The sequence below is a fragment of the Scleropages formosus genome, chromosome 11 (assembly GCF_900964775.1).
Source record: "Scleropages formosus chromosome 11, fSclFor1.1, whole genome shotgun sequence".
Lineage (NCBI taxonomy): Eukaryota > Metazoa > Chordata > Actinopteri > Osteoglossiformes > Osteoglossidae > Scleropages > Scleropages formosus.
The window spans coordinates 10,075,218-10,186,406 of NC_041816.1; the positions used below are offsets into that span (position 1 = coordinate 10,075,218).

General features: G+C 42.3%; 6 protein-coding genes across 16 annotated transcripts; 5 read left to right on the forward strand and 1 right to left on the reverse strand.

Annotated features, from left to right (window-relative positions):
• Positions 1-7,432: 7,432 nt before the first annotated feature.
• Positions 7,433-37,289, forward strand: nedd4a (NEDD4 E3 ubiquitin protein ligase a). 3 transcript variants are annotated; one of them, XM_018739658.2, is made up of 29 exons: positions 7,433-7,707; positions 8,735-8,808; positions 9,608-9,686; positions 9,819-9,857; positions 13,769-13,822; positions 24,022-24,072; positions 24,808-24,869; positions 25,454-25,556; positions 26,098-26,261; positions 26,485-26,605; positions 27,154-27,318; positions 28,297-28,368; positions 29,093-29,212; positions 29,341-29,538; positions 29,800-29,877; positions 30,289-30,343; positions 30,434-30,492; positions 30,782-30,847; positions 31,129-31,358; positions 32,834-32,955; positions 33,290-33,360; positions 33,469-33,564; positions 33,724-33,797; positions 34,689-34,749; positions 34,904-34,963; positions 35,062-35,169; positions 35,430-35,526; positions 36,369-36,441; positions 36,553-37,289. In XM_018739658.2, exons 1-29 carry the CDS (start codon positions 7,648-7,650, stop codon positions 36,653-36,655), a joined length of 2,715 nt encoding a protein of 904 aa, XP_018595174.1. In that variant the 5' UTR covers positions 7,433-7,647; the 3' UTR covers positions 36,656-37,289. The 3 variants fall into 3 exon arrangements, with proteins under 3 accessions (XP_018595174.1, XP_018595175.1, XP_029112103.1); XM_018739659.2 differs by having other exon boundaries at positions 28,303-28,368; XM_029256270.1 differs by lacking the exons at positions 7,433-7,707; positions 8,735-8,808; positions 9,608-9,686; positions 9,819-9,857; positions 13,769-13,822 and adding an exon at positions 15,577-16,908.
• A 6,103-nt stretch (positions 37,290-43,392) lies between these two features.
• Positions 43,393-77,485, forward strand: prtga (protogenin homolog a (Gallus gallus)). Of its 2 annotated transcripts, none has more exons than XM_018739590.2 (19): positions 43,393-43,550; positions 45,576-45,878; positions 56,343-56,487; positions 56,800-56,933; positions 57,070-57,366; positions 57,521-57,680; positions 58,410-58,657; positions 60,946-61,110; positions 62,279-62,584; positions 64,130-64,318; positions 72,537-72,632; positions 72,973-73,159; positions 73,271-73,398; positions 74,079-74,249; positions 75,178-75,351; positions 76,134-76,257; positions 76,379-76,517; positions 76,672-76,790; positions 77,023-77,485. In XM_018739590.2, exons 1-19 carry the CDS (start codon positions 43,484-43,486, stop codon positions 77,390-77,392), a joined length of 3,522 nt encoding a protein of 1,173 aa, XP_018595106.1. In that variant the 5' UTR covers positions 43,393-43,483; the 3' UTR covers positions 77,393-77,485. The 2 variants fall into 2 exon arrangements, with proteins under 2 accessions (XP_018595106.1, XP_018595105.1); XM_018739589.2 differs by having other exon boundaries at positions 76,672-76,785; positions 77,012-77,485.
• A 6,820-nt stretch (positions 77,486-84,305) lies between these two features.
• pygo1 (pygopus family PHD finger 1) lies at positions 84,306-88,694 on the forward strand. The gene is made up of 3 exons (XM_018739575.2): positions 84,306-84,729; positions 85,831-85,916; positions 86,248-88,694. Exons 1-3 carry the CDS (start codon positions 84,681-84,683, stop codon positions 87,424-87,426), a joined length of 1,314 nt encoding a protein of 437 aa, XP_018595091.2. The 5' UTR covers positions 84,306-84,680; the 3' UTR covers positions 87,427-88,694.
• A 1,926-nt stretch (positions 88,695-90,620) lies between these two features.
• dnaaf4 (dynein axonemal assembly factor 4) lies at positions 90,621-96,063 on the forward strand. Its single transcript, XM_018739633.2, has 9 exons — positions 90,621-90,931; positions 91,026-91,173; positions 93,866-93,999; positions 94,139-94,346; positions 94,495-94,631; positions 94,814-94,923; positions 95,008-95,161; positions 95,292-95,397; positions 95,927-96,063. Exons 1-9 carry the CDS (start codon positions 90,809-90,811, stop codon positions 96,055-96,057), a joined length of 1,251 nt encoding a protein of 416 aa, XP_018595149.1. The 5' UTR covers positions 90,621-90,808; the 3' UTR covers positions 96,058-96,063.
• Positions 96,064-96,377: 314 nt separating this feature from the next.
• Positions 96,378-100,850, reverse strand: pierce2 (piercer of microtubule wall 2). 4 transcript variants are annotated; one of them, XM_029256221.1, is made up of 4 exons: positions 99,672-99,743; positions 99,381-99,459; positions 99,227-99,293; positions 96,378-96,742 (listed from the first exon to the last, which is right to left on the reverse strand). In XM_029256221.1, exon 4 carries the CDS (start codon positions 96,708-96,710, stop codon positions 96,384-96,386), a length of 327 nt encoding a protein of 108 aa, XP_029112054.1. In that variant the 5' UTR covers positions 96,711-96,742; positions 99,227-99,293; positions 99,381-99,459; positions 99,672-99,743; the 3' UTR covers positions 96,378-96,383. The 4 variants fall into 4 exon arrangements, with proteins under 4 accessions (XP_029112054.1, XP_029112053.1, XP_029112055.1 ...); XM_029256220.1 differs by lacking the exons at positions 99,227-99,293; positions 99,672-99,743 and adding an exon at positions 100,799-100,850; XM_029256222.1 differs by lacking the exons at positions 99,227-99,293; positions 99,672-99,743 and adding an exon at positions 100,261-100,317.
• ccpg1 (cell cycle progression 1) lies at positions 99,881-110,082 on the forward strand. 5 transcript variants are annotated; one of them, XM_018739632.2, is made up of 11 exons: positions 99,881-100,115; positions 101,623-101,693; positions 102,028-102,157; positions 102,459-102,535; positions 102,692-102,890; positions 104,463-104,744; positions 105,327-105,338; positions 106,007-106,128; positions 107,293-107,418; positions 107,728-109,097; positions 109,352-109,618. In XM_018739632.2, the coding sequence occupies exons 2-11, from the start codon at positions 101,634-101,636 to the stop codon at positions 109,365-109,367; spliced, it is 2,394 nt and encodes a 797-aa protein (XP_018595148.2). In that variant the 5' UTR covers positions 99,881-100,115; positions 101,623-101,633; the 3' UTR covers positions 109,368-109,618. The 5 variants fall into 5 exon arrangements, with proteins under 5 accessions (XP_018595148.2, XP_018595144.2, XP_018595146.2 ...); XM_018739628.2 differs by having other exon boundaries at positions 99,889-100,115; positions 109,536-110,082; XM_018739630.2 differs by lacking the exon at positions 107,293-107,418 and having other exon boundaries at positions 99,889-100,115; positions 109,536-110,082.
• The last annotated feature ends 1,107 nt before the right edge of the window (positions 110,083-111,189 follow it).

The window sequence follows — 111,189 nt, forward strand, 5'->3', positions numbered from 1 at the left end:
GGGTGGGTGGGTGGATGGGTGGGGAGGGAGGGGGGGCTATATTAATATTAATGTATGTAACTTTTGAAGTGGGCAACTTCTCTGTATTGCTGCAAACCTTGTGTTGAAAAGCATGCTGAAAACCACACTACTTAGTCTGATATTTAAAACTGTTAAAATTCTCCAGGTGAGTTTTGTTGACTGTTGTAATTGTTCTGCTCCTGTTGAACTTTCATTTGTATATATGAAAAATCTGCAAAATGACAAAAAAAACTGTATTAAGACACTGTATTATATGGATAATTCTAAACATCATGTTTCTGTGCACCATCATAAGAACCTTTACTTACAGTGGATCTGTAGCGGCCCACCCAGATAGACTGGGAATTTGGCTTTTGGTTCTCATTCTTGTAAAGACAATGGTTTCTATCCTGTTGATCTGTTTTTTTTTTTTTCCCCCCCCCTCTTTTCCCTTTCTCTTTTCTGACATTTACAGTGTTCTGAGTTTTCAGAAGAGATGTGTACCCTGAGTAAGAACAACAGTGTAGCTTATTGAGGGGAAGAAAGCTGGCAGATTGCATATCTTTCTGTGACAGAAATGTTTTGTGCCCGGAAACTTGGCAACAGACACTGGAAATTCAGCGGCTCAAATTTCAGCAAAGCTTTTGAGGGTTCACTTTATTGCACTAAACTTTTTAATGAATCACGGGTTTGGCCTCACTCTTAAGACAAACATAATTGATTCCCCCAAAAATATTTTTATAAAGAGTTTAAATTAAGATAACTGACAAAGGAAAAGTAATCAAAAATGACACAAATTATCTTATGTAGCAGTTTGCATAGATCTCAGTGAGATCAAGTCTAAGTCATTCTCATACATGAGAATATAAAGCAGAATTTAAAGAAAATCTAGAGAAAGAAGACTTTATTAACTGTCACCTTGTCGATAAATGATCATCGGTGTGCATGTATGTAGGATTCTATTGTACAAGTATTCTTCGTAACCACTTTTCTTTGCTGTAATAAAGACTGGTTCTGTCAAATGGAAAGGTGTAGCTAACTCTAACAGAGTTACTTGGGTTTGTTTACTAATTTTTTTTTTTTTTTTTTTTTTGAAAAATGCATCTTTTGTGAAGACTTTTTTTTGTTATTTTTGGCAAAACCATTAAAGTAAGCACTGATATTTGGACTTGTGTGAAGACCACACACTTTCTCCTTGCCATGTACAAGGGGCTTTATTCCCCTGTGCTCTACTTCTCACTGACCCACTTGATGTTCCCTTTAAGCCTCCTTTCCATCTAGACTTGTAGAAGGATCTTCCACCTTGTTGGTGTTGTTGATGTTGTTGTTGATGTTGTTGTCTGGTGTACAGCGGACCGTACAGTAGTAGCATTTCAGCAATGTTTCTTTTCATTTTTTTTTATTGAAAGTGCTCACTGATGAGATTTTTTCTAAGTGGTTTTAAAAACCAATAAACTTTTTTAAGGAACCAAACTGTTCTGTGTTATATTGTCATGGATATTGGATGTAGTGGAGTGGGATCCTGCTCTGTGGCACAAATACATCAAACACACTAATGCATAGATTCTCTGTGTGACATTGTTTGAAGTTTAAAGTTTGCATGGCAGTGATTATTATTTTTTATCTTGCTGGGATCTTTGTCCAAAGTTACTTATTTATTGTTAAATAACGAGGAAAAACCAGTTGGGGACATGTCAACCTTTGAATATGCTAAACACCGTGGAATCTGATAATGGCATTAATATGAAATTGTTCATCTGTATAATGAGATACTGGACAGGAACGCGAAGGACTTTTTGATTTAGAGTTGGTAAAAAAAGACAGGCTTCCCTCACCTAACAAATGCTCATATTACAAGAATTTGTATCTGCAAGTGAATGCAGTTTATATTGTGAAATTCACAACGTGTCAGCTCACAGAAGGCAAAGGAAACCCTAACCCATCGCTTTAAAAATGACACAAGCTTGCAGAATGTTTTATACAAGGCCACTTAAAGCAGCTTCTCAAAGCACTTTGCAATAAAGAATAAATAAGGGTTCTGTTACCCTCAACAAGACAAGTGGTAAGTGCCCCTTACTTGAGAGAGGCAGTACATATCCAGTTGTGCAGTGGCGTCCTCTAGTGCTAAACTGGAATACATGTAACTGCTGCCCCTTGATCTGGGTGATGGATCATGTGTGTTTCAGTAAAACTGGAAAAGTAACACAAAAACACTATCAATGCCATCTTTAAATTAATTTTAATATAGGGAAATGGGGAGAATGAAAAGTTATGATTTGTTTTCTAGCTGAATGAGGTAACTCACAGACAATATACAGTACTAGGAATATTGAAATACATATCAGTATATATACACACACACACACACACTGTCTGAAACTGCTTGTCCCAAGCGGGGGTCGTGGTGAACCGGAGCCTAACCCGGCAACACAGGGCGTAAGGCTGGAGGGGGAAGGGACAAACCCAGGATGGGATGCCAGTCCGCCACAAGGCACCCCAAGTGGGACTTGAATCCCAGACCCACTGGAAAGCAGGACCCGGTCAAATCCGCTGCGCCACCGCACCCTCTTACCAGTATATAATACAACTCAAAGGCAAAGAATTACAGCAGTTGCCAAGAGTGGTCATATACCCCTAAGAACTAAAATTATGACCTAGTCCTAGAGAGTTAATTCAAATTATCCATCTGATCTATATTTACTCATTTAGCTGATGCTTTTCTCCAAAGCAACTTACAATGATTTGTCTGTCTATAGAGTTATATAATTTTTACTGGAATGAGTTATGGTAAATTCCTTGCTCAAAGGTGCTACAATAGGAAGTAGGATTCAAACCTTGGTCTTTTGAGTCTCAATGTACCTGCTCTAAGTAATGCCACCTGCTGCCCCAAAACAAATGCGCCTGCACACACACAGAGTCTGAACTGTTTGTCCCAGATGGGGTCACGGGGAGCTGGAGCCTAACCCGGCAACACAGGGCATAAGACTGGAGGGGACACACCCAGGATGGGACGCCAGTCAGTCACAAGACACCCCAAGCAGGACTTCAACCCGAGACCCACCAGAGAGTGGGACTCAGCCCAACCCACTGTGCCACCACACCCTCCTGCCCCAAAACAGCTAGGTTTAATATACACTTTTCTTTTGACTCTTGAACTAACCAGGTATTTATCAAAGTTGCTTATAATGTGGACTGAGAGTGAATACTGAAGCTTCATATAAAAGGTATTTTGAGCAGTTAAATGAACATCACTCCAGTAAGCTTGTGTCCTGTCACATTCAAAGAACAACTGTATTCAAGTGGCTGGTGTGGCCTTGTGCTCAAAACACAGTTAAAATGTCCCTGGACATATCCTATAAAGATGATCTGGAGTAAGGCAGACTGTATGAATGAAACAGGAATACAAAGATATTCATGTTAAGTAAAATGGCAGTACTTCTATTGTTAATGCTCAGGAAGGGAAAGTAAACCAAGTCTTTTTTCCCCTTTATTTATGAATGTGTTCTTGCTCTTTGTTACACTGCCATACCAGGTGATAGGTTTAAATGGAAAACTTAGTTCAAGTTTATTGTCATAGGTACAAGTACCGTGTACAAGTATCATGAAATTCTTCCTGAATGCTTCTCCACAGACTACGGACAAAGATAGAGACAATAGAAATACTGCACAAACAAAACAATGACAATGACAGTGAGTAGTGCAACAGCAATAGCAATAAATAATGGTAACAGTAATAACAATAATACCAGTTGACAGCCAGCGAACTCAGAATGAGAGAGTGAGAATGAGAACGCTTAAGTGACAGTATAATTTACCAATTTGCTTGGGAGGAGCAGTCCAACTCTACTTACTAAAGGTGGCACATTGGTTAGTGTTGTATACTCTTACAGCAGTGGGGTAAAAACTGTTCCTGTACCTAGCAGTGCGGGTTCGAATAGACCCGAGCCGCTTTGCAGATGGCAGAGAAGAGAAAAGTGTCCGTGCGGGGTGACTATGATCTTCCATGATGCGCATCGTCTTTCTGAGGCAGCGTGTGGTATAGGTGTCCTGGACTGCTGGTAGCTGTGTGCCGATGATTCCCTGAGCCGTTTTGACCACCCTCTGTAGGGCTTTCTTGTCCTGTATGGAGCAGCTGCCACCCCAGGATGTAATACACCCTGTGAGGACGGACTCCACAGCACACCTGTAGAAAGTGGTGAGGACTGTAGTGGACATCTGGGCTTTCTTCAGATGCCTGAGGAAGTGGAGACATTGATGGGCCTTTTTGATGGTTGATGTTGTGTGCTCAGTCTATGTGAGTTTGGCAGTGAGGGTGACCCCTAGGAATCTGAAGCTGTTGACCCTCTCTACAACATCCCCTCCTATGTATATGGGTGCATGAACCGTATCCTGTTTCCTGAAGTCAATCACCAGCTCCTTAGTTTTACTGACATTGAGAGACAGGTTGTTGTCCTGGCACCATTCACTTATATACTTCCACTGTAAAATGATGGTGTGACCCTTGTGATAATGTAATTTTAACAAAAACAACATAAATAGGAACAAGTGATTCAGTGAAGAAGAAGGCAGAAAAGAAAGGAGAGGGAGCAATATCAAAAATGAAACAGAAAAAGCAAAGCTATAAATAAGAAGAATGCCAACAGCACCCCCCAGAGAGCATGTCAGTCACAGCTTGATGTATGGGTGCCAGGCAGCGATATCGCTACCTCCTACTACTACCACCAAAAATCCACAACTGCACCATTGCCCGAAAAGCCACAGTAAAAACACATACAGAGTAGAACCCCACCATCCAATAAATTAAAATCACAGTAAAGACCATTAAACATGAAAAATTTAATTAAAAAGAAATTCTTTTGAACACTTTGTATAAACCAGTCAGTCCTTCAATGTTGCCAAAAAGCTGTCACTTATGCCTATGCAATCAAACAGGCAAATCTGTCCCTCCTGTAAAGCAATAAGTCAGCAAAATGGTAAACTGCATAAATCAGTTGTGCAGGGTAATCAAAACCACGATAGAGATTGTGTGGTGCAAATGCTTTAGACCCCTCGCTGAATTCACATCTTTATAGGACATCAGCAGGCAGATGGGAACCTTTAATTGCTGTTTCTTCACTGTAGCTTTTCCAATATCTTCTGTGTCAAAGAAATGCAAAGGTCAAACCAGTCTACCACTTGGGGGGGAGGTGGGTGTTTGGGTCAGAAATGCCAGTGGGGTATTGATAAGCAAAATCTATCTTAATTGATGGAAAATCAGACTGCAGACCCACCCAGGGTGGCAACTCAACCTACAGAATTAATCTGAATTCTCACATGATCCTACAATTCTCACATTGTAACATTGGTTGTTTTACATTTACATTTATTAATTTAGCAGATGCTTTTCTCCAAGCAATGTACATCTCACAGAAAATACAATGTGTGATAATATTTGAATACAGAAAACACAATTTGCTTTCCAGATCATCTGCTTTCACTTGGTGCAGATCAACTTTTCTCTCTAAAGCAGCTATTGACTCAACTTGTGATTCATCTGAATCCTCAGTAGTAGAAATCCTGTGTTCAACTGTGACAACCAGGTTTAGCACCAACAGGATCTGGCTTTTTTAAGCTGTGCTTCAATATTACTTATTTATTTAGACATCTCTTTCATAACACTCATTTGGCCAGACATGTCTTTTATCCATTTAACAAAACCTTCCTCAGATGGTGAACTGGTACCAAAAGAACCATTTCTTCATATGTGTCCATAGCACTTACTCCTGGTTGGTTGTTCATAGTTGATTTCCTATGTATGGATTCAGCTCTTTTACTTTTCTGACAACATGTTGTGAGAAGAAAATGCATATTTTTTTGTCATCCTTGGAAGGAGACATGACAAACTGTCAATTGTGACTACTTAAATTTGATATAGGACAAGACAAGGATCAAAATTCATAAACAGTTACGATATGTTCTGTTTAATGACAAACACAATGGACAGGGGTTAGTGCAGTCAATACCTTGCAGCTGAGTGACCCTTATAACTTCCCAGACTAGAATCCAACTACTTACCCTGAATTGCTCCAATAAAAAATACCCAGCTGTTTAAATGGGTAAAATGCAATAAGCTTAGCATATAAACCTCACATTGTAAGTCACTTTGGAGGAAGGCATACATGAATAAATAGTAATGAATGAAAATAAAGCTTCATGTTGAGAATAGCCATATTAAAAATGAGCCAAATGTAAAACAGACATTATGAACCAACTTAATAAGACAATCTCACTTGCTCTCAGAATTAAAAAAAAAAAAAATCAAGGAAACCTTAAGGCTTAAATTAGGCCCCAAAGTCTTTGAAGTATTTATTTGAACTTCAGAGAATATTTAATTTAAATATTTCATTATTTAATATTAATTTAAATATTTTAAAACATTTTATTTGATTTGTTAAAACTCTTTAAATCTGCAACTAACTGATAATCAACCTGAAATCATTTTTTTTTCTTATTGTTTATTGTACCATGCCAGATTCCCTATGATCTAGTTCTGATTTTCATTCGGTTATCTGTAACTCATTCTTTTTGGTCATTTTTACACAGTTAGTTACACCTTGTCAGTGAAGACAGACAAGAAAAGGAACAAATTCTGCTTTTTACTTAACTGGGAATATTCAGTTGAAGACAAAAACCTTTGGCTGTCTTGCTGCAAAAAAAAAAATCACAATCTTATAGACTTATTAAGAATGGGGAAGGGCAGACTTTAAAAAGCTTTTTGGAAATGGAAAAACCATAAATATCAAAAATATGCTGCATTCAGAGTAATTACATCCCAACATAATATTTTCTGCTCAAAAACACAAAAACAAGAATGACAATACAGAGAAAAATAAATGTAATTATAATAATCGTTATTATTATTATTATACCACAATGCACAGGGAATTTACCCATCACTTTCAATTTCATTTCTCTGTCGATGTATACGTTTTTAATATTACAAGGAGCAAATGTTAATCCAGTTAATTTGTTAAATCTTTAAAAAAATTCTATTCACAGTCACTTCAAATTATAAATCATATAAATCATGAAAGTGTGAAAAAGATTCATTCACTGTCAAGGTTGTGAGGTTCCTGATCATGTATTCAACAATTTACTGTATAAAATAAAATATAAATATAAAAAAAAAATGTATAAAATAAAGAATTATTTGAAGAAGAAAAAAACACTACCTAATTGTCTGAATTCATTTGTCATCATGAAACACTTCAGAAGCGTTCAAACTTGTTCTCTGACGACCCCGGGAAGGCAGTTCTGAGGGATATATAACTTTCACTTCCGTGTGACCACGAGACAGAACGCAGCGCGATGACGTCATCGCGCCCTCTCGCTCGTCCGCCGCGATTGGCTCGGACAGTGTGTACGAGCGGAGGGCGGATGCGGAAGCGCGAGGACTCCAGGGGTGTTGCGAATTGACGTAATTACAGTACATTTGACGGGCTGCTTACGGTCGCGGTCGCCCAGTGTTTTCGGAGTAGCGCTTTGGCCAAAGTGTCGGAGTGTTTACTAACATCTGGATGCCGGAGAGTGAAAGAAAGGAGTAGGTGCTGCTCATTCAGCCATACTTTTCTGTGATACATCTATGTCGTCGCACCGTAAGGATCAGGAATGATGATGAGCACGGTGACGGTTTCAGGAGCCGAGATCCGAGGACTCGCCAATGACTTGGTAATGCTAACTCTGCTATACATTTATATCGCGCTTCCCCTACTGCTACTCTCCTCTTTCTATGGACGTCAGTTTCTGTATGCTGTAACTGCAGTACCCAGTCCAGTGACGAGTGTGACGGCGCGGTGTGTTACAGCACGTACGTGAACGTCGTTGCTGCGCCGACGACTGGTGTTTTGTGTGGCAAAGGAGGAGGTGTGCACGTGCTGGCGTGTCAGCTGTCAGCAGGATTGGCGTGTGTCTGATGGCAGAGATACCTCACTTGTGTCACACGGGGCTGGTAGTGGTAGCTCAGTTAAAACACTCTGTGAGTAGTACTCAATGATGAGTGGACAAACGCCGGAGTAAGCCTAAGGTGAGTGCACATCGTAGGTCAACACCTACTGAACCGATGAGACGAGCTGAGCTGAGCCGCGCTGCGCTGAGGATAAGCCCAGTGCTCCAGAAGTTCGGCTTCAAAGTTGTGCCAGAAGCCAGACTGCATCTACACACAGACTACTTGAGTGAGCTGAAACTCAAACTGTTGTTTCAGGTTATTTCACTTGCAAGTGTTGTGTCTGGAATACAGCTATGACCTATGTGCCCTTTCGCCTTCTGTTTGGCTGCATAAGCAGTCATAGTTCCACTGCAGTGCAGTGTAGCTGTCACATTGTCCCAGGAGGCGTAGTTCTCTTATCTCCGTCGAACCTGTGACACGCTGGTGGATTGCCCATCTGTCATCGACTGGCACCACGCGGCCTCTACTGTGTGTAAAGTGGGTAATGAGTTTACTAGGGTGGGGTTTCGTGAAGACACATCTTGCCTTCAGTGAGCTCATTGTGATTTTGTCTCATCTATAAAATCAATAACTCCCCTGGAGAGAAAAGTAGCGGTAAATGCTGCATATTTCACTTGGGCACGTTTCTAACTGTCTTTTTGTGCTAAGCTAGGTTAAATGTTAGCATTTTCAGTTTGAGGTTGAAGTACAGCAACATGGTATGCACTGAGCTGTATGGTTTTTATGGTACAGTATGTGTTAATTTTACAGGAAGAGACCAGAATTCTACGGGTGAAAGTCATTGCTGGAATTGGACTGGCTAAGAAAGATATCTTGGGTGCCAGGTGAGTAACACTTCTGATGCATTGATGACAGTGTTTAACTATTTGTTTTGTTCACTTGTACTCCGTGGAAAATTTTTGGCAGGATTTTGTTATGCCGTCATGTTGTATCCAAGGTATGAGCTGAATTGCACTGAACCAGGAAGTCCATGGGAATTTCCTGGATCGATCTGTGCTGTAGTTATGACAGAAACATGTGAAACAGGCTCCTTCAAGTCTAACACAGCCACGGTTGCATTCCCTAATGTATTGTTGCCAAAGTACAGTTTGATGAGATTAGATTTAATAATAGGTTGTCTTTCCAGCAGATTCAATTGTCTGGTAGAAATGTTTTGCTTCTCTGCACAGACCCTGCCAGATCATTGAATGATTGTCATCATAGCCATCTGGGAGTTTCAGAGGCACTGCACTTTGTCAAGAGGAATAGTGGTGATAATGATAGATTTCTGAAATATCTCAAAGGTCTTTCAGACACATTGGAGACAACCATCATGTTACTTTTTCTGCCTATAGAGGTCGCTGTGTTCCTCTTTCTTTATGTACTTTGTGTAAAGCGCTTGGGCACAACTCTGAGTTAACCACATATTCTAAGCCAGCTCACTAAGATAGATCAGAATCATATTGTATAAATGTTTTTAGACTTATTGACACACTCTTTTGTTATTATGACAAGTAAAGGTTCTCTAAATTAACCTTGGAAGTTAAGATCAGAAGGCAGTATTTTATTACAGCCAGCTCTAATGCTATATAGAAATATGGAAAAAGTGGAGTTGTGCTCTGATGTACTTCTTATCATTAACAGTGATCCTTACACCAGAGTGTCCCTGTATGATCCTGTGAGTGGAGAACTTACCAGTGTTCAAACTAAAACCATTAAGAAGGTGAGTGGAGGTACTGTTTGTGATGGTGAACCTGTGTCTGTTCATGCTTTTGCCACTATAGTTAATTTTTAAATGTAATAATGTAATCATTTGCCCTTTCTTATTCTTCTCCCATTAATTGTGGGTCTGAAGACACTTGATCCAAAGTGGAATGAAGAATTCTTCTTCCGAGTAAGTAAATATCCCCGCCATGCTTGTTCAGCAGAGATCTTCACATGTTTATGAGTTTCAGGGTGGAGGCTGCTGTGCCACAGTTGTTTTCTTTGCAGTGATACACAAGGAACTGTGTGTCAGCAGGAACCAGTTATCTGGACTTTTCCTGCATATGGAAGTGGTTTCCATGTGGTTTAAAATGAAATTTTTAAATCTTTATTTGGAGACTTCCTTGTTTTTGTAGCTCTGTGTGAAAGTGGAAGCGAGAACAAGGTAAGTTCTCAGGATATTTTTTCGATTGTTCTGTCATTTTGAGACCATAATTATGCTGGTTATGATATTTGTGTTTTTTGGATCTTATCTATGCTGATCTCGTGATTGTATGAATAGTGCTTTGGTAGAGAAGTGGCATGAAGCAATATATGTGTAAATGTTGTCATAAGGCAAGATTGGCTTAATAATTTACTCTGTAAAAAGTGGAATAAAGCTTCATTGCTTCAAATTTGGCTGTTTGGGTCACACACCACATCAGGCTGCTCTCACATGATGCATGGAAACATTCAAGAATGTTCACACTTTACTCTGGATGCATCATGCTTTCTAGCTATGCAAAGTTAAGATCTGAGTCCAAACAGTGTGTTCTATTTGTCTTTTTAAAAAAAAAAAAAAAAAAAAATCAAAGATGTTCAATGAGAACTTGGGAACAAGTGCAGTAAATGGAACATGTTCACTTAAAAGGCTGAGTTTTATTTAGCCCCTTGTGTTGTGTAAAAGTGAATTTGCAGGGCTTGGCTGGCTCTCTTTCCTCCATTCCAGTGCCAGTGCAGGATGGGTAACTAGGGCATCAGCTGTTCCAGTCCCCATGTTTTGCATCCTGTGGTCAGTTGATAATGACATGCAGCTGGATTCTTTTTTCCCCCTCTTTCATCAAGAGCTTGAAGCTGGAAAAAAAACTCAGTGGGCTTGTCTTCTCTGCTAAACTTTTTAAGGGAAAACAAAAAGGAAAAAAAAATGTTGGTGCCCTAACACAATCCTTTTATACTTCATATTTTCTTGAATCGTTTTCATTTATTTAAAAAAATCCACTCTTTCACATATGAATTTAGAATTCCAAAGTACAAAAAATACATGTATTCCACTGGTTAATGTTTTGTGTACTGTGGCACAGCAGGTAAATCTGGTGCCTCACAGCTGCTGGGCTGCTCAGTGGGCATGGGTTCGAATTTGCATGTTTCTCCCCATGTTTGCATGCTGCAGGCATGCATGGAAGAAGGCACTGGCAAACTACTTTTGTTGCTTTATTGTCTAGAAGATCACATGAATCGGATTCAAGTGACTGGCACTTACACACACACAAAATATAACAGTGCAACAGTTCTGCTTTCTCTCTGTTAATTAACTGAGTCGGGATCTCTTCCTTGACACTTGGTCTTTCACACATATGTACTGCACTTACACCAACATAGTGAAAAGCAGAAATGTCTCCCTTGCATAGTGGGGTAGCAGAGGTTAACCAATGCAGCTGCAGGTTATGCTGTTATTGTTCTTTTCCTTGCCTTTTCAGTTTTTATTAAAAAAACCTTTTTCTTACCTTCAAGATATCCTATAGAAGTGTGTGTTTAGTGTTGTGCTCAAGTTTCATTTTTTTCCCCACCCACAGATCAGCCTTTGTCTGTTTCTGATTTTAACTGACAAGTCTTAGTTGAATAGGCCATCTTGAGTGATTTTTTTTTTTTTTTTTTTCTTGAGGTGATCATTTATATTAAGTGCTTAACAGAGCTAGATTTATCTGTATTGGATAAAAATCAATATTATCCCTATTTTCTTCTTAGTGTAACAAAAACAGTTGTTCTTCCATGTCTAGGAGACACCTTTACTTTTGGAAGATGCACAGCGTGAGGCCCGTTCATTTTCAAAGCATCTAACGGCTTGCATTAAATAGGATCTGCAAGGAATTATCTCTGGATTTATTTCCAGTAATATAGATCTTAGAAGAGCGTTGCTGGACATACATGGCACAGGTTTTGTTTCCTGTATGTTCTGATTCATTGAATTTTCTGTTACACATTGGTTAATTTTTGGCTAGCTTAAAAAAAACTTACAGAAGATCTATATCAGTGTTTGTTTTTCTCCCAGATGTTGAGAATGAAGTGATGCTGCCGTCAGCCTTTAAGTGGGGGTGGTTCTTGTGCTCTTCCTACCTGGTCCTGTTAGTTGTTGTGATTTATGCAGTATCTGCAGTTTTATTATGATTTATTTGGCAAAAAGCTATTCTTTTAACACTCTTGACAGTTCAATTAAAAAAACATCCTTAACTCTCTGGAAAAACTGTTTTTACCAATGCTGCAACCATATCAAAGATAGCTCCCAGGACTGTCCAGTTGGTATCCCACACATCGATTTCAAGTCGCCACTAAGTGGTGATCAGCTGACGGCTCTGCACCGTGCTTCATTGCTTGCTGAGTGACTAGAACAAAAGGTCTCAAGTTGGATGACATGACCACAAAGCAAGTCATTGGCTTATGGCCCTAGGTGCTATGGGCCTCCTTGTGTAGAGGTGAGACCAGCCATGTCTAGCTACTTCTTTTCCATCTCCAACACCAACTCAGGCTCCTTGCTTGTCAGAAGGGTAACATTCTGCATTTCCAGAGCTAGTTTTTACTGTCACGGGCTAGTTTCCTTGGTCTATACTATTCATGCTTGACACATGGCTGGCATTGCCCTTCACCTTAACCCTTAACCCTGCAGGTGGTAATACAAATAATTATTTACCCCATTTTAAGTGGCTCTACTCAAGATCAGCACCCACTCAGAAGTGGCTGGCAGATGCCTCCTCCAATTTAGACCCTCTGAGGTACTTTGTTCTTCTCACTTGATAGGTTGCAGGCTTTATTGAGCAGCACAATACCTTTGGAGAAGGGCTCCATTCTCCCCGTTACCTTTGCAGCTCTCTAGATGCCTTGCTTAACGCAGGTCTCATCGTGAGCAGCAATGTAGAACAATCCACAGCTGTCTGAACCCCCCCCAAGTGAACACGAGCCAGCTGAGCTCCCCCAGGTCTCATTTCCATACATTACTGATGTGACATGGAAGCTTACCTATGTGCTATTGGGGAGGACCTGTCTCATTTTATTTTGAGACCAGCATCTGTTAATTTTCTCATTTGGATATTTTTATCCACACTGGAAAAAAAAAAGACTATGCACATCAAATGATGAAAATCTGATTGTATTTATATAACAGCTGCTATTTCCCTAGGTCAGTTTGGCAGTAGAAATGATTTTGTGGAAATCAGGAGGGAGGGTGCTGGCTTGCAGAACGCTGGAGTTCTACCTCAGGCCAGCCATTCTGGTGTCCTCACTGACAGATATTTTAATTTCCGTGCATCAACTTGGTCAGATGCCTCTGCTTCACTGTCAGCTAAAGTTCTTGACCTGCTCCAGAATGAAATCAGAAGCAGGAGGATGTGAACTAGCCTTGGTCCAAGTTGACATGGCTTTCGGTTAAATAAAAACTACTCAGGAAATTCAGGAATTGGTGGCTCTTCAAATCATGAACCCTCATGCTCTAAAAACAAGCCGTGACTTGCTATGCAATCACTGTCACTTTTTTTGGAGAGGCTGTTTTTCCCACTATTAATACTAAACTCGTGTGTGTGTGTGTGTGTGTGTGTGTGTGTGTGTGTGTGTGTGTGTGTGTGTACCTCACTGATAAAGATCTTAGATATTTCAAAAGTGTCATTTAAACAGCAGTAACTGACAATGCATGAATGAGTGAGTTTTATTTTCAGAGAGTCCCATTTGAAGCTCACAAACCTGTTGCACATTTACTTGGTGTGACCAAGTACTTTTTTTAGCCATGTATTATATGGCAAGCAGCTGTGGAAAAGGTAAGGTTTATTCACTGTGGCCCGTTTGCTCTCTTTCCAGGTACACCCACGGAAGCATCGGCTGCTGCTGGAAGTGTTTGACGAAAACCGCTTGGTAAGTTTCTCCAGTGTGACCCCCTGTCTGAAGTTTCATCCACATGCAAAGGCCCATCTCATGATCACGAGTTTGCGTCCAACTAGCGTTCAATGCAGTTTACAGGATAACCAACCATCTGGACTGAAACTGAGTGTGAACAGGTGGACTTTGGTTTAACTTATAAACGTATATAAGTTTGATTTAAAGTGTTTTCTTAGGATGTTCTTTCCACATAGATTTTTTTCTTTAATTTAATTTGTTGCTTAACCAAGTAAGAATTTCTTCGACTGCCTCTAAACATGACTCTGAATATTTCTAAGAATAAACATTAATGCATGCTAGTTTTACAGAAATTAACGAGGAATAAGGCACTGAAATATGTTATATCTACGTTGTTTGAACTGGAACTGTGCCTAGGAAAAAGTACCTGAGACTTTTAGGTGCCATGAATAGGCCAGTGTATGTTTTACTGCTGTATAAAAGCATGAAAGGCCAGGTAGGGGAAGTGGAATATGCCCAAGGGCATCATAACAGTTGAACGCTAACTGGCTGTCAACACATAAAGCGTGACTAAGTATGACCAAACAGTGTTTTTAGTCTGTGTTACATGATATTGAGTGTCTCACTAAGCCACAGTAACGCCTGAATAAATCTTTGTGCAGCTTTTCAGTGATTCGTGAACACAAGTATGTACGGTACCAAACACCCCAGTAGTCTCGGTGCTCCTTAAAAACATCTTTTTCTTGCCGCTTGGTAGCTTTCTTGTACTGTTGTTTCTGAAGTGTTGCACTTGGCAGTGATCACCCATAGTGCTGCTGTGCCATTTTTGGTGAATATCATAGGGAAGGTTTGGTATGGAGCCTGTATCCCCTGAAATGTCAGAGCTGTGTGTTGTGTTCCTAACTGGTGGAACAGAATGTGAGTAGCAGGGAGAGATGGGCGTCCAGCCAGGACCGGCCACACACAGGTCTCAAATCACAAGTGCTCTTTCGCCTCCTCTGCTGACCAGTTCAGAAGAAAGATGTCCTAAGGAATTTCGCCCCAAAGAAAGTGCGGTATTATTTTGACTGATTGGGTGTCTTTGGCATCCGCTTCAGTTTCATTTCTGTCTGGCGAGTCACCCTCCTACTGAATCAATTAAAGGTTGGCAATCAAAGATCTTTTTACTGAATGCTCTTGTCACTTTATCTGTCCATCAGAGTCTCTTTTTCAGGAAGTAGGGCATTTATTTTCTGGGCGCAGGCTCCTTTTGCGATAACTACCAGTAGCTTCCGGCATATTTCTATGAGTCTAGCGGTTTTCCGAGTATGGATGCTATGTGGAAATTAAATCCTCGGTTTGATGCCGAATTATGCCAGACCCCATTCCTCCTGATTTCCTGTAATTCTATACCAGTGGGTAAAAATATTAGCGGTGGTACGGCAGAGGGGAAACTTTAGACACGCTTGCTGCTGCTTGGAGGACCGTTGGAGAATTTACCGGCCTGGAGCGGAGATCAGGGCTACCGCCGCACTCCACTGGGAATTGCAAGCATTTTTTTTCTTCTTCTTACTTTCTTTTTGTTTGTATGCATATTTTTTTTTCCACCAGTGTTAGTGGGGAGCACTGGATTGGCGCACACAAATTGGAAAAGTATAATCAACGTGAGGTTTGGCTGAGGCTCAGAGCACCAGCTGGGCTCTAACTCCTTCACTTTGCCACGACTCGGCCGTCTGCGACCCAGCGCCTTCTGGCCCTTTAAAGACACAGAGCATTAGGAGTCCCGCGGCTGCTGGGAGCGGGTCGTTTTGCTGGGGCTCGTGCTTAGGAGCGTATTCGGGCGCCGCCGTGCAAGGAATGCCGCTTGTTTCTCGAGCTGTTTCGGCTCTGCTCAACTGCTAATGACCATAATTGCACATTGGGAACTGGAACAGTTGCGTTGTGTCTTTTCCTTCGATCGTGTCACGCCATGCCTTCTGGCTGGTCCTTGGGGTTGGCAAGTTAATGCGATGGCACGCAGGCTCCGTTTGCACTTTGCTGCACGGCGGAGCAACACGGACCCCTTGTCAGAGACCTGCGCCCGTGGGGGGGAGGACGCCTACATCCAGATGAAGGTGACTCCAGGGCAGCTGGCTTTGTCTCCATCACGCCACTCGTCCTTGTTCATACCCAGGGTAGGTGGCCATGGCAGCAAGAGGAGCACCTTGCAGATCTCCCTGCAGCCCCCCAAGCTAAATGGGGATATGCATGGCTGTGTGAGAGCCCCCTGTACTGAGGACTCTGGCCAGGGTGGTGGTGAGGAGCTCGCTCCAAGCCCAGATGAGAGTTCCAGCAGCAGCAGTACGACCAGCGATGCAGGCTACTGCAGCAGTGGCAACATTTTTGAGGTTTGCCCCTCGGCGTGCGTGCCAAGGCCAGAGGGCACCCAAGTTTGGGCGAAGACGCCCCTGAGGCGCTGCTCTTCTCTGGTGATTTTTCCTCGCAGCCCATGTATCACACCCCCAGCATCACCCGTCGGATCTTACCTGACCTCTCATCAGCTCCTCCTCTCTGGTGAAGAGCCTGCGGTCGAAGGCAGGCCTACTGCTTCCAAGGCCCCGGTGGCTACAGCCGTCAGCGGGTTGCGGCTGTCCAGGACCAGTCGCCCTCTGCTGGAGCCAAAGGATGCCAGGCCTGTGACCCCTGTGGCCACCCTGCCTGACCTGGACGCAGACAAGGGCAAGGTTGCCGATGGTGAGGGCCCGGCCAAGCGTTCTGGCATCTTGTTTCGCTTCACCCAGCTGCCGCCTAAGAAAGGGGCAGCACAAACCTCCAGCTGTCCCTGTGGCCAAGTGGTGGCACAGCCCAAGCTGCTCCGCAGCACCTCAGTGAGCACCGTCTGCTCTGCTAATGCTCATGACTGCTGCCATCGGCCCTTGCAGAGGAGCTTTTCTCTAGAAGCAGCACGTCCATACGTCTCCTGCCGCGTTACACACCCTGGACTGTCAGGCTCCAGAAGCGAACCACCTCTCGTGCACATCCACGTGTCCCACAGAGTGGCCGGAGGGGACTGCAGCTCCTTGAAAGAAATTCATTCCAACTGCGTAGCAGATCGTTGCCAAAGCAGCCGACAGCAAAGTGTGGGGGTAAGCATCGTCTCCACTTGTGCGTAGGGATGGGAAAATACTTCTGCAGGTCCTTCTACAGGTGCTGAATGAAAATATTATAGTGTGTGTTTGTTTTTTTGCTCATGAAATGCGTGCAGATGTTCGTGGGTGTAGCTGGCCGCCCATGACTTTTTCCCCTATTCTTTCACCTTTCCGACTGACGTAGGCCTACTTGAGAGGTGCATAACGTCAAACAGGTTGCTCTGAATGGACAAGCAGTCAAGTGCTGCGTCAAAGGATTATTAGAGCAGCTCCACGGCCAAGGCTTGAATTCGGTGTGTGTTCGAAATTCTTTTTCCAGAGAGGGGAAAGAAGCCGAATGAGCAGAATGGTGCAGGAACGCACCATGCAGCAGACAGCTTCACAGAAATAATTGTGGCTTTCGGTTGTGGCTCCGCAGTAATATCGCTGGCGTGCTGTTGAGTTAGCATGAGCATGGTCTGCTCACCACAAATCACATATGTTTTAAGACTTAATAAAAAAGTGCAGCTGGTATTGTGGGCTCTTTGCATGTATTGTGTTTGAAACGAGCTGTAGATGGTGGCAGTGAATTGCAGTAACCACTCTCTTCTAGGAAATAAGTACAAGAGTAAAGTATGCTAGACTAATGATTTCGAGACATAACATGAAATAGTCTGTTTTTATCCTGCTGTTTAAGTTCTGTTAGTGTGGCACTAACTGAGCTTCTGTGAAGTTGTAATGTCCCATGTCCTGGGGCAGCCGAGTCGTCTTTGACGCTCAGAGGTTTTTTTTGTCCTTTCAGTTCCAGCATCGCAAGTTTTATTAGCCTTCCTTTGCTTCCTTCTGGCTTTCTGTCATAATTTCCTCCCTAATGACACTTGTTGCAGATCTATTTTTGGGCTATCGTACATTAACTTTGGTGCAACTTGTTTAAAAAATGAAAAATGCGCTTAAATGATTGGAGCAGGTTTTCTATTGCTTTGCTTGTGTTAACCTGTGAGCTAACTGCTGTTTACTCTGAAAATATTCCTACCTGATGGGAAAGTGTGTGCGCACCCTGCAAATTGCTCCTTTGCACACACACGTCATTACATTAGGTATTTATTCTTTATGCTTCTTTCCAAAAAAGAAACTGTATCTTATATTTCATGGTGTAAAAACTGGGCCCAATGTGTACTGTCCAACAGCTGCTGTCTCCCTAGGAGCTGAATTAGCTGGCTTTTGATGAAAAGTGCTTTTTTTCCCCCACATGAAATATAGCTGTGGCAGCAGTTTAAAAGTGTTGCTTTGTTTGTTTAAAGGGATTCTATTTGTAATGGTCCGGGTATCTGTTTATTGCATATATTATTTAATCTTAAATTATGATTTATTTTCCTTTAAAAAGTGGTTTATCATTTCCTTCAAGATATGATACAAAAATAGAGTATTATGAACACACTACAATTCAGATTATTCCTGTTATTAGAATGTATCATCAGGTGAACAGAATCAATGGTGTATCAAAGCTTTATTGACTGAGTTTTGCTTAGTTCAGGACATGTCTTGAATACATTTATTTAAATATAAAAGTAAGATAAATTGTAAAAGGAAGCATTTTGGTAAATTGACATGAAATTGCATTATATTTATATTGTCTTCAGCGCATTTCAGTTTAGCTGCATTAAAGTCTGTATTTTAAGACGCTAATGTCCAGTAGCCATATGGTGCTGCTTTCTTTGTCCCGCATGGCTGTCACGATCCTCTGACCAAGGGAAACAATATAAAAGCACCAGTGTTGTGCGCTCTGAAGAACCTGCTAACATCTGCATTGCACATTCTACTCACTGTTTTCAGAGACTTTCCTGAGGGCTCTTCCATGTCAAGAACACTTTTACATTATTTATTTGTTTTGCTTTTCTCCAAAGCAATCTACCATGTTAAGCTACCTGCCAAGAGAGCTTTAAAACTTCTAATTTTAATTAATTATGGGCAACATTCTACAGCTTTTCTGATCTTACAGCCTAATTTGGCTACAAAGGCAATCTTAAGTGTTCAGAATGTTGGGGGAAGAGATGGGGATGTTGAACTTTAAAGTAAGACCAGGAAAATGCTCTGTAAATATTAAGTCTGGGATGAGGCTGTAGATTATCTTTTGATTAAAGTTTCGAGAGACAGGACAGTCTTTGGATTTTTCCTTTGTGTAAAGTCATCTTCAGATTCCTCAGAAATAATCAGTTTAGAAGCGTTAAGATAAGTGGTAAGCTCTCTAATATAATGCTTCAGGACTAAATAAAGGACTCCTGTGATTTAAATGCTGTTCCTGCCGAACCTCATGGGGAACGTTTTGGTGTCATCTAATGCTCTGTTTGACAACCAGGAGGAACTGCAGTGTGCTTGTTTGTGGCTTTTTGTACCTTTTAAATATGGAGATTATAAAGTGTATTGCATGATACGTCTGATGGCTTAATTTAAGCTTATTTAACTTATTTATTCATTCCCTGTATGGCTGCTAGAGGATGGCCTTAGTAGTGCGGCTGTGTTTACTGGCAGGGGGGCCACGGATGCCTGTGTGAGCACGGTGTGTAACTGAGACGGTGGTGGTGATACTGCCAAGCCTTGCACTTAACAAGCCGAATGTGGACAAACATTTAGACGTGTCCAGTTACATTACAGTAATTAGTTAATGGTGTTCAAGAAGAACACTTAAAAAGACAGGCCCGTGGAGCAATAAATGTGATAACCAGGCTGTAGAATGAAACAAGGTGGCATTCACTGGTGTGTTTCTGTATGTTGCTGAGAAATGGGATCTGCATTTGTATTATTTTCTTAATCAGTTAAAATATTTGACTAAGGTTAATTATAGGAGTTGGAGACGAACACCCCTGCATTCACACTCACACACACTTCTCGACTATAAATAAACAGCCCCAAAATAATTTTCCTGACTCCGGGTAGTCTAGCCTACCGCAGCAATACACAGGCCTTGGGTACAAATTTAAGTGTGGGGATACTGGAGGAGCTCTCAGTCACTTTAACCATCTGTGGCCCAGGTTCCTGAAATGGAAGGAGCTGGTCTGAAACAGTCTGGCACTCAGAGCGTTCAGGGGTCCAGTGTTTCCCCTCCAAAGCATGCACCCCTGCTGTGCACACCCACCCGCCAGGCCGTGTTTGTAAAGCATTGGGTGTCACCCTCCCCATGTTTAACAGCTTGTCAAGAGGGCCCTTCTGCAGCAATTAGCCATAGTGCAGAGCAGTCGTCTTCATTACGGTCGCACTTATGTAACCTTGTTTGAGATGTCGGTTACTCTGCACTGCCTGCTTGCACCTTGTACATGTGCACTTGGTTTGAGATGTATGTATCTTCTGCAATAATCTAATGGGGCCCCCCCCCCCCATGTTACACGCTTAGTAATAAATCATTAACTTCAGCAGTCTTAGCTGAATTGGGTTCTATTTAATGGAATTCCTTTGTCACCTCTGTTTTAATCTAGGTTTCTTTTAAGGAATATAATTTGTGTTTAGAAAATATTCATTCCTACCAGTAATTCAGGATACTTTGATATTGCCAGCCAGTAGCATCTTTACGACTCATCCTTGCAATCTGTAGGTTGTTAGCTCAAGTCCCAAGATGTTGCATTGTTACACTAGTTCAGGTCCTTGCTATTAGATCTACTTTTTGATTTTTACTTGCTTAATTTATATTTGTGTTTCCCACTTGTTTTTACATGAGTGAACATTTAAAGAACTGAATTGTTCCAGTAAAACAACCACTTTTATAAATGGCAACGATTTCGAGCTCCTGTGGATAGAAGCACTTGCATTGCCACAAGATAACATGATAATTTTCTGTCAAATAAAGACCGTGCTTTTTGAGATGTATTTTGTACTGTATAATATAAAAGGTAGCGTAAAGGCTTTGCTCTGCGCTAGCTGTAAATAGAAATGCATCCCAGGCCAGCTTTGTCTGTCTTCTTTTTGTTGCGTGGATTGGAAACGGGCCCTGCCTGCCTCTCCTGGAGCCACAGGCGAGACGTGTCCTCTGGAAACTTCGCTGTGGACACCTCTGGGACCTGTCTTTCTCCTCCTCCTTGCCATGGCCTATATTGCTGTTCTATTTCTCTTCCCCCCCCCCCCTTTATGAAGGAGTTGTGGCTTTTCAGGTCTCCTTCAGAAACTCCAGATGTGTCTACAGAAGGGCTCAGCGTCCTGAACCCATTTGCAAGGAAGCAATGCAGATGGAAGCAAAAGGCATCAACGTGTTTACTTAATCTGTTATAGCACTGTCTCGTCTGATTATCCTGTTTGTCTGATTTATCATTTATTGGTTTCAGACATTAGTGCTAAGTCAAATTTTGCCAGTTATGTGGAGATGCACAGTATCCATAACTGAACACTATAAAATTAGACTTTTTTGGGTTTTTTCTTTATGGAAGATACTAGAAGTTCTGTTTACTTTTTTCTTGGATTTAAAGGTGGTAAGTTAAAGATCAGGGCCCAAGACTTTTTATCAATTGAATAAGTTCAATGTTAATACTTATTAAGACCTCCAAACAGCTGTTAATGCTGTTACATCCAACCTCACATTCTCTGTATAAATTTCTGAAGTATATTGACTTTTTAGAACTCAGTTAAAGAGTAAAGTATGAGGCATTTATCATAAATGCACTTTGTGGATTAATTTGCTTGATGCACATGTGAAATGAGTCAGGAAAAGTGGCTAGTGGTTACCCATGGAAATGAGTTAGAATTGATGGGAAAGTGGCTGCTGGGTATGGGTGGAAACGAGTTGACAATGATGGGAAAGCAGCTAGCAGACACCCATGGAAATGAGCAGTGTGCTACGGCATTTGGATCCCCAGGTTGAACCCGGGGCTGTGCTGCCCACAACCCGCTGCTTTGTACACAGCACCTGGCACATGACCTTATTTCTCTGCTGGCGCTCAAAGAACGTTAATCCCACTCTGATGGAAATGAGGAGCAGATGCCTGCGTGTGCTGGTGTATCGGTGGAGGTTGAAATATACAAGGCTTTTGTTTGTTTTTTTTCTTTTTCTTTTTTCCTCTTTTTTTCTTTTTTCCCCTCAGTTGCTGCGATTCCCCCCCCGAATTGCTGCCTGCAGGTTTTGGTTTTTACCAGCTCCATCTTCATTCTAATTTAGGCCTGACAGACTGAGGACTGCTTGATTCCAATGAAGTTTCCTGGTCTGATTGTAAATCTAAATGTGCAACAGGTGGTGTAGTGGTTAGAGCCTCACCTTGCAATCTAAAGACCTGGCATTAAATGCCCACTCCAGCTGCAATTGTCTTGATGAAGGAACTTACCATGAATTGATACAGTATAAATGCACAAATAATTCTGGCTTAGGGTGCATTAGACATTGCAAGTTGCTTTACAGAAAGGCATCTATTATTATTGTTGTTGTTAAAGCCATTCAGTTTAAGGAGAAAGTGTATGAATATGACCATACTTCTTTTGATGCTACATATCGTTAGTCTAATGGCGCTAATGCAGACTAATAGTATGTAATAACATATTTGTTCCCAGTTGGTGTGGTTTTGATCGAGCCAGAGTGGACCATGTCATATGCCCACGAAGTTTGTGCACAACATTACAGTAATATTTCTTCAAGGCTCCTTCTGCTGGCCTCCTCACTGGTGGGTTGGCATCTGCCCTCCATTGCAGAAAATTGCTGTGTTCAGACCGCTGGCCGCTAAACTGCTGTCCCTGAACCCCTCGATTCGGCCCGGCCCAGCCTACCTTCACACTGCTGTCTCCGCTGATGCCTGGTCTCTTCGGTTGATTGCAAGCCATTCTCCTCATTTTTCTCCAGATTGTTTTTCCTGATAGCATTCCTGTTTAAGTGATCCCGCTTCATAGTGCTGGTTGGAGATACTGGAGCTAAGCCGAGTCCTGTTTGGTAGAACCAGCACATGTTTCTGTCGGCATGTGTCTCTTCACACCCTGTACTTATTCACTCGAGCAGTTAGCCAAGGTTTAGTGCTCCCGTTTTCTTTTTCGAGGACGTGCTCAGAGATGCGTGTTGCTTTATTGTACAAAAAGGCTCGAGAAATAATGTTTTCGCATGTCGAGGCAATCTATAAAAATGTCAACTGAAAATTTTACGTTAATGATTTTATTTTTTCAAGTAACACCTCTTCGGTCACCATTTGCTGTAGCGTGTTGACAACTGTGCTTAATGAATCATATTCATTTCTACTGTACCTTTAATTTAGAGCTGGAATATTACTGTGTTTAGGAGATGTGAACCATTATCGTCAGTTAGCAGCTTCCTTCAGCATTTGCATCTGAATGAAAGGTGTCAGGTAACAGGTGAAACAGATAAAAGGTAACATGGTGTCATTAACCTTAATTAATGGCGTAATAGTGTGTGTAATAATTACACAAACTGAAATACTTGTAAGGTATTAATTCAGATTTAAAATAAAGAAACCATGTGAAATATTTTAGAGGTCAAATGCTAACCAGTGAACCGTGCAGTACCAGCTGGTAACAGTTTAAAAAATGTGTTTTGTCCAAGAAAAAAAACCCTCAGACTTGCCCTACTTTTCATAAAGTCTCTGTCTCGAGTGTGATGAGCTTGAAACCAAAGTGCTGGCTAACTGAGTGCACAGTTATTTTGGAACAGCTTTCATCAACCTGCTTATATTACCACTGGCATCATTGGAAGATCTTAAATTAATTTCAGTGTTTAGCTACGTGGGTACATTCTACGATATGCGCTTTTATTTTTGTACATGAGCAGAAATGAACAAAGGTCCCATTTTCGAGCTGGTAGAGCACAGTGATGGTTTCCTTTACCTCTCCAGTAAACCTGCATTGGCTGTGTTTACTGGATGGACCGTTGCAGAGGGCTGAAAGTTATGCAGCAGTGACCTCTTTGCTATTATCGCTCTGTTGTACAGTATTGTACGAGTCCCAGGTCAGTGTCCTGACGGAGTCTGCCACCTAGCTGCTGCTATGGTTTGTTCACCATGTAGAACTGTGTCTCTTAAGGTGTCCTACAACATGAATGGAGCGTGGGCAGGTGGGGGTGGCTGTGGTGATAACGGGGAATGTGCAGAATACAACCTGCTCCTCTCCGATCTGGGACTCTCCTCTCTCATCCTCCCAATCCTTCTTCATCTTTTTCAGACAAGGGATGACTTCCTTGGCCAAGTGGACGTGCCCTTGCACCAGATACCGGTGAGTTTTTGTTCACAGGGTGCTTAAAGAACTCTTATTCTTTGTAATAAGCCTTTTTTTTTTTTTTTTTTTTAAAACAATATATAATATGAGCAGATTCTATTAAGAGCTTTCTCTTTATTCTTTCTTAATCATTGGCATAGATATATTTAGTGTCTTTTTAAAATACAGAACTCTGTATATTTTTATGTTAAATACACACAAGTATTATTTTACTGTTGCTGATGGTTGTTTCTGTAGAATAGCCCAGTTCATTTGGTTTCACTTGTGCAAACATCCTCATTCCATCTGTTGGTGTTATTTCCAAACTCCTTCATGGCCCTGTCACAGTGATGGATGGAATTCACCATTGGAGTGCCTTCAGAGTAAACACACCCAAGCCCACAGGAATAACAGTCCCCATTTGAGTGGACGCTGTTGTCTCGTGGTTGAATCCACAGTAGTGGGAATGGAAGATCCATCTGTTTTTGATTTGTTTTTGTCTTTTGTTTTTTTTTTTTTTTTTTTTTTTTTTCTTTCCCCCCCCCCCCCCCCCCCATCAAATAAAACTCATCTGCAGCATTTTCTTTTTTTTAATAATAAAAAAAAAAAAAAATCATACTTGGCTTTCTAACTCTGTGTGTGATTGTGCATGCAAGTTTAGATATACAGTGTATTTGCTGTATATGATTATTCATATTTTGTTCTTTTAATATATCATGGTTTCAAATCCTTTTTGTTTTGATTTTATTTCAGACAGAAAATCCTAACATTGAAAGGCCATACACATTTAAGGATTTTCTTCTTCACCCAAGAAGGTTTGCTTTACATACATTAATAATAAATGTGTTTTTCTTTCTCATTTGGGATAGCAAGAATTGTTTTTACAAAATGAGCACCATTTCCTCAGCTTTTCAGTAACCTATAGAATATAATGGTGCTTTGTTTTGAACGACAATATATCCTATTTATGATTGTAAACTGAAGTTAATTGCTCTAGATTTGTATTCTATAATGACCTTAAGTATAGCTTCAGCTTAAGTGCACTGTAAGAATTCAGAGATTTACTTTGAACATAATAATGCCAAACTGAGTAGTTTAAGAGCAGTTTGACTCACTTGTGTAGCTGGAATTACTTATATAAGTATTGGTTAATTAAAATGAAATGAAAAATTCTGTTTTTTTGAGCTTGCCATTACTGTACTTGAATTATTATAAAACAAATTTCAGTAATCTTTTATAATGAAAAAAAATTGTTTACATGAAGATAAGGATCATTACAGTGATGTACATAATCCTCTTCGACATAATAAATTATTAGATTGCTGTGCATTGATCAAATGCTGGTCTTTCCCAGAGGCTTGGTAGTGAGTACACGCCTCTCATTCTTACTTCTCTTCAGTCACAAGTCTCGGGTTAAAGGTCATCTGCGATTGAAGATGACATACTTGCCTAAAGCTGGGGGTTCAGAAGATGATGGCAGTGAGCAAAGCGAGGACTTAGATGTGAGTTTTCACTGTTTCTCTTTTTTTTTCTCAAGCTGACCCGTCTTTCTGTTAGCATAGTCTTTGTCAGTTTGTGTTCACGGAAAGGCATCTCCCTCCGTCTCTCTGATACAAGGTGACAGCTGTTGAACCCAACAGGATGTATGCTGTATAATGTTTTCCTTTGTTGTTTCTGACAATAAGAGGAAACTCCAGTTTTACTGGAAGTGATGTTCCTGACTGTGGCCAATACGTAACGAGTAGCCTGCTGTCTCTGTGATACATGCTTTCTGTGGTACCACAGGAACACTTTGTCCTGAAGCCAGACTGTATTCCTCCCACAAAGCATCTGTGGTTCTTGCTAATGCATAAAAATGTGGATGATGTTCTCCTGGTGCACTGCAGCTATGCCCTTGTGGTTGATCTGCGGGTTCAGTTGTACATTAGATGCATTAATAGGATGAATATGAAATTGCTCACTGTCTGTTTGTTGACAGGAGTTACATTGCCTGTTCTAGCTGTGTTACTGGAACAGGTTGTGAAACTAGTTTTTTGTGTGCAGCCGGGTTGGGAGTTTCTGGAGAACCAGGATGTGAGCAGTCCACAGAACCACCACCTCCTGCCTGCGCTGCCTCCTGGCTGGGAGGAACGGCAGGACAACCTGGGCAGGACCTACTTTGTGAACCACAATAACCGGACTACCCAGTGGCAGAGGCCCACTATCCCGTAGGCATTCTATCCCTGCCCTTCCCCATCCCTTGCTGACAGTAGACAATATAATGGAGTTAAAGAGCTGGCATTAAACCCATAGCTCTCCCACTTCCACGCTGGCTATTTTCTCATGAAAGCAGTGATTACACTAATCAGTAAGGGATGTGAATGCATACTTGTGCTCTGGTGTTGACCAGTTGGAAGTCTCCTTAGCATGTGCTTGTCCTTGTGTCTGCAGGGACACTGAGGAGGAGGCGGAGCGGCGGCAGGTTGTGCATGCAGAAGCACAGCAGGCCTTCACAGCCCGCAGGCAGATATCGGAGCACGAGGAGGGCCACGAGCACCGGGAGTCACCTGAGGTTAGAGCTGTTTTGCTGTTGAGGACACTGGTACATTCAAGACAACTGTTCATTCTCTTCTTTTCCCTGTTCTGGTCCCTTTTTTTCAGGATAGATCCCATCATACCTCTCTTCTGGTCTCATACATGACCGATTAATGTGCTCTGCTTGTTTACATTAGCAACATAAATGCAGGGGTTGTATTGAGCAGAGACTGAGTACCACATTATATGAAAGCTTCTAGCTGAGTAAATAAATATATGCAGTTCTCAGATTGAACAGAACTTTCCAACAACAAGATTAGGATGTTTCTCCAATGCTAAAAACAACTGGCCCACTCTTTGGTATCACATTTGGGTAAAAACTTGATGTGATTATAAGGGCTAGATCAGCCAAAATAAAATTTTCTGTTGTTTTCAAGTCTTTGGAACCAAAACCAGTGGAACTATTTTTAAGACAGTAGTTAAAATGTCTGCAAGAAGTGCTGCAGTGTGAAGCCTTAAAGAGCGCTGGAGGTCACGCAGATGCACATTAACGATGTCTGAATGCCCGTCTCATGTTCTCTGCAGAGCTGGGAGATTATAACCGAAGATGAGACGACGCTGTATAACCATCCCAGCCAGCGCTCCCCTCCACCGCCCCACTCCCCCCAAGAGTTCCACACCTTCTGTGAGGAGCTGAGTCGGCTACAGGCATCGGGGGTCACGCCTGGCGAACGACGCGCCTCTCTCACGGTGAATACCTCCCTGTGCTTGACGGAGCTCCGTTTACCTGGCCTCTGCCCTCTGCACAGGGCTTTGGTGTCTCTTAGCTGTGCCTTGGCAGGGCCCTTTTCTGAAAAAGGAGCACACTGACCACAAGGCTTCATGGTATGACTTACAGGCTAAACAAGCATGTCCCAGGTTTTTTTATTTGCTGCCGTTTCTTAGGAGGGTCTGAATCCAAACTGAGGACACAAGTTAAAACTTCAGGTAGCCAACACAGTTAAGGGCAAAAGCTTGTTTCCTGAAGGTTGTAGATTCTAGACACCCAGGGAGCCTTGTTGTAGTACCCTTGAGTAAGGTACTTAACCTGAATTGTTTGGATGAAATAAAGGTTTTTGGTTCTGGCCCCAATGTGGTGGAATGACATGTCTCTCTCGCTCAAAACTGCTGAAACTGTAAGCATTCAAGAGGGGTCTTTTTTAGACCGTCTTCTCCCTGATCTCCTATTTGCGCAATAAACGTACTAATTTTTTTTATTTAAAAAAAAAAAAAAAAGATGTACAGCTACTCATGTAATGTATACTGATTTATATAGTGGTATGAGACCAATTGACTCAGTCACATGTCTGAATCTAGATCTCTGTTGCTGTTATACATTGTTGTATTGTTCTCTGAGATGTGCATCGCTTTGGAGAAAAGCATATGCTAAATGAATGAACATAAACTGAGTGGATGGGTAATATTGGGGACTTGGGGGGTTTAAGGATAAAAACATAAACTAATCCACAGATTAGCAATAATGACAATAATAATTAAACCAACCAACACAGTACATACTTGATTATCATTGTATTAATGAGAAATATAGTATTCTGTGCTTCAGTATATATGATATGATATATAGTAGTATTACACAGATTGTTGATGAGAGACAAACTGTAGGTTTAGGGTGTGATTAGAAAATCTGGCATCAAGGTAGTTTCTTATACTTGAACCATATGTATGCAGCCACAGGGTCACTCCAGCCGTAGAGGAAGTACCCAGACGTTGTCTGTGGAGGAGCACCCTGCACTTCCCATGGTGAGTATGATTTTTTTTTCTTCTTCATTGTTTGATTCCTGTACTTCCATTATCATCTAAGAGGACAGACCAATGGACTGGAGAATTACAGCATTCATACAAGGTGCTGTATAGATAATGACAGGTTTTGCACCAACACTCCTGTGATCTCAACAGCATTTCTTTAACTGCATAAAAAGGACCTCAAAATTAGAGATTTGTTCCTGCGTCTCATTAAAGCTTTCTGAATTGGGAAAAACAAAGATAAGCATCTTCAGCTAGTAGCAGAATTCACTGGGGAACAGATACTCATCCTTAACTGTATGTTCAAGGTGTTAATCTGTGACTTTTTGTTAAGCTTTGCCTTATGCCAGACCATAACAGCATTCCCAGTCAGACATCTAATCGAAGATGCTGAGATTCAAGGAGAGGCTGGCTATAGTTCTCTGGTACAGTTTTAGCATGTCCCAGATTCCTGTTTGCCCTTTGTTCTCCATACTGTGTGTATGCTGACAGCCATGTGACCCGTAGCCAGGTCTGTGGATCCCTAGGTGAAAGATGCTGTTGAGAAACCAGCACATTATGAGTGATTGTGTTGGGAATTCTTTGCCAAGGGCTATTTTTCTGTTCTGAGATCCCATGGTGTTCTTATGTGTGTTCTCTCTCTCGCTCTCTTTTTTTTTTTTTTTTTTTTTTTTTTTTCTCCCCCCTCCCCCCCCTCCTCTCATGACCTCTTTCCCAATAGCTCTTGCCCACCTCAGCAGGGCTGCCCCCGGGCTGGGAGGAAAAGCAGGACAGTAAGGGCAGGGTGTACTATGTTAATCACAACAGCAGGATGACCACATGGACCCGTCCCCTTGTCCAGGTGCTACACAGGCTGATACATTTTTTTTTTTGTTTTTTTTTTTTAAAAAAAAAAACTTTTTTCCTATCATACTATTATTATTTTATTAGTGTGCTGCATTAGCATAATGTTTTTTGTGCCTTTGACAGACTACCTCGGAGGCAGCGCAAGCAGTCAGTCCAACACTGTACCATCCACCCCTGCTTTCCCCTGAAGCCTCCCCCCAACACTCTGTGGGTCCTAGGCCCAAGCCCGACTACGGATTCATGCCCCCTGGGTGGGAGGTCCGCAGCGCACCTAATGGCAGGCCCTTCTTCATCGACCATAACACCAAGACCACCACCTGGGTGAGTGTCAGCCCTCTTTGTAGGTGTTGGTAGGCACTGGTGCCATTGGAGCCCTGCTCCAGTTACCCGTGGGCTGTGTTCAGAACCAAGGTGATGGCATATTGAAGCAAAATGTTCAAAGCAGTTTTTTCTTCATATCATATCTGAAGTCTGGAAACTACTTTTTACCACCTTTCTACAGGTAAGGTAATGAACGGTTTTCCTTCTAGTCTGAGATTTCTTATTTATATCTGCACCCCTTTCAATCTGATTACTGAACAGGAAGATCCCAGGCTGAAGATACCTGTGCACATGAGAAGACGGCCTTCGCTCGATCCCTCGGACCTGGGACCACTCCCGGTATGGGCCTCTAGGCTGCCTTTGCAAGGACTTTCGAGCTGTCCCTTTTCCAAAAGCATAGTCCACATGTTTGCAGGGACCAATGGCAGGATGGCTTTTGGGCCTCAGATTGTTAGAACGTGTTATGGTCTTTGTGTAAGTGAACATAGCAGCTGGCAGCATAATGATTAGCACAGCTGCCTTGTAAATGAAGGACCCAGCAGTTCTGTTCGTGGTGTAGTACCTTGAGTAAGGTAGTTTACCTTAGTTGCTCCAGTAACAATTGCACAGCTGAATGAATGGGTAAATTATGGTAAGCAGCTTTTTGTTGTGAAAACAGTGTTATCAGTCGCCTTGAGCAAAGGCTTGTGCAAAATGAATAAAGGTAAACTCAGCACACAGCAAATAACAAACTCGTTTTTATCTTTGCAGCCTGGGTGGGAGGAGAGGGTACACAGTGATGGCAGAATATTCTACATAGATCACAGTATGTATGGCTTATAGCATTTGTTCAGTGTGTCTTTGTTCAGGCTTTTTTTTTTTTTTTTTTTAATGACTTTACTTACTCTTCATTCAGACACCAAGACCACACAGTGGGATGATCCCAGATTACAGAATTCTGCCATAACTGGACCAGTAAGTATATGAAAAAACAGTTTTCAAAATCCCATAAGAGCTGGTAGAATATAAGTGAGCTTTTGGGATGTTGCATCTCGTTGAACATGGCTGAACTTGAATGTGATACATATATCCTTTTGATCGGAAAAGCAATGCACATTACTTACTGATTTTAAATGCTCCCATTTACCAGTAACCAGTGTTTAAATGGCTTCTAATCATTGTTTTCTCAGCTGTTTCTCTATGATTTATGCAGTATGAGAGCAAAGCAGGGGATCACGGTGACACATTTCCCTGTGTGTTCCAGGCGGTGCCTTATTCCAGAGATTACAAGCAGAAGTATGAATACTTCAGGAAGAAGCTGAAGAAACCGGTGAGGAAGATTGAATGTTTCTCGAGAGCAAAGGAGGGCTTCTCTTTCACTCTACATTGTTGTCATCTCTAAATCAGCCGAAAGGGATAATACCCTGTTTGTGTTATTTTCAAAGAAAAACAGATTTAAGGAAATTTCTCATAACCTATAAAGTATATTTTTTGAGCGGAAATGAATATAAACTGGCATTAGGTGGAATAATATTAAATTAATGTGAAAGGAGGCTGTTGGCCCTTTGAGTTTAAATTGATGTTGTTTGCCTCGCAAACTGTCCTCTGCAGGCTGACATTCCCAGCCGCTTTGAGATGAAGATTCGACGGGCAGCGCTGCTGGAGGATTCCTACCGGCGGATTCTGTCTGTCAAGAGGACGGACTTATTGAAAGCCCGTCTGTGGATTGAGTTTGATGGGGAAAAGGGGCTGGACTATGGAGGTGTGGCCAGAGAGTGGTTCTTCCTCATCTCCAAGGAGATGTTCAATCCTTACTATGGGCTCTTTGAGTACTCAGCCACGTGAGTCTTGTCTGCCCTCTATCCTTTTTACTTTGAGCTCATTCCTTTAGCTATTTTAATTGCCTTTGAAGTCGTTTCATCTAAAGTGATTTGTATAACTGGAATTTCACATTCATACATTTATAGAGCTGAGTATTTTGCTAAATTAGGTCAGGTTTACCCTTTCACTGGTATAACACCTGAACTTCTTCCAGTGGAGGAGGACTCCTACATGTATTCATTTAGGACATGCTTTTTGTAAAGTGATGTATATCTCAGACAAGATTACAAAAAGTGCATTACATCAAGGGAATGAAAGATTTGGATGCAGAAACATGATTCTTGAGTACAGTCAATTTATTACATTCCATCGTATGAACCAGTATACATCACACAAGTAGTTGCATTAAGGTTTATGCATTATTTAACAATTTCTTATAAACACTGACACATTTATCATGCACTACAAGATCAAGGTAGAAATAAGTCCGAACGAGGTCAGTTTTGAGACCCTTCTTAAAAGCAGAGATTCAGCAGTTCTGAGTGAGAGGGGGACGTCATTCCGTCACATTGGCGGCAGAACCGAAAACTTTTGTGGTTTTGATTTTGGACCTCTTGTGCCTGGGACTGCAAAGTGGGCAGAGGTGGAGGAGCGGCGCAGTCTAGTTGGGGTGTAACTAGTGATCGGGTCACTGGATCAGGGAGCAGATCCAGTGATGGGTTTTGTAAGCTGTAACCACAGTGTTGAATTTGATCCGGGCAGCTCTAGGAAGCCAAGAAAGATGAGGAGGAAGATACATGGGAACGCTTAGACAAGTCAAGCATGACTTGTGCAGCAGCATTCTGTATCAGCTGTAAAGGTTTGATGGCAGAGGCCGGAATGCCCGACAGGGAGAGTTGCAGTAGTCCAGGTGGGATATCGCCATGGCCTAGACCAGGAGTTGCATGATTTGTTGTGAAATAGGGACAGATCCTCTGGGTATTACACAGGATGTATCTGCAGGACTGGGTTAAGTCTTCGATCCGTTGAGAGAGAGAGACTGTCTTGAGTTAATCATCACTCGTAGGCTCTTAGCTGAGGAGGTAGGCAAAATAAGTGAGTTGTCCAGTTCGTTAGAGATTTCTCAACAGGAAGATGGACCAGCTGGAGGTGAAGGATCTCTGTTTTGGAGAGGAAAAGTTGTAGGTGGTGATCAGACATTAAGACAGAAATGTCCAAGAAGCAGGTGGCGATGTATGAGGAAATATCTGCCACGTCAGTGAAAAAAGAAAGGAAAGGAAGAGCTGGTTATCATCGGCGTAGCAGTGGTAGAGGAATCCATGCAAGATGATGACAGGACCACGAGCAGAGGTGCAGATTGAGAAGAGTACTGAGTCCTGTGGGATGCCAGTTGAGAGGGGCTGAGGGAAATAGAAACTCCAGAGAAATCCAAAGTCCCCATTCTTCCACACACATTCTGCCACAAAAGCAACCACCCGTTTTTGCCTTATCCCAGGGATAACTACACGCTGCAGATCAATCCGAACTCTGGCTTGTGCAACGAGGACCACCTGTCCTATTTCAAGTTCATCGGAAGAGTGGCTGGAATGGCGGTGTATCATGGCAAGCTGCTCGATGGTGAGTGTGAGAGCAACATGATCTTGTATTCAGTCCCCCCCCCCCTTCAAAAGAGCAGGCAAAGTCCTGTTTTTAGTATTCCTCCGTTACAGATTACCGCGTACTGTACATTTGAACAGAAAAGTATGAAATAAGATAGTGTGGTCCCTGTAACAGTAATTCTGAAACCAGAACCGAAATATGTTAGTCCCACACGAAAACCATTTGTCTCCTTGTCTGAGACATTGTGACGTACTGAGCTGTGGTTCACTCAGGAGGCTATAAAAAGAAAGCAAAAGCCAACTCAGCAAAGTCTGAGATGTAACTGAGACATGGGGTGTGTCTTCCTCCATAGCCTTTTTCATCCGGCCATTCTACAAGATGATGCTGCAGAAACCGATCACCCTGCAAGATATGGAGTCTGTTGTGAGTGTGCTTCACAGACCTTTAAGATGCTTTAATTACACATGTAAGAGGCATTATATTGAATTATTGTAAATGTGCACATTTTTTCATTATTTTTTTCTGCTTTAGGACAGTGAATATTTCAACTCCCTAAAATGGATTTTGGAGAATGACCCCACAGAATTAGATCTCAGGTTCACCATTGACGAAGAGCTTTTCGGACAGGTAGAATCCTGCGTAACTGTTTAAAACAACTCGTGTTTTTTTTTCTCTTTTTTTTTAAATTCTTTTCATTTTAAAGGTGAGGTATATAGGTAGGTGTGTGTGTGTGTGTGTGTGTGTGTGTATATATATATATATATAAAGGTATATGTATTTTCTCAGACACAGCAGCATGAGTTGAAGCCAGGAGGAACAGATGTGGTTGTCAATGAAAACAACAAGAAGGAGTACATCCAGTGAGTAGCAGCACCCCCTGCTTGCAGAGGAAAGAAGGATGCTCGGAATAAAGCATTCAATTTACATTTACTCGTTTAGCAGTCCATAGAGACATACAATCTGGGTAAAGAAAGGTGCATTTCACTGATAGAGATGCAGACACGCAATTTACAAAATACAGTTAGTCATTCCAATGTTTTTGCCTGCATACATTATATTATGCAGTAGTAGCTGTATAGCGAATTAATAAGGAGATGTTTGGCAGTTATCATAGAGAATATTTACGGAGCAGGAAGAAGTGGGTCTGAAAGAGATGTGTTCTGAGACTCCGCAGAAGGATTCAGCATTTCAGAGTGAGAAGAGGGAGCTTGTTTTAACCCCATTCCTCCATAAGCATGTTTGAATGATTGAATCACAGTGCAAAATACCTTAATGATTTGTTTTTATATTCCCCTGAGAAATTGCTCAAAACTGAGAAGTTTGTGTATATTTCTTAAATTTTCTTGACTATAGAACACTTCCTATGTTCTCTTTAATGTTCATTCTCATTAATATTGTGTTCCTAGCTGAGTATCAAGTAACTACTTACTGACAAGTTAAAGTAATATTGAAATATTTATTTTTAGATGTTACAGCTGATTTCACATTTGACATTGCAGAATACTCCAGAAAGCAACCAGAGCAGGCTTAAAAGTGTTTTTTGACACCTCTCATATATAGACATAGAGGACATGGGAAAATATTGAGACTGAATGAGTTTGCATTATAGAATGTTTATGAAGGAGAACTATGCTGGACGGTTATGTGCTATATCATAGTCGGATACTGCGGAATTAATATTCTGCAGCTTATGACTGACCTACTGTTTTCATGTCTTCATGCCAAGTGATAATTTGTTCTTTTTTTGACAGTCTTGTCATACAGTGGAGATTTGTAAACAGAGTTCTCAAACAGATGACTGCTTTCAAAGAGGTAAGGAATGTTATTTTCTTAATGTCTTTTCAGTTATGCAGGGTCACAGAGATTTTTGAAACATGAACCTATCACTTTTAGTTCCAAATTCTGATTCTGTGAAGGCTACTGCTCTAAGAATGAACTTTAATTTTCATTTTCTCATTTTTGGCAGGGGTTTTATGAGCTGATTCCTCTGGATCTCATTAAGATATTTGATGAGAATGAGCTAGAGGTGAGTGTCTCAACACCATGATAAAGTTGCCATCTTCTGGGCCAAGAATGAAGGGCTGTATGCGCACATCTATGTGTGAAACTTTTTGTGTCCTCCAGCTGCTGATGTGTGGCCTAGGAGATGTGGATGTGAATGACTGGAGGGAGAATACAAAGTACAAAAGTGGCTACTGTGCCAACAGCCCGGTCATACAGTGGTTCTGGAAGGTAAAGTCCGGTTTAAAGCTTGCTAAGCGCAAAGAATCAATTATTGGGGGAATGGGTTGCTCTAAGAGCTCAAATTTCATTGATCTTTTCTTTCTGCCAAATGATGCAAATTTCATGTCTAACGCTGTGTGCAGATGAATGTTTGTCACATTAATGACAATTAAGATTGTGATCAGGAGCACTGGAAGTGTGAATTGTGGCACTATTATCCCTTCCGTTAATCTGGATGCGTTATTAGGAAATGTTTTCTTGGTCCCTAGACGGTGTTGCTAATGGATGCGGAGAAACGGATACGCCTGTTGCAGTTTGTGACAGGGACCTCCCGCGTGCCCATGAATGGCTTTGCGGAACTCTACGGTGAGTCATCCTTTCCATTTTTGGTCATTACCAAAATATTCCATATTGAGTCTTCCGGTTTATAATTTTTCAGGCAATATTTATTCAACTGATATCATCATACTAGTGTTTTTAATTACCTAAATAGTAATTCTGAGGATATATGAACTGTAGCCAAATGGTGTTTTGAAAAGTTTGTTAATCAGAAGCAAAAGTGTGTATGTGGCACAGTGGGCATCCCAGGTTCGGGGAGAGACCAGGCGGGGAGCGGTTGGAAGACTCGTCGCTATCTTCTTTGCACATAAGCAAATATAACAAACAGGAATATAATAACAAAAGAGAGCCTTAAACTCAGCACACAAATTGAAACACAAAAAAGCAACATAAGTCAAAAACACCACAGCCATCTGGTGTTCACATTCACTCATTAACCCATGAACAGGCTGCTTCCGGGTGTTCCTGCCACAATGTACAAATTAAGCATTTAATAATTTTTTTTATTCTGAATGCAGTTGGTCCCCGATTTATGAACTTTGAAGTCACAAACTTTTTGGCGATACAGAATTTTTTGACAATTATTCAGTCGTTGTCCCCCCCCCAAAAAAAAAAGAGACCTGGCATACTATTTCAAGTGGTGCGCCAAAGCATCACCCAGTGCATCAACAGATGGCAATGGGAGCAGGAAGTACTGTCTTGGGTTTTTTAAAAGACTGGAAAAGGTGTAAAAGAAACATACTGAAAGTGAACAAGCTGTAGATGATCCAGTGGCTTTTGCTTTTACCATTTTTGCCCACACATTAGAGAGGTAGTTGCATTTAGAACTGATAATGACCTCCTGGCATGCTCTGTGTCACGTATGACAGGATCCAATGGGCCGCAACTCTTCACCATTGAGCAGTGGGGTACGGCAGACAAACTGCCCCGAGCACACACCTGGTGAGTGTTGACCTCAAAACACACAAACACTCACCTACATGCACGCACACAAATTGAAACAGCAATTGCACGTGGCAGGAGTTTAAAATTGCTGTCTTTCACTCCTTGAAGCTTCAACCGTCTGGATTTGCCCCCATATGAGTCATTTGAGGACCTGAGAGAGAAGCTTCACTTGGCCATAGAGAACGCTCAGGGCTTCGACGGAGTGGATTAAGGAGCTACAAGTTCTCGGTAGTGAAGTGGTCCCGCCAACTGTGAAAGGGTCCGTGGCAGCGAGTGTGATGAGTGTGATTGCTGCTCAGCATTTTACCCCGCACCTGACCAAGGCCTGTCTTGGGAAGTGCTAACACAGAGAAACTCACACTGCACACCAACAGGAGCTGTGAGATCTTTTTGCTAATGCTGTGTTCTCCTGTGGAGATTGAAGCAACATGGTGATGTCCCTGCTTATGTCTTTATATTGCTGACAATATGTTATGTTTACAAAACTTTGTATGCGTGTAACATACATTCTTTTTGTATTATTGTATGTGTATAGATGTATACGCCTCTGTCCAATAAGGCATACTCATTTGGTCATAGGGCCATGTATGCTATTATGCTATGTGGGTGTGGCCAGCAAGCAGTATCCTGGGAAGCTCATTTGAGCCTCTCCCTTGAAGTCTAAAATTGATGGTACTTGGTCAAATTCAGTGTTAAAATTAAGAAAAACACACCCACACACATATATAATATATACATACATACATACTTACCAACTTACCAACATACGTGAACATATTGTTTGTAACTCTCAGAAATGCCTTTCTAACTATAGCTGAATTTACACTCCAAGTAGGTTGTTGGATGATGACATGACTACGTATTCACATTACAGGTATAGTAAAAAAATTTTTTTTTAACCTTTTATTCTCTAAGGATTAGGTTTAAGTGAACATGTTTACATTATCTCTAAGTTTATCAAAAGATATTTTTGAGAACACTTGATAATGTTATCAATTGTTTTATTATTTTTTAATTTTTTTTTTTTTTTTTACTTTTTTGGGAAAAACTGACACTTTGGTTGTTTGAGTGTTGAAGTCTTAGTTTTTTCATTCACTTATTTATTTTAAAATAAGTATAGTTTGTATTGAATTATACTGTTCTGTCTATATGACTTGAGTAAATGTTTACATGTAAAAATTGCTTAAAATAACACATTAATAGACTGTTAATGCCTTTTTATACAATATTATTGTATTATAGATATATTTAATTTGCAGATGTAATCTGTTGATCTAAGAGAAATATTGTTAAAATGTATACTTAAAGTTCTATAATCAAATAATTCATAGAACATGTATATCTTGAAACAGTATTTTAAACAGTGCTCTTAGTGACATAGTATAAGTGCAGTTAAATGTAAGCAGTTTTAATTATGAAAACTTGCATGCGGGTGAGTTGTGCATATTTGATTAAATGAAAGCTAATCTACTTGTGATTTTGTTTTATTTCTTTTGCAAGATATTCAGACTTATAATACATAATGCTCACTGTTATTAAGAGCTTGTCTAAAGCATGGTGGCAACAGTCCACAGTAAGTCCTGGAAGCACAGGGCTCTGGGCTTATCAGGGTAAATCCTGGGCAGGATGCCAGTCCATTGCAGGGTAGCCTCCCACACATACCTATGTATGGGCAGTTTTAGAGTTGCCAGTCCCCTACAAACACAGGTGTTTGGACTGTGGGGAGAACTGGAGCAAGGGGTTTTTTTTTTTTGAAGACAGAACATATAAAGTGAACATACAGACTGAGCTCTACTCAAGCACTCACTTGGAAAGCCTGGGGTCTGAGCAATAGCAGTGCCACCTGCTGAGCCACCATGCCTACACATAACCTACCACTTCAATAGCACTTCTCTGTAATGAGGTTAACTTGTGCCCTATGGTTCACCAGCCTGTATGTAGGGAAGGGACTGGGTGTCAGAGGGTTCATTTTCTCAGGTATCTGACCTCTGTATCATATATGTTTGGTATGGGCCGGCAGCAGGCGCGGTGAGTGAATCAGAAGGTTCTTGGTCTCAATCCCACTCCTGTTATAGTACTCGGTACAATGAATTGGTACAGTGTGTAAAGTTGTACAAATAAATCACAGAGAGGAGTTCAGTTTTTGTTTCATTAGTGGATTTTGCATAAAAGTTGCAAAAGGGAAACGAATGCGCTTTGGACAAATGTTCCCTCAAAAAATTCACAATGAGAGACTGGAGAACTTTTAGTGTGTACAGCTATCAGTGGTGAACGAGAAGGACTTTTAATGTGAAAGCCGTTGACTCCGGAACCGGAAGTGAACCCGGATCGAGCATCATTCATCCCCGTGAAACAATAAGTTCCGTCCAAAGTTCTGTGGATAAGCGAGCAGAAACAACGGCAGTGGTAAAACGTCACAGAAGCGCTGGCAGTGCTTTCAACTAGTGTCCTGTTATGGATAAAGATATGACCGTTCACGCAGGCCAGTGGCGTTTGTCATGAGCTGCTCTTCGAAAAGAGAAAGCTCCGTGAGCAAACTTCAGGATCGCCGGATCATACCTTCACAGCGTGAAATATGTCTGCGTGATGACAATCTGACATACATTTTCGATAAAAATCACACGTGTTCGCAGTTTCGTATCCTTTCCCGCTCTCTTGCGTATGTTCGCAGTGTGTAATATCAGTATTAGACACGAGGTGGCGCTGCAGCACCTCGTATAGCGAACACTTCGCAGCAAATTACTAACACTTTTTTTAAAAAGAAAATACCTGTGTGTGTGTGTACCTGTTAGCTGAATGAGTCGAACAATGTAACATATTCTGTTAATGGAAACTTGAGTTCCTTGTTATATTTGTAGGTGCTGTAAGATATATATACATGTGTAAGATTAGAAAAGAGTGCGATAAACTCTTTTCGCAAACCACGGTCTAAAAGAAGGTGTTTGAGATCAAAGAAAGTGAAAATGGCCTCACTCTTCTCTTCACACGTTTTCACACTCTGCTTCATCTTTACAGCAACGGCTTTGTTCTGCACCACACACCCAGTGCACTTACCTCTCTTAGCCAACACTGAGCGAAACACTTTTGGAAATTATGGAAACAGTCTGGGAAGTTCCAGCTGATAATACAGCGAAGTTTGGAAGTGATTTGATAAGCAAACACTTTTACTCACCAGTAATCTTTTAAGCTTTTTAATGCGGTGGGAAATTTTACAGTGTGTATTCAGATTAATCACACTGTGTAAAATTTAAAAATGACAGTACAAGATATGAAAACTCCCCTGTCCCAAACTGATCTCAGAACACCACTACCTGCAGTTTGGACATGTGAACTGAAAACACACACACACACACACACACACACACACACACACCACTAGTCCCAAGCAGGAGCCTAACCTTGCAACACAGAGCACAAGGCTGGAGGGGGAGGGGACACACCCAGAATAGGACACCAGTCTGTCACAAGGCACCCCAAGCAGGACTTGAACCCCAGACCCACCAGAGAGCAGGACTCAGCCAAACCTGCTGCGCCACCATACTTCCGCTGAATGACCCAATGTAAGAGAGAAAACAGAAGACAACCCCTTTCGACGATGGTCAGCATTAAAAGCTATTGATAAAATTGTCAAAGCAGCGGCTACTTCTCCCCTCTCCCCCAACCCCCACCAAAAGCAAATTCTGCGGGGCCGGGGACCACCCTCCTGGGGGTCGGGTGATAGGTCACACATAATTCCATTCAGCTCTTTGGACGCTCTGGGGGTCACCAGGGATGGGCCTCTCCTTGAGCGCGATGACCCCATCCTTGTTCAATGGACGGGCGGTCCAGAGGTGCCGGATCTTCTTTCCGGGGCCCCTCGGAACATTCATAACATGATAATGACTTCTGCTCTATTGATCTGGCCAGAGAGCTCTGTGTGTGAACACGGTAGACTGAGAAAGGCCCCAGCCCCACCCCGGTGTAATGCCGCCTGGGCAGTGTGCTCAGTCCAATCCTAAAGGACATGTTTTTTGAGAGGAGGCAACTTTAAAATCTCATCATTTACACTGAAGTGTTATGCAACAGTAATTCATAGTGAATTTAAAGCAGGGAACCAAAATTTTAAAAACAAGCATTTGAAATTCTGTCCATGCCAAGTCAGTGTGTTCAATGCTTTCTGCCTGTAAGAACACAGGAAACTTTAACTGAACTGGCAAACAAAGTGGAAAACTGGAAAACTTTCAACAAAGTGTTTTTCAAAATATATAGATGTGCAACAAGCAACAGGAAAAGTAATTGTAAAGGTATAAAAGGATATTATTTTAATTTCAGAAGCACTTGTCCCATACAGGGTCGCGGGGAACCGGAGCCAACCCGGTAACACAGGGCGTATCTTAAATACATCTTAGTGAAGCAATTGGGTGTTAATATTCATTTCCTTTTCAGTTTCTTTTACGTACAGGAAAAAAATTAAGATTTGTATCACTTGCATGACACTGAGATCCACAATATTTAAGAAATATGTGCTGAATTATTTAAGAAATGAATAGACAAGTACTTAAGATAAAACGACTTGTAAATTTCACATTAACATTCATATTCAATCCATATGTGTTATTTCTATCTCATATATCAAGTAACATTGTTGTTTCTGTATCAGTTAAAATCTCATGTGAGACGGCTCACAACAGGGTTTGGGAGGCTTTTAGGAACAGCTGATACTGCAGCTGGATCTATTGTCCTGCTATTGAATGATGGTTTGGCGAAGGGAGAGCCAGGGGGCCTCCTTCTCCAAAATCAAATGAAAACCGGATCAATATCGACATTTACTTGGCAGCTGGTCAACTGCTATCAATATCCTCTCATAATTACCAGGCCCAGCTTTTAAAGTGTGTGTCCGCACGAGGTTGGTCCTGTCTTTGCTCATCTCAGCAGGTGCTCCTGCCTGATGCTTCTGAATGATGTCAACTCCATCAGCTCACCATGGCGAGAACAAATCTTCTGCAAGAGGTACCAGCATTGTGTCAGAAATGATACCTGAAACACCTCAAACAAAATAATATACTATAGTACTGCTATCTCATCCCTTCATACGTGTTGTCTCTTTGAGAATCTACCGGAAATTTATTCTGAGGTGTGAAATTTTCAAAGCAGAAGTGTAGAAACTGTAATATGATTTTAGTGTGCTTTAATAGGGGGTGCGGTGGCGCAGTGGGTTGGACCACGGTCCTGCTTTCCGGTGGGTCTGGGGTTTGAGTCCCGCTTGGGGTGCCTTGCGACGGACTGGCGTCCCATCCTGGGTGTGTCCCCTCCCCCTCTGGCCTTGCGCCCTGTGTTACCGGGTAGGCTGCGGTTCCCTGTGACCCCGTATGGGACAAGCGGTTCTGAAAATGTGTGTGTGTGTGTGTGTGTGTGTGTGTGCTTTAATGAGTAGCAGCCTATTTATTATCTGGTCAGAGATCGCTTGCATGGCACTTGCATCCTTTGGTTTCTATAGTGCTGTGTGCAAAAAGAAAGAGAATGGCTAACAGCCATTTGGATCTCATCACCCTAACCCCTGTTTCTGCACCCGTTGCAGCCCTTGCTGCACTGATTGAATGCATCTAAGCTATACTGATGTTTACAAAGTGCCTCTGGTGAGCATTAATTTCCTTGTAGCAAACTACTAGGTTCCACACTGAAATGCACAGTGACTGGGTAGCTATGGTTCAAAACCGAACACATCTTGAGCATATCTGTTAAACATGAACGCAATATGTATTACAGGATTTTGCTCTCTTCTTGCATGATTTATAGGTATGTTACACCAAATAAAGCTCGGTTTAAAAATTCCACATTGATGGCCAAACTTCAGAACACTGCCGCAGGCAGCAGAGAGTCGACTGTAACTGAGCAAAACATCTTCGAACTGAAACAGAGATCTTAGGCAAAGGTATACAGGGCCCTCCACAGTTACCTTACAAATGTTAGGAGTAGAGCGGAACGGAAAACTATGAGCGTTGTGCCACAAATTAAAAGTCTTGGGTGTTCCACGCTACTTCAGCCATGAAGGCAAAAAGGAAGCCAAGAAATGGCAGAACATGCATCACCAGGACTTCTGCCGGGATCATGTTGAATTGCAAATACAGAAGAGCGATAGTCCATGATTCAACTGGTTTGGCAAAGAAATGATGGCTCTGGAAAAATGATGGAGAAAGATGTGAGTTACACAGTGAACTAGTCTGATTGTACGAACAGCAAGTTTCAGAACAAGTGAGCAGCACCAGCTCACTTCACGAACACCTCAAACTCATTTCTTTGGTTTTCCTTATCAAAACACGAGCCAGAAATGGACTGAGAGGCATTGAAAATTATGCTACGAAGTACATTCTTGTTTCTGAGGTAGCTGTGAGTGCTGAACTCCAGCCATGACCACATAACTACTGAACTAGGATGTGTTCCTCAAGTATCCGGTCATAAATACACACAGACACACTTCTGCATTTCATATATTTTTCTGTGCAAAACCCCACCAATAAGGTTGTACAAGGAAATGAAAAACGTCACTACTGTTTATGACAGAAGCCCCCAGACATCTCTTCTGAGGAGATATCCTTCTCTTTGCAAGCAGCCAAGTTATCATGCCATATTTTTCTCTAGTATATTTCATATGTATACGAAAGTAATTCTTAGTTTTGCTATTTGATTAATAAGCTTGGTTTTCATTAGCGACTCAACGTGCAATGCAACTGGACAATGAAACAGAGCACACACGACTGCTCAGATGCAGTAACTTTTCTGTACTGCCAGCCGCAGATGTCCGGAGAAGTGGCGCGCGCGCGCTGGCCGTGTCGCTCCCCGCGTTGGCCATTCAGCGGAGGAATACCATAGTGGCGTCGACCCCCATGAATTAGTGTCGCAGAACACCGCAGTCGAGAAAGAGGGGGTGTCGCCCACCGCCGCGGGAAAATTAGTGCCGGGACACGAGGTGAGGCGCGCGCAGTTAGAGACTGGACGGACACGAGTTGCAGCGGGCTGAGAGGCACCGCAAGCAGGGAGCATGCGAGCGCGAGTCAGATAAATGGCGTCTTTCCAACAGAAAATATACCAGCGTCTGCTGCTCATCGCAGTATTTATTTCAGTGTCAGGTAAGTGGAACACTTTAATAATTTGTAGTTTTAAAAATTATTGTGCGCCGTTGCAACTTGGAAATGATGACCGCTCTGGCCTCTGGTGGACAAATCCAGTATTTGGTTTATAATTGTAGTATTGTTTGGTTTTGGTTCAGGTTTTGCTGAACATGATAAAACTTTGGAAACGAAAGGGAGTGAGAGTGAAGTGAGCGACGCCGGACGGGCGAGTGGCCGCAGTGGTCAGGCCAGCGCTCCGGTCACTCCATCGTCCGCAGACTGAACCCCCTGCTGCCCTGCGCTCTCCCGCACTGTTCCGCCCTGTTCTGTCTTGTCCTGCACTGTCCCGTCCCGTTATGTCTTGTGACCTGTCCGCTTATTCATCATAGTGTCGCGTCTCCCACCTGCAGCCGCGCGCTCTGTGTAAACAGAACGGTGTTGGCGCGTCGCGCGCGCCCGCGCGCATCGTTCCGAAACCGCCGAGTGCGACTGCAGTAAATGTGTAATGTGGTTAGTGTAAGTGTACAGTGTATAGTACCGTGTACCCATGTGTTCACCTGTATCAGACTCTTTGGTGCGCTGCTCGTTTTTAACAGACACGTTTTGTTTGGTTTTCACTGGACTCCCTGCTTCGGCTGTGGTTTCCCTCGTCTTTCTTGCCTTTTAACTAAGACTGAGTGTTTCAATCGCCTGATTCCTCACTCACTCACTGCATGAATAACCTTTCGTCGTTATGTTCTGTTCTCCGTGTACCGACGCGTTCTGTAATCATGAGCCGTAAATTTCAGCCACACACACTCCTGCAAGATTTTAGTTCCAGGCTTCAGTGTTCAGAAATCAGAGCAGGGGATGATTTCGTGGAAGATGTGAGCTGCTGTGCGCGTGCTGAACTCAATGTGTTTGTGTGTATATATAATGTATGTATTTAATGTATATACACACATACCACTTTATATTTTTGTTTAATATATGATGTGAAAAGTAAAATGTTTTGTATATTGTATATTGGGTAATTTATATTTTTATATATTTTTTTATCCTTCATTCACATATTCTATCTTCTCATCTGTGTCTTGTCACTGTCATTCTGTCTGTGCTGTGGAAGTTCTGTCACCAAGACAAATTCCTTGTATGTGTGAACATACTTGGCAATAAAGCTCCTTCTGATTCTGATTCTGATGTTCAACAACAAAATTTTTTTTACCTGTTGTCTGTCATGCCTGTCTGTCATGCCTCTCATGATTGCATTTGCTGTCCTTATACGTAGCTCAAAGCAATACTCCTGAATTTGCTGGAGAATAAACACTTGTATTAATACTTAACACTTGTGGTATAAAGTAACTTTGTGAAGCATGCTGTTCAGCCTCGTTTTATTGACAGCTGCGTCCAAGTCAGTGGAGACCTCTCATTTCCATTTGTTGTCTTAGCAGAGACATGACACTTAATGTTCTGTTCTGTCACAGATTACAAGATTTCATTTTTTTGGAAGGGAATTGTTTGTTCGTTAAAACTTGTTTCATTTTACGTTTCATTAAAAGCAAACTGGGGGTGTGGTGGTGCAATGGGTTTGGCCGGGTCCTGCTCTTAGGCGGGTCTGGGGTTCGAGTCCCGCTTGGGGTGCCTTGCAACGGACTGGCGTCCAGTCATGGGTGTGTCCCCTTCCCCTCCAGCCTTGCACCCTGTGCTGCTGGGTTAGGCACTGGTTTGCTGTGACCCCACTTGGGAAAAAAGTGGCTTCAGCCAATGTGTGTGTGTGTAAAAACAAACTTACTTGAGGTGTGGGGGAAAAATGAAAGAAAGCTTTTCTCAAAGTAAAAGGCAATCCTTGAAATGATTACAGGCTGTGGAATCTGATTCTTCACAGCTACCAAGTTTATGAGCTGTGCATAATTGAATTAACATGATGTGGAGAGCAAGCTGGACACCCATACATATAATATAATCGAAAACCTTCACTTTACAAGCATGTCTCTGTCCATGGCTGTACCTGTAGCACTTTTTGGTTTTCTGATTTGTGACCTATTTCTCCTCTGCTCTTTACAGGTGTATCATGCTTTAGTGAGTTATTCTTCACCAAGGAGCCCCATGATGTGATTGTCATGCGAATGGACAGTGTGGTTCTGGACTGCCAAGCACGTGGAGAGGCGCCCATTGCTGTCAGGTGGATGAGGAACGGACTGAGGATCTCAGAGAACGAACGTGTCTACAGCCTTTCCAATGGGTCCCTCTATATTTCTGAAGTGGAAAGTAAGAAAGGGGACAGATCAGATGAAGGATTTTACCAGTGTCTTGCTCAGAACAAATATGGGGCCATCTTGAGCCAGAAAGCTCATCTCTCTGTAGCAAGTAAGTATGATGGGGAAGTAAATCTTTCGAACATATTATAATATGAGTACCAGCAGGCAGGAGTGTAGCTAATAATTCTGGGCCCCTGAAACAATATTGCTCTGTCCCCTCCTTTTAAATAAATTAATTACTACTAGAATTTTTGTGGTACCTCTCCAGATGTAGGGCCCTAGCATAATCACCATCACCTGAAGTTGCGATATTCCAAAATAATGAGAGATGGAAGGAACTGGATTACAACAGTCAGTAACAGTTAATACCAGTACAATTATGACTGTCAGTTGTGAAAAACATTATCTTTGCATGTGGCATTTATTGAGATATCCTCTTCTGCTTTAGCTTTAAACTGTACAGGAGTGTTTTTGTTTAACAGTGTTATGATGCTTCTGTAAATACGTACATTTTCAAGTTGCTGCCTGTGTAAAATGTGTGTATCGTCTTAATTTTGGGGGCAAAAAAAACAACACTGACCCATATTGAATTGTTACTTCAAGTTTAAACTTCTAGCAAAGTCCATTGGACCCTTCAAGTTAAAAGAGAGACATAAAGACCTGAACCATTAACAAGCATTAAAATAGTCATTCTGTGCCTGTAAGGAGAGAAAAGAAATGCTTCCCACATCATCAGCAGGGAGCTATCGTTTCCTTTTTAGTTTGCTGTGTGTAGTGTTAGGGCGGGATGGATTATCCCCTTTCTTCAGAAGTGTAATTCCATTGTTGCATTTGGGGAATCCTGGTTCTCTAATCCATCTATTAGCTGAAGAGCCATGGACATTGGAAGGTTTTTCTGGTGGGGGGAGGGGAGGTGAGTAGCACTCAGAGTGTGGGGGCATCAGGCTAATGCCTCTAAAGTTAGAAGCGTCCAAACGCAGAAGTTACTCTGTGTAAGAGAATGGTGCCATTCATGTGTAAATGAGGGAGCTGAAGGTTTGAAAGGTTAGGAGCTGTCCAGGATGCGGGTTACCCTAGCGCTAAGGAACAGATGACCCCCCATTCACTGGCCAGGGCTTTCATGTCGTTGATTCACAAAGTGCGTGGTCACCAGGAATTGTTCTTTTGGAATGCTTTTTTTTTTTTGCGGTGCATACAGGAGCTGGCATTTCCTTTTGAAGGGGCAGTGAGGCTTTATCAAGACTGCTCTTTGGGGACCCTCTGCCCCCACCCTACAGCACCACCCCAGGCCATGGTGCTTGTCCTGCTCAGCACAATAGAGTGGCCCAACTTTTCTCCTTCATGGTGGAAACCTGAGCTTTTGAGAAGCACCAGATTTAGAGAATGGGTATTCTCTTGCCCCCCCCCTCCCTGGTCACTTATGTCATCACAGCTTCTGCATTTGCGATCAAAAAAGAAATGAAAGGCCACATGTGAATGCATTTAGGTCATCTTGAGATAAGATGGAAACTCATGCTTCTAGTTTTCATAGAATGTTGAGATAAGACTACTTTTTTATTACAAGATTTCCATCAAAGAATAACACCTTTCAACAAATGGCACCGCTAACTTTAAAAAATTGTGGTAAATAAAGAAATGTATCTGTGATAAATTGAAAAAAAATGGCCGTGAAAACACTTCTTTGGGGCAGAACTTAGGAAAGCAGAGCTTGGGAAGTATTTACTGGGGTTTTTCAGTTCCGTTACTTTGATCAGATCTGGACAATTCTCTGCTGAGAGATGAGAATGTTTCTGATCTTACTCCCGAAACTGACTTTTGGCCTGAGGAATCTCAGGCATACTGAAAAAAGGCTTGGTGAATGTTTTGGTACACGCCTCAGAGAGCTTTCGGGGAAAGTGCGTATCTCGCTGACACCTTCACGCTTGTGGTTTTACTTCTCCACGCTGAAATGAGTGCTGGAGGAGTTGGGTCTAATATGACAACAATGCCCTTTGCGGTGGATGCTACACAGCCTTGTAAATGAAGTGGTTATAAAATGGACTTTATGGGCCCTGTGTTAAGTTGCAGGGCTTTGAGGATGGAATGAAATGGCAAATGTTGGCAAGTGACACGAAGCCGCTCTAAAAACATCACACGCTTCTGACACCCACCTTCAAGCGTAGAAAATACATTAAATCAACATTAATGAAAATAGTGCATGTGAATTTTAGTTAACAGGAGGGATGCGTTGCTCTGTGTTCTATGTCGTGAACTTATAAGAGGTGATAAAAACAGCCAGTGGACTTTACAGGCTTGTTTTAAAGAGACTCGTAGACCCAATGGAGGGTCTATCTGGAAGCTCATAAAATTTGCAGGTACCTGAGAAATAGTCAAAGGAAGAAAACAAAGGTGGCAGTGGGGGTTTCCCAGATGCCTGGCTCTCCCCATTTCTCTCTCTGTCTCTTACACACACACACACACACACACACACACACACACACACACACACAGAGTTTAACTTTTCCTAAGTGCCATTAGTGTTCCTCACAGCTTCCTCCTACCTTGGTCTCATGTGTCTTTGGGTGGCTGGATTTCATTGTGTGTCCAATTACTGAAGTGAAGGCCAGTGCTGTGTGCATGTTGTTTTCTGCTCTGTTACTCAGAGGAATTAATGAAAAGCTATTCACCATGCCCTTTTCGCCTACTTACCTCTAACTCATTCCCCGCCCCGGCACCCAAAGAAAGGGGTTCTTCTGAGGATATCTGTCCAGAGATCTGTGGACTGGACACCTGGACCAATTCACCACTCCAAGGGCAGTATTGGTCATAACAAACATTTCCTAGTGTATCATAATATTTTAGTTTTAAAGGACCTTTCGTCTTCTGAATATGTTCGGACTTCATTGATTTAAACGGATGTACTTGATAGAAAACTCTTGTTACAAAGTGTAACTTTGCTAAGTTGAAACATTCATTCATTGAATTTAGAGTGTATTTTGTTTGCAGTTTTGCGTTGGTATATTTCTTTTTATGGTCTTGCTGTTGGAAACATAAGAAGGACACACTGCGGTGTTTTTAATGGTATTTCAGTGTACACACATTTCGTGTCATTTCTGAGCCCTTTGATTGTGCTGGAAAAGACTCTTTAAAGTATGTGAAGGGAGTATGTGTGACCTTGGCTCAGAGGTCGTCTTCCCGAGTTCCTTCTTTCGTCAGGAAGATTGATTGTCCAGCATGTGGGGACCTTTTGCTTCCTCTCCCTTCAGCCTCCGCACCTCTGTGCCTGGCTGACATGCCTCACATCAGAGCAGTTCTGTCAGCTCTTTGTGCTTGTGGAATTTCAGGCAATTCTTCAGTCCAACTTTTATTATGACTTTGCTATGAATAACATCCCACTACCATCAAAATGTGGTCTCTAGTGTTAACATTTTTTTAAAGGCAGATTCACATGTTCATATCGTGCAAAAGGGACTTAATGACAATGGGTGTTACAATCAGGAAGTGGAGTGTTTGGTTACCTATGCTGTCAGCTCAGCCACAGGGTGCCCTAAGGCCAAGGATGGTAAGCTGGGGCCGGTTTTGATGAACAGTGACCTGCAAGTGTCCGTGAAAGATGTGTGTGTGTGTGTGTGTGTGTGTGTGTGTGTGTGTGCTGGACGCACGGTGTCCCTGTGAGAATGCCTGCTGCGCATATTGGGTTCCAGCAGACCTTGCCAGTCGTGTCACCAGGAGTTCACGGGGCATTATGGAGACCCATCTGAACCATCCTTTTTACTCCCCCCCCGTGCTCCTCTCCTACTTGAATCCACATGCCACTGATGACAGGATTTTCTCGTTTTCCCAGCTTTCATGTGTACAAAGTAATGTCCAGAGTCAAGCATAAAAAATCAGTTTTGTCCATGCTGTCTGTTAGAGTAATATATTAAAACAATTTAACTTTAATATTTCAGGTTAAACTAACCTTTAACAGAAGTTTAGTTAAACTTTTTAGGAAAGTACTGGTGTCTGCAAGGACAAATCACTTGGATGCTCAGGATGCTCAGGTAGATGTGTGTAGCCTTTCAGAAGGTTGTTATAATAATAATAATAATAATAATAATAATAAAATAATAATAAGAAAAATAAGTTAGGGTCACACCAGTGACATTTTTGACTGCTGTGCTTGCTTCCAGGGACTCTTGTCTAGTTTGTGATGCTTTTCAGCACAGCAGCATATCACTGTGCCTTTATGCTTTCAACATAATTTATTGAAGAATAGGAGAAATCCTGTCATAGATGAGAGATGTGGACAGTCCCCCTCCCTGTGGCCTTACGCTTTTTAATCATAGGACATGAAAGTAGGAATGGACCTATTCCCAAAACATCCTGAAGCAGTGCTCTGCTGTTTTTATATGAGTTTGTTTGCTTCTGATCTCATTATGGGGAATTTCATGAAAATCTGCATATGAAGCACTAAAATGATCTCCCGCTGAAAGCTTTAGTTAGTGACAGAGGATGTGGCCCTGGGGTCCCCTTTGATCATTATCCTAGTCTGAATGAGTGATCATTGTGGTCACACGCTGATCACTGGAACCATTAGTGGCATGTGGATTCAATATATATAATATTCATTTGGTCACACTTTCAGTGGTACTAGTGAGAGATGTGTGACTGCACATTATAGTGGAGAAGTACTTGCTTTATGTAGTTAAGTTATGGTTGTTCTGCTCTATTACCTTTGGCTTGGGTGACTGTCAACAGCTATCACTGCATGTAATAAGATTCCTCAGGTCTCCACGTTCAGCTTCTGGACAACATTACGGGAGATGAAAGACAAGCTGTGGCCCGTCTTCTAGTTCTTTTGGCTGCTTGTAATTCCAAACAGAGTCGAGTGTTTTTTCTTAAAAAAGTATATTTTGCATTTCTATTGATTGCTTTTTGTTACATTTACACAATGTTGTTTAATAGTCAAGCTTCATTGCCTTGCATCCCAACACAGTAATGAAGATTGCTGGTTTCCATTGTCAGGTCTGCTTAAGATATTTATGTGGCCCAGTTGTCTATAAGCAAGATTAGGTGTCAGTGTGTCCAGGCAGTTCTTTGGCCACTCATGCCGCAGCCTAGGTTCATGATCCTCCTCAACAGTAACAGATATGACCAAGAAGACACCACAGAGGTTGCTGTGGCTTGACTCTGGGTCTTGATGCGTACTTGATGGCCTCGGATGTGTCTGCTCGGCTACCTTCGTTTCTTCAGCACCGCTAGGAGCTGGATGCCTAGAGCAAATTAACCGTATTGAGCACAGGTCTATTGTCCCATCAGCTGCAGCCTCAGAGCACAGTCCTGCAACACGTCTGCTGGAATGTGGATAATTGATTTCTGCCTGGAGAAGAGTGTTTGTTCTTCCAACAATGGCAGTTTATCCCTAACCCCTGCCTGCTGTTCCCCTCACATGCTGTAAAACATGCACACAGTTGTTTAATGCATGTGAATGCATGCTACATTTTAGTGGTTTAATTTTTCAGTTTTCATATGGCGACTGCTGCTTTATAGAAAAAAAGTACAATAATTATTAATTATAATTAAATGAAATACAACTTTGGACCTTTACTCACATGAAATCAAGAGTATAAGTGCTTCAATTTGGATGGAGTTTTGTAATAGGGTGGATGTAGTGATGGAGAAAGATAGATTCAATGGAATGGTAGTGGTGACTGGATGGATGGATGGATGGATGGGTGGGTGGAAGAAACAGACGATGGATGAAGTGAAGGATGTGGTAGGATGGGTGGAGTTGTGGAGATTCTATGAAGGGGTGGATGTGGCAGGGTAGATGGAGTAGTGCAGGGTTGCCGAGGGGAAGATTGGAACCACAGGCATCTCTAAGGGAACCTTTGTGTGCATTTGACCTGGTCGATGACCCAGTGTTTGCTGTGCTGTAGCTTCAGCGGTCTCTCTGCTACCTCACCTCACAATTGGCAGAAATTAGTGGAGTGACTCTCTTTGTGCAGCATGTTTAAACTTTAACATGGAAACACTGGAGACTGTCTAGAATTTACATGTGCAAAAAAGGGAATATTTCTAACACACACACACACTGAAACTGCTTGTCCTGAGCGGGGTCGTGGCGAGCCGGAGCCTAACCTGGTAACACAGGGCGAAGGGCTGGGGACACACCCAGGACGGGACGCCAGTCCATCACAAGGCACCCCAAGCAGGATCTGAACCCCAGACCCACCCGAGAGAAGCCCTGGCCAAACCCACTGCGCCACCGTGCCCCCATGTTTTTAGGAGTGTGCATTAATTTATTTAGTGGACACTTTTCTCCAGAGTGAATTACAATGTTAAGCTACTTACTGTATAATCATGTACTTGTTTATATAGCTGAGTAATTTTAATTGCACCAGTTCAGGGTAAGTACTTTACTCAAGGGTGCTAAAGCAGGAGGAGGGATTCAAACCTTTAACCTCTACATCCAAAAGCAGCAGAATAGCTTTAGCCATAATTATGAGTCAATAACGACACATTAAATCTACATAATTCAGTTTTCTATAAAACACTTAATTTCAAAGAAACATAAAAATGTATGCAGTAAGGTTGGTTCTAATTTGATCCCATCAGCAAACACTTACTGCAAATTTAACCAATGCTTCTGGTTCTGGTGCTGGTAGTCAACAATTCATGATCACTGAAGGTATGTCTGAGTAATTAAAAAAATGACAAGTAGACAATGTCTAGATGGCAGCTGAAGTATGGATGGCTCACAGAGGAACGGATCGAGTGCAAAGTTGCAGAATCCCTGTGAAGGACCCCTCCCCCCGTTAAACCTTGTGTTTAAGATTGATTGGCAGTTTGCAGGGAACCAGCGGGAGAGGCGAGCTGTGGAAGGATGGCTTTTCTGCTTTTCTCAGTCTGACTAAGCTGTGCACTCGCCTGGATTTGTGGAGGTCAGAGGTGAAAGGTGAGGGGTGAGACCACAGGAAGGGGCAGATGGCCAGATCTGCCTTAAGTGCTCATGGGGAAGTCCTCCGCTCTGCCGTTTGCTCCTCATTACAAATATGAAGGGCCTGGACACAGTGCTTGCATTCTGGCGTATAAATTTTGGTGCAGGCTGCAAGTTTGGTGTGATGCTGGTGGACAAATATTTTTGAGCTCCAGAACCAGAAACACGATCAGGGATTACTGTCAGCTGTGGCCCAAAGGCAACATTTGAACAGAACCTTTCATAAGTTGATGCTGAAAGTGAAAAGACAAGTGATAATTCAATAAGAATCTCCATAAGAAGTTTTTTCAGCATGCTTTGCCTGCCGTAAAATTACATGTGTAAAAGCAGTATTGACCCTCCTGTGTCTGTGTGTGCGCAGTAAGCAGATGGTCAGATGTGTGCTGAGGACACTGGACACAGTGTCAGCAGCCCCAAAAGCTATACATGTGAGGGACTGTGCTATTAGCATAGCAACAGCGGTCTTTCTCAGCTCTTTTTTCTTGTGCGGCGTTCATCCTGGTCTTGCCCTAAGGGTGCTAGATCCATGGAAGGCTCCTATCCATAAAGGCTGACTGGTGCACCACTAAGAAATGCATTTTGATGCTGATTGGACATTCTGTTTTCACTGGGTTGGAATGTGTGGCCATGGGGACAGTGCCTACAGCTTGCTTCCTGTGTCTTGCATCCTGCCTTTGAAAGGCTCACATGAAGACCTGACATGAGCCCCCAGCTGCAGGTCTAGTGGGTATCAGTCCAAGCCAAGATTGGTGTAACTGGTAAGAAATGAAGGTGAGGCATCAAAAAATTAAATCCCACATCAGAAAAGGGCATATTTTTAGCTCACCACAGGATACCTGACAGTCCAGGACTACTTAAGCATCCCTAGGAAAGTACAGGTAGAGACATTCACCTGAAAGTTGTGAATACGATTAGGGGCTAAACATCTGGGAGCACTGTCAAGTCTTGCTCCTCACTCATGCTCTCAGAGGATGTCCCATCAGAGAGTGAGAGTGATAACTGAAAGCACTTTTTCTTTGTCACCAGTAAAGGAATTGATGTGTAGTTTTGCCAGTTTTCTGCAGTCGCTCTTGGGCTTTGCTTGTGATGCATGTCACTACAATGGACTTATTTCATAAAGGTCTATTTCTGGTGATAAAATGAAATTGGACAAGTTTTTGTTTTGCAGGCACCATGGCACAATGGGTATCATCTGGATCTGGGTTTGAATCCGTTTTGGTCTGTGTGGAGTTGGCTGTTCTTTCCATGGTCGTGTTTGTTTCCTCTGTGGGCACAGTTTCATTCCAAAGTCTATATAGAGGTGTTTCAGGTGAATTTGTGACTTTAAATTGCCTGCAGTGTGTGAGATAGTCCTTCTATAGACTGTCTTACCATCCATGGTGTCTCCTACTTAGTGCCCTGTGCTTCCAGGATAGGCTTTGGACCACTGTGACCCTGATTTGGACAATCAGTTGATGAAAATGGGAAAAAAAGTTTATACTTAGTTTTTTAAAAAAAACAAATGTAAAAAATGCCAGCAGTCCATTTTTCATCTTCATAAAGTTTCTAAATGTTTCCAAACAAAATCAAGTTTAACACTGTATACAGTCTATGCAAATACACCTGTCAGGTAAAGATGGAAATAACAAAAGGTCATCTTCACCGCTAATCCTGTGTGTTATCTAAGCTTGGCCCCTTTTGTGGTATTTGCCCAACCATTTTCTGTCCTGTCCTGTCCATCCCACACTATGCGAGCGTCTGCGTCTGCGATAACAGGGCCAGGGCAGACTCCGAAAGCAAACACCTGGAACAGTGTGATGGAGGAGCTGGGAGACAAACAGATGAAAGGCTCTGTTGAGAATGTGATCACTCAGGGCTCTTCTTAGTCTGTCCTTAAGCCTCCAGCAAACTCTTCTTAGTTTTCAAACATACTGGTGGGTCCTGCTTGTCAGTAAAGCATATTTGCACTTTAAATTTCCAAAGAGGAAAAAACTGGAATTTGTAAATTGTGTTTTCTTTACACCTTCAGTATTTTCATTTTCAATTGAATTACATAATACAATTATGTAATATGCATTCTTTATTTTTCAGCAGTAATTGGATCCATTGGCTGACTTCAGGGGTTAGGTCTGCTGTGAACATGGTCTGTCAATCCTACCTATTGAAACTGGGTTGTCTTTCAAGGGTGAAGTTTGTGTTTTAAACAGAATATTTTTGAGATTAATATCTTTTTTATTTGAATAGCTTCAAAACATGATTTACAGGGCCTTTCCTGGGGGTCGAATTGCCATTGATTTATTTTAACAAATTATTGACCTGAGGCCATGTTAAGGTGGGGGAAGGGAGAAATGTGTGGACTTACTAGAAGGTGTCTCCATGATGACATGTGTGCACCAGTGAAATGTCCACTGCGTATTCTGTACCCGCTTTCTTTTCAGCTCAGTGCTCCAGCTCAGTTATTTCAAGCTGCAATTAACCAAACAAAGTTAGGCATGACAGCTTTTCTGCTTCTGACATGTCCGCTTGGGCCCCCCGAGCCTAGAACGGAACCGAAGGTCTCATTTACTTTAAACAAATAAACGGGGGGCTGCGGGGAGACCGAGGTGGAGGCCTGTGTAAACGGCCCGCCAAGGCCCGTACAGGCGGCGATATTTCACCCATGCGCAGTAGGTGTCGGTGGGGGTCTGACATGCTCACGCTGCCAGGATGATTCTTGTGGGGTCCCGTTTCAGGACAGCATGACGATCTGGCAGTGGGGGATAGGGCCCGGCGAAACCCAATCCAGCGCCACACTGCTCCTACGAGTCAGGCATGTCCTGCGTTGAGTCTGGAGCGCCATCAGTTCCTTCCGAATGCCCTCTTCACAAGGTCTTCTAGTAGTTGTGGGTACTTCCTGTGACAGAGTTAACCGCCACCTCACAGGGCAGATTTTGTGCAAGATACACTCACTGAGCACCTTATTTGGAAAAGTATATTAATAGTGGGTAGGGCCTCCCTTTGCTCTCAAAACAGCCTCAGTTCTTCATAAATGTATCTATTATTTATGTTGTTGGAAGCCCAATGGTTTTGTGGTTTCAGTGGCACACATGTCATTTGAGACATTAGAGCTGCCCTCACTAAAGGTTCTGCTTATAACTGATCGTCCACTGTCTTGCATCTTTAAGTGGGTTCTGTTCTTCTCCTCTGTTTGCTTCTCTTTTTCAGAAGGTCCTACATTTTTCCCTTAAACAGATGCTTTCCTTTCGTTACTATCCAGCATTTGATGAGCAATACCTTTTTTGGTCCAATGAGCAATGAAATTGAAATGGGTATATAGTTGCTAGGTATGTCTGTCATTGAGTCAGGAATTCGCAGTGGGAGAAATTTGTAGCCATTTTCTGCCAGTAATCACACAGGAAAAAATAAAAGTTTCCTCTAAAGATGTTAAGTGGCCCACTGGAGATGGCTGTGTTACAGGTGTTGGTATCTTAACATACTGAGAAAAATGAAATACATAGTATTGGAGTTCCTCAGACAGTCATTGGTGTCGTTGGTCTCGGTACAACTAGACCAGACGAAAACTTTTCCTCGCGTTCCACTGTTGTGACAGTTTTTAAAACTGCAAAACTGATGGTCACACTGCTGTTGCCCCAGGTATTTCGCCTTTTGTGATCCAGCCCACATCTGCAGTGGTGACAGAGGGATCTGTGGCCCGGTTCGCCTGCAGGATCACAGCAAACCCTCCACCCATCATCACTTGGGAGTTCAACCGTGTCACGCTACCTCTGGCCACAGAAAGGTACCACTCCCTCACTTTCAACCTAATGGCAGAAAAGATGCTCTGGACTCCTTTACCTGGTTACAATTTATTGCTTTTATAATTCTGCTTACTCTAGTACCTCTTTTCTGAAATTTTTCGTATTATGCACTAAAATAGAGGTTTGTGGCAGTGTTATAAGTATGTGTAGGATTCCAAACTGAGCTTGGCCTCTTTGGTACTCCAGTGAGGAATCTTCCGCTGTGAGGAATACTCTGTTCCCAGTCTTTGAACTATACTCTGGTTCTGTGTCTTGTAAGTTGTTTGACATATGTTTACCTTTGGTTTATCCAGGATCACAGCATTGCCCAACGGAGTGCTACAGATCCAGGGGGTGGAACGGGAGGATGCGGGAAACTACCGCTGCGTGGCGACCAACATTGCCAGTCGCCGGAGGAGCACTGAGGCGACACTTGTAGTCAACCCAGGTAAGTAGGAGGCTTGATGTAAGATGTGGATGATGGTATGAATAGGAGCAAAAACGCTGAGGGTAAAGCACACCGGAGTAGGGGATACGGTGAGGGGTCAGTTCTGTCAAAGTAACAACATTGGTTCTCTTTACAGCTCCAGCAGTCAGGCACCCACAGAGGCCTCAGATCATTGCAGGACCCCAAAACATCACGACAACTATCCATCAGAATGCAATTCTGGAGTGTGTGGCAACTGGTCGCCCCAAGCCCCTCATCTCCTGGAGCAGGGCAGACCACAAGTCCATTGACGTGTTCAACACCAGGGTCCTGGGTAACGGGAACCTAGTTATCTCGGATGTGAAGCCACAGCATGCTGGAGTGTATGTGTGCAGGGCTACTACACCCGGTACACGTAACTACACCATTGCTATTGCCAATCTCACTGTTCTAGGTGAGTCTGAAGCACCCTCACTCAGTTCAGGCTCTTCAAATTACATTTTCTTTTGTAAATCTTAATTCAGGAGTATTCTTTGTGTTCTGAAACAACTGCATCAAAAAGACATGCTGGCTATCTGTGAATCTAAAGTGAGTTTGCTCCCCTGTAGCTCCACCCTCACTGGTGGAGTGGCCGGAGAGCCTGACTCGTCCTCGGGCTGGAACTGCTCGCTTTGTCTGCCAGGCTGAGGGTGTGCCCCCTCCCCACATCACCTGGCTGAAGAATGGGGAGAAGGTGCACTCCAATGGCCGGATCAAGATGTACAACAGGTGAGACCTATTTGGCCGAGCCTAGGTATAGAGGTCAGGGGTGGTGCCATCTTCTCTTTCCATTTGTTTCTCTATCCGATATACTTTCATGAATAAAGTGCGTTGAACTTAATGTATATCAACTGCCAAACAGTCTTTGGGGAATAAACATCTTTAATTATACAGCTTCTCTAAGACAGCTGTGTTTGCTGACTACATGCATATGTCATGTTTAGAAATTAGTCAGTCAAGTAATACATCTAGGAGTATCTGCATAATCCATAATGCAAACAGTGTATAAAATGTGTGCATTGTTGGGGTGGCATTGTGGCAGAGCAAGTAGCCTAATCTCTCCTGGGCTTTGTCTTTGGATGTAGATTGGATTACGGCTCAGTGTGTGTAAAGTTTGCACCTTCCCTCCATCTTCCTGTGGGTTTCCTCCCGCAGTCCCAGGTTTTGGGCTTCAAGTGAACTGGTGACTCTAAATTGCCCAGAGTATGTGCGTGTCTGTGTGTGTGTGTGTGTGTGTATGTGTGTGTGTGTGTGTGTGTGTGTGTGTGTGTGTGTGTGTGTGTGTGCGAGACTGCTTTGCAGTGGGCCGGCATCTTGTCCAGTGTTTACCCTATATGTTTGGAACAGGTTCCAGACCACCACAACCCTATACTTGCCAAGCAGTTTATGAAAATAGAAATGTGCATTGTTGGTTTGTGTGACGTGGTTGTCACTTTTTCTGTTCTACCTGTCTGCTAGCAAACTGGTGATTAACCAGATCATCCCGGAAGATGATGCCATCTACCAGTGCCAGGCAGAGAACGAGCAGGGCTCTGTACTGTCCACAGCACGCCTCATCGTGGTCATGTCTGAGGACCGCCCTAGTGCCCCCAGGAACGTGCGAGCTGAGACTGTGTCCAGCTCGGCCATCCTGCTAGCCTGGGATCGGCCGCTCTACAACTCGGACAAAGTTATAGCCTACTCCGTGCACTACATGAAGGCTGAAGGTGAGAACTTGGCAGAAGTAAAGGTGCCAAGGTTAGGTCAGGCAGCTGTATACAGTATTATTACACAATTTCTCTGTGGAGAGTGGACCACAAAGGTGTTCAGAACATTCTAGCCCTTATTACCGTGACACATAGCCCAGTGGATATTTACTGGTAGTTAGCTTTATTGTGTTTCAGTTGGTTAATTCGTTTTTTTTGGTAGTGGAAAAGAAACAGTGGGGAATATGCGAGATTGGCAGATACCACACTGGTGGAGGTTACAATGCCTGAAGTGCAGCAAACACCATTTGGAATCCTCTCCAGAACGGAATGTGAGAAATTGACCATCTGTTGTTAATAACAAGTCACCGGGCAGGGGTCAGGGAAGCAGAAGGGCTGCCCTGCTGAAATAAGAGCAGCTTCATGTGTGCAGAAAGGTCTGCCTCACCACAGTTGAGTCCATCCCTAGGCACAAATAATCTTACTTCTGGCTTCTGCCTGCTAAAGTCACAGGCTTTGCTCTAGATAATACAGGTTCTGATGCTCTCAGATGCTGACAGGTGCTGCAGACGATGGGAAAATACTAGAGATACTGAAGTGTGATTTCAGCACAGCGCCTAGAGGTTTTTCCCCCGGGAAAGCAAAAGGTTGCTTATTGCTGTCAGGAGACTTTTTGTTTCCATTGTTGCTAACGGAGAAAGTACAAATTACACTTCAGCAAAAAACAGTTTTGCACGTTTATTAATGAGCCTTTTCAGCCCCACATGCTCCATCTTAAACTGTTACCCATTATGTGGTGACAGAATAATAAAACCCAGAGTGGGGGAAGAAAACAAAATTGTTTAAAAGAAACACCTGCTAAGAAAGGTTTTTTTGGCCTGTTTTGTGAATGGTATATGGAAGAAAAAACTACCCTTTTCTGTGTGAATAATCCGCATCCGTCCGGGATGGGGTGTGCTTGATTAAGATGTAGTGACACATCCTGAGGCGCTTGGCTGAAAGGAAGTCTCGCTGAATTGAGATTGACAAGAGTCACGGCACTGCATCCTGCATCCAAGGGCGCAAACAAGGGTGCGCGGCCCATGAATGGAGGCCTAATGAAACGGGGATGCCTAATTAGGCTGCGTGTTGGAGTGTGCTAATTCAACACTGGAGATTTTCTGGGGGTATTGCTGTAGAAGGAGTCCGGGTGGAAGGCGGGCTTTGTTTCCTAGCGGGCCTCTTCATCAGAGCCCACCATGGGGCCTGCTGGCCCATTCAATTCCTGAACAAGGCCCTTTCTGTTTACCCTCAAGGATCTTGTTTACCGGGTCAGAAATCGGGCCATGGGGCTCAATGCGCTGCAGCTATAAGTGCGTCTTTTGTGTGACCTTCCTAATCTGTACCAATTAAAGTACTATCAGGCACATTCACCAATGTGGGAAAATGTATTTGGGGAATGTGGCTTCGGCTTGTTGACAAAATTGTCTGTTAAAAGGGGAGGAACACATTTGATTAAGTTGACGGGTTTTTTTTCTTCCATGCGCCCTTCCCTGCCCTCCACCCCACAAGTTGCTTGAAAAGGACACTGTTCTAGAGGAACCTGAAAAATTACAGTACAAAAAGGTTATTCAGGAAAGGTCTTCTTAAGGTTTAGCAATGATGTTTTAATTGGCTACAGCAAGGACAGAAATACTTTTGAAAGGATATGGAAGATTGGAGCCTTCCTTAGCGCTCTCCAAGTATGCAAATGTTAGCACTGTGAAAGTTGCTTTTGGTTGAGAAACCGATTCAGTTGGAGGCTAAGAAACAATCACGGGCCACACAGTGCTGTGGCTTTTTATGTTCAATCGGCTTTCATTAGTTTGAAAGTGCCCGTCATTCACAGCGTCGATGAAGATGACAGAATTGAGAAGGTTACATCCTTCAGGTGTTGTTTTGAATGAGTATATGAATGCAGATACCTGGATGAAGCCGAGTTCCTTGATGCAAATCTTTCTATAAGGAACAGGGCCTGAACTATACAATAGAACCTTACCTGTTGTAGTACTCTTATACCAGGTTTTGGAGAACCTAATGTGAGCGCAGAAGAGATCTTAAGATGCCCTGGTGCCCAGGCTGGGGCCATTGTCCTCCTCTCGTAATGCTTTGGTCAGCTGGAAGATGGAGGACAGGTTCAAAATATATAAAAACTACTATTATCGTTAAGACAAGCATGCTTGGTTTGTATTTTTATTGCAGAAGATTTACTGACACTAACCAGAATCTAAATGACTAAACAACTTTATTAAATTGTATTTCAACTCCTTGCCCTCCTTTTCTCACTCCAGGTCTAAACAATGAAGAGTACCAAGTGGTCATTGGCAATGACACAACCCGCTACATAATAGATGACCTGGAACCAGCGAATAACTACACGTTTTACATAGTGGCCTACATGCCGATGGGGGCCAGCAGAATGTCCGACCATGTTATTCAGCATACCCTGGAGGATGGTGAGTTGGGGGGGTTCTGCCCTCCTGCTACCTGATGCTAATAAATTTACTAACACCAGAGATCTGGGGTTTATTTGTGGTGATAAATATGACATTTAAGCCTTCTGTCAACTGGTTTCTTTCTTAAAGCAGCTTTGCTGTGAAACACCTATGCTGGAATACGTTTCAGAGTAAACAGCTGTTACATTCAGACTTAGCTCCTTACCAAAAGGTTTTATTTGTTGTTTCAAGCAGAAAATTCACATTTATTAAATTAACATAAAGAGTCTGTACTCTGTGAAGAGTATTGAAAAGTTTGAAGAGTCTGTACTGTCTTTTTGCTAAGAGTAATTGATCCATGGAGTGCTAATTATGCAGTTTCCAGTCAGCAATGATTTTCTGTGTACTGTTTGAGACTTAATGGATCGTGAGAAAGTTAGTGATGTGTGGCCTGGATGACAGAGGTCCCATCGCCCTGAAGCAATAGCTGATAACTTTGCTAAAAGCTAAAATTCGTAGCGGCAACTGGAGGTCAAAGGTGGCCGTGTCATTGTAATGCTGCTTAACTTCTTAAACAGGCCAAACATTGCGCTTCTTAAACACAAAAGTAGGCAAACTTTCAATGAGATGCTCCAAGGAAATGTAACATAATCAATGCTCCTACTTAAGGAACCAATATGGGGGAGAACACACTTGCTTAATACCAAGAATAACATTTTTATTGGTTTTACACAACAGAATTTTATTCAGCATTATATACATTGTCATTTACACAGTCTTTTCCTGACATGCAGAGCTATCAAGTTCTTATGTGTACACTTGGTCTTGGGATATTTTAGCTTTGCATGTCTTAGTTGACTTTGCATGCCCTTCTTGACTTTGCACAAAAAAAATGCAGCCAACAATGAGAGAGAGGGCTAATAATATGCATGTGGCCCAATATTTGTTTTTAGAAAGAGCTCACAAGGTGAAACCTTGACTGTCCTTTTCAGAAGCAATTCTTGGAACTGAACTGTGGTTTCTGCTTCATAATGGCTTTACCCTCCTGTGCTTTGTCTGATGTCTATGACATGTGAAGGGCACTCTTGATGTTTCTGCCTACTTTGGAATATTCTTGTAGAGGTGATTGGCTCACTGTGGTACTGGTGAAGTTTTTACTGTGTGACTGGGCAATTCTTGTGCATTGCAGTGCCCCTTCGTGCCCCTGAGCTCAGCCTTGCCAGCCGCAGCCCAACGGATATCCAAGTGTCTTGGCTGCCACTTCCAGCCAAGCTGAGCCGTGGTCGCATCCTCAGCTACCGGCTGTCGTATCGCACCAGTATCGACAGCACGGTCACCTCCATGGAACTACCTGGGGACCAAACCCATCATGTTCTTGAGGGGCTCCAGCCAGACACCATCTACTTGCTGCGCATGGCAGCTGCCACCCGTGTGGGCTGGGGAGAGCAGTCTGCCTGGACCTCGCATCACACGCCCAAGGCTTCCAGCACCAAAGGTATCCCTGCCAAACACAGCAATAAAGACCTTAACTGTGTTCACCTCAAACTGATGTGTGTCCAGGTCTGGTCTCAGTGTGAAATAGCCACTGTTAATCTTGTTAAGGCCCTGCGTTTGTTACTCCCTGACCTTTGCTCTGTGCTGTCACGAACATTGGAATGGCCTCAGTCATGGGTCATAAAGAGGAAGAGAGGGCCCTCTGGGTGCAGGGAAGAATAGGACCATTTCAGAGTTATACTTCCTTGTGTGTGCGTGTGTGTGTCTGCGTGCGCGTGTGTGTGTGTGTGTGTGTGTGTGTGTGTGTGTGGGTGAGAGAGAGAGGAAGAGTATGAGGAGTCGGGGTTGAGGAACTCTTGTTTCTCCCTCTGATAATTTAAATGATTCAGTTCACACACACACACACACACACACATTTTCTGAACCGCTTGTCCCATACAGGGTCGCGGGGAACCGGAGCCTAACCCGGCAACACAGGGCATTTAAATACAATTCATACAATTTTTTTCATCTTCATACCGATGCCTGGTTCCTCTCTCTGCAGTCTTAGGGTTTAGTATTCTGTAAAGTGGATGGCCTCAGGTGACAGAATCTGCAGTTAAAAGAAAAAAGACATAGAACAACAATAATTTTTTACAGACCTGTTACTTAAACCAGTGTGTTTACCTTCGGTGCTTCAGTTTAGTCTGTTAAATGGGTTTGGCCAGTGAAATATGACCAAGCTGCATGTTAGCTCCATGCATATTGAATTGTCTCTTAGTAAGTTAATCAATCAATTCCTGGATACATCTTAATTATTTTGATATCTTACAGCAATGATTTTTTAATGTAGTTAGTTTTATATTTCCACTATATAATGTGCTCTGATTAAAGGCAGTCTAAATTTGCACTGATGTCCTTACATGGTGAGGAAAAAGAGTGGTTGGCTAATAGTATCTGTTGATCTGTCATTTCCATGTACTCGGTACTGACACCCTTACGTGTAAGGAAGTTTTACTTAAATCTAAATATGAACAGTTAAGTGTCCTGCCTTTCCTAACACAATAAGGTTTGTGTCAGTCATTAAGTTTTGTTTGGGCTAGATTCCTGCAGATAGTACTTTTTGTTGGTTTCACTTTTCTTTCTTGGCCAAGACTTAAACTTGTAACAAAATTGTTGTGCTGCAGAGTTGTCCTAACACAGCATCAAAAGAAGGCAGGCATTTTGATCACTTAAAAAGGTTCCCTTTGTTACAAACCCGTCCATTTTCAGACCTGCATGTCACTATGGGTTTTTTTTTATCACCTCCGAGTGTTTCTTTCAGTAATTGCAAGCAAAAACCCCACGGTGTAAAGGCGATACTAATGGAATTACTCTTTCACATCCCCTTATGGCATGAAGTAGAGAAAAGTAAATAAACATGAAACCATTACAACAGTCTCTGCCTTTTGCTCTTGGGACCCTGGTTGTGATACATACTTCTGACTGAGATTCTGGTACTGGTAGTGTGTGTGTGTGTGTGTGTGTGTGTGTGGTTTTGATTCTTTTTTTATTCCCTCCTCCACAGTGCCCCTGGCCCCAGAACTCCAGCTGGAAGCCCTCAACTGCACCACTGTTTTGGTCCGCTGGCAGCCCTCCCCTGATAACTCCGGTGCCATCCAGGGCTACCGCCTCTACTATCGTGAGGAGAGCCAGCCGGAGAGCACTCCAGTCCTGCTGCATGCGCAAGACACCCAGCGCACCATCGGAGGCTTGGGTAAGCGGTTGGTGCTGCTGTGGCCAGGGCTGCTGGCATGCCAGCCAAAGTACCTGGAGCCCTATTTACAAAACTGCCTCATCTGATGCTTTTCACATGTGAACCTGTGATCACACCCTAAAGTGCAGCCGGAGACAAAATATCGTCACACACTGATTTCAGAAAAAAACTGAGTGATGACCACTACAGCAAGGAATATTTTCTACAGATGGTCCGGAGTTTGCATGCAGCTTGAAACAGTTTCACATCTATTTCCGATATAGTAAATCTTCTGTTGGCAAAGATGTGTATGAAAGATCAAATATCTGCAGAATTTATGATCAAATCCATACACTTGAAGATTTTATAGATTAAGCTCTTTGTAGTTGTGCTGCCTTCTGGCTGTGTTTTAGATTGCATTTTTTCAGGAGCATATGGAAAGAAGTGATGTTGATGAATGCTCTCACTCGCTCACTGAGTGACTGACTGACTGGCTGACTGTCAATAACTGCTTATCCTAAGGCAGTGACATGATGATTCAGACTCTGTTCTGGAAGCACAGGGCATTAGACTAGCAAGGGTATAGCTAGGCTGGGACACCAGTGTATTTGATGAACACTAAACTGGAATTTGACTGGTTTGTTAGGGCCCTTGTGATGTGGTTTACAAAAAGATCACAGAAGAGACTGAACATTTGAAGCAGTGAGGAAGGGAGAGATGGTGAGCATTTACTGTATATATTCCAAGGATTTAGAGATTTCTCGTCCTATTAGGACCATTTGAGGCTGTTGTTCCTTTTGAGACAATAGGTCGTTGAGAGGACTAAAGTGCCTTCACACTGACTCCCAGGCCACTGTGTGTCAATTTCTGTCTACTGAAAGAGAGGCCTGCCCAGAAGGGGGGAATTGAGGGAGTACGGAGTGCTGGGATTCACGGGGCTTGAGAAGAAAGAGGGTGGCGGAGTGGACAACTGGCCATCTGTGGCCTGGGGGGTCAGCCAGGTGGTCAGCAGCTGACTTTTGAATCAAAGCTTCACTATCCAGGATGGGAAGGAGATATTGAGACACTTCAGTGCCATAAATACAATGGTGCTGTCGGATTGAGGGGGGGGATTAGTTTTACTTATTAAATGCTCTGGAATATCAGATGAGAACAGTACATATAATAAGAGATTCTAAAATAAATCAGTATGTACAGTAGGAAGAACAGCAAGGACCTATTATCTTTATTTCACCTTGGGACAAAGGTAACAGCATATAGATAGATAGATAGATAGATAGATAGATAGATAGATAGGTAGAGCAGTACTAATTATATTTTTGATAGGCTTTAAATGAACCACCAAGCTTCAGAAAATATTTCAATTATGGGGAAAAGCAATAGACACCTAAATAGTTTTTATGTTTGGCCTGTTGTATCTTTTCATGGTGTATGACCTGAAAACTACACTTTGGTTTGGTTTTGTATCAGAAGCTCTGAAAGCACATGTGCTGATTTTTTTCTTTCCTCTTTTATGACCACAGTGGTGTATGATTGATAAAATAGCTGGCAAGGATGGATTGTAGTAAGCCTGTAGCTTGGAAGAGGAAGAAGCTGTTATTGTGGAAAAGATTTATGGCATGTTTTATGACTCCTATGAGTGGAGTGCTTGAGAAGGTTTGGACATCAAAGGCACTCATTGTCCTGGGCTGGAGTGGCACAAAAAGGTTTATTGGTGAAGAGCCATCCACCCTTCAGCAGTGACTGAATAGTTGCTTTCCATGGTGTTTTGTCTTTACAATGGATAAAATACGACTTACCTGAACTTTCTTAGATTTTAGTGGAACGTTGAGCCCAATTCTCATGTGGCCCATGTCTGACTCTGTGACTTAACAATGGAATTTGCATAGAGCTGGGTTACGGTAGGGCATCAGGTTTGGCTTGGGCCTGCTGTGTGGTGGGTCTGGGGTTCGAGTCCTGCTTGGGGTGCCTTGTGGCAGACTGGTGTCCCATCCTGGGTGTGTCTCCTCCCCCTCAAGCCTTGTGCCCTGTGTTACCAGGTTAGGCTCTGGTTTGCTGGGACAAGCAGTTGTAGACATTGTGTGTGGCTTACATTGACAGAAGTTAATTACTTATTTATTCAACTGATGGTATTTTCCAAAGGGACAATATTTGCTGTGTATAGTAAACTACTTACAATTATTTACCCAAGTATAATAAGTTAGGCTGTTAGTTATTAGACAAGTAGTAAGTTATCTAATTGGATGTTGTCTTTACTATATGACTTTAGAGGTGTAAAGACGGGCAGCTGGTAGTGAAGCGGTTAGAGCTGGTGCCTTGGACCCAAAAAGTTGCAGTTTTGAAACCCACTTCCAGCGGTGGGACCCTTGAGCAAAGTACATGCCCTAAATTGCTCCAGTAAAATTACCCAGCTGTGTAAATGGGTAAAAAACTGTAAGTCACTTTGGAGAAAAGTTTCAGCTAAATGAATGCATGTAAAATGTGGCACGGAAATTAGTCCATGTAGCTCCTTGCCCTTGTTTTCTTAGGAAATTATGTCACGAGGAGCAGTGTGAAGGTATAACGTGGTTTGTCAGGGGTAGGGTTTGTTTTTTGAACTTGGTTCTTATGTCCTCCCCAGATACTGGAGTGGAAATTTATTGCTCATTAATTGTTAAGGGTGGCAGGAGCCAGAGGGCTTTGCTTAAGAGGATCATTGCTCTGCTTATTGCTTGCAGTCAAAAACGATGAACTGCTGAAAAGTTAAAGCTCCTTTAGGTGTAGTTTTTCTTGTCAAAACTTTACTAGTGCTCAGAAAGGGCAAGGGATATTCTTGTTGAACAACTTGCTTCATAATTTATTTAAATCATCAGCATTATTCACTAGAGAGGTACAAATTGCCTGCTTTGATCAAAAAAAGAAAAATACCCTAAAGCAGTAACCTACCTCTCTCCCAGGAATGTGATCTGGTCAGTATTTCAGAAATATTTAGGATTTTAGGAGCTTTCAAACATTTCATATTTTAGATTGAATAGTGTCAAAGTGCTCTTGCATTTGTTAATTCTATTTACAGTATAAAAATGTCCTTGATACTCTGTTACGAAGGGAACTTTATTGGTGATTTTAAAACTTCCAGATGTTTTTGTATAATGCATTATTTAACCAAATGCCTTAGCTGGGAATTTGATATTGTTTTTGGCTGCTTTAACAAGTTGAGAAAGAACATAATATGAAATACTCATGTTTTTGCCCAGTTAGCAAAGAAAGGCAATTTAACATTTCCTCAAACTTATTTTAATTACACAGCCCTGTTACAACTCCTCCTCTGTGTTCCCCATCCTTTTTAAGTAGTTTGTAATATTCAGCTGCTACACAGAAGATGAAGGACCATCTGCCTTAAGTGCTTAAATGACAGGTTCTCAGTTGGGTTTAATGCCCATGTTAGCCTGTAATTCCACGGACGGAGACTTGATCTCATTAGATTAACAACCTGCAAAAAAAGCATTTGGTATTGATTGATTTCCTCTGATGGGACAAATGTGTATTATGTAATGTTGATCAATTATTCTGATGAATGAAAGTTCATAGGAGTTTCGGAGGTTTGGCCAGCTTCTAATTCTGGTGCACATCCAAAGCAGACTGCTGGAGCCTAAAGGCAGATTGTAACAAGCAATAAATCAGACAGTCTGAATTAAAAGAATAACATTAGTTGTACTGTACAGCTTTACAGCAGTTTATAGTTCTTTTACAATCACACACACACACACACACACACACACACACACATTTTCCAAACCGCCCGTCCCAGACAGGGTTGCGGGGAACCGGAGCCTACCCGGCAACTCAGGGCGTAGGGCCGGAGGGGGAGGGGACACACCCAGGACGGGACGCCAGTCCGTCGCAAGGCACCCCAAGCAGGACTCGAACCCCAGACTCACTGGAGAGCAGGACCCGGTCCAACCCGCAGCGCCACCGCACCCCCTCTTTTACAATCAGTTTGCTTAAATTGTAAATCCTCAAAAAGGTTTATGTAAATGTCACTTATATTACTTTCCTAGCTATCTATACTTATACCTGTGTGTGTGTTCTGTTTGGTTCTGTGTGGGAGGTAACTTTTATTGCCCCAACTTAGACAGTACTTGCAGTTTGGGGACTGCCTGGATGAGCAGAAAAAAGCTGTGGGGGTCCTGCAGGATACACATGGGCTGTAAAAATCATGTGACCACAAACAAATGAGTGAAATACAAGTCTCATTCATGAGTACTGCAAAAGCTCGTTTCCAATGGATAAAAGGCAGAGATTTCATTTCCATAAAGAGTTGTAGTCCATTTTTATAGAATATTAAAACATGATGAACAACATTATGTAGTATAAATTTCACTTTAATACAAGGTTTTTTCTTAAGTTGGCAAATGGTCCAGTTTTGTTAATTTTTTTCTTATATTAATTTATGCAGCCTAATTTACTGCATCTGATATTGCCTGCTGTTGCTGGACAGCCCAAACTTTTTTTTATCAGCAAAGGGGTTTAGTGGTACTGAACGGACCAGGGCTAATACACATCTTCTGTTGAACCTTGTTTATTGTGAGTGACCATTAGCGCAGGCATGAGTGCTTTGCACAGGGGGCCTGCTGGGCAGCTTCTGTCTCTCTGCAGAGATCTGTTTTTTAACAATGCTTCCTGTTTTCCCCCGCAGAGCTGGTGTTTTAAATGTCCAATTCTGCACATATTCCTAAAATGATTTTAAAACAGGCTGATTATTGCTGGGCAAGCTGCTATAGGCCACAAATTTCCTCAGAAGTGAAGATATCCCTTCTGTGACAGCCCAGCCACACAGACACATCCCCCACTGATGTTGTAAATTCCATCTGAGCTTGACTGAGCAGATAAGCTGAGGAGCACTTTGTGAGCCGTGAGCCGCATTTTGCGTGTTTTGACTTTGTACCTTTAAAAGCCACGGCCTCCTGATAAAAGACTCTCTTGCCTCCCAGCCGACGTGTTCATTGTGGCCTTTTAGTGCCTTTGTTTATTTATTTCTGTTGTTTTTTGGGGGGAGGGGTTCGTGTATCAGCTCAATTACCCTGACCCTCCCCCTCAGAAGTGCACGCCAGCCCCTCCTGCAGCAGGATTTAGCTTGCCCACATTCCATGTCAGAGGTCATGGCCCAGATGTCACCCCCCACTTCTCTGTCAGCCTCTGTTCTGCATAATTACTGCGGGCCATTGTGCGGCATGGCTGTGCGGTGCCGAGGGGCTGTGGGACTCGGACCGCTCCTCTACTGAGTTGGATTGCGGGCCGCAACAAAAGCCCCAGGGACTGGCCGGAGCCTGATGGGCGGAAGGTGGAGAAGTGGGCATTAGCCGAGAGGTCGAGGGCCTCAAGTTAGATTTTGTCAGGAAGTGGCTCTCTTTAAAGACATATAGAGTACGTGATGACAAGAAACCCAGACCTGCTTCCTGCTTGGAAGAAGGCCAACTAGATGCATTTTACCAAAATGATCTTTTTCATCTTGCCTGAAAAATGTATTTTCTACATTTAAGCCTTTTTTTCCTGCATTCTGTTGTCTTTTTCATTTAAATGTGAAACCACAGGGTTGGCAGTCTCGAGACTGACACATTGGCTTCTCCGTCCGTTAAGTCTCTTGGCTGCTGTCTTCACCTTCCTGTGGTAAGATGGAGTGCGGGGTGCTGGGAAGAGAAAAGAGCCTCAACTCGTGTTCCACACCCATGACCCCAGATTCTTTCTCAGTTTTATCTGGCTCTGACCTCCTGGCCCCAGTCTGGCTCCATTGAAGCTCCTCGGGCCCTGTATCCAAGCAGCTGACCCCCGTCTCCTGACCCCCCTGGCCCCATGCCTTTTCTCCACCCCCCAGCTCACAGCCCTGGAGACCCATTTCTACCTTAAGAGTAATGGGGGGGGAAACTTTGTCTTAAATATAAACAAACCTGATATTTTGGTGTGGACAGTGAGAGAGGTTTTAAATTGCAGGAGCAAGAAGGAAAACGATAAGGCGATGTTTCGGGACTTTCGTCGATACAGGGACTGTCTTTGAATGCATCCAGTGAAAAGCACAGTGAAAGAAATGTGTGAAGGGTGCGTGCATTGGTTTTGGCACAAAGTGTTTCCTTTCCAGTACTCTCTCTCTCTACAGTTAAGTGATTTTAATCCAATTCAATGACAGTAAATGTTTGGATGTACAGGGTCTTACTTTGCCTTTAATTGTTACTTGTACAAATTAAAGATGGTCTCTGGGGGTAAGAACCTTGTGTAAAGACTGGGCCATTTCCTTTCTCAAAGCTTAGTTTGCTCTTCTGTCATCACACCACATGTGAGATGTCCTCCACATCCCTGTTCCCGCACTATTAGCCCTGAGGCATTGGTTGTGTGTGTCAGATGTGCCTTTTCCTCCATGGTGTCATACCCTTAGGCCTGCTGCTGTCCACAATCTGATGAGTGTGAGCTGCCTTTTAGATGGACTGCTCTTCTTGACTGCTGTGTTGCAGAGCGCACCCTACTGGTCGTATGTTATATTGCTCACTTACGTTGATTCGTTTAGCCACTGCTTTTCTATAGACTGACTTAAATGTTAATCCATTTACAGTTTTTATTCATTTTTACAGGCTTGTAATTTTACTGGAGCAATTCTGAATAAGTACCTTTCTCAAGGGTACTGCAGATGGAGGCAAGATTTGAACCTGTTCCCTTTGGGTCCAACAGCAGTAACCCTAACCACAGCACTACCAGCTGCCTGCTTTAGCCACTCAAAATAGAGAATACAATTTAATTAGATGTAAAAGCAACCTTACATAAACTGTTAGACAAGCTAAAAATAGTGTTAAAAAGCTAAATGTAATTTGTTTAGCAAAATTACTGGACTCATAAAAGGAAGCCTTCTAGACTCTACAAATGTATAATTTACTGAAGCAATCCAGTATTGGGATAATTGTGCTTTGAGTTTTGTGCCTGCATCCTCTGAGCAGATTCATACTTGATTGCCAGTTGCTGAATAAATTGAACATGTGTCTCACAATGGGTGTCTGCAGGAAGTGTTAACATAGGTTCTCATTCTCTTTGGAGTTTAACTTGGTCCAATTTTTTCCTTAAAAATTCCTCAGTTTTACCTTGTGCTATAGTTTGGAGTATCAGTGTCACACCACTTGAGCTAATTTAGTATATGATACTGTAACTGTTTTGGAGGTTGACATTTGTATTTATAAGCCCTGAAATGTTGAGGTCTGCTTACGTCGGCATCAGTTTTTCAAGGATGTGGTGAAAGCTGTATCTTATCTTCCTGTAGTAAATAGTGAGTTTGTCAAAACAAAACATAATCTTATAAAAACAGAAAAGAATCATCAACTATATAATTCTCTTTATATTTTTTGATGAATACTTGAATTAGGGATTCACTAATTGATTAGAATGCTTAAGGGCAGTAAAACATCAAAGACTAAACATTGAACCAACACTTTTTAACCTATATAAGACAACTGGACATATTTGAAATCTAAAAGACCCACACGCTCCCTTTTGTTAACTCCTTGTCCTCATCAGGGTCACGGTTGAAACCTAAAATAGGTTTTTCTTAGTAGTTTCTATACTATTTCAGATACAATAGTAAAGCCTCTAGCAGGCAATGTAATTAAGACTCGAATCTGACACTCAGTGGATATTTGATATCTTACACATTCTCAGTTTATGTTTAGTTTAAGGGTGAAGAATGGCATCTACTATTGCTTCTTTTCTTCTTCAGGTCAGTGACTTTGGCCACATTGTTGACCATTTATTCTTTCTCAGAAGGCTATTTTGCCCTGGCTTGACCTCCCCCCTCCTCTCTGCCCAACTCTGAAAGGAGAGTGACCAGTGGCCAGCAGTCAGCAGCCGTGCAGATGGGCGGGGGGTGGGGGGCTGTCCGTCTCTGCCTGCTCAAAGGCCGTGTGACAGGCCACGGGGGTCAGGGGTGGGCCGAGAGGGACCTTAAGTAGGGCAGGCATTGGCCAGGTGACAGGGCCCCCCTCACTGAGCATCTGCCACCATACTCCCTAAATCTCCATCTCCCTCTTTCAGAGTCACCAATGTTTTCTTGGTACTGCATTGTGATCCTGTAGGAAAAAATCAAATATTCCTGGTAATGCATTATACTGATTGGATTTTACAATCAGTTGGATGAGACTACATTAGACACTTTCAGATTATTGACTAATTTGAATTGTCTAATGACTTGAAAAAGTTGTGATTTTGTTTTTGATGTTGTCCCATGTAGACCCCAGAAGAAAGTACCACGTGAAGCTTTTAGCCTACAGTTTCATGGGAGAAGGTTACCAAGCAGACCAGACTGTTAGCACCCCCAGTTGTGTCTGTAAGTTAAGCCACTTGAAAACAGAAATTTACAGTATGTGATATACTGACTTTTGTATTTAAATTGAAGTTAAAATTCACACAGAAGTAAAACACAGACCCTCAGAAAATTTAATGTGCGATTTAAGACACCACAATTAGATCAAATAGTGTTATCAGAGATGGTGCAAAACCTTCTGCATTAATGTATTTTGACATAGTATTTAACGTGTATCCAGTTATCTATATTTATATATAGTATGTATTTAGTTTCCCTGCATATCTGTGTATTGACAGTGTTCACTTTTGTGAATGGCTTGAGAAGATGTAAAACCAGTACTGTTTTCCCTCCTGTGATCCAGCGGTGCGGGACCGCATGGTGCCTCCTCCTCCTCCTCCTCACCACGTGTATGCCAAGGCCAACAGCTCCACTGCCGTGTACCTACACTGGGGTCGGCCCATGTTCACAACGGGACAGGCTGTCAACTACACAATCCGCTGCAATCCCGTCGGCTTGCAGAATGCCTCGTTGGTGCTGTACTTACAAACGTGAGTGACCATCCAGTGCAGCCAAACCAAGCTTGAGCCTTTTCGGCCCCAGCGGCTTCTTTACACAAGAGTCGCTGGTTCTCAGGTGGTTCCTCTTTGCTCTCCTTGCAGCGCTGAGCAGAGCCAGCTTGTCACAGACCTTGAGCCTAACACGAGGTATGAGTTTGCTGTGCGTCTTCATGTCGACCAGCTGTCCAGTCCCTGGAGTCCTGTAGTATACCAAAGCACACTTCCTGAAGGTAAGACACGTTTTCTTATTCTCACATATTCTCTGAATTGTTGCAGTTTATTATAATAGAATGTTCCATCTTGTTTTCTCCCAAATATCCTTTTCTTTTCTGTTGTCTGAATACTGTTATTTGCAGAAACATAATCTGGGTGAGTTGTCCAGATAGCATAGCTGATGAATGATCGTCTTTGTCACCCCTTGGGCAAATACATACACCCACCCTACTCTTGTACTAAAATTATATCCATGTCTAGGAATAGAAATATTAAAAGCAAAGTGGCAACAGTTCATTGGAATGCCCAGTGAAACTCTTCACATCTGATTCCTGTCATCGTTTTATATGTATTACAGAAGAGCGAGTGAATTTGAGGTCAGGTTTGCACTTGGTAAATCTTACCATACCATGCCATATTTAATGCAAGGTTGTGTTTTGCAGATGTAGGAAATGACCGTTGGCTGGAGTCTTTTTATATTTTTAAGCAAATTTAACAAAGCAAAACATTTATTTCTTCTGGAGATTCAAATAAAAGCATCACGTAAAGCACAATTTCTTTTAACAAATACCTGTTTGCCTCTGAAATGTAGACAATGTTCCATTTGGAGTGTATTTCAAACAGCATTCAAAGACACGCATTGATGACGTTAATTAGCCGCCATTATGTTCTTGACCACAAAATCTCTCTGCTCCAGCTCCCACCAAACCACCTTCTAGTGTGAAAGTTACCCTGATCGAGGACAGCACTGCATTAGTGTCATGGAAGCAGCCAGAGGAGCCCAATGTTGTGGTGACGCACTACACCATCCTGTATGCCTCCCGGACAGCCTGGGTGGCTGGGGAATGGCAGGTTCTTCAAAGAGAAGGTGAGGGAGTGTCCCTGCTCAACTGCTTCTGTGTCAGTCTGCCCCCATACCCTACCGTGAGGCCAGGCTGTAGAGCCCTAAACACCTGCCCCTAATCTGCACCTAAGCTTCCATTGGAAATCAATATCTCATTTGATCCTCTAATCCATTTCTTTATTTGATTTTTCTGTCCTTACTGGTTCCTGTTTTGTAGCAGATAACAGTTTTTTCAAGAATGACGTATTTCTCTCTGCATGATTCTGATCTTCAGAAGCAACTGACACTGACTGTTAAATGTACCCAGTAATTGGTTTGATACAGTTTGGTCAGTGTAGGCCGATTAAAGAGGAGCATGATTAACAAAACAGATCTGGGATTACACTGAGAGCCTCTGCAGCGCTGTACTCACAGCAGGTGTACAACTGTACCACTGTGGAGGCCCAGGTGGAGTCAGGCTTGGCTGTCTGTCTGAACCTTCTGGAACAGCAGGGTTCAACACCTATGGCATAAGTGATTGCAGATGGCCTCTGGAAATGTGAGGCATGCTCTGTTTACTCCCAGCCACCAGGAGAAGGAGGTCAAAAGTGAGGACATTCGCAGCCCCCCTGGCCTTGCCCACTGTAAATCAAGCCTGTCGTCCGGACAGTTACTGCTGGGGGTCTTCGAGGTGCTGGGTGGGAAATGGTAGCAGTGGCTGACCTTTTAAGCCCTGTTCTTCTTTGGGCACGAAAAGCCCTTTGGGATCCTGGAGGCATTTTTTAATGTTCTCCCTCCGTCCTTGGCATCATAAACCCTAGTTTTTCATGGGTCAGTAGAACAAAGACAGATAAGCACCAAAGGAAAATTGACATGAAGTTATTGAAGGTATGCAGACTCAGTTGATGACCAGATGTGGCCAAGACAAAGGTGAAGGAAGGAAGTTTGGTTGCTCAACAGTTCTTGTTTGCAGGGAGCATCACCATGGCATTGCTGGAGAACCTGCAGCTGGGAAACATATACCTGGTGAAAATCTCTGCCTCCAACCAGGTGGGAGATGGACCGTTCTCCAATGTGGTAGAGCTGGCTGTACTGCCTGGTGGTTTCTCATCAGGTCGGCACACTGATGGCTCTGCAGAAACTGAAGGTCAGTAATGGTAGTGATCGGGTAGTGTGCAGGACAATGTCAATATCAAGTATCTGTGTCCTTCAATTTCCTTAGTCCATGGTTGCGTTCTGCTTTATCCATGTGTTCTTCATCGCAGTGATGTCATTATTAATGTCATGGCTTCTTGGTATGTGTTCAATAACAAGCCAATTCAATAACAAACTTCATCCATAGTCTCTTATTACATAATTTTATTAGACTATAGAAGCAGCATGGTGGTACAGTGGGTAGGGCTGTTGCCTTGCAGCTCCTGCTTTATGTGTTTGGACATTGATTAAATCCAGCTCAGTCTATGTGGAGCTTGCATGTTTTATCTATGCGCATGGGTTTACTGAGTGCTGTAGTTTTCTCCCACAGTCCGAAGACACGTGTTTCAAGTAGATTGGTGATCCTAAATTTGCCTTTGTGTGTGTGTGTGTGTGTGTGTGTGTGTGTGTGTGTGTGTGTGTGTGTGTGTGTGTGTGTGTGTGTTGTGTGAGTGAGTAGAGTGTATATGGGTACCCTGGAATGGATTGGTATCCCCTCCAAAGTGTACACTACTTAGCCTAGGACCCTGTGCTTCGGGGGTAGACTCTGGACTGCTGTGACCCGTGGCTTTAGGGTGCTTGGTTATTTACGGTGAGCTATTATGTAGACTGTAGGACCATAGTGTTGCATCCAGATGCAGTTGTGTTTAAGTAGCTGTAATTTAGAGCTGAAGAGGAGATGCATGCTAACAGGACCGTTTAATGAAAGGCAAACTCTTTTGCAAAATTTTGCAGTGTTCACCAATGCCTTCTATCACCTGGACCAGAGATCAATGACTGGCATCATTGTGGGAGTGTCCATTGCGCTGGCCTGCATCATCATATGTGTTCTGATTCTTGTCTACAGAGGCAAAGCAGGGTACACTATGTGCAATGTTATCCTAAAACACTCTACACATTTTAAGTCCTTTTGTACAGATTCTTATAGCGCTCTGGTTTTGGTGTTCATTTTTTTCCTGTGTTGCTTTGGTCCTTTGCAGGAAACCATCCACAACTAAAAATGTGAGGCAAAGGAGTGGCCAGGGCCCACATGCCTCTGCTTCTCAGGCTCATGAAGATCACCCTATAAACATTGAGTCACTCGTGCCTATAATGAGCAACCACTTTGTGGACACAAAGGTAACATAAAGAAGAGGTTTAAACCAAAACAAAAATAATAAAATACTATTCCTCTGTTTTAGGAACTTATGAATACCTTTGAAAAATTTATTTGAAGGGTTTTCTAAACATTTAACTATGGGAGTTTGTGACAAGAAGACATGTTATGTTTTAGGGTGGGACAAACCTGATCATAAATAGCTCAGGCCCAGTAAAACCCGTAAGCCAGAGTAAGAAGAAGTGGCTGTTCTTTAATAATGAACCGAAGCAGAACCTCAAGAAAGGCCAGGTAAGGCAGACACATACAATGGCGCAGTGCAAGCTCTTTTATACAAGCTCATCTTTGGCATAGAGTACAGGTATTGAAAGATGTTCAGAATATTTTGTTATATTACAGAATTTCTCTGTTTAGTTTCAAATTACCAAAAGAAGTTGAAGCTCAGCTACTGTGTTAAAATCTGCCACAGCTTTTTCTGGAATTATCTCACTAGTTTTAGTTTGGATTTTTTCACTAGGTTCAAAGAAGCCACGTCATGTGCACCTACCAGCCGGGATTGACAGTCCTTACATACAAGGAGGCACCACCTTCATCCCCTCATCAGGCATCCCCTCTTCAGGTTTTTCTTGGACCCCCTAGGGACACTGAAGCCTCCCAGAACAGTGAAGGCAGCCATGAGACCGGTGATTCTGGGCGTTACTCGCACAATGAGATGGAGCTCACTCAGCTGTCTTCCAGCGGAAGCCTGCAGCCACCCTGCCTGGGAGTGTCCAGGGGAGACAGCCATGGCTCAGCGGATGAACTACCTCACCTTGCCGTACAGATGGAAATCCACCAGGAGGCACCCAGTGACCCCTACCAGCTGGGCCCGGATCCTTCCCTTCCCCGTTCTCTTTAGGGGCTCTATCCTCTCCAAACCTACTCTGCTGCACTTCTGCTCTAAAGGACTATGAGCAGGACAGTGGAGTGACAAAGATGCCTGGAAGAATGTGGCTTTGACAGCAGGTTTTATTCAGGGTCTTTTTGGTGAATGTGTTTCTTTTTTATCTTGTATTATTCTTTATATTATTTGTTTCGTTTGTTCAAGAAAATCTGACCCACCATGAATGTTTCCAAAGGTCAAGAATGTGAAATTTGACTTTTCCATTTCTGACATTATTTAAGAGAGTGTATCACTGGAGCAGAGGGGTGAAGTGAAAACCCTTCTTGCTTATTATCTACCTCAGTTCACCCTACGGTGAACTCCAGCCTTTTGTATTTAACTACTTTCCACAGTTATATATCTTGGTTCTTCATCCACATGGCAGATGCTTACTGATAGCAATAGTTTGTGTTTATGAAGCCAGTTGTTTGTTGAGTTTGTCTGTATGTCTTTTTAGTTGTGAAGTAAGAGATTTTAAAGGCGCAGCACAGATCACTATTTAGGCAGATATGAGAGCTTTTTATTTGGTCATATAATACTTTGAGATAACTGGCAGAGTTATCTGAATCTGTTTTGTCTCTGAGTGGTTGATGTAGGACAAAGAAATCTATCACCTAGGACAGGTTTTCCATATGATGTGACATAAATGCACACAAATCTGCTTTGAAAATATATTATAAATTTCTCATACATGCAAAACCCCAGGCAAATAATTTTAATGTCTTTGTATGTTGATGTTCTATTCCAGTATGCTGTTGCTTTTATTGTTTCTGTTTTAAACTACCTCCTTTAAAGCGTTTATATGTATGTAGAGTTATTTTACCTCCACTCAGGGAACAAGGTTTAGTACATTTTAAAAGCCATGTATTATGTGTTGTTACATGGCTCACATACAGGGTATTTTAGAGTTGAACTGATTATTATAGGTAGTAGTTGTAGGTCTGTATGAATGTAGTGCCAGTAATGGTTTGAAGCCTTGAGATGACCATGTCATTTGAGGCTCTGAAATTTGCCACATGTAGAAGCGTTTCCGTTTTAATTTTTCCCTTCAGTATATTTTCAGTGCCACGTTTTTTATTAGTGGGCTATTTTCTTCCTTTTTTGTTTTGAATTAACCAAAAATGTCTGTACTGAAAGTTAACAGTACAGCAGACCTTAAAAGCTTTAAAAATAGCCTTAATGATGAAAAGGTCCTTCACATGTTTGGGAAAATATAAGGATGTTGAATGGGGACCTAGCAGACAAAGGTATGAGAGAGGTATGCAGAATGACTGTTGAAAACCAAAAAGAATGCAGCCAATGAAATGGTAGTGAAGAATGGAGTGAAATGAAATATACACCAAAAAACCTTCTAACTTCCAAAGATATATTTTTGCTGGCTTATAATGTACTACTGAGTACACAGCTTTTTGTTTGTTGAAAGCAGTTGGTGCTTAATACTAGAGTAGAAACTTGAATTTACTGCTTGTCTATTGCCTTGTCACACTTTGATTTTAGAGTACAGCTTATATGCAGTGGTAATCGACATTTATCCAAAGAATTGTTTGCTTCCTCGGTTACTTTTCAGTTGAATCTTTTAGCTGGTCCGGAACAGTATGCCGAGGGCGTCTTGCACCAGACCAAAGATCATGTTCCTGAGGATCAGCTAAGATGCTGCTTTTTGAACCAAACACCCCATTGCACTCATGTGTATGTCCTCATATGTTACCAGATGGAAAGCTGGCATTTTCTGAAGAAGAACCTTTTCCTGGGTTCTGTGATTTTTTTGATATTTGAAAGCAATAGGGGCATTATGTATTCACTGACCAAATAAGTAATCAGTTTCTCTTTACGAATTTTGTTGTTAAAACCAAACAAATTGAATCCCCAGCTGTGATAATTCTGAAACGACATGGATAATCCTTTGCGTGAAGTGTGACACAATCAGTTTTACTTTTATTTGGAATGCAAACAATATAAGCCAAAGATTTTTAGGTTACCATTGCATATTAGCTAGTGATCAGCCTAGTGTCATCCATGCATGTTTTCCATTTTTTAATGTTTTTTTTTTATTGTTTTAATTCATAATATATGGGTGTCTTTAGACCACAAACCAAGATGGAAGTGGTTCAGTGTCAGTGCTTTTTGAATTTTCATTTGTAAATCACTGAAGGAAACAAAAATAACTGATTTTTCTGTGCCATTATTTTTTATAGTTTCTCACTGGAGGAGAATTATATTTTACTATAGTACTTTAAAGGGGCATAATGTACACCCTAGTATTGGGAAAAGCACTGACTGAATTTTGGTTTACCTTGAGATGCCTAAAGTTTGATAAAAATGTTACTATATCTTTGAAAATGTTGTATGTGAGCATTAATCTGGGAAGCTGAGCTTATCTGTTGTGTTCATATGGTAAATGGATTTTTGGTTGTTTTTTATTTCCATGTCTAATTCTCTGCCTACTGTTAGTACCAGTGACTGGAACTCACCTCTGTTCACAGTGAAAAATTGAAATGGTTTTAGCATCATTTTACTCAGTAAATTTTTAAGTAATTTAACAGCGGGCCTAAAGCAACCAAGTGGCAACATAGATTTTTTTAAAGATGGCAATAGTTATTCATTTGTAGCCATCATTTTATAAACAAGTAGACATTTGGAGGTTTGTGTCCAAGTGGTATTTTTTTCCTCATCCAAGTTTACATATATCTAAGTGACATTAGCGTGTCAGTGAATGACCATTTAGCAGGTATATCAACGAATATGCTTCCCACCCACAAGAGCACCCCCACTGCAGGCTTTCACAGGACATATGGATCCAGAATGGCCAACACCCAGAGATGACTAGTGTCAAGTATATGGGAAGTAAATCGCATGCAGTGTTTCCTCTTTTTGTACAACTGTATTCCTTTGCGTTGAAATTTCTTCTTTCCTGAACGTGTAAGATGAAAGGGATTCGATGTAAAGCCCTGTGTGTGTGCTCCGTTTGTCTGCACCCGGGGTCTTGTACATGCCGGGCCAACGCTCTGCGGCTGTGATGGACGGCTGTGGGAAATATACAGTGAAACTCAGGGCGATCCCCAGCTGCTCAGTCACTGCTAATGTGAGGGCCAGCACCAGCCTCCAGCTTTGAATGTACCTCTTTTACTTACTATTTTGTTTATATATTCTTTTCGAAGTACATTTTCATTGTTTTTTTTAATTCTTTTTTGTCAGTGTCCAGGCAGGTTTATGTCTCTACTACAGCATAAATGTTTATGCCAAAAAATGCTATACAAATCTAATGAAATGCCAGAAATGATTTAAACTCATAAAATTGCCCAGATTAAATAAAAATGTTCATGAAAATTAAACTGAGTCTGAGGTCTTTTTTGGGGAATTTTATTGTTTTATGGCTTTTTCACAAATACTAAAACTTTTATAAAATGATCTAATACAAATGTAGCAACTTCATTTGAGGTTCATGCAAAATTCATAAAATGTCAACAAAACTCACTTCACTTGTGTTTAATACTGATACAAAAAATTAATTATCAGTATATTGATGACTTTTTAGAAGCTGCTGCAGTTTTCCATCAAACAGCAGGATGTTGAAATAACAAACTCAGTCATATCTAACACATTAATACTTCACATCTTAGACTGGTTTGATGCAATAGGGAGCGAGTCTGGAGTTTCTATGTTCTCCCCGTGTTCACATGGGTTTCTCCATATACATCGAAGGTGAACTGGCGACTCCAAATTGCCTGCCGTGTGTTACTTGCCCTTCTGTGGACTTACATCTCGTATACCCTGCACACCCCTCTATGCTGCTGGGATAGACTCAGAACCACTCAACGTTGCATTGGATAAGGACACACACATACACTGTCTGAAACCACTTGTCCCAGTATCGAACCAGAGCCTAACCTGGCAACGCAGGGCGCAGGGCTGGAGAGGGAAGGGACACACGCAGGACGGGACACCAGTCCGTCACAAGGCACCCCAAGCAAGACTCAAACCCCAGCCCCACCCACAGGACCCGGCCAAACGCACCGCGCCACCGCACCCCCATTGGGTAAGCAGTCATTGATAATGTTAAGCTTAGTTGAGTGAAGTCAGATTAGCATCTTAAAATGACACTGTGCAAATGAAATAAAAGATATTGAGATGCTAACTATTAAAAACTGCGCTATGTATTAGTGAACAATTCCTACGTGAAATAGACAATTCCAGATATAAATGCCCAGATGTCTATAGTGCAGTCTTTTCTGACTGAAGTCCATGTTGTGGAAAATACTATAAAGATGTGCTACTACTCCAAGGATGTATAGTGTTACTACCCAGAGGCCTATGGATCTGTTACACCAGGAACAAAACATGGGCTGGAATGGGAAGCTGTGATGTTTTTGTAGAAATACACATTAACACATTATCAGTTTTACATGTTTGCTGCTTTGTACACCATTGGCAATTACACTTGGCTTTCGTTATCTACTGACTGGATCAATACTGCTAAATGCTCCCCCATCTTTGTCTGCGAGCTCCCAATATCTATCACATACTGGAGTGCTTGCCTTTTTTCTCCACACAGGTTCAGCAGTCTTAATGCATGTTCACGTGTTCAACCAGCTCCCTGAGACCTTGTGAACTGATGACATTTGGAGCAGAAGGTTGACTTTATAGGTTTTAATTTCATTACTCTACTGACTCTCCATTGTGGTTAAGATGATGCTTCCCTCTGCTGTTAATACAGAATATTGCAGTTTAACCCTATTCATTTAAATATTGTGAAAATACAGCACTTTCAGATTGACATACCAAAGAGAAAAATTTCAATGCAACAAGATACAGATTCAAGATGCATTTTATTATGTAATATAACTATACTAATTACATGACAATATAAAGAATCCCCGAATAAACGTATAACTTTTAAAACAAATACAAAATCCCACTCCACTGCATTTTATATTCCACAGTTTAATAAAAGTATATCATAAGGAGATGGATTCGAAGACTTTAGAGATTTTATAAATTTGTTTTAATATATATTTAATTATTTTTCCAAACTTAACTGTTATATTAGGTGCAGTGGGCTTGGCCGGGTCCTGCTCTCTGGCTGGTCTGGGGTTCGAGTCCCCCTTGGGGTGCCTTGTGACGGACTGGCGTCCCGTCCTGGGTGTGTCCCCTCCCCCCTCCAGCCTTGCCCCCGTGTTGCCAGGTTAGGCTCTGGTTTGCCGTGACCTTGCTTGGGAGAAGTGGTTTCAGCCAATGTGTGTGTGTGTGTGTGTGTGTGTGTGTGTGTGTGTGTGTGTGTGTGTGAACTGTTATATTATTCAGAAAGGCAAAGAAGTCACAATTTGGACTGGCGCTCATAAACATAATGAAGCACAGCACTGGTACTACAGTATGGCTGTTACAAAACAGAAACTCATTAAGTGCAACACCCACAACATGTAGGTCATTTAACCTGATGGAGATTGTAGTAGCTACAGGCTTCCTCGTATAACAAAGGCTGCTTTTATGAGAACTGGGACTTACGGGTCAATGTAGTTAGTACCGTAAAATGTTTGTAATTAACAATGAATTTACACTTATGAGAGCAGAAATCTCAATGCAAAATCCAAGTTTTGATGACACTGAGCACCACACAGTGAGCAGGCCCCCCCCCACCTTCCCTCCCTCGACATCTGGCACTGCTTCTCCTGCACAGCTCAGCTTTCTGGAAGCCATATGCCCCCTCACAAGAATCTCTCACAAATCTTGTCACTTCTTTCATTGTGTAAAACTATCATCTATTATGAAAATGACCCCTACAGCAGAAAAAAAAGTTAAAGAAAGTGCTCAAGATCCTGAAAAGGCCAGAGAAAGCCTTCCCTATCAGTTGAAAAGCAATTTTCTCCTGAAAGGCAATATCACTGCAAATGCCTTTGTGTAATTTGATTTTCTGAAAATGACCCTTTAAAAATAGCTCAGTGAAGACAATTACAAGCTCTAAGAATAACCACAGTAATTATGAGAATTGGTTCACTAGGCAGTGTTAGTAACACTGATAATAATCTTCAGTTTATGCAGTGCAATTAAAGCTTCTTGAGGTGCTTTATAAAAAGATGAAAGATTATAGGTAAGAACATCAAAGGAATTCACAGTATCAGCATTGAATTGGTCTGAATCCCCCTCCTGCTGTAGTAAGGTAAATAATCACCTTTACGGAAGCTGTAAAGTTGGAAGTCACCTTGGACAAAGGAGACAGCTAAAAAAAGATAAGGATCTTAGTTTACAGGTTGCTAGGACAACTGCAGTGTACAGCCCTGACTTTGTACCCTTCAGATGCCCCACTGAAATACCCAACTGTACAAATGAATGAAGTTATGAGCTGCTTTTGAATAAAGTGTCAGTAAAGCAATGCAGTGGGAGCTACTTTATGTGTTAATGCATAAATGATGTGATGCACAAGCAGGTTGGGTTGCTTGATTTGCAGTAAAAGCCCACTATGCATAGGAATGAGCTGTTGAGTATGTATTATGCATGAATGCAATTACTACAACTGATTTTTCTTTATAAACAAAATTATACAATTCTCAGGACTACTCAAGAACTGGGTTTATAAATACAGAGGCTTATTCTCTACTAGGTATTACTTAACTCATCTCCTTAAAAACCACAGCACTAGTTGTTTGGGATCACAGTATGTTTTTTTTTTTTAAATCTGTAGTTATTTTATTGAACGTTTCTTGCTGACAGTAAACCATTTGTGTGATGGTAAATTCAAAATTATCATAATGTCTTATGTTTTAGAAGCCATGTGTAATAAACACGCATGACCATCACAGGATGGCAGAAGTACCCGCTCCTACAAAGAACAGTGGTAAATAAAGGGGAAAGACGAGCACAAGGTGTTCCAGCGAGAGGCAGCCCGTCCGCGGTCGCGTGGTTACATCAGCGGCTCCACATCAAACGGCGCGCCGCGGACGCGCTCATACGCGAACGAGCTTCTCCGCGCTCGCGTCGACTTTTCAGGGGCGGACAAATAATTCGCGACAGCGCAGGGTGTCCGCGGTGTCTCTCTCTTCTCTACTCCACCCCCCCCCACCCCACGTGTGCGTGTGTGAGCGCACACACGGCGAAGTTGCGGCTCGTCCGCTCCTCCCAAACTTCGCGGAGTCGCGCAGCTCGCCACCCCGCGCACGCGGCGACACCGAGAGCACGCGCCGCCTCACCTTTCGGCATTTAATTTGAGAGCGACCGAACCGCGGCGACCGTAGCCCTTCGTCCTCGCTCGAGTCATGCCAGGGACCCGGTGATGTCAGCGGAACAGGACAAAGACTCGCTCTCCCTCAAGAGGAACAGAGGTAACGGCCGCTTCGCGACGCATTTCCCCCTCTCAGCCCGCCGCGCGCCGTGCGCCCGCGCCTCCGCCGGGCGGCGCGCAAAGTCGCGACCGTGGCGGCGACCGCCGAGGAGCTCGTCGGCCTACCTCAAGGCCTTTGAAGAAGTGAATGAAACTCGGCGAGCGGCGGAAGCCCGCAGCGCAGCGCGCGTTCACCAAACGGCGGACGGAGCGGCGTCCTCCGAGCGCTTAGCTAGCTAGCAGCATGGACTGAGAGGAGCCCTCTGAGGTCTGCGCAACTTGTCATATGCCGCGTTTTATCTCTCCGCGTGCGTCTTTGTGTGCGTACATGTCGGAATGCGCACCCGTCCTGGCATCGCCGCGAACTTTCAGGGCTTCGGGCGGCTCGCGCCTGCATGGCCGGCGGCGTCTGTCTACCTAACACGGCGAATTTGCGGGACGCGGAGCGCAAAGTTGCTCTTTCCCCGCCCGGCCGCGGACACGGTGACGTTCGCGGACTCGACGACAAGCGCGCCCCCGTGGTGCCGTTGCTGTGCTCCGGGGCGGGTGCGAAACGTTTGCTCCGAGTGAGTGAGAGAAGGCGCGGCCGGACTCCGGAGCCCTGGCAGCAATAGGCAGCAGCGAGGAGCCGAAAAACACATGTTCACATGAGGCGAAGTTTGAGCGCAACGCGGGCCCGCAAAGTTTGCTAAAGTTGGGACAGAGACTCTGCATTCGATGGTTCTTTCTAAAGAATGCGCGCCTGTATTTACACATTTAAACGTTTCAGGAGGGCTTTTTTTTTTTTTTTTTCCTCCTCTGGCAAAGTTTTTAAAAGCTGTCAAATATGTGACAGCAGGTAGGGGAGTGGTGAAGGAAGGCTGTTGCTTTGACACCTGAAGGTTCTTGGTTTGAATCACACTCACTGTTGGGCACTCGATCCCTGGAGCGTCTGGCTTCAACAGCTAGTGGGGTTACCCAGCTCGTATAAATGGGGAAATTGCTGTAAAGTGGATTATTATATGTGTCCTCCAACAAAGGAGTCAGCTGAAGAATTAATAATGTTACTGAGTAGAACAAATGAGGTGCATCTCTTAACTTGTGCTGGCATGTGATTTTGCAGGTGGAGATGGTGGGCTGGAGGGGTTAGGAGGTCCAGGGGTGCTCCTGGGGAGCCCAGATAAGAAAAAGCGCAAGTCAAACACCCAGGTAGCTGCTTTTCACTTGATCATCTCTTACCATCTTGCTTTTTTCAAAGGACAAGGGAGACCAAGCACAATTTTTCTCTCCTGTTTCTCTGACCTTGTACAGTCAGTCTTGCACAATGAATGGCTTGTACATGTTTAGAAATAATTACGGAACATCAGTGCGCACTCAAGTGGTTTGCTTTCATTATTTTTGCTTTTTAGTGGCGATATCTGAGTAGCAGATGTAAGGCTTTTTTACTGTCAGTTTTATTGCAGCCAGCTGGACTTGTTTCTCCATCTGCTTCTCCGTGCTGTGTTTTTAGTCATCGGGACTACGTTTTCCATTTTTCCAGGCATCCTCATTTCCTCCGCTGTCAGAGTATGCCCCACCCCCAAACCCCAGTGCGGATCACCTGGTGGCCGTAAACCCGTTTGATGACAACTACAATGCGCCCTCGTTGAAGCCTACCTCTTCCGCCAGCCCGTACTCCGGCTACTCTCACTACCCAGGCTTCACCAGTTACGGCCCCCACAGGATGGGACCCCACCTGCCGCCGCGTGTTCCTTCTCCCTATGGAGGCCCATACCAAATGCGAAACCAGCTCCATCCTTTTGCTCAGAACCAAATGGCTATGGGGTTTAACCGGGGGCCTGGCTTTAATTACGGGCACCACGATAATCCCGCATACGCAAATCAGTCGTTCAACAACGCCATGCCTGTACCGCCAAACCCGCCTTATAGACCTGGTCCGGGAGACGCCTTCAGTCAGATGCCACCACATAATATCAGCAGGAGCACAAATTCTGACCTGGGCCTGGGTTTTGGACCTGAGGGCAGTGCCAATGTGAACGTGCCCATGCGGCCTTGTGGAGACCCTGGTGCCAATTTTGGGCTGCAGCAGAACTTGAGCCAGCCCAGCATCCCCGTGCCTAAACAAGATGCGAGCGAAACCTCTGCAAGAAACGTATCCCATGCCGTGTCTCCCCAGAAGCAGGGCCAGAATGCCGAGGAGAGCACGGGTCGTGACAACACCATTGACCTAAAACCAAAAAACAGAGCTGTCCCCATCGGGCAGGAAGGCACCCATTCTGACACCATGGACAAGCTGAATGGCATCATCTCCCCGAGCAGTGAAAGTCTGAAAAACTCTCCACAGCCCTGTGGGCCCAAGGAGATGGCCTCCCTGGAGAGGAGGCAGAGGCGAAGCAGCAGCAGTGGCGGCACAGGTGCGACTGGCAATAAGGCAGTGGCCACCCCCAGCAGATCTGGCCATCCGTCGGCTGACCCCCTCTACCCGTGCGGCATATGCTTGAACGAGGTGAAGGATGACCAGGAGGCCATCATGTGCGAGGCCTCTTGTCAGAAGTGGTTCCACAGAGTGTGCACTGGGATGACGGAGACGGCATACAACCTTCTGACGGCCGAGGCGTTGGCCGTGTGGGGCTGTGACACGTGCATGGAGGATAAAGGGGCACAGCTCATGAGAACCCGGGAACTGGCGGGTCAGCCTGCGGTCAGCAGCGAGGGATAACCAGTCACTTTGAAGATTCAGCGCTTGATTTTTTTTTTTTTTTCCCCCATTTTCAATTTCAGATTGTTTTACAGTTACACTTGTTCTACTTGCCTTCATTTAAACAGATTTTTTTTGCATAATTGTTTCTTTACTCTTATTGCAGTTTCACCTGTTGCAGATACTACTATTGTAAGCTTGGCAGTAAACTTTAATGACCTCTTGGAGTCTCCGTGGTGCCTGGTGTCATCTGTTGTTATAGGTGTTTTTACAAGGCATGGTTTTATCTCTCCATAAAGTCTAGGCAAATGACTGTTCTCTGTTTTTCAGCTTTTGTCATTATTATTGTTGTTGCTGTTGTTATTATGCAATAGGTTAAGTCTTCTGAAGTTGCCTCAAGTCTTCAGATATATTATAGTGACCATTAAATTTTGCTTATGACATTGGCAGGAGGTCCTCTTTCATAACAAGGTATACACAGAATTATTACTTATGATCTCATATTACAACTTGTTTGGCAGTATTATCAGGGTTTCTCTACTTTAAATATTTTTGTATTATGATCAAAATTTTCAGATAATTTTACCAGTTTTGTGTTACAAAAATCTTGTTTGTACAACTGCTACCAGAATGAAAAAAAATAATACAGTAGGTGGTACTCTACTTGCATCAGACTCATTTCCCCTTTGCTTTCTGTACTTTTAATTTAGTCTAATTTGGAATTCAGTGTGTCAATATTAGTACTCAGCACTAAATGAAATAATTGACAATACTTCTACATGTAAACTTTTGACTGTGGCATAAAATGGAGACTGAGTTTCATGGGTTTTATTGGGCTTGGGTTCCAGTAGGTCTGTTGGGGGAAGACATGGGGGACAAGATATTTTCAGTGTTTTAAAAGTATTTGCTTGTGAGGTGTATTTCTGTCTTTGTGTTGTTTTGACAGTGCTTTAGGGAAAAAAGGTCCGTTTCACAGTCTAAATGATAATTGTAGCATATTGCCTTCTGTTGTACAAACAATTTCTCCAAGTAGTGTTGAATCTTAGTAGTCTAAGGCCAACAGTCCCTTGATTTCTTGGCCTTTCCTGATCATATGGTTCATTTCCATTTACGCTCAGTCTAACAATGGAAAATTTGCTACTGGTACTTGTTTTTTTTTTCCTTCTCTAATTGTGTGATGGTTCGAAGTTATAGCACCAGAGATATGCTATGCTAACAGCGGTTAATGGGTCTGGTGTATTTCCAGGTTGGGAATGAAAGCAGGATTAAGGTCAAAAAAAAAAAAAAAACTAATTTAATTGTAAATATAAAATTAGTAATATGCATCTAATCTGAAATGCGTAATTTGGGACGTCTGAAAAATAGGATTGGTTTGCAAACCTTGATCTTAAAATTAAAGAACTGGATCTGTTCCTGTTTAACAGAAGAGTGCATTTAGTAATGGGAATCATATGGCCACTAACAAAGTTTTGATGTGCAATAAGATACATAAATATGTTTGAAATGATATCTATGTGATGACAAATTATAAAGTGAAGGGATGCTGTTAGTAGTTAGCTCTGCAGCTAAGGGGAAAACACCTGTCTGGAGACCCCACTAATAGCTGATGGTAATCACTTCTTTAAGATCAAATTAAAGTATCAAGGACCCTAATAAGGACAAGTGTTTATTGATAATGGATGGAAGGATGTAACGGTGTTTTGTCTGAGATGGGTGATCATGCTTAGCAAGGTAGTTATCTGCCTTGTTTCCTTATTGGCTTGGCAAAGTAGCATTTAGACGGTTGATTGTAACAGATATTCTGAAGAAGGTGAAGTTTTTTTTTTTTTTTAAAATCTTTTATATTCTTTTTATCCCATGTTTAATTTCCTTATGTACTGTTGACCTGTATAGGACATTTAAATGGTTCTGTTGATAAAACAATTTTATGAACTGTGGTTTCTTAAAATACATTGTGTGCAACAGAAATCATGTGCCGTTAAAAATAAAGTATTTCTAGTTCCACCTATTCTCCCTCCTCATGTTACAGGTTATGCTGGTGAAATAATTTGAGTAATGTATAACTCAACAGGGCTCCATTTTTCAGTTCAACCTTATTGAAATGGGGTAAATGTCATAAAATTAGACCCTTTTGATTTCGAAAATCGGCCACATTCCTTGTCAGCTTTGCACCATATTTGGTGCTATAAATACATGTAGCGTATAATATGTTCAAATAATTTATTGGATTCCACATTTGCTATTGTTAATATATGTTCCCCTTTAATTTATAGAACAATATTTTCTTATGTCTTTAGTTTAAGAAAAAGCAATTTGAAAATTGGAATATAAAACATATTCCTAATACCATCTAAGTGGTCAGATTTAACACTGCTACTTTGCATTTATGTATTTTAAATATTTGGTGTTTTTGATGTGAAGTTGATATTTTTATGCAGATTTGACACTAGATGACTGTTGACACCAGATGCCTTAAATGTGCTTGATGGTTACAAATGATACATGTAGTTACAGTGTACTTTTACCTGTTCCACATGTACATATAATAATATGCATTTTGCCTGCTGCATTTCTGTTAAATGACAGGTTCAGTGTTTGTTCAAGAAATGCTTCTTAGGAAATATGTACCGAGATGTGCAAGTTATTTCATTGTGAACATTGAATGTACATCTGTTATGCACAACATTTTAAAGTGTGTTGTTCTGATATACTACGCACAGTAATGTGATTTTGATATTAAGTGTGCAGGCAGTGTTTTTCTGAAGTGTCATGAAGGTACACACAGTGCTTAGTTTGTGAATACAGCCCAGAGGTTGTTTATAAAAAATTTAGTTTGAACTCTTTAATGATTGCTATACATATGTATTCTGAAGTATATTAATCAGAAGATGAAAACATAATCTGATCAAATACAGTTTAGTGGGTTTACCAGGAGCCGAACAAGTTAAGCGCTGTGTAGAGACCTGTACCACTGAAATGTTAATACTTTTTACATAGTGTAAAGTTCTCCAAACTTTGCTCTATTCTGCATGAAGTATCTTTAATAAAACTTTAAAGGGTCTTATTCATTTTGACTGCCTTTTCTATCAGAGCGACACTGACAATGGCTTTTTTAAATTACGTGAATTGGGTACAAATTGAGAAACAAAACCATAGCTGGATAGATTCAAATGGTCAATCAAGAGGTGAGCTGGCGCTTCAATTAAACCGGAAACGAAGTATTACGTCACCGGAAACGAATGGGTTTTATCCACCCCTAGCAACCGACACAAACGTAGAAAGTAACCAATACACGCAGTTAAATTTACATTGATTAATTTATCGGACTTTTTTTTTTTTTCCTCTCTAAGGCGACAAACAATTCAGGGTATACAAAAGCGCATAAAAACCTAATTTAGTAGAAATGCCTTTGATAGTTAAAGACTTCACGTGGACGCAGACACAGTCACTAGTATACATAAGTGTTCCTTTAAAGGGAATTAAAGTGGGGCAAGGAGACATATTAGCCACGGATGAATACCTGAAGGTAAAAGCCCTCTGATGTTCTTCGCGGACCGGGTTCTGTAGCTGTATTTGCTAGCAGCTTCCGCGTGTTGACGGATACCGCTTTTCTCTTGCAGGTCACTTTCTCACCATTTTTGTTTGAAGTGTTCCTTTTTGAGCACATAGACGATGACAAAAGCGTGGCAAGAATTAGTAAAGGAGTGCTCGTGTTTACGCTGCACAAAAAGGACGAGAGGATGTGGGAACAGCTGACGATCAAGGATGGTATGTGACCAATGATGATGACATTACGTAGTAATGGTGTGAAAGGCCACTTATTCCACATATTGAATTTATTTAACAGACGAGACGGTGGGTTGACTAAAATAGCAGCAATACCATATGAGACACGAATTGAACATTGATATAATTATTAGATCACAAGCGCAGCTGCAAAGCTGAGTCCTATTAGTTTGCCAGTTAGCAGTATGTGTCATCTGTAAAACAGGTCTGGCAATTTGCGCTTTGATATGTGAGTTTTCAAAACGTACAGCCACTCAGAGTTCCACACACACACATCATCTGAAACCGCTTGTCCCATATGGGGTTGTGGGGAGCCGGAGCCTAACCCGGCAACACAGGGCGTAAGGCTGGAGGGGGAGGTGACGTGACGCACCCAGGGTGGGACGTCAGTCCATTGCAAGGCACCCCAAGCGGGACTCGAACCCCAGACCCACCGGAAAGCAGGCACAGGCTAAACCTGCTGCGCCGACTGCACCCCCCATATTGATCACAGGAACTGCAAAATTATTTAATATGTCATGTGGTTTTATATGTCAGACAGTTTTTAAAAGAATGACTAACCAGTCAAACATCAACAAGCTTCACTGGCATAGAGAAACAGAAAAACCTCAAGTAAAAAGCACAAAACCTGTACCCTTTTCAATGGAAAAAGTAATATCGGGGTCTGATGATTAATCTTTCATCTCATTTCCTCCATCTGGAATGGTTTATGTTTGGGGAAAGCCAAAGAATGCCTTCAACCTACAATCTCTGTTTCCAACAGATATATGTGGTGGGGGATCTGTAATGGTAGGGGGCAGTGATCTCACGAGAGTCATTCGGACTGATGATGGCCTTGCAAGCTTGCACAACATCCAAAAACAATCCAAGGCCATTTTATAGGACATACGTGGACTGTCTCAATGACTACAGACTGCTAACTCTCAATCCCATGTGATGAAATGCTTTGGGAAGCTAGTCCTGGGACACATTAAATGGAGTATTCCTGATAGTTTGTACCAGCTCAATTTGCATATCGTCACAACCGGCCCACAGAGGATGCCATTTCATTTGCACTTCACACCATCCTGGCACATCTGTACAGGAACAACAGGTATGCTCGAGTACTGTTTATAGACTACAGCTCAGCATCTGACACTGTTGTGCCAACAAAACTGATCGGCAAACTCTGAGACGTGGGACTTAACACCATTCTCTCGACTTCTTAACTGGCAGACCTCAGCATGTGTGGATTGGCAGCACCACCTCCTCCACGCTGATCCTTAAGATAGGCACCCCAAAAGGCAGTGTGCTGAGCCATTATAGGCCTGATCACCAAAAATGAGACAGTATACGGAGATGAGATTTGTCTTCTGCCATGGTAGTGCCAGGACAACACTGTCTTCCTCAATGTCAGTAAAACCAAGGAACTGGTCCTGGGTTTTAGGAACAAGGGGGTAGACCACATGCTGATATATCAGAGGAGATTCTGGGGAGCGTCAGCAGTTTTAAATTTCTTGGAGTTGCCATCACTGTGCACCATTTTTGACATCACCAAGAAGGCTCACCAATGCCTGTACTTTCCGCAGACATCTGAAGAATGCATGAACATCCCTATTTATGCTCAGTAGCTTCTATAGCTGCATGGTTGAGTCCCTCCTGTCTGGAAGAATTACATTCTGGTGTGGCACCTGCTCATCTATGGACCATAAACCCTTTCAGTGGGTGGTGCGTTGCCCAGAGTGTCATCGGAACTCAGCTTCTTACAGTACAAGATATATATAACACATGATGCCTAACAAAAACCAATAATATCACTAAAGACCTCAGCCATCTCACATGGTCACTCTTCTTTTGCCTAACTTCAGGCAAGAGCTACAGAACAATCAGCACTTTCAGCAAAACTTTTGACAGCTTCTACCCACAAGTCACAAGGCTTCTCAATATATACCCACACTTTTTTTGACAGCTCTACATTGTCTTGTTTATAAAGCATACATTTTATGATTATTGCCTATTATATTGTCTGCATTGTTTACTGTCAGTATCTATTGTATTAGTCTGTATTTATTGTTGCTGGTTGCTTGTTTTTATTGCCTTCATGGTCTGCAGTAGATGCTCAAGTTGGACTTTCGGTGTGCACTGCACATGCAGATGTGACAATAAACGTGAACTTGAGGACCTAGGTGAAGCCTATGGGCCAAGTACTTTTCCCTCATGGTGTTCCCACGATCCAGCATGATAATGTACACATAACAAACCTCTAAACAAATTCACGAGTGGTTTCAGGAAGAGCAGGATGAAATCGTATGTCTTCTATGGCCTCCCTAATCACCCGATCTAAACATCGTTGAACCTTTATGAGAAGTTCTTCAGCACAGAGTGACAGATTCCCATATTCATAGCCCAGAAGGTACCAATTCCCACATTCATACCTCTGTCATTTTGTACACCCCTTTAGTTATTTATATTGAATATTATTTTTTTCCATCTATTTCTTCCAAATGGGAGCAGTGGGTAGTATCCTGATTAGAGCTGTTGCCTTAAAGTCTGACAGTACTTACACTTATTTTGTACAGTAAGAATATCCTGTTGTAGAAATTAATAAATCATTGTAAACTTGACTAATATTGTAAGTCCATAGGCTATAGCTAAAAACTAATAATAATGAGACTATTGTCCATTTTTATCTCAGCTGATCCACAGATAATGAAGGCGATCAGAGAGAGAGCTGTCATCAAAGTTCAGGAAAAGTGTAATATGGAGTCAAAAGCCAAAGCTGTGAAAAAACAAGAAGAAAACAAATATGCACTTGAGACGATGATGAAGGTGAGGATTGATCACTGTAACTCACTTGGGTATCTGCAGGCTAAACGCATGTAATTTTTACTGAAATTGTTTTCAGATTGCTTTCGTGGCCATTTCTAGCTTAGTGAACTTTTTAATGAGAATTGAAGCACTGTTTCAGATGGAGGAAGAAGAAAGGGCCAGAATTGAGAAAGTCAAGGCGGAGGAATGTAACAAGGCTACAGCTGAGTTGGAGGCATGGAAACTTAAACAGAAGCAAGAAGCTCAAGTGCAAGAAGCTCAAAGAATTTGCCAAATGCCAAAGCTGGAGGAAGAGAAGAAAAACAGAGAAATTAATCATAAGTCTGCAGCACCTCAAAAACATAAAGGCACTGTAAAACACAATTTAACTATTTCTCTTAAAGTCAAAAGCAATGAATCTGTTAATCCTGGGAATTATTAAACCCTGTACACCTTAACTGTTGATATGTGCTTCCAGGAAAAAAAAAAAAAAAAACTGTATTTTCTATTACACAGAGCAGCAAACTGATTCCAGCAAGAAAAAACAGGTGCGTCTACCTGCTCCAAGGTCCTCTGGTACCATCAAAATTCAGTTTACCCCACGGGTATTCCCAACAGCCTTACGAGAATCCAGAGTAGCTGAGGAAGAAGAGGTGGGAAGTCTGATTTTCTGCTCCTATAAAGTAATGCTCTTATGTGTTACATCAGTAGCAAGTGTTGTTCACATGCTCTGGGGGTATCGGTGCTCTGTGAACGAGTCCAAATAACTTGACACATGGTGTTAAAGTAGTAATTTCCTGCTAGTCCTCATTCCACGGATTTCACTGTTTGAAAGTGGCTTAAAAAGCAAGCGGAAGCCAGGCGTGCAGTCAGCGATGATGTCCCGGAACTGAAGGACCTGAAGGAAGATGAAAGGAACCCTGAGTGGCTTAAAGAAAAGGGCAAGTAAGCAGGAAAGCTTCGCTTTACCAAGTCGAGCTGCTTGAAAAGATTGTTGTGTGGTATCTTACTTCATTCCTTGTTTCGTAGCAAATTGTTTGCAACTGGGAACTACGCTGGTGCTGTTAATGCCTATAACCTGGCGATTAAGCTCAACAGAAACTTACCGTCCCTATACTTAAACCGCGCTGCATGTCACCTGAAACTGAGAAACCTACACAAAGCAATAGAGGATTCCTCTCGAGTGAGTTTCTTGGGTTGTAACAGCTGGAAAATCTACCAGACCTTCATTGATGTGTGAAAGTATTGGTATTTTAATATCTACCATAGACAATGTAATTTTCAAAAATGTAAAAACCTATTCTTTTTGGCAGGCGCTTGATTTATTGATGCCAGCAGTTGCTGACAATGCAGACAGCAGAATGAAAGCTCACGTACGACGAGGAACAGCTTTTTGTGAACTGGAACTATATGTTGAAGGTTAGTATTAAAAAGAAATTTAAGTATATCTGCCTGTATTGTACTGCTTCTGTGGGAATATTTTCATCTTGTCGTCCGTGTAAAAAGGAAAAAAAGTGCAAGAAGGAATAGGAACATCTTTTAATGTACCGTAATGGCTCATAGTGAGAATAACTTGTAATCTGTTCATGTATCATCATAAAAATAGCAAAAAATTTTTCTTTAAGTGCCATTTGACTCTTTAGCTTGGGTTTTAGAACCAAAACAGTATACATATATACATTGCATGTACACAGTATAATATACAGTATAACCCATTCTATCTTCTGCATTTTTCACACACACATTTTTGTGTAGTTAGTATTTTATTTTCCTTGCATGACTTGACATAATCACTGAAAGAAGTCCAAGTGAATACAAATATTAGCACTCGGTATGAGTTGAAAATATCTGTATAGAAACTATATTAATACATTCATTAGTGATTTAAGGAATTACAATACACGTCAATTTGTATTTTACGTTTTCTTCTTCTGAAACATTTTGACAGGTCTTCAGGATTATCAAGCTGCACTGAAGATTGATCCCCACAATAAAGCTGTACTTTGTGATGCAGAAAAGATCAGACAAATCATTCAAGGAAATCTGCCTAACCCGTCAGCTGTTGAGAAGAAAATGTAGACATTGTAGTTTCACGCTGCTTTGGAAAAGTTTGTAATCTGACTTAAAAACAGACATGGCTGTATACCAAATTAAATTATGCAAACTATTGCTAAATAAATCAGTTGCAAAACATATTAGTTGTCAGTTTTGTAAGGACTGTGAATATGAAAATGAGCAATGACAGGTATTCAGCATCATGCTGAAGGTGCAGAGGTAATTCATGTATACTGATCCAAACATGGAAACCCCATATGCAGTAAGGAATCTACTTGTTTACATATTTAAATGCAAGCAGTCCAACAGCATACAGGGAAAAGAGGAAAATGTTGCTTTAACTCCAGTGGTTACTGGAGTGTGTTCTGTAAGTTAGGGTAGTCATACACTCTGCTTCTATCCAGGCTTGTGTTGAAAGAGTTGTTACGATACATCCCACATTTTCCAAGGTGTCTAGAAAATGCCTGTGACAGGGGGTGATAGGTGCAGGGAGCAGATTCATATGTTGGAGGAAGGAGACCGTAGTTGCTGGATGTTGTCTTGAAGAAAAGGTGCTGTGGTTTAGTAGAAGCCGCTGCAGACGTAGATGTTGATGCAGGTGCAGATGTAGGGACTGGATTCATGAGACATGAAAAAACGGAGTTGCCAGGATTTGTACACTCTGTGGGTCGCAACATTGTCTCGTATTTTCAAGGCAAATCCTTTTCACCTTCAAAAGACACAAAAAGTGGTGTTTATGTCAGCCATTAAATAAGTTTTTTGTAATTGGATGTGTTTGAGAATGAGTTACAAAACATTTAAAAAAAAATCCTTGTTCTTTGTAAGTTGCCTTGGACAAAGGTGTCAGCTAGCTACAGTGCCCTACACTAACATTGGCACTGTTGGTAAATATGAGCAAAGAAGGCTGTAAAAAATTGTCCTTATTGTTTAACGTTTTGATCTTTTGTTAAAAAAATTCACAAAAATACTCTGCTCTCATGGATATCAAACAATTGCAAACAACACAGGTGTATCCAACAATAAAATCTTTGTTAAATATGTGTGTGGCACAATTATTGGCACCCCTACGAATTCATATAAGAAAAATATTAGAAGTATATTCCCATTGATATTTTACATTTTTTAGTACCCCTGGGTGACTAGGAACAGAAAATTGTTCAACCATGACTTCCTGTTTCACAGGAGTATAAATATGAGTTATCACAGAGGCCAAATTCCCTTAGTCTTTCATCACAATGGGTAAGACCAAGGAATATAGCTACGATGTGTGGCAGAAGGTTGTTGAGCATCAGAAAATGGGAAGTGGCTGTAAGAAAATAGCAAAAGCATTGAAAATGCCCATTTCCACCATCAGGGCATTAATTAAGAAGTTCCAGTCAACTGGAAATGTTATGAATCAACCTGGAAAAGGGCATGTGTCTATATTGTCTCAACGCATTGTGAAGAGGATGGTTCAATGGCCAAAAAATGTCCAAGGATCACAGCTGGAGAACTGCAAAAGTTAGTTGCGTGTTGGGGTCAGAAAGTCTCCAAAACTACAATCCAATGTCACCCACATCACCACAAGTTGTTTGGAAGGGTTTTAAGAAAAAAACCTCTACTTTCATCCAAAAACAAACTCAAGCATCTTCAGTTTGCCAGACACTACTGGAAATTCAAATGGGATTCGGTTTTATGGTCAGATGAAACCAAAATAGAGCTTTTTGGCAATAAACGTTTGGCGCACGCAGAGAGGCAGCCATATGGAAAAGTACCTCATGCCCATGGTTAAATATGGTGGTGGCTCTTTAACGTTTTGGGACTGCCAGAGGACCTGAACATTTTGTTAGGATACATAGCATCATGGACTCTATTAAATATCAACAGATATTAAATGAAAACCTGACTGCCTCTGCCAGCTTAAAATGGGCCGTGGTTGGATCTTCCAGCAGGACAATGATCCAAAACATACATCAAAATCAACACAAAAATGGTTTACTGACCACAAAATCAAGGCCATCCCAGTTCCCTGACTTGAACCCCATAGAAAACCTGTGGGGTGAACTGAAGAGGAGAGTCCACCAGCATCGACCTTGAAACTTGAAGGATCTGGAGAGATTCTGTATGGAGGAATGGTCTCAGATCCCTAGCCATGTATTCTCCAACCTCATCAGGCATTACAGGAGAAGACTCAGAGCTGTTATCTTGGCAAAAGGAGGTAGCACAAAGTATTGACTAAAAGGGTGCCAATAATTCTGCCACACTTATATTTAAAAAAGATTTTTTTGTTGGATAAACCTGTATTATTTTTGCAATTGTTTGATATCCATGACAGCAGAGTATTTTTGTGAATTTTGGAACAAAAGATCAAAATTTTAAACAATACAGACAATTTTTCACAGCCTTCTTTGCTCATATTTACCAAGGGTGCCAATATTAGTGGAGGGCACTGTAAACCCTATCCACCACCTAGCCCCCACTTGCACTTTCTGCCCTCCATGGTCAGTTTCGCACCATAACTGTTACCTGTCCGCCCCTGGTTTTCAATGAGCAACATGTGAACAAGCTTTGTGAGAAGCAGAAAGTGAAAAACGCTCCACACTCAGATTCCCTCTGTCCAGCTTTGCTGAAGTGCTGTGCCTACAGTTTTCCATCACTCTTTGCTACTAAATCTCAGCACTCTTCCCACCTGCTATAAAACCTCCTTTGCAGTCCCTGTTCCCAAGAAGCCCAAGATCATTCACATTTATCTGATGCTTTTCTCCAAAGTGACTTACAGTGTTAAGTTACTTATAATTCATTACCCATTTACACACCTGGGACACTTACTGGAGAAATTTGGGGTAAGTCCCTTGCTCAGGGGTACTACAGCCAGAGGTGGGAGTCAGACCTGCAATCTTTGGGTCCAAAGGCCATAGCTCTAACCACTACACCGCCAGCTGTCCCAGATCACCACTTTGAACGACTGAATATCAAGATGCGCTGCTCAAACCTTTAGTTATGAAGACCTTTGAACAACGTGCGATGGTTGATTTGAGAGCCATCACTAACCTTGTTAGGCCCCTTGCAATTCACCAGAGGCATGAAGGATGCAGCCAAGGGTCTACATTTTATGCTCTAATGTCAGAACTGTCAAGGGACATGCGCAAGGATCCTGTCTGTGAATGTTAGCTCTGTGTTCAACACCATTATTCTGGAGCTCCTGCACACTGACCTCTCCTACTGATCCCATGTGCGGGTTGACACACGGCTTGTTCGCAGACAGGAAGCGGCACGTACATCTGGGCAAACACATGTTACACACACTGTCCCGTAGTGCAAACCATTAGACTATTGTATTCGCTTAAAACCTTGTCTCTTATACTTACTTTTTTCAGTGTTGTGCAGTGACTGTTCTTAAAATGTGACTGAATTCCTCCGACTCAAATTCCTCAAGTGTTTTCTTATCTTGAACAAACAAACAAAATATGGATGACACAGCGGCATACATCTTCCTGATTCGACAATTTAGCTAAGTTTAAAATCAAATATGATAATAAAGCTAAATGGAAAGTTTTTGTTTTGGCTGGTGCTGACTTTTTCGAAATATCGTACACCGGCGAATAATTAGCTGGTTAGTTTAGAGTACTGTAATTATTTTTATTAAACATGCCACGTACCCGAAATGTAGAGAACAAGCGAAGACCGCCTAAGAGCAAAGAAAGCCCCTAATATTAATAACAGAGTTTTTGTTAAGGTTACGTTGCCATGGTAGCAAAGTTTCATTGGTTGGCAAGCCGATCACATGGTCCGGAAATATATTGCATGCAGTTTGTTGAAAGTAGTTCACGGGAAGTGTAGTTTATGCGTTTAAAAATTTCTGAAAGACTTGGAGGACGAATGGAAATGAAAGACTACATTCCCCATGTGCCTGTCTAACCGCAACTCCGATTATTATCCTGTCAGAACGTCTGTGTTGTTGTTGTTGATGATGATGGTGGCGGCAGTGTAGATTGTGACGGAGCAGATCCACACTGTGTGCAGCTAACTGAAAGACCTTCTATTGTGCGCCTTTTACCGCCGCAGACAGCTTTCGTTGTATATCCGCCGCAGAGTAAGACGGGGTAAGCGTTTGACGAGACTGTCGTTTTTCAGTTTTGACAGATGCATTCGATTCGGTCAGATTGAGATTGGTGACGAAGCGCTCCCTCGCGTCGCGTTGGTTAGAGTGAACGTCTCTCTCTCTGCCCAGCAGCAGGGCGTTCGTACCAACGACCGAGATTCGCGTCCCCGCGCCGCGCGTCTGTGTCGCCGCCGGACACCTTCTGAATGACATTCGAGTCGATCGTGTTTTTAGATAGTGTCGCAAACGAAAAGAATATGAATCATGTTCTGCCCGAGACTACTGACTGGTGGTGGTGTTGATGCGCTGGCTGGCTGAGGAGGGCCGGAGGAGCGGCGCTCGAGCAGCGCAGTCAGTTTTCTGCAGCGCACTGTATGTGTGTATGTGTGTGTGTGTGTGTGTGTGTGTGTGTCTCTATCTCCGTCAGAAACACTGTCACTGGTTCTGCGTCGCTGCGCGAGCTACACATCCGTCTCAATCCGCTGCATTTTGCGTTACATAACGGTTAACGCGTGTGCCTGATGCAATAGCTACTCACTACTAAGTCCTTGCAGTGGATTCTATTAATTAAAGACCAGCGACTGAAAGACCGAACAAAAAGCAAACCGTTTGCACTGAATACGTAGCTTAATGTATTTCCTGGACAATTCAATTGTGTATAGTATTGTAATGCACCCGACATACATGCGAGAAGGAGTTAGTTCCTGTGATAATTCCTGCGGAAAGCGGTGTCACGTGACCAATAAGTATCTTAATGACGAGCCGCGCAGGTGTCCGAATAAAAGCAGAAATTGTTATCATTTCCGGGAGGGTGATGAGGAGAGTAGACAGTAGTTCCAGACTCCTGATAAATCAACGACGGTTAGACTGGTCGCAACACAACTTTATTTGCATGGATAAAAATAATATTATTCTCTTCTAACTAGTTTTTATACTACGTTATTCATTTAGCTTGATATTTCTCTCCAAAACGACTAGTAAGTTAACATAATTAATTACTCATTTATACAGCTGGGAAATTTTCACTGGAGCAGTTTGGTACGTAAGTTGCTCAGGGGTGCTACGGTGGGAGGTGGGAGTCGAATCTGCGACTTTTTGTTTTGGCTCCAAAAGCAGCACCTCTAATCACTACACGTACCAGTTGTCCCACTTTATTTTAAGCTGTTACCAACCTCTGGTTAGGTTGTAGGGGAGCAGCAGGCATTGAAATCCTTAATTTCTTTCCTGAAGATGCCCTGCGGATTATAGATGATCTTTTTTTTTGTATTCTATGTCCTGCACTAGACTTGTTGGAATTCACAACCTTTTGATCACATTTACAGTTACATTTATTCATTAAGCAGATGCAGATGGTATAAATAGTTAGGGCTGCTGCCTTATTACTCGAACTGTAGAGTGCTTTAAGAATGGGTACATAATGATAAAGTTTATTATCAAACATTGTAAGTCACCTTGGACTGACTTGTCTGATAAGGTGTAATTGTGTGTTGTGTACTTTTTGCGTGCAGGTGGGGGCAAGATGTCCGAGAGCTCAAGTGACACGGAGTCTTCTTGTGGATGGACCATCATAAGTAATGAGGTGAGAGAGCGTTACAAGGTTTAACCTTTAGTATGTTGTAAAAAATATTAAAAACAAACGCATTATATTGTTTGTCCTTGATTTGATAGTTCTGCTGAATCTATGTATTTATAAATGATAAAGTTCAGTTATGACATTACATTAAAAGTTATTTGGTGTACTGTGACTTCTTCTGCTCTGCACATTTCTGAATTATTTTTGCAAACTTTTTCCCTAAAATAAACATGAAATGCGATAAATGGCATTTTGACTAATTATTTATATTTTCCTGGAGATTCAAGTGTCTTTTCTAATCTCCCAGAGTTTAAATAGAAATGCAATATACCATTGTCAGGGTTCAGACATTGAGACCCTAGGGCCGGAAAATGGATCTGATGGGGGCCCTGAAGTCGGATGTGACACTGGAACTGAAGCTGGACCTGATGTTGCTGATTCCTCTGCTGCTCCAGAGCAGGCAGAACTAGGTGTGTTTTCTGATGGCAGTCCGTTACCTGGCACAGCAAGTCATAGCTTGCTCTTATGTTATTATGTGGTTATTTTTAGTTATTTGCTTTGCTGAGGTCAGTAATTAAAAGGTAGAGATGATAGAATCTTTGAAATTAGTAAACAAAAAAATTGATTATGGGTCCAGACATTTTGTCATGCAGACATTTTATATAGCCACTAAGGAGGCCAAACACTGAAATGAAGTTTAAAGAAAAGTTTGTTAGATTTATACATTCACTTTATGGAATTACATGGATTATTTATCTGCACATTTTTCAGTTGAGTGTAGTGAGGAGCTGTCTCCTGAATCCACCCTAAAGGAGGAGGTGTTAGATGAGACACAACCTGTTTCAGAGGTAAATAATATTTCCACACCAGCTCTGATGTGTGTGATTATATTTGTACAGAAGCCGAAACCTGTAGCTCTGTCTATGCCTGTGTGCGCTTGTTTTTCATGTCATTCTTGCAAGGTAAACCGTGATAATAAATGTGTGGTCATGTCCCTTTCCTAGGCTGGAGGAGAAGTGGTGGCGGAGGAGCAGGTGACTCTATCCTCGTCCAGCGATCACTCGGACATCATTACGCTGGAGCCGTCAAAGATGGAGGAGCAGGCTGAGGCGGAGGTGGAGGAGGAGTCTGTAGGACCTGAGGAGCTCTACCTGGGCACCTCCTCCAGCAGCCAGTACGCCTTCAGCGCAGCAGAGAGCACCTGTAAGCAGTACCAGCATATCTTTTATGTGGGCCTCTGAAGCACCAGCTATTACTTTGGTGATGTACCATTTAAAGCACCGTACATTAATAATGAAGGCACTTTTAACTGTATATAATAGGGAGAGGAAAGAATCTGTTTGAGGAAGAGAAGTGAGACCAACAGAAGTAGTAGTTTCACCCTTTTCATTCCAGACACAGGTTTGATGAGTCACTGGATGCTTCCAGAGAGTCTCAGGGACTTTGGCGACCGCCTGAAATGGCGTCTGTCTGGCAGCCGTTCATTCCCAGGTTTCGCCATGAAGTGAACCTGATAGTGTGGCTGCCTTGCTCAACCCAGCATGGGCCTTCAGAGCTCCTGATAAGCAGCTGTCAGGGTTGACTGTGCTGGGATATAAACAAGTGCTGCTGCTTTGAACGCTTTGCTGCCTGTGCAACCCCTAGTAAATGTCTGGCTGTGTGTAGTGCTTGTATTTCAGCATGTTGTGTTTATGTGTTTTGTTGCCTGGCAGAGCAGAAACAAAACAAATGTGATTATATTCAACACACTTTAAATATTTAAACTGGGCGCATTGTTTTTTTTTTTAACCATCTTTGTTTTCATTATCCCATGTTACAAAGTGTACAGTTTTCTGTTCTACAGATGTGACTCAGGATTGACCTACTAACGTTTAGTTGTTGAGGTTTAAGCCATTTCAGTTGACCTGGGTTGGATTGCGTGAGCTATCATAACCTCTCTAGGTCATCATTGCCCTTGTAATTTTAGGCTTTGATTGACCGCTTTGAACTGCCTCCATACTGAAAACTTGATACGGCAGTCATCTTGTTTACCGCCTGAGAGTTTCTTGATGCAATTCCACGGTGACTTCTTAATCAGCGCTTTCATTGTGTGACTAGTAGGGCTGTAGGACTGATGTATAGGCAAAAAAAAAAAAGCTTTTGGTTGTTGGTTAGGACAGATGTAAATAAATTTCATCACTATTATAATTCATCTTTGTGTCCCAGACAACTTTGCTTGGTCATTTTCTCAAACGTCTGTAATGCTGAACTGAGAATATGTGTTTAATTAGTTATCAGTTATTGAGGTCAAAGCTGGTGTGTGTTCTCTGTCACTGGGTTTGCTGGAATGTGTTCCAGAGAAGTCCTTTTTTCCAATGTGGCTTGGCTAAAATTAGCAGTCTTATAGTAGTTGGCTAAGTGCACCGGTTCATAACACTTGGCCTGCAAGACAAGAGTGTGTTGCACAGGTCTCTGGATAAATAAGAGCTTTTACTTTAATAACAAAACTGTTTGAAAGCAGCACTGTTCTTTGGTCAGCAGATACTAATGTACTGGATTCGGGGAGGGTATATGTTGCGATGGTGTATTGGATTATGTGGACCTTGCTTGGGGGCAGTTTAATTCTGGTCGGGTCTGTAGTTTTGGCAGGTCTTATGCTGAGCATGGTGTGTAAGTGTGAGGTTCCTTAGCAGTACCTTGCTGTGGCTCTGAGTGACCTGCCTGCGATTGTGAATGCAAGTTGTGTGTCCCTTCCTTCCTGTCATGTTGCTGTCATGATGTATATACCCCCTGCAGTGTTCCTGGCGTCTCCTCCCGTGGGAGACTCAACCAGCAGTGAGGATGAAGGGGCGGAGCAGCCGAGTCCGATCCTGAGGAGACGCAGAACGAGGAGGAGCACGGCCACCGTGTCTGAGACGGAGGAGATGCAACCACAAGGACAGCAGGAGCCGCAGGGGCAGCCCGAGCCGCAGGAGCCCCATGTAGCGCCTCTCCGTGGCCAAGTCAGCGGCACCCTCAACAAGTGCATCTTATTGGCCTTAGTCATTGCCATCAGCATGGGCTTTGGTCACTTCTATGGTGAGATGCTGTGCCTCCTTGTGCTCTACAGCATGGATTTATTCACTTGATTAGTCTCACATGGCAGTTCAGATCTTCTCAAAATTGATTGCAGAATAACAGATTATTAACAAAATATTAATATGAATTTTCAAAAAAGAATCTCCATTGGCAGTAATTTAGTTCAGAAGTGGTCTAGAAAGCACTCCTGAGTGTGTGATGGAGTGACCTTTTATTACCTCATTACTTTTATTCCTTGTGAAACTGTCTGTTAACACCATTAATGTGCAATACTTAGGAGAGCATGGGCCAGTGAGTACTGTGATATTTAGTCCCCAGAACATCTGGCATTTGAGTGTTACTTTCTGACTCACTAAGCGTTCATAAGTATTGTTCATGCAAGTGTGAAAAACATGCATATTCCCCTAGCATCACAGAAAATCAATGCAGGTATCACACGCAAGAATGGTTCTTCTGTGGGACACATGCTGTCATTGTAGTTCAAGCTTGACAAAGAATAAAGGGAGGGCCACTGCTTTTCTGGTACCTGGCAGTGTTATCCAGAAAGTTGTGTTGATGTATTTTTTTTTTTTTGCTTTCCAGGGAAATTTGAAGGTATGGAGTAGTGGGGTTGGGTCACACTGCCTGGATGGATAAATCAGTCATATACATCCTTGCAAAGAGGGAGTCTAAGTGGGGAAAGTGAACTGGGTCTTGTCATGCTGGAGTTTGACTGTAAGGCATGCCAAGCAGCTGTCTGTCTTGGTGCATGGAAAGTCATCATGCTCTTTGAGTTCAGTGGTAGTCCAGTGTAGACATGGGGCATGGTCCCATGTTTATGGCAGAGAATGGAGCTGAGTGTGTTGCTGCTTCCTCCCAGCATGCAACTCCTCACTCACCTATGGTGAAATGGCAGACATGTCCTTGTTCCAAGCTTTCCGTGTCTGCATTAAGATAGTGCATACTTGCACGTTGCTTCTGGAGAAGTTAACTTGGTGATGAACTGCTACAGAATTGAAAAAGCTCAAATTCATAAGTGATTATGTGCATGAGCAAAGTTTTTGGGTTTTGCTGCTGGAAACAAAATTCCTTCTGGTGTCCATGGCTTGTGTCTCATTTATGATCAGCTACTGACTGCTTTATACAAAATTTATATATCTGCTGTCTTGAACATGTTGAGCACATAGTTATTTTAATGTCTTTATTTTCTGGAAGCATGTCTTTGATGATCCTCCATGTGCGTTAACATGGGGTGATTTTAATTAGTGTTTTTTGTCTTGCAGGGACAATGCAGATTCAGGAGAGACAGAAGATTGTCGAGAAGTTCAGAGTGAGCGAGCTGACAGATATTAAAGGGGATTTGCAGCAATGCCAGAAGGAACAAGACGTCATTGTAAAGAACCAGGTGAGGAATATCCCCTGCAGTTGGACTGAAGCAAGCAAACAAAAGGGGCTCAGTTCCCAGCATTCTAATCAAAAAGACTAATACATTAGAGCTTTGGTAAATTCAGCAGAGCAAACTGTAATAATCTGCATTGAGTATTTTTTAGAAATTGACAAAATGCTGCAAGATTATGTGTTTTTCCTCTGTGTAAAAACACGCTGCTAATGGAAAAAGCTGTTTAGGGTCCCACTTGTAACAGTTTACATGGCAAAAATGGAACTTTTCTGTCCTGTTTTTTTGCTGCTTTATTGTTATGGGACTTTGCAATGTCTGTCTCTGCTGTTGCATCTTCGGCTTTTCCTTTGTGGTTTGTCTTGTCATCTTTGAACTTTGATGTTTCACCTCTTTCAGCTTCCAAATTCAGTTCCTCTTGTCTGCATGTGGTGAGATATGACATGTTGAAAGATATCTTCTTGAAAACGGTTGTACACAGTTACACAATTTTATGTAGCAGCTCATAAGTAAGATTAAATCAACTTTTTGGCTTATTTGGAAGACAGGCCACTTTATTATGGAAAATAAAGAAAAGAAAAACTTAATATTGGACAACAGAAACTTTCCATATCTTGTCCATCAGCCTGAATGTGTTACAAACATGTTGTCCCGAATGAAACTGAAGAATATTTACGAAAGGCCATTAAGAAGAATGGAGCAGGAGATAGTGTAGTGCTTGTAACTGTTACCTTGCAATTGAAGGATGGGGTTCGAATCCCCCTCCTGCTGTAGCACCCTTGACCACAGTACTTAATTGGGAACTGCAGCAGTGGGGAAAAATAAATACCCAGCTGTATAAATGGGTAAATAGTTGTAAGCAGCTTAGCTTTTAAAAGTAATATTGCAGTTTGCCTTGGAGAAAGACATCAGCTAAATGAATAGATAATTGGAATATTGTGAACGATTGAATAGTCTCTAAAACAAAAGGAGTGAAAGTGTTTCTCTTCTTCCTATACTTTGCCAAACAAACCTGCACTTTCAGTGGACTTTCTGCAATGTTGCACACCATGTGAACCTCAGTGCTGGGGAAGTCTCAGCTGTGGCTTGGATTACTGGATTAATACCACAGCTGTGCATTGCTGAAAGTCACAATTGTGCCCAATGCTAGTGACGCTGTTTCCACACATCTAGGAAGTGGTTCAGCGACTGCGAGAGGACCTAGAGGAAAAACACAGCATGCTGTTGTCCCTCACAGGCATTATGGATAAAATAACTAAAGAGAACCAGCAGCTCAAATTGAAACAGGCTGAGTTACAGGTAACTTTTATTAATATCACAGCAATTCAATGGCAGACACTTTAACATCAATAAATAAATTAAAACAAATTGTGACGCTTGTCAAGACATTTCAGTTTGGCAGCAAAATTCAGCAGTGCTGACCGTGTGTGTTGATTTTGTGCTGGAACTCAGTTTGGATGTCTTGTCCTATCGTTGTTTGTTGCTTAATACAAGGTAAGTATTTTTAGATGTTTAATTAAAATGTTTATTTCTGTGGTGAGCAAAGGATAGATTGACAAAGCTGTTGAACAGAGTGGAATGTGTGCATTTTTCATGTCTTCCATTCAGGCTGAGAAGGAAGACCTCTCATTACATTTGAAGCTCACAGAGGAGGAAAAAGCTGAGATGGAATCTCACCAGACACACCTGGCAACTGAGAACCGACACCTGAAGAGTTCACTGGAGCGTGAAGAGGAATCTGTGTCCACACTGCAGGAGGAACTGCGAAACCTCCGTGCACAGATCAGGAGCCTGGAGGAGAAGGGGGCAGGAGCAGATTCCATTTTATCTGAAAACCAGAGGCTGAAAGACCACCTGGAGGATGAGAGGCAGCGTATCCGCAGCTTCCTCAGCCAGAAGGAGGCGCTGATGGCTGAAGCTCAGATGCTGCGACGGGAGCTGGACAAGGAGCGGAGGGTGACAGACCGACTAAAGGAGGAGGTGGCACAGCTAAGCAGCAGGAGTGCCAGGGCTGGAGGGACAGCTGACACAGAAACCAAAGAACTGCAGGCTCGTCTGATGGAGCTTGAGAAGAAGCTCAACTTTGAGCAACAACGGTCTGACTTATGGGAAAGGCTGTATGTAGAGACCAAGGAAGAGAGGACGAAAGGAGACAATGAGCTGAGGGTAAAGAAACCCAAGGAAGGTGTGATGAGCAAGGTGAAAGAGACTTTTGATGCCGTGAAGAATTCCACAAAAGAATTTGTGCATCATCACAAGGAGCAGATCAAGAAAGCCAAAGAAGCTGTCAAGGAGAACCTTCGGAAGTTCTCGGACTCCGTGAAGTCCACCTTTCGGCATTTCAAGGACTCGGCCACACACATGTTTGACAAGGCACGGCGTCCTCACCAGAGGAGATTCCACGAGAGGAAGGATGCCAGAGCTGAGCGCTGTGAGAAGCAGCAGGAATGTCCTGGACATCTCAGACATAAGAACTTGGATGAGAAGTCCTGGCCGCAAAAGCCCCTGCATCGGCACCCAAGAAAAGCTACAGTTGATAGCTTTGAGGAAGGTTCTAACACGCGGAAGCCAGGGGCCAAAGTCCTGGAGAATACAGAACAGGGACCTTACAGGAGTACAGCCAAAGGGTGCTCTGGTGTCTTCGACTGTGCCTACCAAGAGTCAATGAGCCTCTTCAATAAAGCTTTGGAACCCATCCGGGCTGATGAGTTCAACCAGCTGATCCACAGCTACCTCCAGCAAGAAGTGGATCACTTCCACCACTGGAGGGAGCTAGAGAGTTTCATCAATGGTTTCTTTCACAACGGTGTGTTCATACATGATCAGATGTTGTTCACAGACTTCGTCAGTGGAGTGGAGGACTACCTGGAGGACATCGATGAATACCAGCGCTATGACAATGATGTGTTTGAGGATCTTGATGACTATGTCTACAGACACTTCTTTGGAGATACTTATTCAAAACAGTATGGCCCAAGGTGAGGGATTTTTTTTTTTATTTTATTTAAATTATGTAATTTTTTTGCATGATGTAGGATGTGTAATTCTTAAATGTGGCTGAAGCCAATAATGAATTGAATTCTATTAATAAAAAGTGGAAATTAAGTCTAGGAGGAGCACAAATTTCCTGGCATGCTTTCAAGTGCTGCTGACATGCTTATGACTTGCTTACAGCCCAGTGCCTTGCATGATACAATATGGTTTGCCAGGCTTTTCTTTCATCTGTTAATAGGTGGGGAAGTCAGTAATTTCTACAACTTCAGTGAATGATCTGCATGGTGAAGATAAAAAAACAACAAAATGGAAGGGGCAGTATATGTATATGTCTGTGTACAAAAGTTTATATGTACACCTAGTGTGTATACATGTATGGCTGTATGGGTTTGCATCCGCTGTTTTTGTTTGCATATTCACAGCAGACCCTTTGAAAGGCCAGTATCAAAGGTCAGTAAGGAGGACAGGGAGCCCAGGCACCGACAGCAGCACAAGCACCTGCGGGTTCAACCCCGTCCCCAGGCCGAGAGGAAGTGGAGCAGGCCTGGGCGCACCTCTGGGAGACATGTGGCAAATGTTAAGATAGAGCTCGGCCCAATGCCGTTTGATCCAAAATATTAAAGTAACACTTAGCTAATGAAACCATTTTTATGATGTCTTAATATAAATTTTTATTGTTGCTGTAGTTGATATTATAGCTGTATTTGAAGCAAAGATATTTAATTTCTTGGTTTTTTGCACATTTTTTCTTTTAAAAAATGGGTTTGAGATTGCAGCTCTAATGCTTCTTGAATGGTTTCCTTTTGTGTGTCATTACTAGATGAGGTTGTCCGTTATCTTTATTTTCTTGATAAGTGGTGTGCACACAGCAAAAAAAGAGACGTTGCAATATTGTTCTGTAAATTATTGACATTAAGGTTAATATATTAATTTGCCTTGTAGGGAATATTCTTGATTCCTAATTTTCTTTTTTTTTTTTTTTTTTTGGTTAAGGGTAGTTAGTACTTGTTATTGCTTGCATCTTGTATGTGGGTTAGGCTGACAATGTAACCTTCTCAAAATACCTATCTGACTGGAATATTCTACAGATTCTGTAATGGAACTTTTTTTTTTTTTTTACTATGTAAATGCAATCTGCTAGAAAATAATTTTGCTATTTATTGCAAAAAGCAAGCCTTCAAATAAGTTGAAATGTCATTTATAAGTTAGTTTATAAACTGGATTTCTCACCTGCAATTGGAGCACGTCATTGCTGCAGTGTATTAGTCACGATTTTCTTTGTTAAAAGCAACAATATTTAAAATTCTACAGCATGGTACCCCGTAATACAAAGAAAAGGACCAAAGGTTTCTGAATTTTGGCTTTGTTTTGGAATATATTCTTATATCTTGGAACTGAATGGAATTAAATATTGCATTTTCAATGCTTGTACCATTTGTAGGAGATTTAGCTTTCCAAATGTTCTGTGAGAATTTTTTGCCATCTAAATGTTGACTAGATTTTCATCTGAGAATATTGAGCAGCTGCTTAACTGCTTTATAGAATGACTTGTTTTGTTGCGCTATCATTAATATTTCAACATTCCATTATGACTGTGGTTTGTCTTCCTGAGGCTGGTAGTTTTCTTCAGTTTGCACTTAGGTTGTTGAAAAAGAGTAAACTGGACAGTAGTTGTCTAATAAAAATAAATGAGACTCTTTGTGGCAGTTCTTTTGTATTCCCTCTCATAAAAATTAAAATTAAGCTTACCAAAGTAAATGTGTGTAGTTGTGACCAAAATGGTTGCACCCTTGCACTTTTTGCAGATACCTTATTTCCTCTAAAAATAAATTGAAATCAACCAAAAGTCAAGCATCTTATGATTTACAAATGTTCTGTTTCCAAAATCTGTATAATATCAGCTCTTGGCTTTTGATACCTGTTTTAAATTTCAGGAACAAAAGACAATATAATGAAATTTACCTGAAGCATGCCCCAAAAAAAAGTGAAAGTCACATTATGTGAGTGAAGGGGAAGTGCAGTAATGCACTGTAGTTGGCGCTAGTGTAGCATCAGCTGTTTCTCGTTCGCTTCCTG

Excerpts from the sequence above, each read along its gene's own strand:
- pierce2 (XM_029256220.1), bottom strand. The coding sequence starts at position 96,710 with ATGTTGCGACCCACAGAGTGTACAAATCCTGGCAACTCCGTTTTTTCA.
- prtga (XM_018739589.2), top strand. The coding sequence starts at position 43,484 with ATGGCGTCTTTCCAACAGAAAATATACCAGCGTCTGCTGCTCATCGCA. Across the intron at positions 57,681-58,409 it reads CGGATCAAGATGTACAACAG|CAAACTGGTGATTAACCAGA; the intron begins GTGAGACCTATT and ends CCTGTCTGCTAG. Across the intron at positions 62,585-64,129 it reads CAAGGCTTCCAGCACCAAAG|TGCCCCTGGCCCCAGAACTC; the intron begins GTATCCCTGCCA and ends CCTCCTCCACAG.
- dnaaf4 (XM_018739633.2), top strand. The coding sequence starts at position 90,809 with ATGCCTTTGATAGTTAAAGACTTCACGTGGACGCAGACACAGTCACTA. Across the intron at positions 90,932-91,025 it reads CCACGGATGAATACCTGAAG|GTCACTTTCTCACCATTTTT; the intron begins GTAAAAGCCCTC and ends TTTCTCTTGCAG. Across the intron at positions 95,162-95,291 it reads CAATAGAGGATTCCTCTCGA|GCGCTTGATTTATTGATGCC; the intron begins GTGAGTTTCTTG and ends TCTTTTTGGCAG.
- pygo1 (XM_018739575.2), top strand. The coding sequence starts at position 84,681 with ATGTCAGCGGAACAGGACAAAGACTCGCTCTCCCTCAAGAGGAACAGA. Across the intron at positions 84,730-85,830 it reads CTCCCTCAAGAGGAACAGAG|GTGGAGATGGTGGGCTGGAG; the intron begins GTAACGGCCGCT and ends GTGATTTTGCAG. Across the intron at positions 85,917-86,247 it reads AGCGCAAGTCAAACACCCAG|GCATCCTCATTTCCTCCGCT; the intron begins GTAGCTGCTTTT and ends CCATTTTTCCAG.
- ccpg1 (XM_018739628.2), top strand. The coding sequence starts at position 101,634 with ATGTCCGAGAGCTCAAGTGACACGGAGTCTTCTTGTGGATGGACCATC. Across the intron at positions 101,694-102,027 it reads GGACCATCATAAGTAATGAG|GGTTCAGACATTGAGACCCT; the intron begins GTGAGAGAGCGT and ends TACCATTGTCAG. Across the intron at positions 102,891-104,462 it reads CAGCGCAGCAGAGAGCACCT|TGTTCCTGGCGTCTCCTCCC; the intron begins GTAAGCAGTACC and ends TACCCCCTGCAG.
- nedd4a (XM_029256270.1), top strand. The coding sequence starts at position 15,685 with ATGACCATAATTGCACATTGGGAACTGGAACAGTTGCGTTGTGTCTTT. Across the intron at positions 26,262-26,484 it reads TGGCAGAGGCCCACTATCCC|GGACACTGAGGAGGAGGCGG; the intron begins GTAGGCATTCTA and ends TTGTGTCTGCAG. Across the intron at positions 32,956-33,289 it reads TCATGGCAAGCTGCTCGATG|CCTTTTTCATCCGGCCATTC; the intron begins GTGAGTGTGAGA and ends CTTCCTCCATAG.